The sequence below is a fragment of the Chlamydotis macqueenii genome, chromosome 4 (assembly GCF_036417535.1).
Source record: "Chlamydotis macqueenii isolate bChlMac1 chromosome 4, bChlMac1.mat, whole genome shotgun sequence".
NCBI classification, from domain to species: domain Eukaryota; kingdom Metazoa; phylum Chordata; class Aves; order Otidiformes; family Otididae; genus Chlamydotis; species Chlamydotis macqueenii.
In genome coordinates this window covers 4,738,598-4,882,005 of record NC_141559.1, presented here as the reverse complement: position 1 = coordinate 4,882,005, position 143,408 = coordinate 4,738,598, and the positions used below count along the sequence as shown (strand labels likewise).

Below are 143,408 nucleotides of genomic sequence, written 5' to 3'. Positions count from 1 at the left end.
ACTCAGCATCACGCCTGCCTACCCTTCTCTCTACCCCTGTACAAGCTTGAACGAAATAGCAAGCATATTTGCTGCTCTTACCGAGAGGCGGATTTATACTCACGCTCCTGTCATTCTCTCACAATGCCTTACATAAACCACCATTGTTTCTGGAGAGATGCCAAAACAGACGGAAGGAATGTGCACAGGACCTACCAGAACAGGGTTTCCCCGGGTTTCTGACTCTATAATCCCCTTATTCAGGGCTAAACCAATAGGCTCGCACCTCCTGCACAGAAACACCTTTTCCAACTCCATCCGCTGCCTTTAAAAACAAATAAGGAAACCCACAAGCTCATGCCCAGCTATTACTATGAAAGAGAAAACAAGAGACACAAAGCAGAAGAATTTGCTGCATGCAGATCTAGAAGTGCTAAGTCCTTGAGTGAGGAGACATTTGTTTTTGTTCCGCATAGCCGGGCGTGTCCTAATCTTTAAAACACCTTCACTCTAAAACTGCAGCTGATTGCCTGGTCACGGGGGATTAGCTGTTCATGCGAGGGCCTTTGACGAGGCCCCGAAGCGGCGATACTGCTCGACCATGAATTCAGGCACAGATAATGTTTGGGGAAGAGACTTCTGTGGAAAGCTGCCGGAAGTAAGGGGGATGGCAGGACCTTCCTGGGACCACCGTATTGCCACCACAGATTGCAAAATTCAAAGTTGCAGCTCAGAATCGCCTCTGCAGGGTGAGCACAAGGTATGGAAGTCGGTGGGTGTTCACTAAACGCACTGGTGAACAGCTTTGTAAGCAGTCCACTGACCGTGAGGAAAAACGCACAGCCCAGAAATGGCCAGAAGTTGAGATTTTTACTCTACCCGCTTTGTCTGCAAAGAGGTCAAGTGGCCTGCCCAGCTCCACAGAACAGGACTAACGAGAGGGGTGATGTCAGATATAACAGTTCCCAAGCTTTCTCAAGTAGCTCCTACCAGCTCAATTTGCTAAGCCTTGCACTTTCCAGCAGGCTCTCCTGCTCCTTCGCTATCAGGCTCCCATCTGAAACCAGCACAAAGACAGCTGGCTTCGAGCTGACATCCCCGCATCTGGGGACCGCTGCTCTGAGTCCCGCTGCCGTTCTCCCGTATGAAGAGGGAGGTCTCGTTTGTGCAGTTATTCCAAAGGAAGCCAGCTGTGGTGTGAGGATTAAGAGTCTGTAAAAGTGGGGACTTGCCTTAACCGCCATCTTTCGTCTTCCACGGGCTGCTCCATCCACGATGACTCCGTCTTCCTCTCCAAGTCAGCTGTTTGCCCTGGGAGAAGAAGGTACAGTTAAAACATGAACGTCAGAGCTAATCCCTCTAGCTTGTTTCCTCCTTCAGTGGTTGCTGGTTCCGGAGAATCCACAGACCTGCTCTCGCACACTTTCTCACAACCCAAGTATTTCCTTGATCACCCCCTACCTGAGGAAACACAAACCTCACAGCCCTAACGTGTTTGGGCGGAGCCATGCACGCTTCAGACCGGCCATGTGGATGCTAGCACCGAGCATGGCGTGACAGAAGCAGATCTGGGTTGAAGTGGTTCGTACAGAAGGCCCTTGCATGTCCGCACCAGTCTGGACAAAATGCACAGCCTGGCACCACGGGGAGGGCTAGCTTAATCCTGCAACACGGCCAACAAAATGGACCTTCCCCTGTGGAGACTCAGCTAGGCGCTAGCAGGGACCGAGTGGCAGTTTTTGCTGGAGCTCATTTATCTGGAGATCATGGATGCTTGGAATTGCTTTCAGAGGCTGCTCAGCTCAGTGAGGTATATTGGCTCTCTGCATCTCCGAGCCCTGACCGCATCTACGCTACAGGGCCTGGCCGCTGAACTGTGTGAAGAAATCCTAAATCATGTGGGAGCTTTTAAAAAGTGTATCCAAACAAGGCAGATGCACAGTCCCACAGAGGCCTACGAGCGATAGTCACCGGCGCAGTGACAGTGTGGCAGAGCAGAGGAATTATCAGCCAGATAAAGTAGCCTGCTGCACAGTGCGGGCCCTTCTCTGAGCCCCTCGGACCTGCAGGCTGCACGTCCCTGCCACCAGCTCCCACAGCTAACCACATTTTGTTGGCAGCATCTTACTTGGCAGATGGAGCCACTTTTACATCCTCAGAGCTCCACAAAGGACACAGAGGCGTGCAGGCCAACGCTGTCTCTCTGGCTGGAAGATGGCAGTGCAGCAGATGCACGTTCCTCGTTTTGCATCAGTAGCCAATCTGCAGAAGGAAGGAGAGAAAAGTAGCCAGTGGCTCATCACCAGAGATGGGCAGAACCCAAGAGAGGTTTACTTTCTGCTAAAGCCCTCTCTTTCCCCTCTAAGTCTGGGGGTGGTTTGGTTTTGTGATTGGCAACCAGTCATAGGAAACATTTTTTAAGCTTCATCTGTTGCCCAGAGAGGCGGTGGATGTCCCATCCCTGGAAACATTCCAGGCCAGGTTGGCCGGGGCTCTGAGCAACCTGATCTGGTTGGAGATGTCCCTGCTCCTGGCAGGAGGCTGGACTGGATGGCCTTCAAAGGTCCCTTTGGGCACCATTTCTGTGTCCCGGCCATGAAAGAAGACCTTCCGCCTGCTCACTGGGCAGTGATCAGTTACATTTTCCTGGTATCTCCACTCGAGTGAACACCAGGGCTGGATCACAGACGCACCAACCCATGTGCCTGACCTGTCCTGAAAGCGGCTTGAAAACAAGGTGGCAACAGACAAACGTATCGACTGGTTTCCCCTCCTACGTCTAGACTTCAAACCGCATCCTGCCGCCCTCAAAGCGTAAAATGATACCGTCCCAGAGAAGGTAAACCCTGCCACTGGCACTCAATCCGGGCATCAGGGCACAACCTTTTGATGAGTACCCTGCAGGGAATACGCATGCTATTCCACATTTTTACGGATGTGTGGCAGGATGGTACCACCGCGATAATCCCCCTGTATCAACTATTCTCCACATTTTCAGTCGCAGAGGTTGCAAAGGCATCCAGAGTGGAGAGAGCCTTTCCCTCTTTGGTATCAGAACTGGTAGGGGTGTGAGCTTCGACAGACGGACACGGAACGGCTGGTAAAGACCACGCGAGGCAGCACCTTCTAGAATGTAGTTTGTCCACAGCCCCAGGAGAGACTCAGGGTCTTGCTTTATCTTTTTAAATTTTTGTGGGGAATGTGTTGCTTTTAGTAAGGTTTGAACCCAGGTTTTGGGTGCCTGGTTTTGCACCTAGCATTTTACAAAAATACCCTACCATTACGAGATGCACAGCTTTAAGAAGTTTGGAGGTTGCCACCAATAAGCTGTTATTTACTACCAATTCCATAAGGAATAGATCATATTCCACTAAAATTTAGAAGAGGAAACAACAAATATTTTCCCAGGCCTTTGAACAGTGACTATATGGGATATGAAACCATGTGAAGACAGAGGTTTTTCTGTGGGACCTACAAGTCAAACGCTCCTTTGACAGGTTTTTGTGGAGAAGTAGCTTACTTCAGACCAAAGACATGTGCCTTCGAGCACGTCTGTCCCGCAACAACATCGAGCACATGCTCTTTTTGCTGACAACGGGAGCTGGGCGCACACGTGTGATTCTGTATACGCTGACTATGCATAAGTGTACAGACCTGGGAATATTTCCCACAGCCATAGCCAGCATGGAGGGCTGCACAGATCCAAAATGGGAGCTGAAGGTACACACCCAGCCCCGCGGAAGACATTCCTACATTTTTACTGTCCCCTCGCATTTTTTTCCCTGGCAATATTCAAATGCAAGAGCACTTCCAAACCATAAACCCTTGTGAACAATGAGTACCTTGCAAAACTGTGTACGCGACACATCGCAGGGAAATAGTACTTGTGGAAAGTCCACAGCCTCCCCTCTGTGTACAGCAATCTCCGCTGTGGGGAGATTCATCTTCCCAGAGTTCAGACTACTGTCCTTGAGCAGTTACCTGACTCGGGGCAACCCTCCCGCCTTTCCACTGACAGCAGAGAGCCAGCAGAGACCCAGTGTCTCCTCTTCCGATGAGTAGTTCTCTGGTGCTTCAAAAAATCCCCCAGCTCTCTCTTAGCCCTTCAATCTCTACAAACACGCCAAAGCAGCACGGGCTCCTCGGCTGCTGCAGACTGAGGTCTGTGTAGACAGCGAAATGCGCTGCTGCAGTCTGGCTACGGAAAACAGGATTGCTCAGGCTTGCAAAACAGCATGAGAATATGTGAACGAAGTCTGCAGACTTCTTCCTTGTTCCCAGTTTACTCTGGAATAATTGTTTACTTCAGCCAAGCTCTTCCTGATCCATATCCACAGATCAGCATCAGGCTCAGCACTGCAGCCCGTCACGCAGTATCTCCAACACGAAAGCAGACAACAGAGATACGACGAGGCAATCTTCTCCTCAACACTGCTCTGCGACAGCTTTGAGAATGTCGTGGCTTTTAGGCAGGAGGCAGCGAATCGGAGGCTGGTACTGGGTTTGAGTCACTGCCTTTCAAGCATGAGCATCTGGCCAGCTGTTTGGCCCCGAAAGTGCGGTGCCATTTTCCAGAGCAAGCGTGGTTGTTTTGTGGTTTCTATTGTTTACGTGCTCAGGAACCCCAGCTTTTATTCTCTGGTTACCTGCCTGCTTCCCACCAGTCTTTCAGGTCTCGTGTTTGGCCAGGAGCATCCTGGGAACCTACAGTCGCCTCTTGCTGGTCCCGGCCACGCGGCCGGTCGGGGCTCCTGCCTGCGCCTGTTTGATGCGTGACCCATGCACAGGCTGCCCCGTACCCGAGAGGCTTTCAGGCAAACAAAGGAGTGACCCGTCTCTGGAGGTGCAACGCGGGGGAAGGTGCACTCAGACACCCTGTCCCGATGAGAGGCTCTGATGCTAATCACCTGCCTTTGATCCGCTCGCCTTTCAACTAGAGCTTCCATCTTCTCCCTTCTCTCCCTCCAGGCTCTTCTCCAAATGAAGACGGGCGCAGCTGCCAGGGCACATGATAGGAAGTGCCACATCCAAGCAGATCAGAAATCTCAAGCCTTGGCGAGGACTTTCTGCAGGTAATTGAGAGCGTTTGCATTTTGCACAAGCAAAATCAGTACCGGTTTGTGCAGCTCAGTACACGGCTGCACCACTGCCTAGTCTGGACATGCAAATGGTTCTCGATGCGAGCGCGCGCAGCCTTTGGAGAGACAATACAATCTGAGACCTCCGTTTCATGTCTGCCTACTCCAGAAAACTGGGGTTTACTTTGCTAGACCAAAACAAAGTCACAAGGTCAGTCTCTAGAAACCAGAGCCAATTTCTTGACATCAGTGACCTACTAGAGATGCGTGAAGCTACACTCATGGCCCTTTAGCTCTTCCTTTTAAGGCAGGAGGCATTTTCTAAGTGTAATTTCTGTACACCAGTACTAGAGATGTGAACATTCGACAGTTATTTTCATCTTACTCAAAGGAAGGTTAAAATGAGATTTCCACAGCAGGTTCTCTTCATGGTCTGGGGGTGAATTTTATTTTGCTCTTTAGTTAGTATGTTTTAAATAGTTGCTTTTAAATTTGTCCCCTAGATCCACATCAGCCTGGATACCAAACTCACCACATTACTCCTAACCAGAATCCAAATTTTACCCTGGACAGAGGCAGCTTTTTTTTTTTTTTTTTAAAACTTTTGAAATTCACACCTGAAGACCAGAGCCTGGTCTGGGTTTGGATCCAGGTATCCCACGAAGCATCAAAGTACACAGTCCCCTCTGCTCCATGTCACTCCCCTAACCAGTCCAAAAGCACGCGTTCCCGGGCAGACTGTTTCTAGGAACAGTATCAGTATAGTAGCGTGCACCTCATTAATGCTAATAGCAGTTGCATAACGCACAGCTGCAATGTGATTTGCAGAACAGATCCGAACTACATGGGGCAGGATTGCCAGGCAAAGCTTTTAAACGAGCAGCTTTCCTTACCACTACAGCCGAATTTAGCTTTGATTGTACGTGCTCTGAAGGGGGCCACTAACTCCAGCACAATCCGCCGCTTAATGCTGCAGGCTTGGCCCCTGTCTGGAAGGAGGTGTGGGCTCATCTTGTCATTGGTTTTCCTGTGCAAAAGCTCAGGAGGAAAACTTCAGGAGACCTCCTGAAGGGTCTTGGTCAGTCATTGCACCTAACTGACAGGGAGCTAAGGAAACAAAGATGGCACGCTGGCCTTGAACCCTCAGGGAGCCCTGAGCAGCAAGATTCAAAGCAGGAGAGAGTGAAGGGAGATCTCGGTCCACTGGTGTGACCAGCTATTCAGAGGGCATCTCCAAAGCCACGCAAGCCGTGCGCCAGCCACTGGGGCTAGGCAGCTGAACAGACGCTTGCTGGCAATGAACATAAGCAGAAATATGCTAACAAAATGGAAATCTCAATCTTTACAAAAATTGCTAAAGCCTAGAGTGTTGCACAAAAGTGCCATATGAATTTCTTTCGTATTCTGCAGATTTGGTCTGTTCTCACGACTCAGTGAAGCTGTCTCATCCCGTTGGCTTGCTGAGAGAACATTAATGATGCCTTCTTCAAGGCACTGCCTCTGTTTCTCTTCTTTTGTCATAGCCTCATTTCAATGCTCTTGGTGGCTTTAGATAAAGAAGCTTTGGAAAGCTTTAAAGCTTTTGGAAAGCTTTAAAGCTTTTTGGAAAGCTTTGGAAGCTTTAAAACAGGAGGCCAGCCGTATCCTAGGGCCATCAGATATCACCTGACAGAGCTCTGTGTGTACAAGCCGGACCGAGCCCTTAGTTTCCATGCTGCGTTCAATAGCAACACCACAGAAAACACATTTGGCCATAAAGGCTGCTCCTAACCTCCCGCCTGTTTGGGCCAGTCTGGGGGGCTCCTGGTGCCGCTGCGGTGCCCAGGAGGGATGTGCCGTTGGTTCTGCCCGCTGTCTCTGGCTGGGGACTGCCCTGCGGCAGCCCTTGGCAGGGGATTCCCCACATGTGCACCCAGGGAGATGAGGGCTCGGCAGGCAGGCAGCTCCCTGACTCGCTGATCTTCCCCGTGCGCTGTGCCCGCTTGCTCACCATGGTGCTGTCTTTTGCTCCAGATGCCAGTGCTTTGCCCAGAAAAGCAGCGTTTAACTTTGCTGAAGGTCGCTCCCTCCCAACATCTCTGCCTGCTGCAGTGTCACTTCCATTTGGGAATGTGTCCTGCTTGTAGCTGGGTGAATGGGGCTGAATTATGAAGACATGGGGCTGTGGGAGGATGAAGAGTGCTGCTGCAACTTTGAAACAACGGAAAATATTAAATAAACCCTAATTCCCTGCTGGCACATATACGCGCTATAAATAAACATCATAACTATGTAAATGACACACAGGTCCTAGGAGCTGGATCACCTGCTGAAACAGCAGGCAGAGGAGCCTGCTGCTCTACAACCGAGGGATCATCTTTGGACAAATTATGCAGCTCATTTAAATGCACGCTGTACAGAAACTTAATTTTTGGAAACCATATTGTTTGGCCCTGATGAGCAATTCCCAGAAGTAATTCCTGAGAAGAGCACACACCCAAACCAGTCAGAATTTCTGGAATGACATTCCAGTTGCTCAAGCCCTGGTTATGCAGATAGAGGAGAAACCAGAGCGACGCCTTAGCCAGTATAATAGATAAGGGTGTGAGAATTCAACTCGCTGGCTAGCACATGAAAGTGCGATGACCTCGCCCCACGTCCAGGATTGCTCAAGCCATAGGAGATGTCAGTATCAATACACACATCTCCGTTTACAGTCACAGGACAGCTCTCTTCTCCATGTTTGCTTCTGCCCTCAGACCTTAACCCCAGAACAGAGAGAAAGCACGGCGCTTGCTGAACAACGTACTTGCAAAGTTGTTTGCTTCTGCAAACCAGCTGCAGAAAAGGAGTCAGGAAATTCTCTCTTCTAGTATTTAACCTAGTGGAAGACCTTCCACCTCTGCAGACAAACCCACAAGCAATTAGAAGGAGGTTGAAGTAACGGGTTCTCCATTCTCTTCAAACTGAGACTAGTGGCTCCACTATATTGTCTCCTATATAATAACTGGGTGACCTTTCCTGTGTTAAATAGAAGGCTCTTCTTCGTCTTAAAATCACTGCGTGTTTTCCACTTCTTTCTAGAAAGCAACAAGCAGCATGGAGCAAATGCCATTTTGCACCTGTGTCCTCAGTGTCTATCAGAAACAGGCCAAGAATTCTTATTTTGCATCCATAACCAGTCGAAAAGATGTGTATCAGTAGTAGTCAATTAATGCACTGACTAGCAGATTTTGGCAATTGTAGCCCAAACTGATGAGTTAGGTAGGAGGGGTGAGGGGAGTTGCTTGCTGTTAACTCCTCCTTGTCCCAGCTGAGATGCAGAGACCATTTTCTAACAGCAAGATGCAAGGAAATGGTGGGCAGACGTTGAGGATAGGGGTTGGGTGAAGGGGGCACCTAAATCCTCATGTCAGTGAGGACAAAAAATACATGGGTGCCTCCTGTGCCTTGAGACATGAGGTTATATTAGAACACGTCTGGGAAATAACCTTGTTCCCCCTCAGTTTAGCCATGTTACAAGTTAAGTAACAGCCTTCATTGATCTGGGCACTGACCCCAACCTGCGGGCCGCCTTCCCGCCTGACCTCAGACCTGCCGGCTCACAACGGACTCTGGGTTGAGCCTGGCTGCACTACAACAGACCCACGTGAGACACTGAACAGCTCAGGAAACCACCTTGGTCGGGACTAAGAAGCCCATCTGTAACGCTTGCCAGCCAGCTCTGCACTCAGAAGGCAGAGCACGGGACAGGTGACTAAGGGCATTTATTTTATCAGACAAACCTATTCCACTGAAAACAGAAACATTACAAATTCCTTTGATTTAAAATTGAACAAAAGATGTGAAGTCAGTAAAAAGGTCTGGGTTGGCCTCAAAACATTGCTCTGCTTATCAGCTGAATGGCTGTGCAAGGGAAGCTTCAGTTCTGTATCGCTTTGGTTACATGCGCTCTCTGGGAACGGCAACGCTTTGCAGGGCCATTAAACACTTGTCTGCATGACCAATGTGTTCTCCCTCCTGCTCACTTGCACTGCTAACGCACTTTCCCCAGGAGATGGAATGTTTGCCATACCAAAATAGCAACTAAATGAATGAAAGTTCAAGTAGAGCTATAAATAGAAAGGGCACCAGGTTCCCAGAGCGCACATATGACCTACTTCACACCCACTTCCTTTTGCCTGCCATTAACTCTGAGATCTGAAGCGAAATAACATTTCTGCACTTTGGAAGAACAAACAGCAAAACAATAAAGAGATCAAACTGTTACGAGGAAGTCACTGGAGCGCTGTGTCGGTGAGACGGACGGACTGTCATATATATAGTGCTGTGCTCCACAGCCGGAGCAGCCAAATAAAAATACTCATTTTAAATTCTAGCAATACTTACCTGGGAATCTGGGGACGGTGGAATGCAAATGCCCTGGGTGGAATTTCCCCCTGCCTGTTCTGCTCTAACAGTCCCTTTCATGCGCGATGTGGAGCAGAGCCAACCACTCGGTCTGTGGGTGGCACCTCCTGGTGGAAACGAGCTTCCAGGGCTGTGGGCACCAAAACAGGGAGAAAATGTATGGTCGGAAGAAAATAAGAAAGAAGAGCTAAAGAAAAGAGAAATAACTTTTTTTTTAAAGGATAAAAACCGCTTGCTTTTCAGACTACACATGGAGCATTCCAGCACTATCCCAACATTGCTCTTCCACGTAAATAAATGCCTTTCCTTGTTGCGACAAGGTGTGTTTAGGACAACGACAGGCGGAAGGGAGGGGGCTACGAAGGCAAACGGGGTTTGAAAGTGCTCTAGGAGGCGATCTCCGCTGCGAGGCTGGGTCCTGGTTAACGAAGCTCACAAACCCTCACACTACGCTGTGATTTTGCCATGTTTCCCCTGGACTGGCACTGTCTAGAAGTTCTCTTGTAGAAGGCTTTTAATATTCAATAACTGCCAACAAGATAAAAACCAAATACACCTGGAAGAAAGTAGCTGAGTCAGGCTAGATTAGATTAGGTGGTAATTTACTATTTTCAGTTGTAGCTGTTGGAAACGGATCCCAAACAAAACCTCACTAAAAAGAAATTCCTGCCCAAAACGCAGGCTGATAAAAATGTAACAAGTTCACAGGCTGGGTTTATTATTGTTTCAGTGTGAGATGAGATCTGCATGTAAAAAGGACGCCCTTTTCTCTGTTTATGGAGGTTCTTGGGAGGTTGGCACGTGTAACACTTGGCCTGTTGGGAGTTTCACGCTGTTTCTAGGTGCAAATGTGATAATGAGTAACAGAAGAAAGTATCACAACATGTTTCAATGTGTCTTGTCTTCCGATGAGAACTCCCGAGCATTTCTGCACAGCTGTCTGAACACAGCTCCTACCTGATCCTTATCGTTTCACTCCTAGCAATGGAGATGGCTGCACTTAAGGTTTTTTTTCACTTTAAAAATGTTGGATGGAAACGCTGACAAAACAATTTCCTGCGTTTTCTTCTGTGCAACTGGACATGCTAGATATTTGTGTACCATCCCATTTACCTCAGATACATCGCGCTGGGGGCTGGGCGGAGAGGTGACTGCAGCTGACACGCACTGAACGGGTCGCTCCTGCAACCCACTCTTGAATCACTATCTGTTAACTCTGGGACTAGATTTACCGAGTCGGATGGTCACTGCCAGTCTCTTTTCTCTCTCATCCATGCTAAGACACCCCCAAAGGGAAGCAGCCTGGATGAGAAAGGAACTCTAGTTCTGTTTATAAAAGTGTTGCAGTGTGAAGCTGCTTATCCCAGGACTTGCACGACCGTACACAACGTGAGCAAGGAAACAATCTGTCTGGGAAGATGCTGCCCTACATGAAAGCTTCTGCCTGCAGCTAGATCCCATCAAAGAGCAGATCTGCGGATTGATTTTCCCAGTATGACATCTTCCATCTGCAGAGCACTCAAAGGTTCTTTTATTAGCCCCGCTGCTGTTCGTGATTCAAGCCGCATGATGAAACAGCCCATGAAAAGGCACTCGGCTCCACAAGCGCTGCCCCATAAGCAATATAGAAAGTCCCAAAGCGGGGCGGTGGCAGACAGCCCTTGGAACGAGGGGCCAGGGAGGAGCACAGGAAACGCTATGAGCGCAGGGAACACGAGCGGTGACATTCAGCCCTGGCAATGGCATTTCTCAATATGTCTTTTACTTTTTCTGGGGACAAAGTCCAAGAATCAGCTTGTGCCGGGGCAGCTCACGTGAGCAAACAGTACCAGGAATGCTGCGACTGCTCTCAGTGAAAACTTGCACATTCATTTTCTATTTCCGTCTCTCCACTTTGGTCCTCTGCATGTATGGGCATGTTTTTATGCATTTTTATTTTATTCGCAATGATGTCACGGGCAACCTTTTGATGACTTATGACCCAAAACAGGCTAAGTACCACTGGCTTCTGAAACAATGAAGGGAGAAGAAAGCTGGAATTAATGTTAATTAAATAAACTCAACAACCAAAAGGACAGAAGCGGCACGTAATTTCCACGGTGGCCTGCCACGGGTATTTCAGGAGGAGCCAGTGAACAAGGGAGGCTTTCAGAGCACCTAAGAGATTTGGACACAGCAGAAAATGTTCCCTAGGGCTGAGCACCTGAAGCCACATCAAACGTTTCTGGGGCACAGCACACAGCATGTCAATTTGCTGGGGACTGGGCTCCGCCACAGGATATGCTAACGCTGTACAAGAGGTCTGAACGCGTCCTTGGTGTAACCACACAGATTTGCATGTCCTTCTTCAGAAATGAATTTTATTAGATGGTCTGAACAATTTATTTAGCACAAGCATGCTTTTACGTCCTTAACCTTTTAGAAAGCTCTATTAGACCATTAAGCTGTTGAAACAGAGTCTCCTACATGTCTGAGGGAAGCTATTCCTGAGCCTTTCCCTGTGCTTTTAATTGATGGGAGAGAAATATGTTGTTCCCCAAGAGCGTTTCCTACTGATTCACTTCTCTTTATCATCTGATTTACAGGTCTGATCTTGACTTTTCACCACACCCAAATCTCCCATTGACTTCAAGGAACAGGGCTCTGTGGGGGCAGTGTGAAAGTCGCCCAATAAAGGTTTTCAAGAGGAAGCTGTTGAATTCATCAACACCGGAATTTACATAGATCTAAAAGGTGCTAACAGGTCCGCTATGGCAAGCATGAGGAGCTGCGTTAACTGAAGGGGCACGATGTGATGAAGAAGGACTGCGCAGGACGGTGCACGTATTTGCAGTGACAATCCTTCCCACCCCTTGGCAGAGTACGGCACGTCCACTGCATGCACCGTCTGCAGCAGCGTGGACCCTCCTCTCCCAGTGCCCGGATGCAAAGGGGCTCTAATACACATTGTCTGTGGTTCATGAGGGACCACGATGTGTACAGATTCACTGTCATCTCCTACCACTGCTCCAAAATGACACCAGAAGCTGTCGCCTCTGAGAGAAGCCGGAACACATTGTGATTATTTTGTTTCCTCCATGAAGAACTTGCCAGACACTTAGCTAATCCTCAGTTTAAATTAGAGACTTCTTGTGGTAGATGCTCCATAATCACATAAAGCACGAGTTACCTTTAGAACCGGACAAAAACTAGGGCAGTTATAAAAGACAGAGAGCTGCACGCGATGTCGCAGCAAGGGAAAGCCTGATCCAGCCCCCCTCTCCAGGCCGTCTCCGAAGCAGTCTTGGAGAGACACTGGGACAGAGCGAGGCTTTGCTAGCTGCATCCTTAGCACACGGTATGTCCACAGCAGTCATTTGGTGTCTATATAAACTTACTACTGCAGTGATTAATTACAAACTATTTCGGTAAGATTTGGAGGGAAGAAATCTTTTCCTTCTGCTGAGCAGAATGAGAAATGATACCCTTGAATAGCACCATTTGTATAAATGCTTTTTATCCACGGTTCACCTGCCAAGTTCGCTTGCCTGGGAGGAGCCTGTGTGCGTTTTGATGTGTAAAGCAGGATAATGGATAATCTTTATTAAAGGGCTTACAAATTGGGCAGGCGAGCCCCAGGTGAGAGGTCACTCTGCCTGCACAATGAAAAGGTCTGAGCTGAGTGAGAAAGCTTGGGTTTGACTGAGAACGGGGAACAAGGTTTTGTTCTGCAAGACTGCAGGTGGGTCGGTGTGCCTGAACAGAAACTAGCTCACAGGCTCTTCTTTTTGTTCTGAACTCCGCAGTCTGCCCGTGAAGTGTGTCGAGCAGGTGTGATTGATAACACCAGAATTCATTCCACCCCGCGCTTTAAACAAATCCAGCTGCTGCAGAGAGGAACTGAAAGCAGGCTCTTCCTACTGCGGGGCTGGGGAGGGGTAAAGAGCTGGAGGAAAGCTGTCTGAATGACTAGGAAAGTTTCAGCTGTCCTTCCCAGAGGGTGAAGTCTTGAGATGGAGACGGAGCCACAGTTTCATTTATTCCAGAGAAGGAGCCCTAGACAGACTGATGGCTGCCCGGGGTACTTGGCTGAAGGGTCATATCACGATGACAGCAACGATGCCTGTTTAAAATATGTAAGAGTTGCAGCTTAAAGGGGTGCCGGGTCCTCAGGAAAAAATACATCGTTGCTGACAGAGAAGACAGCCAGAGCTAACGAATACAGATTGAGGCACTGTCTAATGGGATGTCTGCTTACCAGCTCGGAGCCGATTGCTGCTTCCCCTGATCCCAGGCTGACATTGCCATCAGTTTCAGGGGTGCCAAACACAGGCTTCAGCCACAAAAGAGAAGTCTCGTGAGACAAAACTGGAAAGAGGAATCAACAACTTGGGTTTCCCAGAAATGTGAGGAGTGGTCTAGTCCAGCACTTCCCAGAAAATAATCTGTAGTATCACCAGCTACGGTGACAGTGCTCTTCATCTCAGAGCAATTTTTCCCTTTTACAGCTGCAACTCCTGCAATTATGAGATTCCTACCTTTGACTCTAAGGAAAGAAAGGAAAATGAACTACCTTTCTAGTCCACAGAGTTATAGACAGATTTAAAATGCTTGACCCTTGAATTCTGAAAGATGACTACCAAGTAAATACAGTTCAAAATATGTAAGCTAAACCATTGTGTCTCATCACGTTTACATGAACCATGAGAGTTCTCCGAGGGCTCTGCTTGTGACTTCTGAGCACGAGGGCTTAGTTACGCCGTGCTGTAGAACAGCAGGCAAGAGTGCCACGCTTGTTGTCCCAGCAATTCCATATCAAATATACTTCATTTGCAGGCAAAGACATGCAAATGTAACTTGCGATCTGAGACTCCTGACTGTGCCTGTCCCACTTGTGCACTCTGTAATGCAGACTAACCAGAAACCGGCTTCACCTAGCCCCATGCACCACCACAGACTAATTACTGACTTTCAGGCGGCATTTGTACAAGGGAAGTTTAATAGAAACTTGATGGGGGGAGGAAAAGGAGCTCTTAGCAAGAAGGGAGCCACTCCTTTTTCTCTTAGCTCTCCGGGATTTAGACCAAAAGGAATTCAGCTCATGCGAAGTAATGGCAAGTCTTACAGCAAAAGCTGCCTGGCAGCGGCTACTCTGCTCAGGCTGCCCATTTCAGAGGGCACCACTGCTCTGAAAAGAGCATCTCAAAGGCACTCACTCTGGGCCTGGGGAGAAAAGGTGGTCAAGACAGTTTACTTAAGCTTATCTAATCCTCTAACAATAGAAATAGCTGGCTTTATCTATTTTAATGCTTGGAAAAAATGTTTGCGCTGGCCTCCCTGCAGGGCGCTGTGTCAAGTGGTGTGAGAGGGATAATTTTCACCATGGTCCCTCCAGGACGTGCCACAGTGTGGATCCGACAACCAGAGATGTGCTTGGGAGTCCCAGACCCCACAGTGCTCTTTGGCCCAAGCCATGCTCTGGCAGAGGCAGTCTAGACAGGACAATTTGGGATGGCAACTTTACTTAAGGCCTCCAGAGGAGTCTAAGGTAGACTGAAGCTTTGGATTCATATTCTAGCTCTTGTGTTCAGCGCTACCTTAGCTCAAATCAAAAAGGCCTTGTTTAGTTTTTTCCTCCTTCCCTTTGTGAACCTCACTCAGATGTCCTCCTAGACCAGAATCTTCTCCATACTTCGACACTGCTGTTCTCCAAGCTGCAAAAAGCTTTGCCTATTCTTTCTTTACAGTCTCATCAGACCATGGCAGTAAAACTCAAAGACCTTCCTAAAATTGTCCAGCCTGGATGCAGCATGAGTCTTCCTCCTACATAGTGCCCTGCACAGGCCAAAAAAGCCCAGAGGATATTAGAAGGTGGTAAGAAAATGCAGTTGTGCCACAGTGTACTTTAATAGTGTGGTAACATCTTGAACCCACTTGGAGTTTTAGTCATCCCATTGCTATGACCTCTTTTTTCCTCAAAACTGTGAAAGTCTGGGGTGACACCGTTGACGAGGTACTTACAATGGCTGCAGCAGCAGGAGAGCAGAAACAGATCAGGCCTCTCTCACTTGACAAGAACACTGAAGGGGAACATGGTGGAGCTCTGGAGTGAAGCACAGAACGCGATCAGGGAATGATTTTTCACTTCTTCCTGTAACACAAAATTAACTGTAATTATTAGACTGCAGTTGTGAAACAGAAGAGCTTTTCCACACAGTGATTTGCTCCAAGGCTGCTGCCCGAAGGGGCTCACTGGGGCCATCATTCCTTTTTCACCGATTTGTGCATCATTTACCCGTGGAACTCATTGCCACTGCCTGAAGTGAAAGTCAAAAACTGGTTCAAAAATTACCTAAAGGAATCTGAAGAAGGATCATCAAAGTCTACTGAACATAATGGTGTGAATGTTACAGTACTGTTTCTATTTTCTTTTTTTTTCCTTATTCTTTTCCTGCCTTCCCCTCTCCCTTTCTTCAAGGTATGTCCCATTTGCCGTGAGATGCAAGTTTTCAGTGTCACTTCTGGGCTTGAAGAGATGGTCTCCTTTGTTTGCCTTTCAGCCATAGGGCACAATTAGATTTCACAAGAGTTAAGAGCCAACAATGAGGTGCTAGGATGTGATGAGATGTTTTTCTCCAGAAAGTAGATTTCAAGGTACCAGAAAGTTTGGCAGCAACATCCACTGTCAGCAAGTAGAGGGAACATTTTGTCCCAGAAAGACAGGCTTAGCCCCAGAAGTGTTTCCTGGGTGTTGCAAGTTTTTGTTCATTGGATCCTTCTTTATTTTTCAACATAGTGTGTCACCGTAACTTGGATTTCCAGGCAGGCATGTGACCACGTCACCAGAACATGTTTGGTCCTGGACTCATGGACTAACAAACATTTGACCACTGCCTCTGCACTGAGGCAGTCATTACCAAAAATGGTCCAGGATACAGAAAACCAGCGTCCAGCCCAGGGGAGAGCTGCTATCTACTGTGTGGCCACACGGCTTCCAGTGGGGAAGAGGACTCTCATAGACCCACCAACAATGGCTGGTCTGTGACGTTACTCACGTGCATTTATCTCTATTTCCAGCACCCCCACAGAGTGGTTTATAGTTTGTGAAGTACTAAACAAACACTCAAGTACACTGTAGTTTTACATCAGTGACATGAACTCTTCTCTGTCCCTTGCTCTCCCATCACTGTCCCACGGGCTTGCTGAGATGGGACTGGCTTTAGTTAAGTGATAAGAGAGTGAGGAGAGGGCAGAGGTAGATCAGTTGCCCCAGGGCAAAACTCTAAATCCTCCAGACAAGAGAAGGAAGTAGCGTGCCAGAAACCAATAAAACCTTGCAAGACCCTCAGGAGTTCTGTCTGAAGCAGTGTCAGAAATTGAATATTGCCTATGTGTGTAATGTTCTTTTCCACACCAGAAAGAGAAATTGGGGTGAGGGGAAGAGCTCTCCGCCACAAATCAGCATGTGATTTGTGAAGGATCAGTTGCAATGTGTAATACACGTGCCTGTTCCGCCTGAACAGCTCGATGTAGCGGAGAAGCTTCATCAGAGAGACGAATGCACTCGATGCAGTTTCACTCAGATGCTGAAAGACAAGTCTACGTTCGGCACGTATGCGAGAGGTTTCTGCCGTGGCCATAAGGGTGGCTGAAGGTGACAGCAGCCCTGCAGCATTAAGCACAGTCTTCTACTGCGACAAGGAGGTCCTACCATCAGGAGAAAATGTTAAGATATGTTCTTTCCTGGGAGGCAGGTGCCTCAACACAGGCCAGAAGGATTAAAAGGAAAGGGATGCAGTACCAGGCTGTCTGTGCTGGGGCGCTGCTTCCCAGCCTAAACCCAAACGTCCTCGCCAAAGGCAGCGATCTCTCTGCAGGAGGCAACGGAGAAGGAAAGCCAGCCGAGACCTGCAGCCTTCCTGCCAAAACCTCACGCCTCTGAACTGAGGGTGAGCCTGTTCAGCCAGAACGATGGGAGGGGATTAGACGGTGCTTTTACTTTGCACTTAATGAACAATCAAACAAACCAATAAACTCTAAAATCAAACAGAGAAGCTGGAGGTGATATGGAGGAAGGGGGACCATGACCTGGGATGTCGGCAGCTCCCTTACTCTGAGAGAAATGAATCACTTGAGATCCAAAACCAGCAGAACAGGACTTGAAGCAGCGCTTTATCTGAGGCAGGTGCCTAGACCAACAGGCTGTAAATGTGGGCTTTTTCTCTCTCCCTCAGACTTTTCTGCCGGAGCTGCCCTTCACCATTAGGTGTTCAGTGGCGTGTTTTACCTTTCTAACTCCACAGTCCAACAGAGCTGCCAGGAGCTAGACTGCCATCACAGCCAGCAGTCTTTGCTCACCAGGAGATAGAAAAACTGCCTCCTTTTACAAATGTGGCACTCTCAGAGTAGTACCTTCTGATCTAACTGCTCCTCTCCACAAATCTCAAGGAGTTGCGCTGAGGGTAAGAATTCAGACGTGTGTGGCCCTGGCTGGAGGGAACATGGCACAGTTATTACCCTAGGGAGTGACCCCGAGCATCTCTCAGATCTTACAAAGAGCTGATGAAACCAAAGTAGGAGCACTTCAAGGGAGAATAAGGGATGTAGAAGTGGTTCCCTCTGGGTTAACAGCCTGCTGATAAACACGTTCTCAGCATGAATGGCAGGCAGACAGGTAGTTCAAGCCTTCGTCTGCACCTCACTAAGAACACTTTCCTGAGGGCTGCCTGGCAATCCAAAGGCAATACCAGCTCTTCCCTAGAGGATGTTGTTCACTCACAGCTGTACCAGCATACTTGCTAGTGCAATGGAGAGCAGCTATAAGAGAATGAAAAAAGTGAGATGAACTGCTTTGGAGGCCTCTGCAGCAGCACACTGGCAGAAGTGTAGGCCACCAGTACTAATGGTTGCAAAGGACTTTAGATACACGAAACCTGCACCTCCGATGTCTGTAACCACCTCAGTTATCACAAGAACATAAGCATGTGGGGTAATCGCGTTTTTCTCATGTTCTCTTCCAGGACCAACCAAGCTGAGCTGACAGACCTTTGACTAACCTCTAGGGCTTTCTCAGTTCTGACCCTCTCCTCTCCCTCTGCGACAGTCCCAGCACCACTACACAAAGGTGCTGAAGTGCGACTACCTGAGGAACGTCTCAGCGGTCTGAGACAACCATCCTCATCCACCGTACTCACTCCTGAGCTGTACAGACTGCCAAGCGGTAGGATTCACCCCAGAGCTAGTTAGGTCACAAATCTGTCCAAACAGGGCCGTTCTAAAGGAAGCAGGAAGCATCACTATTTGGGTACCTTTGGAAACAGCATGTCTGTACAACCCTCATTTGGCTGTCTTGTGTGTATGCATTATGAAACAGCCTCATTACACACACAGGCAATATTTTTTTTTTGCCTCCTTTCCCACACAGGACAGGGCCTGCTCTAAGGCTGAATCAGAGGAGAGGACTATTGTCTGCAGCATCCCAGCTTCAACATCTGCTGAATTTGGACAACAATGTGTAAGTGAAGCAGGGAACTGTAGGAAGAGAAAGGATCAGGGCAGCCAATTGCTGCCCTGAGGACTTGGCAACTGCCCTGGCCCTGCCAAGCAAAGTAAAGAACCGGAATTTTTCAGGGTTGCTCACTAAGTATGCGTGCACGCGCCCCTTTCCTGAATGCTCATCTGCACTAGTCCTGCAGATTAAGCTTAGTGTTCATCAGCCTTAGTTTAGTTTGTACAACTGCGACCAACATTTCCAGGCTTTTCAGCGAGACTTGTGAAATACATAGGTATCACAGGGATGAAGGGCCCAGAAAAGCTCAAGGAGAATATAACCAGTTTGGTCTGCAAGGTACAACTGGAATAGTGGATTGCAGCAAGGCCTAAAGATAGGCTCCCACGCAAAATGAGAGAACTTACACCAAGTGCTGGCTTGTAGCACCCCTCTTCCACTACAGCTGTGTCTCTCTCACAAGCGAACAAGCAACTGATCCAGGATCTGGCACAGGGTGTGTAAAAACCACCCCTGTTTTAATCCAGCATTTTTCCACCAAGAGATCTCCAAGCGTGCTGCAAAGGAGATGTCTGCTATCCTCACTTTAGTGATCTGGAATCTAGGGCAAAAGGAGGTGAAAGTCAATTAACAAAATGCAAAACTGGCATCCAATACAGCTGGATGGCCTCATTATATTCTAGCCCTGAGCACTGCTGCCCCCTTCTCTCCAGGGTGGCTGCAGGTCTCCCAGCTCTCACAGCACGTCTTTCCCTTGCTATTTCACCCCACAGTCACTATTACCGGGCCCTCTTTCAGCTCTGTTGTTCCCAGACACTTTTGTTCAATGTCACCAGGCTTCGCCAGGGAGCCCATTTCCCCATGGCTTTCTGTTCCAAGGCAAACTCATTAAGAAACTTTCTGCCTCCGGAATTTGTATTCTGGCCGATCCACTCTCGCACAGAGACAATGTCGAGCAGGTAGCTGGGAAGACAATCATCTTTTTAAGGAAGGTCTCCGAGTCCAAGTAGAATCACTGAGGCATTGCAGACATATAGGACAGCCAGAACCATCCGTAATTTAGGTCACTACAATAGCTGAGGAAGGGAGTGTTTTGTTTAGCCGTAGCTATGGTTACGGTAGCCTATAACTGCACGCATTTCCGTTTTGGAGCATTCATGGGGTAATATAAATTTCCTGGATGCCACAGGCCTGTTAAAATGCAATACAGTTAAGTGACATACTGTTCTTTGGCATGGCAGGCTGCATGTGGGCTAGTGTGCAAAGCGAAGTGTCACCGAAGGTTTACGGGAGGAAGGATTCCTTCTGCTCGCCTACTTCGGAAGGGAATTAGGTAAGAGGTGCTTGACTCTCCAGTTGCCTAAGCGCGAGGAGACCTACATTCTCAACACACTGAAACAACCAGCCCCGACAGAGACTGCGTAAGAGCCCCGTAGAGTCAAGGGCAAACCAGCCGGTGCCTGCAAAACAAAGTGCAAAGCTAAGCTTCTGTTTTAAAAGGGGTTTTGAATTTGTTTTTAGATTGGGACCTTAAGCTGGAAGTACCTAAAGCCTTAAAAAACACCAAAAAATGACCAGCCTGGTTTATGGCTTCTGCCTTTACTCCCTGCATGTCTAAGCTTGCTGGGGAGTTATGCTGAGGTACACTGCAAAAGCACAGGGGTGAAGGATCCACTAAGTAGAGTATAACGACTTTATTACATCGATGATACACCCAGGCAATGAAATCCATGCGAGTGGTTACTACTTTTCAGTATCTTTAAAGGGCAACTCCTTGAGCAGGTGCAAGAGAGTGGGCGTAGTCTTTGCCCCACTGATGTCAGTGGGAACGCCCAGTGCCTTTTGAAGCAGCTCCGATGTGGAAACGCTCCTCTGCTCCCCTCCTGGGAGCGTGTGAATTCTCAAGAATCTAAGCTGCCTTCTAGCTGCAGAGTTGATTGATTTACACAAAACTGGATAGCAAGAACTTCCTGAGATGACCCTGTTTTCTGAGGAGATTCTAATCTCATGACAAGTTTGTCTAGCCAGATAATGACAGTAATTAGCCAGGAGGCAAGAAGGTGGATCTAGGTATCCTACTTCATGAGTAAGAAGGATGTTTTATGGCAGCGCAATTAGGAGGAGGATGGAAACTGCTAATATCCTTCAAAATGGAGCTGGAACAAACAGCACAGCACGGAGGGCTGCACTTGAGAAGAGATTCCCCAACCTGCTCTCCTCCCAAAGTGTAGAGGCTCAGAAAGAAAGAGGTCCTTTTCCAGAACAAGCCAGTGCTAAGCCAGTACCAGCATTTAACAGTAGCAGCATCACCCTCATCAGTCCTCCCGCCCCGCAACCTGGTTTGTCTGAAACACGGAGTGGGGCACAAGGAGGACTACCGCAATAAATAAATGTCAGCCTTTCATACATTCAAATGAAATGTGCAGTGGAGGAATGAGCAAATAGAAGAGGCAGGCTCTCGGTAAAGACCATGCTCATTCTAGGATACAGCAAGCTGAAAAACTTCCTTGCAGTTACCCTGCAGGTTGGTAGGGGCATGCCCGCTGCAGCACCAGCAGATTATCACTTGTCCTTATCTCTTGTCGTTTCCAGTCAAATATTTGCAAAATGCTTACGTACTGGGTAGATAACAACCCACAGGAATGGAGAGAACAGAATACTTAATTGAAAAGTCTATGGATTTTTTTTTTCCCCTGGAAAAAAAGGTCTTTATAAACCAAAGGTGAGACATTCCTTGCAAACAGGCAGCTCTGGCGGTATCAAGCGATGCAGTTTTGTCTTTCTGGGGTGCTGCCAGACACCCTGAAATGATAGTGTGGAGAAGAATGTGAGATTTCACCCTTTCATCATAATGGTTACTTTGAAGCCTAATTACAGCCGTTTAAACAGCAGCCTATTAGCCACGGTACTGCTGATCACTGCACCCCAATGCACAGCCTGATGGGGAAGTTCTCACCAGGAGCTGGCTGGGCAGCTCAGGCATTACACCGGAGTTTGGAACGGGCACGGAGCCCTTTCCAAACTTTGGAAAGGATCCTTTGGAAAGTATACTTCACGTGCCACAAAGGCTAGTGCTAGGCAGGTATGCCAGAGAGCTCGGCCCCTTCACCTCCGAAATTTTACCAGTCAGGATTGTGTCAGAAGATGACTACAACAGGAAATGTAACCCTACGGCTCCCGTTGAAAGACAAGCAACCAGAGCCACTGCCGACCCCTAGCTGCTGCAAGATACTCTCTGCAGACCGATCCGCACCACTTTTACTAGCTGTGTTGAACGCAAGGCCTCATCACGTTTGGTGCTGCTCTTCTGTTGCAAGACTTTGTATATGTTTCATATTCTTGTCTCTGCACACTCCAAAAACCAGGCAGCTAGGCTCAGATCTTGAGTGTCCAAGCACTTTAAGAGAACATTAACCGATAACCCATCTCTAAAACAAAGGCCTAGCACCATGGTGTCCCTTCAAAAGTGGAGAAGGAGCAGGGAGCTGAGAACGCTGACTCTTTTACGGTCTCATCCTCTATTACGAGTTACACCAACTAATTTCTGCATGGTTCCTAACGCTGCCTCTCGCAGGTGGGCCACCAGCACAAGCCAGATATTCACCTGGTGTAACTGGAATAGCTGTGTCTACTCGATGTCTTAGGGGGATATTCATGAGCTGAAGATCTGACACTAACGAAGTTCTCGTGCATCTGGTCACACTGTAAGGGAGGTGAAACCAGCGCAGCTCTACTTTAACTTGTTTGGTTGTAAACTGTGGCGGTTTAGCTGCTGCATGACTGAGACACCCCTGCAGCGGAGGCGGTATCCTCTGAGGTCTGCAGCAGAGCTCGGGCAGGAATAACAACAGCTGTCCCAATACAAAGTGTTCCCGCTTGCGAATCAAAGCCCTTACTAAGATCGAGTCATGTCCAGACATGTTTGATAGTTACTCCTGCAGACATAATACGAAGGCAAGGATCCATCCTTTTTCAAGAGCATCTTTTGTTTTTTTTCCCCTTCTGCAATGAGAAAGGAACAGAAACCGAAACGTGCACTTGCTGAGAGGCTGGAAACGGGAAGGTCTGTTTAATTTGCACATTCTCTGTTTCTGATGAAAAGTAGGAAATATAAATCACAGCCTTTTATTTCAAATTTAACATAAAAATTTGCCTTCAAGGTAATGTCAAATAACAGACTTCATACTGCTTGGAATTAGGTTGATGATATTCAGCGAGAAGCAAAAGGCAAAGGCTCAGCTCTGGGAGCGTTTAATTTTTCCCCATTTAAATCTCATCTTTGAGAAATCCCCAAAAATAGTAGCAGCAGCAAGGCAATAAATAATAGCTATTTTACACACTTTTTACCCTTAAAATGCATCTTCCCTCTTTCTGCCTCACATTTTCTAAGTGCTGAGGAAAAGCCCTCAATGTAAATATTTTTACAAAAAGAAAATCAACTTTGTTTTTCCATTATTGTTTTCCTCTTCTTATGTAATTTGACCTTGGTTTTAATCTTTTCTGTTTTCCTACTATTTCCAGCTAGGAACACGACTGGTTATACTGGAACTTCAGACAAAGACACTCAGTAATCCAGAAAAAGTGTCAATGGAGTGTATGTTTTGAATCGGAAAGAACAAAAGTAACTTTGAACTATTCAGTGGAACTACGATGAGTCTTCTGACAAACTCATTTGGCCCTCTGTCAAGTGTATGCTTCAAAATTTTCTTGAAAAAAAGTATTTTTTTTATTACAAGTGTTGTCTTTTTTACTACAGTTATTGTGGACTTCAGGAAATTACATGTGACACCGGCATTCAAAAGCAAGTACTTCACATTACTTCTCTTGAGTTTCCCCTTCATGACTGTAACTGTGCTGCATATTTATTTGGGAATCTGTAGTGTTGTAGGAAGGGAAACAGCCTAGAGACCTGATCGCCTGCTGTCATGGTAACGGTCATGAACGACTTCACGGTCTTGAGGTGAGAAACTGGCCTGCAATGGGATCTGAACCTCCTTGGCGGAGCTGCAAACTATCGGCAAGCCTTACCCGACAAAAAGTCTCTACATCAGCCGTCACATTCTGGCTATTCTACTCACGTTCGAAGGCATCTCACCTCGGCCGGTGCGTCCCTGCAGTGGTCACAGCTACGCTACGCTGGCGTGGGCCTTGCTAAAGGCACGGTTACATGGAGCCTCCTCAGCTGGGAAGGCAGATTGCAGACGTCACCGTACTGTAACTCAACTGCTCCATCCCCTCTTTCTCAGTCGTGACAGCCATTTCAGGAAACGGGTTTGCAGCACGGCTTTGTGAAAACCTGCATCTTCCATACTGAAAGAGAGGAATATCTGATTTAATCTTGAGGGACAGGGCCTACACAAGTTCTAACTACTAACAGCACCTAAGATCAGCAGTTTCTAAAGACAAAATTGTGTTTATGTATGGCTGCACTACACTAAAGAACAGACTGGTAGTTCTTCCTGATATGTCCAATCCCTCTGAGCATAACGCTTGTAAGAAAGTGCCTTCTCTCTGAATCAGGTCAGGAATTTTGATCTGATTTGGCTTTTCAAAACTTAACAAACATGTAAGTGAAAACCTGCTTTGGAAGGTAAATGCAAACGTCCTTGTCCAGCAAGCTGAAACAGAATGATTCCCATGATTTAAGCAAAACACTGTCACAATCACCATATAATTGCAGGAAGGTTTGGGCCCAGTGAAAGAGCGTTTCCTGAGGTTAATCCCAAACAAGCTGTTCCTTGAGCAGCGGAATTAATGAGTCCTAGTTCACCCGGCGCCTCTGTCCTTTGTCCCTTAATCTCCCCACCACAAAAACCTCTACCCTTGTGTCAAATGTACATGAAATTAGTCAACGCCTTCAAAAGTTGTTAGGAAGAGACTGACAAACGATGAGACAGATGATATACCAGTGCAGGCTCACCTCCTCCAGGATCCAAGCTGAAAATGACCCGTACAGCTTCTGCCCAGCCCAGCAATTACCATTGCTCACAGTAAATAGCAACACAATATAAACAACACACATTCATTTGTATGCAAATGTTACATCGGTGTTCCATGCACAAGTGTAACTCACGTTGTTGGGGCCAGAATAACTCCGTGACTGGTTTTAATAACTATTGCTCTTACTGATACAGGACCCATTAACACCTGCATTGTTAAGCCTAATAAAGGAGATTATGGACAAAGAGGAAACAGTGACACGAGTTTTAGAATTAAACAGTGGAAGAGTTCCTGTGTTTGGCCATCTGTAAATAACACAATGAAACTCTTGTCACAAGCAGCAAGTGGATCTTCCTTTGTCTCATACCTCAGCACTGTATGAACAGCTATGTGAGGAGGAGTCCCATGGTGGTTTCAGCCAGAAATTGTTCCCTCAGTAAAACTCCAGCTTAAAAAAAAAACAGCTAAAATGAGATTTTTCCTGAAGAATTTGTTCAGCTCATGTGCAGGAAACATCTAGATAATGAGCACTGCAATACAAATATGTTGGTAGGGAGTAACTCCAATGATTTGGCCTGGCAGACCCACAAAAGCCTGAGTATGTCTGAAAAGGTTTGCTCCTAAGCTATGATTCCACCTCCTGAATGGAAACCAGCCTTTTGCATTTCTTTTCTACTGGTCTCAGAGGGTTTGTTTCACAGGATCTGTTTTTAAAGAAGTTGCATGTTCATACTTTTCCCTTTTAACGTGAATCTACTAACTCTCATTGCTCTGGAAATGGTTGTCACAAACACAGAATTGTGACTTCAAGAAGGGAATAAGTACGAGCAGATGGCCATCAGTTTGTCCGTTCCTGTAATCATTACACAAGCAAATTTCTAAGATTTTTGCCACGCTTTCAGAGTTCTGGACCAAGTTTCTACAGCTGAAGTTGCTGAATGGTCCATTTATCAAGAGGATTATTTAAAAGTGCATTCCTAGCTCCAAGCTCCTGAACTAAGGAAAAATGTCCTCATCTGCGTAAATTCCGTGCAAAGACCCTTTTTTTGTGTCTTACTCGACTCTAGCCACAAAGGCTGGTATCGCTAATCACCTCCCCGCTGCTCACCTTAGCAGCAGCTCCTGCCCAGCTACAAGTACAGGCAAATCTTGGGGCTGTACGCACTGCAGCCTTGGCCTTTCCTGCTCTAAGCCCCTGCCACATGCTGCAGCCGGGCCCGAGCCAAAGCCCTTCGATTAAAATAGAGCTTCTCAAGGCTGGCCTGACGTGCGCGCGTCCTCCACCTGCCAAAGAGAACGCAAACAAAATCCAGTTCCTAAATACCAGGTAACGCTGCTCTAACACAGAGCAGCCTGTGTGCACTCTGAATTAAAGCAAGCTGGGCCATTCGTGCTCCTCCGAGCCTCCTTTGTTGGCTGAGGTGTTGTATTTCCCTTTTCAGGTCACCCATGCAAGTTTTTATTCTGATAGCTTAAGCAAAGGCATGCCAGAATAAATGGACCGTTTACACAAACAGCTTATAGTGCCCAGATGGGAAAAGGCCTGAGTGCTGGAGAGGATGAAGGTAAAGAAATATGAAGGTTCGTCAGAAGAAAGAGGACAAAGTGAGGAATGCTGATGTGGACATTTTCCCTCTGTGCAAGCACTTAATGTGTGTTTACAGAGGGGGAGCCAGTCTTTCCAGTGCAACGGAGCGAAAAGGGCAGCTCTAAGGGTAAGAATTGCACTCCTAGCAAGTCCCAGGGGACAGGACACTTGGATTTTTCACTCCCAGATGATGGCGCAGCCCAAAGACACACAGCCAAAGAGACCCAGCAATCTTTGGAAGAAGCCTAATGAAGTTAATGAAGCCAGCTACATCTGTGATCTTTATCTGAGTCCCTCTGATCTCCCCACGCGGTTGCAGGGCCAAGACAGCCCTGTCTGCAGGGATGCTGTGCGCCTCTGCCACGTCCTCTGGGGGCGAGCGCCCGCCTGCCAGCCAGCAAGGAGCAGGAAAGCGGGCAGGTGCATCTTGCACCCTGCCTCAGTGTAGCTGGCCTCGCTCCCCGCTCCTGAACAAACGGGGAGAGCCCACACCAAATGCCAAACCATGCTGGGCGTGCAGTCATTGCAAATGGAAATAGTAGCCTCACTAGGTCAGACGACACACTGGCAGCAGGGCAAGAAGAGGTCTGTGAAGTTTGGCTTCTCTCCATTTCCCTTATTACCCTTTGTTCAAAAATTCTTAGTGATTATACATTCTTGCAGTCACTATTGCAAATGCAGTTTCTGCAGATTCACAAGTTTCCATTTTCCCAAGGAAAACATAAGCTGTTTAGTCCAGGAAAAGCAAACAGATTGTTTGCCCTTCTGAACTTTCAACCAACAGACCAAACAGGCCGCTAGATTTCCCTGCTGGACTTTGTTTTATATGAATAACAGATCAGGTCCTCATTCCCCTCTGCGAACTCCACCAGCCGTAACACACCCCTGAGGGCAACGTCCCCCTCCGTGCACTGCCGACTCCCTCTGCCAGGTACAGTGCGGGAACACAACATTTTGGGCACCTTACGACTGATGTGGTAGGGTGGCTTGGTTCAGAGAGGATAACAAGGAGGCAAGCAATGCTCAAAGCAATGGCTGCTGTGGGAAAATCTGGCATAATATTGATCTGACGTGCATTGAAGTGTTTCAGGTTGGTGTAAGTGAAACAGAGTGGTCTGAGTTGCATTCCCACATCCTTCTCATGCTATAGTTTGTTGGAAATTTATGTCAAACAAATAAATAGCAGCTCTTGGACTTGAATTGGGACAAGAAAAGTGCAATTATTTTTTGAGGGAGAAAGACTTGCTTATCAAAGCGTCCTCCCCACGTCACATCTCCACAAAGGCCCAAGCAGACCAGGACAGTCGCATGAGTTTGCTCCAATTCAGGATTAAATTTCTGGAAGCCTGAACAGGGATAGACTGACATAGGTGTTGACAAAAATTACTGTACCTTTTTTCCCTTAAGGAGCCAGACACCCGTGTTTACCCTGACCTCCTGCGTTAAGGCAGTTGGCCTGCAGAGCCTTTTGAGGGTACAGCTGCAGATGCTATCTTGCTAGCACTGGTTTGTTCGTCTCTCCAACTTCTGAGTCTCCAGCTCATGTTACATCCCAGGTACGACATCTGATCCTACAATAAACTCCCTCCAAGCTTTCCCAGTATCACACACAAAGTTTACAGGGCTCCAATGTGCCAGAGAACCCAGCAGCACTGTGAACACGTGCTTGAGAGGCCGTGCAGCTGAGGGAGACTAACCTTCCTCCAAAAGCTGCATCTGAAGGAAACAAATGGGTTTGTACAACAGGCACCCCTGATCTCAAATGGAGCTTCAAGAGGTGATCATAATAAAAACATGAGAGAGCACCTAACAGCTAGAAATACAAACACACAGACAAGCATTTATGCAGGGATGCCAAAGCTGATGGAAAAAATCAAAATGGAAAAATGCGGTTTCTTTAGGCTGAAGTGAGAGAGATGCAGCTCCTGCCTTTCCTGTGCTAACAGTCCTGAGCTGTGCCTCACAGCATGTCCCAGCTGAGGATCCACGGAGCAGCTCAGCCAGCATGCTGAACCAGATTTTCCACCACACCTTTGGGCTGCAGCACACTGTCATTATATCATGCATGTCTGAAATATCTCCGTAAAGCCGGGGCAAAGGAACCGAGGGACCTGCTTCTGACTTTGCTCACTCTAGCTAGCAACAGCTCTGCGTGGTTTCTGGGGGGTGCTGTTCTGGACTGGTGAGGCCAGCCAGGCCCGAGGACGCAGAAAGACTGCTATCCGAGGAGGGCAGCACCTCCCTGCTGTCTCTCAGTAAGCAAGCGCAAGCACCTCTGCAGAACGGAACCACTACAGGGCAAGCAAGCATCCAGGTCCTTAGGGTGCACACAGGGCCTTTCCGTAACTGGGTTCAGCCTGCGACACAGACGAGTCACGTCTGCAGACACGTGTGGGAAAGTGCATGCATGCATACCAACATACACAGGTACTACTGCTCAATTCCCTTGCAGACAGATTTCAGGTTCAGAAAGAGAAAAAAAAACCCAAACCTGGACAAACAGTGAGTCCTTGGCCAGCACAGAACCTACTGCGCTTGGGGAAGCAAAACCGCAACAAAAAATGTGTGGTGACTTGTGTGCAACTCGAGAGTTAGCCTTCAGAAGCAAAGCCAAGCCCACCTCCTGTACGCATGCCCACATTAAAACATAAGCACGTGGTCTGCCCACTCCGTCATCCATGTTATGAATGGCCACTCATTTCACACCATTTTTCAATTACTTCTGAAAAATTCAGGTTCTTCCCATTCCTGGAGAAAGGGGCTGGGGATTTCAGAGCTCATCCTTTGCCCAGCCCAAGCCACAACTATTAACTTGTCTTATTCTCCCAGGACCCACACAACCACCTTGATGGAAAAGCATGAGTCTTTTTACAGGCCTGTCATTTATATCAGGAGATAATGGCTTGCACTTTCCTCATTCCTTCCTCCTGAGTAATGCCTTCTCCTGTAAATAGACAAGGTAGGGAGGGAAAAAGGAAGCCAAGCAGCTCCTTCACTGCCTCACAAAATGGTAATATTCCCATAATAATTGTTTTGGGCTAGTTTGAGCCGAATCAAACAGTTTGCTCGACCAGGACCAAAGCCTTATGTCAACCTGCAGCTGGGCTGTCACAGTGCCTTCTGATCTCCTTTTTGCAGGACACTCAGAGCACCTGTAGCTGCTGGGCTGCAGCACTGTAAGAAACACGGCCTGGCTGCACAGCTCGCCCCTTAGAGCAGAGAAGGGTCAGGCTGCACCGCAGCAAAACTGCTGCATCCAGACTGGTCCAGCATAAACTAAATGCTCCAGCATCTCCAAGTGGAACTTGCTGGTGCACAAAGCACCCTTCTCCTCCCATTTCTCCAAGTATAAGCCAGCACAAAAGCACAACTTCTGGGACCAAAATCACCTGCCCTCAGCACTAGAGCAGCCTTGCACTGACATGCAGAGGTATCCTTCTTGACTCTCCACCTCTCCACTACCATATCCCTTTTCTGTGGGCTGGCCTTACAGTGCTTGTTATTGCTCCACCTCAGATGTACTCGTCAGGTGTCTTCACAAAGATTCTACCAACTCTATTCCTGCTTTCCCTGCTTTTCAGTGCCATCCAGCCCTGGCTCGGAATCTTGACATGCTTCCTCCACACCCAGACTCGCGGCAGTTCCTCACTGTCTTGGGCTGAAACCAAGAGCCCGTTTGTATCCTGCTTCTGTCCTCCCAGCAGGGCTTGCTCCTCTCACTCACCTCATTCCTGGAGTACACCTTAAGAAAACCCAGGGGCTTTGCACACAGACACAATCGCAGGGGAAACAAAGAACAAATGAACATCAGGACTCAGGACTATAAACTGCCCAGGTAAACCCAAACGGCTCCAACATGAGCGCCGTTATCAACCTGTACTTCTCTGCCTCCCCAAAAGAGAAAAACAACCGCATAAAACTTTGACAATATTTGTTTCTAAGAGCTCTGGCCTCTTCAGTAGTGACTAACCAGCATCTGTTAAGCACTTACGCTGGAGACGAGTAGAGCTGCCAGACCTTGCTGCCTCTTACAGTGGTGAAACATTACTGAGTTCGCAAGAGGTGACGGAACCACATCCACAACAGCAGAGCAGCTTTTTCAGAAGTCTTCAGCATGGGTCCAACTCTGCCCTGTTGAGATGAGCGGGAAAACATCACAGTTAGCAACTTTAGGGCGTGCTCCAGGCTTCTGAAAATTAACCACAGAACTACCAAAGTAGGACTTCTTCTTCCACCATCTGTGAGACTTGGACCAAACGGTGTGGTCACTGCACCTGCATTTTGTCTTAAAGGATCCCAAACTATTTATAGTCACTTGTGTTTTACTTTGAGGTGTGTTTGGGTGGACAAGCAGCAAGGACAAAGCCATACACCTAGGTGACCTTACTGTAAACAAAGGTATCTTCAAATAACGTGCAGCACCGAGTGAATGAGCAGGTAGGTACCTGCGCATACGTATTTTGTGTTCTGTCCCCGCTCGGCAGCCCAGAGAACGCTCACCTCACAGTGGATACTCCCCTGCGTTCTCACCCAAATGAAAACACACCCAAAGACAATACTCCAGGTCCAACAAAATGTCCTTCTACTCAGAACAAAACATTCTGTTTCTTTGAGTGATTTCTTCATTTGTCAAGAAATGAAAAAAAAAATTAGTAAAAAATGAATGAAGAGTTTTAGAATAAATAAATTTTTTTTTTTTGATTGAAAAGGGTGAAATCAGACCTTACTGTATAATTCTTTCTTCCTGGACTAATTTGATGAATCTGCTAGACAGCCATGCTGATCAGAAGAGAGCAAAGCAGTATGCTCCCTGAATCACCTCCTACATGTAACCACAGTCAGCGATTAGCAGCTAGGCACGTTACCAATAACCCTGTCTGCTGATCCTTGGGCAGAACTTCCCCGGCAGTGTCCCGAAGTGAGATTTTATGTTAATCGAAGGAGAGCAGCTGAGGTACTAAACTGTGTTTCTTTACCTCTAAAACAAACACACAGGCGTTCAGATCACACCCACTGTCTCGCATACCTGAACCTTCTCACGTGAACGCAGTATGTCCCGCAGCGGCTGTGTCACCAGCAGGGAGGCCGCTCAGGGTCCGGGCTGCTAACCCCCGTGCTGCACATCCCGTTGGCTCTACTCGCGGCAGGCAGGTAAGGCAGACCAGCAAAGACCAGAGCAAAGCACCCCTTTGTTGCCACTTTGCAAACTCCTAAAGAGAGCCCTCACTCTGAGAAGTTCAATGAGGTCAGTGAAAAAGCAATGGCAATAACCACACACGGTTTATGCACGTAAGAACAAGCTCCTGACCACATGGTCTCAGTCAGGCTACGGCTCCTCACTCCCCAGCCAGAAATGGCCAGTAAGTGCCACATCAGACTACACTTCCTAATTTTGCCCCATGTCTCACCAACTAGAAAAGAAGCGAAATCCCAAATGGTACCTCCAATACTGCACAGCAAAGGAAAAACCAAACAAGAAGCTTTCAAAGCAGTTCTCAACCACCTCTGAGATCCCTCTGCCTTCAACATCCAAACAGCTGCTCCTAAAGCAAAATCTATCCCAAAAGGTGCCCTGCATCTCAGACATGAGATGGTCCCAAGAGAGTGGAGAGAGAGTTTTTGTTTTGCTATTTACACTAAAAGATTCTGAAGAACCAGAAGGACAGAGTCACCTCTGTGTCTGTTAGCTGAGTCAAAGTGACAGCCAGAGCAGCGGGCGGGTCACAGCTTCGTGCAGGACACAGGAGGTCCCATAAATTACCAGGGTTTCCCTAGTTAATTCCTCCTTTTCCGCTGGGAAATGGTGTCCAGGTAGAATGTGAGGCCTCTGGACACTTGCCCAGGACTTCTAGATGTCCTACAGATGAGTCAGGGCATCAGATTTCCAGAAATCACCACCACGTCTGCAACACATGTACAGACCGCCAGCCAGACTATCCATTTCTGAGTCACTGTGAGAGACGCTATCTGCTTTATTTATTTGGCTCTCATTTGGGCGCTATGCTCTTTAAAAAAGGCAGACTGCCCAGAGGACTGGCCTCCCAGCTGGACCCCAAAGAGAAGAAAGAGAGGGTTTGCTTTTCCTGTGGGGCAGAAGGGACTGTGCAGTTTACTGCAATCCAGAGCCACTGAGTTGGCTGAAACCAAGCCCCCGCAAGGACAGGAGGTACCTGTGCATAGAGGGGAGGTGTTATTGCCAATAACAGCTCTTATTTTCAACCTGCCCTTTACGAGACGTTCAGTCTCTTTCCTGACTTGAGTAAGCCGGGCCTTACAAAGACGGCGACTGTCATAACGCAACACGTGCTGGGAAGCGTCCTGTCGTCCCCGCCAGAATCAGCCAACCTGTGAGACACACTCGATACCCAAAGCACAACAATTTGCCTACAATGATCCAAGCATTGCAAGTCATTTGATAGCAGCACTGGCCACTGCTGCTGCATGACTTCATTTTCTAAGCAGCCTGGGATGCAAAAGGAGTTAGGCACCATCTTCCTTTGGGTGTCAGCAACTCAGCAGGCATCAGGCAACTGAACCCTTTGGAGTACCCAGCGTCGGGTGCGTTGGAAAATTTCACTGCAGTTCTTCCTCTCCATATTTAATTCACTAAAATAATCCTGGGATCCTGCCTCTAACGGTGCCTGAAAGAAAGGGAGAGGGACAGGGCAAGTACAGAGCAGTGGGCCAAAGAGCCTTCACTGTTCAGTTTCTGCCATTGTGTGTCTTGGAGTCATCTTCGAGAGATGCTGTACTTTTATCTTTGCAGTCAGCACCTTTCCCTGGAGTTCTCCTTTCACTGGCTCTTTGATTTTAAGGCCATTTATATTCCAAGCCAACCTGTACTAAAAATAGGATTCCTTACTAAGAATGGCACTGGCATTACTCACTTTCTGCTCCGTTCTCATCTCACGCCGGCCACACCTCTGGCTGGTGGAGTGTGCTGCAGTAATCATCCACAACTATGTGCTTCTGTGAGCAGGTTTTGAACCTCTGCCATCCTTTGGAAGCTCCCACTGTCTTTTCTTTCATGTGCTAATACAGCTCAGTGGCTTATCTCCTTTCACATCCCTGGGGCACACCTCTTCGCAGACTGTATACTGATGACCCAACGAAGTGGGAAAAACACACAGGAGATACAGCCGTCCCCCTTCCTCCCCCTTGCAATTCAGGCTAACCTGCAGCTCCCAGCTAAGGGGATGCTGCTCTTTCATTCAGGAAGAAACAATTTGCTCTCCCTAAAAGCTACTTCATCCTTAGGCGTTGATCATCAGCTGCTCCACTCAAACTGCTCATCAGTTGCTAGCAAGGAGGCTTTTGGGCTCTCCTGGTGGGAGGTGCACTTTTCCAGCTCAGTTTTGCCAGATGCTAAGCATTTCTGCAGGATTTTGCTCCTCCTCAACACATTCGGAACCCGAAGGGTGTGGGAGGTGGGACACAGCTCTGGCCAGGTCTAGCTGTGCAGTTAAATGAATCCTATATGGGGTTTTGCTCCCCTTTTCAGCACTCTTTTGAGTTTTGCACACCGTTTTCAAGTGTAGGCAGGTGTTTCCTCCCGCTGTCCATGTCAGAGGTGCAGCCAGTGCCAGGGCTGACTGTCATTTATTTGCTCTGACAAGGAGTTAAATATGCACAGGTAAACCTGGGCATATGTTCATCATGCGGGTGGCAGTGATACTTTAAAGGAGGCATCTTTCTCTGTTCCCTTAGTGATTCATTCATTGGCAGTGTGGGAATTAACCTATATAAATTTTTGCTACTCAGGAGATACACCTAGATCCTGAAATAGTGGATGGGTGAGAACCAGTTATAGACTCTGCACATCGTCCTGGTAGCACAGAAAGAAACAAATCCACAATGGTAAGCTGGGAATAAATGACTGCGCAGCATTTCTCATGGCGGATTCCCTTTACCTCCTGTTTTCCAGTGACTCACCAAAAACCCTACAGGGCTACAGCAGACACCTCTGAGAAACGCCTGACTTGACTGAGACCTTCAACCCAGCCCTTTCTTCAGGAGGCTCAGAGCTGGAACTGCGCATGGGTGTCGCTGGTACGGCTTAGACTCAGCAGCGAGCATAGGCAGCCACACTTTGGTTACACCAGCACTCGGAGGCAGGGGTGAGATTGCATCAGGAAGCCGATATGAAAAAGGGAGGCTGGCTTGCCAAGCCTGGCTCCGTGCTCCCTTTGTAAGCTGTAGCTTACACCTCACCAGCTGGGAGGCGGACAAGAAAAAGATTTGTATGTAGGGCACCTCACTAACGGAGAACGTGTCTCCCTCCCACCTAGCTAAGAGGAGGAAAGAAACCTTTCTGGGCTGCGCGGAGTGGGCTGAAATCTCCAGACTAACTCTTGTGCTCCTACTATTTTCTGATTTTGCTGGAAGAACCTTTAAGGATCAATGAACAATAGTTGATTAGCCTAAAATTCTTTAGAGAGGATAGATCAATCCTGGTTTATCCATTGGAAGTTATAAATTACATTAGCACCTGAGGAGCTGTGCAGGCTGATGGAAGCACGAGGCAATGCTCAATGCCCTGTTTCCTACAGCTTTGGAAAGGAGGTGACATAGTGCTATTGTTGCCACGTCTATTGATAAGGTCTTGGTTGCTTCATCTCTTCAAGGTAGGCTCTACGGGTGATGTAACATCCTAGACACTGCAAAACCTGCCTGCATCTCACAGGCACCTCCAGCCAACCTTCCCCTCGCAGCAACAGCCAAGAGCACGCCGCTTCAGACAAAATGTGAGGAGAGCTCAGAGAGCATAAGCCTGCACGAGACAGCAAAGAGGTCCAGGAGAGGCATCGCCATCACACTGCAGCTGGGCAGGACATCAGAGAGGTCCCTTACAGGGCCCTTAACAGTCACAAGTGAATCACGAAAGTTAGAAACATGCACACAGAGCTGAGTCTCACTGGAGCTCTGGCAACTGTCAGGTCTTTGTCCATGCAGGGGATAAATTTCCCATGGAGCTGTGCTGATTCTCTGAGAAGGCACAGTACATTTCACAGATCTGACAAAAGGTGGCAAGAAAATGATGCTTAAAGGTGTGAAGCCGCACCAATCTCAGCTGCCTAAGGAAGGGAAAGCAGAGGGCTGGGGTTCCTCAGGAAACACACTGCAAGTTGCAGCTCACAGGGGCATACGTATTGGGGGGCACAGCTATTCAGAGGCACAGTGGTAACTCACTGCCCACAGGACAGAGACCACAACATGGAGAAACAAGAGGTACCAGGAGGCCATACTCCAGGCAGGATGAACCCTTCCTGACAGGGCAGCGCAGAGAAAAACCACCTTCAGCGGCTCTCTCCTGCCCAGTGCCCTGTCATTGTGCCCGGTGGCCCCAGTCACATTGGCCAGGCCTCTGAGATGCAATTAGCCACGGGAGCCACAGCAGCATACCCGTGGGTTGCGAGTGAGTGTCCTTCGGGAAGCCAGGCAGACACACCACACCGGGTCACGGTGGAAGGCGTGTGGGCACAGCAACCCAATGCAAAGCACCCTCTTGTGTGGCATATCCTGTTTCTGCCAAGACATGTACAAGGTCGCCGACTTAGCCGTGCTCGTGGGTGATACCATCTGTTTAATCAATGTTCTCTGTACTGCAAAGTCAGCCCAGATGCTGTGCATTGAAGACACCTTTTCCAACAGTAATTAGCAAGGTAGGGGGCTGAAGAAGCAATTGGCAGGCTTCTTTTTGCGTAGGTTATGGCATTAGTAGCAAACTGTCTCCCCCCCAACCCCTGCTTCCTCCTCCCCTGGTAACTGTGAGTCTCCCTACACTCTGCCCTGGGAGCTACTGCACAGGAATATTTCACAAACAGGCCTGAGGGTTTGTCTGCTGCTTGTCCTACTTCCTTTAGAGCACCCGAGATCAGCTGGGCTGGAATGTCTGCCCGTATCACGCTCCCATCCTGCCTGGATGGGACCTGGAAAATTACCGACTGAGGTCAAAGACGGCTTCTCGCTGCCAGCTTGAATCACGTTACGGTTGGCAGAAGGGCCTCTCAAGTCATGACGCTGACCCTAAAAATCAGGAGAGGAAACAAAGTTAGTCTTGCCATTTTCAAAAGTCTTTAGGGTAACATTTACTTCATACACTGAACTTCATCCCTTCTGGCCCCAGGGGCCAGAAATGTCCTTGCTCAAAATAGGTACGTGAAACTTTAGGTTCTCAGGCCATGCCTCTGTGCCAGGAGCCAGTCTTTTGTGCAAGGCACCATTAAGCATCTCCTGGGACTGCCTCATCTAGTCCCCCACAGGCAATTACAGGTATTTAGATTTGGTGTATACGCACATGTACAAATATGTGTAGAAAATACTTTAAGCTCTTCCAAAGCTCCATACTGAAACACTGTTAATATAAAAGACCGAAAACTAGAACTGTTTCCTCCTTGAAGCACCATTGCTGATGGAAAGGTTCACAGCGGAGTCACGAGCGCTGATAACCCTGCACAAAGCAGTCGTTCCGAGACATCTTTTCTGATGTCTAGCCTTCCTGAAAGGCTGGAGTGCTTTCCATAAAGCTATCTGTATCATCAGCTGTTAATCCGCACAGACCAATCCATTTCATCTTCCACTAAACAAGGGCCTGGCTCATCCCTGTTTTGGTAGATGTTCGTCTGTGATAGCTCTGTAGCCGTGACAGTGAAAGACAGTAAGGCTTGGTGGCATTTTTGGTGCTGTTTCACTTAACATTTCACTGTCACCGGGCCTGGAGGCCAGGGAAGGGTTAATCTCTTCCCTTCTTTTGCCAGGCAACAGCTGTTCTACTTTCAGGATCCTTGGATCACCCAGGTTTTGGTGAGGTAAGTGGATGTCCTTGCAGGAGCTCCTGTGGGAGGAGCTTTGGGAAAACCAGTCAAGACTGGTCTCGCCAGCCCTGGGAGCATTCCTGCTCCCATGCTGATGCAACTGGATCCAATCTCCTGGCAGACCAGCTGGCTGCTTTCCAAAGAGCTCCCTCCAGACTGGCTCGCATGCTGAGCCCAGACCAGGACGGCTGTGATGAAATTCGAGAAAGGGGACAAAAGGCCTTCGGCCTTCATTAAAGCTGGGAACACTTGACGAAGATAATGCTTGTTATTAATTGGCTCCTCCCAAGAAAACACAAGCTGCCTTGTTTTGCTGCGAGTTTACCATTCTGTGGAGCATCTCCCCAGCACCAGCGAGACCGTGGATGTTGAATCACAGTGTTGAACCGTAGCGCAATCGCTTGGGATTTATGAGTGGGATTCATTTAGAGACTGTTGTGCAACATCAGTGTGAGACGGTAAGGCACAGAGATATTTCAGTGCCAACACTCATCCTACTCCCACTCAGGACTCTGTGTGTAACAGCTTTGCGTGACACGCTCTGCAGCAGAGCACGGACCTAAATGCATCCTGAAGATGAAATAGCTGAACAGTGAGCATGGCTTAACTACACTCCAGAAGCAGGTGAAACCAGAGACAGGCTTTTAACAGAGAGAAAGATGCAAATTCAAACCATGTGTTTAAACTCCATTCCAGGCACACTGGGAAGGCTTCAGCTACCTGTGTATGTCTTCTAAATGAAAGCAGCTATTAGCACAAGCCGAGATAATCCTGAGAAAGAGAATTAGGAAATGCTTTAATTATGTCTTAAAGAAGAATTTTTCTGACCCCCGCAAAAGGATGGGATCTTCTGGACACTGCCGTTTTCCTTGAGCTCCTGGTAAATCAATGACAAAACTCATGCTGACACTACTGGGATGGAGATTAGACAGCGCTGATGGCTAACAAGCTCCCCGCCGTCACCGTTCATCACCTTTTCCCAACTTTTCTTGCAATATTTTTGCTAACAGACACGTTACTGAGTCTTGCACTGCCTTCTCGTTAGCGTTAAGTGATTTCTTATATAAATCATGCCAGCCCACAGAAAAACCAGTTCAGTTCCAGTCTGCACTGCTGCGATGGACATAGAATAGAGAAGTGATAATGATCCTGTTTTTTTCTTTTTTTTAAAAAATAGAAAACCAAGGACCAGGCATAAAAGCAGTCATTGCATATCTTCCACTGCAAGCAGAATTACCCCTGCATCTGCAGAGAGACTACTCCAAATACAAAATTCCCCTGGCTACCTATTTGCAAGTGCCGTCACCAAGCTTGTATGCACAACAGCACTTTCTGCGCACCTAATTAGAGGTTTGAAACTGATGAGCATTTTTGTCTGTGGACCTTCTGTCTTCTTTGAAATCTTTATCTTTTAAAGGCACAGCTACGTAGCTAATGGTAACGTATCTTCTCTATGTGGTGTTTCATAAATTTAAAGACTGTAAATGTGATGGAGAAAAATAAGTGTGCAGCCATGCCACAGCGATCCTTTCCTGCTTATTACTGCTGCGCATAGAAGCTTCTCAAAGGCCTGGGAATGGCTTCTGATTTTATCCACACCGCAGCGCGCATGGCTGTGCCAGTATCCCATCAAGCCTGCAGACAGGTAGGACGTTCTGACCGCTGAGCCTACAAAAGGCACTGAAATGCTAGCACTATGGTGTGCGCTATTCAGCACAGGGGCCATTCCTTAGTGTGCCTTACTATTCCGTACTTACGCCTTTCCTTAATATTTGTAGTGGTATGAGAGAGAGATTGGTTGAATTTACCACTTTGACAGCTCCTTCACAGATGATAACAGAGCTCCTGGGAATTATCCTAGCTAAGGCTTTAAACTGAAAGGGAAGTTACTGTTTTTCCATGGCAGGGGTATTGGCTGGAGAGTCACAACGTAAAATCCTGTACTTATTCTGGCCCATTTCACTCTACCCTGCTACTCTGTCCTTCCACCTCACTCCCCCTTCCAGCCGAAATCCCAGCTCCTACTGCCTTGTTCAGGCAACATGCTAGCGCTTGTGTAGAACACCTGATCAGAATGAAGACACATAGAATCACAGAACGGTTTGGGTTGGAAGGGACCTTTAAAGCCCACTCAGTCCAACCCCCCTGCAAGGAGCAGGGACAACTCTAACCAGATCGAGTTGCTCAGAGCTCTGTCCAGCCTGGCCTTGTTGGAACATAGCTGCTATTCATGTTCTTGAAAAGCTTTCATCATAAATGAGAGGGACTAAGACCTGACAGGACACTTGTTGCCCTAAGCCCTGGTTTGGTTTTGTTCCGTTCTGCTCCACCCAAGAGGTGTCTGCCTTTCATCCCCAACAGTATTCATCTCTGGGCATAAGACAGGAAAGCGCCTTTTAACTGGAAGAAGCTGGAGCCAAAGCCAGAGGAGGCAGATACGGTATGAAAGCAATGCAGACAGATATCACGGGAGCCACACTAACTCTGTGCCTGTGGAAATTACATTTCAAAGTTTCATTTGCAACTCTTTCTACCTGTATTTTCTGTGTGCACCTTTAATCATTTCTGAACATAAATCACACTGCTCAGGAATGCGAGGGCAAAGGAGGCAAGAGAAAGGGAAGTCTTGTGGGACAACTCTGGGACAGCTACCAGGTACAGCTCTTGTTTGATCACCACCAATTCGCCTTACCATCCGGCAATGAAATAAGGAGTGGAGTGCAGATCATATGATCTGGATTGCTTCTGAGGTCCTCAAACCCCACACTGACAGGAGCTGTGGATGCTCTAACAGAGACCTTTTAAGATAAACTCATCGCTTTAGATGCCTAAAAGTAACTTCTATTTCCATCGTTTTTTTAAGTAGTTATCTGCAGTGCTGAAGATATTTCCTCTCCTAAGCAAAAAGAATAGAACTGATGCTAAAACATGTAGTTCCTTATCTTCCGGAAAACCAGCACGATCCAAGCGCCACCCATGAACTAATTCAGTCTCTAAGTGACTGCTGATTGATACTCAAATACAATCCATTGCCAGCTGTGTAAGGAAAACCACACTCAAAGAAGGAAGCTATTTTCCAAGGTCCGGACCAAAGGATCAGTAAGCAAGAATCCAAAGTAACAATGGTGTTATGTGACTCAGCGTGCGTGGTGTGGGAATGAAGGAATGACATCTAAGTTAAGATGTACTGGAAATGCTGTATTACATCAGACTCTCCTACTGTTTAGCTTTGCTTTTTGTCCCAAAATGCAAAGAGAATAGGCTGCACTATTTCAGTCAAAAATCACTGAGCTGAGAAGTGACTCTTTTCTGAATTATATGCTAAAAGATAGGTCTTTCTGACACAAAAAGTGTTTGAATGAAAATCTGGTTCTTCTCAAGAAAAACCCCTACTCTCCTTACTAGGAAAACATATTTTGAAAGCTTCTCTTTACCCTGGACTTAAGATGTCCCACCTCACACATCTCCTTTGGTTGAAAAAGGCACAAATCCTGCTTCCTTGGCTTTGGGCCTAGATCCACAGCAAGTAAACAATAGCTGTTTCCCTCTGACATTCACAGGCATAGCTGTCTCAACCGAGCAAACTCACGAGTCATAGGCAAAGCCAGACCTGCAGTAAAGGAGGATTACTCGCTCAAGGAAGGTGTAACCAGCAGAGGAACGATAGGTATGTACAACTGTGCTCAAAACATGAAAAAGAATCAAGGTTTGCTTATTAAAGGCTGTCTGACCCTGCTGTCCACTGATCTGTTGCATGTGAATAGACTCCAACACTGACACCGACAACGGGCCCTTGCTGCTCGAGCACGCTCACTCCCTGCACTCAACTCAGCTGCCACCAACAACGCAAAGCCATGACTTCCCAGCAAAGATAACGTCTCAAGAGCCAAGTGATTGCAGGATTGCTCACTGAACTGAGATATAGCATTAGCGCATCGAGAAAACCTCTTCAAGAAGGGGCAAGCATTTGTCCCAGTTCACAACCTTGCTTTAAAATATATTTGCTCAGGTAGTTTACTGAAGTATCTGTAGTGCTAACAGGCTAGGTAAGTATATTGACACAGAAAATGGCCAAAGTTATTTTAAGAACTCAAAACTTACTACCAGTTACTGGAAACAGCACGGAACAACTCAAACGCGGATTTAGACAAACCACTACGCAACATCTACTTGCAGCCACTGCCAGTACAAACACATTCACAGATGTCTGTGTATATCTGGATTTAGCAAGAAAACACCTTAAACTTGTACCTTTTCCCTGCCACAGAGTTGGTCTGGCCTTCCTATAACATCCAACAGGCCGAGACTCAAAGTGACATCTGCTGCCGCTCTGAGGGAAAGGGGAGGAGGGCAGGAGGAGAGAAACTAAGTGCAGAAGTAGACAGAAAGCTACTCTGGCCACAGACCACTACAGAATACTCAAAAGCTCCATAAATATACACCAAACAATAATATCATGAGCAGTTACAGTTTTTTTTCTACAAAATGAAATAATCATAGAGAACAAAACATTCAGAAAAGAGGAAGGAATTGTGCAAGCAGACATAACCCTCACATGACCACAATTCCTGGATAGTGATCTGGATATTAAAAATAACTTGCAATATCAGCTGTGTGTGCAGAAAATGGTACAAGAGCATCAAGCTGCTCTTCCAGGTCTCAGCTGAGGCAGCTGCAAGTGACAAGGACACAAAACCTCTCCTGTCAATGTAACATTGCCATGAGACAGTCAAGAAAAATCTGAAGGCACAACTTACTAATAAAATGTGGGACCAGAAACCCAGGCACGCCTCATAGAACTAAGGTAACTCCAGGGTGAAGCAAGCAGAAGGAAGAAGAAAAAACAGCTCAGTTTTCAACACTAGCATTGGTTTAGCATATCAAGTAGAAAACCTGATAGCTACTCTAGAAAGATGACTAGAGATAGAGGGGCTTCTGGAAGAAGAGTGTCAAGGCTTTCAAATGCGAGCTGTAATCCATCTACAGTCTTTCTAGGCTACGGCTCAGTCACCACCGAGATTGAACTTGTTTACTCCAAAGCAAGAAGCTTGGCACTACCGATGGAAACAGCTTTTCTTGCCAGAGCTCTAATAGCAAACGCCTGTGGAAAAGCCACTTGGAGAAGCGCTGTTTACTTTGGTAATGAAACAAGTTCCCTGGAATGAAGCCTTGCATCTTCCCAAGGGATGTTGCAACACATTTACCTGTGCCTCAGCTACATACCATCCAGGCTGCTCTTGGAGTCTGAGCCTGAGAACCACCTGGCTAAGTCAGGAGGCCAAGGCCAATGCATCTCAGCTACTCCAGAGAGAACTATGCTCTGCTCCTACACAGAGCACAGAACTTGGGTCCAAAGTGAAACTGGTTGCTATTTTTTCCTTTTCTGCTTCAAGCTAAGCCACAGCCAGCAACACGTCTTGACAATGCTTTTGAGAAAAGAGCCTCAAAACATGGTTCTCAATTTTCTTTCTAACTCTGGCTTTAAAGCCAAGCTCACTCCCTTAACACTGATTTTTTTTTTTTTTGTTTTCAGGCAATTCTAAACTTAAAAACCAGACCACTGCTGCAAGCACTTAGAGGGAACATCAACATACAGTTGGACTAATAACTACCTGGTCAGGAAAAGAAATTAAAAGTACACTGTGGAGGCCAAGGCTCCCTTTCTGTTGAGGGAGTCACTGGCTTGAGGCTATTCTGCTTTTCCTCCTTTATTTCAGATCAGGTTTCAAGCCACTGTTCAAACTATCTCTGACCACACGATACTTTAAGCTTCTCCCCCTCTTCCATACTCCCAGCTCTTAAAGCCAGTGCAAAGGGACACCCATTTGCTCAAACTTCCGTTTCAGATTTTGCTTCCAACAAGCTGTCTGACTTAGCCCCTCCCTAATCCAATAACTAAAAGATGAAAGAATGAAATAGACTTCCTACTCAAACAGGTACGTGTTTACAAACAACTGACACTCTTGTGAGAGCATGGAGCTCCTACTTCACACATGGCTGTGGCTCTTCACAGCCCTGCTCTTAAATGTTGAAATGCCTGCTTTGAGGAGAAACCAAGCTCTAATTTCAAGTGTTTACATGTACTCCCAAGAGCAAGAAAAAAAATCATACCATGATTAGGTTATGTAAAAAGTTTAATTATAAAATAAATAAGTTTGTTATGGAAACATTAAATATTAAATACAGCAATAAATATTTACACATTTACAGATATGACTTGACAATTAATGATGTTTCTCTGCTACCAGAAGAATTCTGCTCTGTTTATACAGAACACATTCACTCTTCCAAGAAGAAACTGAACTCAAATAATACTCTGTGCTCAAGACTGCATGGACAGTTCAGAAAAACAAGGACACTGGGGTCAGAAAAATTTGAGGTAAGTAGGGTTCTTCGCACCACAAGGTAGAGCACAAGAAACAACTGCCTGCAGAGTGTCAGTGCATGAATTTAACTCTTCAAGGAAACAGGTTCTTGGTCAAGTTTGACTGACCAGATCTGATGTGAAGCATTTTAAACTTTAAGTGCCACTTAAAGTGGCATCAAGTGTCTGGGTAACAGAAGTAGCTTTGTATTTATAACAGATGTGTCCAGGCTTATCCGCTTGTTTGAGCATGCATCTTTTCCTTCAGATACAGAGCTTCAGATCTTGCGTTTACTGTCTCAGCATCCTGAAGAGACTAATTTTAACTCAGGCTAGCATACATGCAAATGGATAGCTCCACTCACACAACTAGTCCTACAGAATTCAGAGGGATTACTTTCCACGCATACAGTAACAGAATCCAGGTGTGGCTGACAAAGATCTGTCACCAACGCCCTGCAAGTCAGAACTAGAGATCAAGTTCCTTGAAGCTGATATCAACAGGGAGCACAGCGACAGCAGAATTGGGTTTTTCATCCACTGAGGTTTAGGGAGAGAAGCCATCCAGAGCTCTTCCCTTTTTCACTTTGGGTGAGGGAAACAAATTTTGTCCCCTCCATCCAATTCCAAAAACCACAAGAATCTCTCCCCCTTAGGGTTAGAGCTGCCAAAGGAGACTTGCTAACAGAAGAAAGTCCATCCACGTAACAGCAGGGACTGGAGCTCCAGTACTGACAGAGAGGGCTCAGCAGCAGCAGTCTCTAGCAGGTCTTGATAGCAGGTCCTCTACCCGACAGTCACAGCTCCTTCCACATCATTGTGCCAAAATGTAGTGGTAACTGTCCTCCCCAGCAAGCGATTCAGCTGCAAGTAGCATGTTGACATCTCCTTGCAGCAGCCTCTGTCTTGAGGAATCGGGGCTTAGCAGCAGCAGCTCCAGCCCACAGTGTCCAGGTGGATGTGTCAGGTAGCCAGAGGAACCCTGCAGCCTGGCAGTGGCCACATCAGAACTGTTCTGTAAGGGGTAGACCAGGTACGTTAATCCCCACCTGAGACAAAGCACTCTGTGCTAGAACTGCACCAAATCCACACCTGAGGCAGGCAGGTTAAGTATGTGCACACACCTGAGGACACTGTGCTAGCTATTCTTCAGCTTCCAATATTGAGCAAAATATTCCATTTGTCACTGGGCAAAGCTTGGACAAGGTCTGTAGCTAATATGCGGCATAGCAAAACCTCCGAGTTCTGCCAGAACTTCTCAGGACTATCCTTTACAGTTTCATCCTTCAGCTGGTAGTGTAACTCCTGTTCAGTAAGGGTCCTTGAGCATGCTGTTAGGTACACTTCTGCTCAGGAGAGACAACTTGCTTGCTCATAAAAATCCACTAGATTTCTCACAGATCCAGCTAGGGCAATGAGCTTTAGCACTCAGTTGCTATGACAGTACGGAATTTGACTGAGGGCTACCTACAGTGCTCACGGATCTGGCAGCTTCATCTTGGCCTACAGCCTCTGAGCACCAGAAACTTCCTGATGTCTTGCAGAGAAGACACAAAAACACTCAATATTTCTCTCTCTCCTGTGAGGGGTGATGATCCACTTGGCTGCTGCACCATCTTCCACTATGGTGCTTTCTTGTACTAAACCTGCCTCTGCCCAGATATTACTTGGGTTTTTTTCCTTCTTAAGTCCACTATCACAGTACAGCCTGCTATCCTCACTTCTCCTTTAAAGCAGTGGACAGAAAGCTAACAGTGCTGTTGAAGAACTTGCGCAACTCGGGTGGTTTTCAGAAACCAGAACACCAAGCCAGTCATTCACATGTAACTTATGTGTTTCAAGGCAGTTCAAGTGTTAGAATACTAACCCAAACAGTGAGTTTGTGTAACACACATGCAATTCTCATACAGGGATTCCAGCCTGGAAGGACTCAAAGGCCTTGCAAGTCAGCTTTCATACCTGTTCTCTCCTCATTACACACCAACATGGCCACTTCTGTTTTCTTGTCTAAGTTTTTTCCTTTCTTCTTTCTCTTCATATTGAGGACACTTTTTCCTGACCCTGTGAAATTACAATATGTTAGAGGTCATTTTGGACCCCAAAGTACTTCTCGTTGTTACCAGATCTCCCATTCTCCACAGCATTTAGGCTGATGTCCTTTGAATCCTCAAGGAATTCCTCAGCACCACAAAGTTTCAAGTAAGACAGGTTTTAAATGTGGCATCAAGCAATATCTGACATTAACATCAAGAAGCCCCTGAGTTAAGATACCAACAGTTTTGGCTCAGAGTGCCATGGCTTCTTGGCTTCAGCTCAAACAGATAGCAAGATGAAGAGGGTTTATTGCTGGAATTGCACAAAACACCAGGAGGCTTTCTGGGAGACAGATTTCCTGATGGCTTCAGTCAATAGCTGCAGAGACCAGACTGCCCTCCTCCTCCCTGCAGTAGAGCCCTATGTGTTTCAAGTATTTCAAGTCCCTGTCCCCTTGATTTGTCCCTTGAACACATAAGCAAGCTGCTTATTGACTTTCTCCCAGTTGCTCCAGTCCTTTCTAGTAGCTGTTCCTAACAGACTATCTCCCTTCTCTGGCTGAAGGTACAGACATATGAACTGCACACTTTAGGCTTGTGCAGGTTCAGAGTGTGAAACAAATGCAATCCTGTTCCACGGCTTGCTCGAGAAACTAACAACCACCATTTGTTCGTACATCACTACCGAACTGGCTCTCCTAGCAGTGAGGAATGAGGCAGTGCTCAGAAACTAAGTGTTCATCCCAGCATTCCTCAAGTTCAGATCTAAATATGAAGCAACAGTGAAATGACAAATGCACACCTTGTTTCCTGAATTGCTGGAAAGGGTACAGCATGTACCCAATTCAACTGATGTACTTCATCAAGATTTAAAATTAGACTGAACTTTTGAGCTTCACCTATAACATCCCGAGCCCTGCTGTGGTGGAGCTGCAGTGTCAAAACTGGAAGACTGCTCCAGCACTCAGGAAACACTGGTGTCCGGCTCCCCACACTGGCTATCTAACCTCAGCACGAACTCTTGGCGAACACACTGGCAAGATGCAGAAGACACAGGCAGGTACAAGCTGCTACAAACTGCTTTTGTTAGCAGGTACAAAGAGGAGTTGGATATAAGGCCTGAAACATCCACCCAGAAAAGCCGATGTAATTTATTCACAACAGGACCCCAGGTCCCGATTACCCACCACACTGAGCTGTCAGCAGTTGGTTAGGCTGTACAGCAGCTGTATTGCTGTATGGCTTAACAAGCAGTACAGTATTTGAGAGTGACAGCACTTTTTCCCCCATTTGCTTCCTTTCCAGTCTAAGTATTTATCCTGATATTGCTCCAGCTGTGTATCCAGCTGCTGGATAACAGCCATGCATGGGGCTGTGACATCACTGCTTGCAGGCTTCTCCACAAGCACTAAGAAAGGCACTGCTATGCCAGCATTAACGCTCTTCCTCTACTTCCTGCTGATGCTCTGCAGCAGAGTAGCTATCCTGGTTGTAGCAAGACCAGAAAGGCTCTTGTTTTAAAACATAAGGGTCACAGGCTGCCCACAGTCACCAAGAGAGGGTAAGTGAACACTTAGTCCCTTAGGAACTTCTCAGACCTTGTTTCTACCCTCAAGACACATCCAAGCTGGGATAACACTACAGCCCTTTTGGGTGCCTTCCACACAGGTCATTTAGTTCGGCTATGCACATTTCAGGGCTCCTGGACACAAGCCCCACTCACGCTCAAGCTAGACAGACACTGAAGGATATAATACTTACTGCACTATCACAATGATAAGTACGGTAACAAAGCTGATGCTTGAGAGCAGGACGGCTACCACTACCAACACAGTCTTCGAGTAGTCTGCCACATCATTCTTCCTTTGAGTCTTCATGAACTGTTCACCACAGCGCTCACCAAAGAAATCCTGATGACACCTGCAAGTAAACACGAACACAAGTTCTTATCAGCTCCAGTGCTGTCTGGAGCCAAGGACACCCACACGCATTCAAGCCTGACTTAGACATCTTCAGAGTTTCCCATGAATCTCAAGATGCTCCCTTCAGAGCGCGTTCGTGAAATGCAGTCACTGCTCTAGCACAAGGTTTGTCAGCATTTCAACAAGTCGAGATTAGTTTGGGCGTGATGTTCCAGTAGGACACACCTTTTCATTCTTTTGGTTTGAGTTTATGACCAACTGATGAGTTCAGTGGTTTGTTATGCATCTCAGATTCCATCATCACCTAATTTACATGGCAGAAAGATTCTCAGTCAAAATACAACAGGAGATGGATCTCTGCCAAGTTGACTCTGATTTTTTTTCCTCTGAGCCCTCATGTGCCACCAACTCACGCCAATCACACTGAACTCTCAAGGTACGAGTGACTTACTTGCAGGTCACCATCTGGAGATGTTCTAGGTATATGCATTCACCATGGATGCAAAAGTTTTTGTATTCCATTTCACAGGGAGTCCCTTTCTTTTTGTTTTTTCCTTTGTTTTTCTTCCTTCTTGTTTTGCTGGCATTCTTCTCACCCCCCCTCTTTGTTGGCTTGGGTTTAACAACAGGTTCAACTGAAAAAGAAAGGACAAGATGACTCAGTCCAGCTATGCTAAAACACTAGATTCTGTGAAAACTCAAATTGCAGAATTATGTGAGGGGTATAGGATGGCAAGGATGGTACAGGAGGCATAAGGATGCAAGTGAGCACACAGCCAGACATTTCACACCCAGCACAAAGGCAGCAAGCTCAGAAGCTCATTAAGCCCAACTCTGCCACCTGTGCAACACAGACCAAAAGCAGGACAAGCAGACAAGCTGTGAGAGCCAGAGACAAACAGCAGAGTTGTAGGACTGCAGCATTTCACAGCATAAGATAGCTGAGTGAAACCATACAGGTTCAAGCAGAGACCTGTAAAGAACACGGACTTCACATTGAGCCAAGCCATCCACTAGTCTTCTATCGACTCAGATACAAGGCTAACAGCCTCCATCGCTCTAAAATTGCCATTTTCATCAGTGATGAAAGGCATTCTAACTCACTAGAAAGTCCTGGGCACTTGCCGAGGCAAGACAGCTTGCTAGCCCAGTTGGCATACTTTTTTCTCCCAAATAACCTGCAGTGTTGTCCCCAGCAGAAGATAGGAGAACTGGAAATGAACTACTTGGAGAAAGATGCTGAGCACACCGGAGGTGAGAAAGCAGGGTAGTCCACAAGAGTTAGTTTGTTCTGCCACTTACTGTTGCCCCTCATTATCTCAATTAAGACAAACCTCTAGAAGAGTGTGGTTTAAAATGCTGGTGACTTAGTAGCCTTTGGATTTAAGCAACAGCAATAATCTTCCTTTCACCAGGGAGAACAAACTGAAGCCTGTCACTGACTAAGGGTCATCAGCTCTGTAGCTCCTCCATGCAGCAAAGCTCAATAGCACTCTTTTACAGAAAGTTTGTAGAACAGCAGTTCTCTGAAAAAAACCATCCTTTTACTGCAGCCATAAAGCAAGTCCTCTCAGTGCAACACTGTGCTATTCCTGAGTAACAGTAAACCAAGTGAGGTTCAACAGACCTGAAGACATGTAGAACAATTGAGAAAAACCTTCAGTTTCTCTGCTGTGCTCTGCAGACCTCATGAAAATAATTTTCTGAGTATGAGTATTCTACCTAGAGCACTATGCATACAGGCTATCACCACAATAGGACGCAACGTGATCCAACTACTCCGTAACCCTGTATTTCTAGTGACAAGAAGAGAGCCTGCACAAAGAAACAAGGTGTAGTTCACTGCTGTCTAGACAGCTCATCTTTTTAACTTCTAGAGCAACAAGCCTGGCTTGAAGTTACTTAAAAGCAAAAACACCTTCAGCAACCAGAAGTTTGATTCAAATGGTATAAGCTATATTAATATGTAAACGAGGAATCCTGTTCCTGCAGCAAGGTTTCCTGCCCCTAGAAGTGTGAGCTTGCTACTGACAGCTGAGGCCCCCATTCTGTCCAGTTCGACTTGCTATTTAGGTTCATGCTTTCCGAATTGAGGCTGTTTCTATTCTTCCCTCTTCAAGGCTCAGCTTGTCAGTTTGATCTTCGTGCCCCTGTCTGCAAGCTGCATAGTCAGGAAAGCCATCCGCAGTTGAATCATAACAGCTTGTAGGCTCTGCAGATAAACCTCATGCCAAGTAGAAGAGCTGGTCTACAAACCAACCACCTCCGGTAACAATTCTGGTTTCTGTGCAGTTATACAACACAAGACACTAAGCCAGTCGTTTTACAGGCCGAACTGCTCAGTAACTCTGACATTCCTGTTTCCCCTGCACATCTTCAACTCATCAAAAACTTAAACAAGGGTCTGTAAACTTCTCAGACTGAGCATCTGTAGCATGGTCCCCTTTCACCTACGAGGTCCTTGAGTCTCATTCAAGTCTCAGGATGTTTCCGCAGGAAAAACAGCAGCCAGATCCACTCTAGAGGGCAACAGCATCAGCCTACTGACATCTACTGAGGTTCAAATCACTTACAGGTACCTGGCTTGTATTACAATTGCACTGAAGCTGGAACCAACAAAAGCCTCCCAAGTCAGGGGGGCTATTCAGATCTCCTCACAGCTTAACAAGTCAACAAATAACAATCAATACACACAAAAGCTATTCACAATGAAATACTGCCTGAAAGATGCTTAACAAACTCTGCTGCAGCCACTTAAAGAGTTTAAGTGTTTGCTTTCCCAAGAAATTTTAGTCAACTCCAAATAAGCCATCACATTAAAATATCCAGAAAAATCCTAGAGCATGAGAGACAACCTGATGTAAAGCCCACCTTTAGGGCCAAACAGCCTCCATAAACCCCACTGAGGCTTCACTGCTAGGTCGGTTGTAGCTACCCCATCACAGACCTCCTGTCAAGTTTATCAGAGAGCAGTACAGCACGTAATCAAGCTAACCTGCAGCTTCCACTCACCCTCTACACTCACACACTAAGTTTCCAGCCCTGACAGCGAGTTTTGAATGCAACAAGTTTCAGCAGAAGCAGGCTTTTGCTCGGTACTCCGTGAGCAAAGCGCAGCAGCCTTACAGGGGAAGCAAATCAGAAAAAAAAAGCCGGTGCTCACAGAGAGAGCCCTCAGGGCCGGCGCTGCCGAGCCCGCCTCACACCTGGCCTCATCAGGGCGGCTCCCTCACCTCGGATCAGGTCCTCCACCATGTACTGGTGCACGGGCAGCGCCTCCTCGTACTCCTCATCCTCCTCGTAGTCGGGACCCGACACAGCTTCACCCTCCCGGGCCTCGGGCTCCCGCTGGCCAGGACCCCCGCGCCGCTCCGGCTCCGTGGCGTTGGGCGAGGACGCGGCCACCAGCCGGCACCCTGTGAGAGGGGAGGTGGGGAAAATGGCGCCGTGGGCAGGGGGCACACCAACCGCGCCGCGCGCCGCTCCTCCCTCCCCGCTAGCCTCCCCTCAGCCGCCCCCCCCCCCCAATCCCGCACCTGCCAACAGGGCCAGCGCGGCTACCAACGCTACAGCGCGCATCGGCGGTCCTGGGGCGGAGCAGCGAGAAGGCAGAAGAATATCGCGGCGGGGTGCAGCCGCTCCATGGGGAGCCGCCCGCTGCCGCCGCCCGCTTTATAGGCGGCCGCTCGGACGTGGAGCGGCGTCAGCGGGGCGGGGAGGGCAGGGCCGGGCCGGGCCGGGCCGGGCCGGGCAGGGCGCGAGGGGCGGCGCAGGCGCACCTGCTGCACCGCCGCTGTGTACCTGCTGCGCGCGGGGCCGGCGGCGGGAAGGGAAGGGCGGGAAGGAAAGGGCGGGAAGGGAGCGGGCCCCCCCGCTCTTTGCCCCTCGGAAAGGGAGCGGGCGAGATGCGGCGGGAATGTTGTTCAGCAATAAATGTGGCTATCAGCCGTAGCTTCTGTGTGTGCGTGTGTGTCTGAGCGGCGCATAAGCGATGGCGGGGGGTGGTCGTGCAGCCAGGCAGGGGCAAACACGCTCCTCAGGGCCATTTTGGCTCATAACTGCCACGGTTGCCCTTAGGGGAGGGTGCCCAACCATAGCTGCCGCTCCTCAGCTAAAAAAGCATGAAGCAGACACACTTTTAAGGGAGAAAATCTAAGGCGGGGGCTTGCAACAGGTGGGAACCCGGGAAAGCTTTGGGCAGGGGGCAAGGACAAAGAGGTGGGTGTCCCTCTGCTCCAGTTCCTGCATGGCGGCGTGGGAGGGCAGCCAGGACCTCGCGCCTTGGCAGCATCCACTAGTGCAGGGCCCCTCAAAGCAACGGGGTGGCAACGCTGCCGGGCTTTGGGAAATCAGGGTCTGGGCCATCTTCTCTTCTAACCGAAAGGGGCCGGAACGCTACTCACAGCTCAAGAACGCTACTCACAGCCCTCGAGGTGGCTGGGATCCAAGTTGCTCCATCATTAAACCTTCTCCCCTCTTCCACGCGTGCCGGAGGAGGATACGCGGCTCCTGTGCTGGCTTTGCCAGGTCACGCCAATCTCAAGAAGTGATGCCCAAGAGCTCTGAAAAATAAGTTCAGTTGCTCAGACGTTAACCTGCAAGACAGCCCCAGCAAACCTCCATCAGCCCCTCCGCGCGTACTGCAATTAACACAGATTTTCCTTAGCTGATAGCTTTACCGATGGAGTTTTTTATCATTTCCCCTCATTTCCCATTGCATCTACGGCAGAGAAAAGACAAATTCTGCTGGGCCACAGTAGCTCTGGGACAGAGAGTGCTTGGCCGGAAGGCAGTCACTGCGCAGCTCCTGGGCTACAGCTCGGTCATTATTTCGGGGCAGCTGGAGGCTCGACCAGGGCCCTCTTTTCCCCCTCAAACCAGAGTTCTGTTCCCGCAAGAGGTTCGGGGTCTCTTCTGCTGAAACGTGGGGTTGGTTGTGTGAGAATAGCTGAAGAGAGGTTTGCAAACCGGGAGTTTTCCTTCCTTGCCTGCCACGCTCAAAGTTCGCTCCCCCAGCAAGGCACCGCAGCTTCCCTGCTGAATTTTCTTTTTTGCAGCTGTTAAAATGAAGTCTTTCTCCCATTTTTTTTTTTTATCAGAGATTCACTGGAAACGTTTTCAATTAATTGTTTTAAGTTCAATCTGACAAATATACTGAGCACTGAAAATCCCATCCCTGTGCGCTATGTGTGGCAAACTGCTAAGCGATTGCAAGGACCAGCTTAGCGGGGGAAAGGTTGAATGACCCAAGTGCAATTGCCCGTGTTACCTGCGCTGTTTAGAGACCAAACATGGCATATCCAGCAGCTGACTCACTACGTTCCCTCTCTCCTCCAGTCTCCAGCCGACGGCTCTGTCTCACTGACTGGGAGCAGCAAGGAATTTGGCTCCACGTGCTTCAAATCTGTCAGGTGTTTTGGTGACTTCCTCCTGCCGCTCCTGCTTTCTGAAAGAAAAAGGGGCAGCCTGGCATCAACCAGCACCTCTCCTTGGCGTGCAGAAAATGCAGCAAGCTGGTGATGGCCACGGAGAGGTTCAGGTGGAACACCAGGGGAGCTCTTCCCAAATGGCAGAGTCTTGGCAAAGCCTCGCTCGGCTGCTGTTCTGAGAGGACACCCTCCAGAGAGGCCACGTGTTTCCAGATATTCAGGGTGGGATCCCGCCACAAGCCCCAGCTCTGCTGTGTGCTGTCAGGGAGGAGGCACTAAGCTTGGCCGTGGCCTTCTTCCAGGGCTGGAAGGGCGCTTGGAGTCTGGCCCCAGGCTGAGCTCCCAGAGGATGTCCCCAGGAGCGGTGAAAGGGGGAGAAGTCTTGAGGGGGCTGCAAGGCTCACCCTTGTGGGCTGCCCCATTGCGGCTGGGCCGGTGGGGCAGGTTGCAGGGCCGGCAAGGGCAGGGCTCACCTTTGGGAAGGTGCTGGTTCCCCGTGGATACAGAGTGCCACCTACTGAGGCAATGCTCCCGGCAGCACCCGGGGTTTTCCGGCAGGACACCCAGACTGGGGCTGCTGCGCAAAGTGCCCTTGCCTGCTCCAGATGGACCATCATGCTGGTCCCAGAGGACAGGGAGCTTCCCCAAAGGCTGGTGAGCCCAATGGGGTGCACCTTAGAGATCAGCAGGGAGCCTGCACAGGGAGCTGCAGGCACGAGCATGGCCGGAGTCTTTCCTTGGCATCCGCCCTGAGCCAGACCTCGTTCTCCATGGGCCAGCAGTGCAGTGGGAGGAGGTGGGCTGGTGGTACACTGCTCCATTCTTGCCAGAGGAAATGAACGCCTCGGGAGCTGGGCTGGTCTTTCCCAGGCCATGACCATCTTTTTGCCAGCCCTGAAAACCTTCAGCGCAGCCCGGGGTTCCAAGAGCACCTGACAGTACCCACACAGGGGAGGTTTCTCTCTGTCGGTCTGCCTTGCTTCTCCAAGGCCTATCTCCAGGAAATGTCCCAGCCATGAACACTGTGGCTGTGTTTGCTGCTGTGGAGCAGCACATCACCTGACTACCTGCAGCCCCAGGGCCACCAGGCCACTGTGGTGAGGACATGAGGCAGCAGTTCAGTGTCTTCTGCTTTGTGGTGAATCCCGGTAAATTTTGCTGACTTGACATTAACACGTTCTCTCTTTTTGCTTGGCAGCTCCTGGGATCTGCTGTCCTCCTCACTGACCATGATCCGTCACCTTGAGATGACTAAAAAGCATGTGCCTAGGATGTGAAATTGCACATTGCCAGCTCTGGTTTGTGCTGGGAGCCCCCAGATTGGCAGAGTATTTGAATTCTATTTCCTTCTGTTCTCACCCCAGGGACCAGGGTAAAAAGCCACCCTGGTCTCACCCCGGACGCGGTGCCCGGCACACAGCCCGTCCCTCCTCCAGCCGTGCCGTGGCGATCAGGGGCGTAGGCAGGGACTCGCGGAGGCGAAGTGACATCGATGCTGACAGCTGCCTGGCCTTGGCAGAGCGCGCTTGGGCATCGTGTCTTCCAGAAGAGTCCGAGTGCCAACTGCGATCTCGTTATTCACTCTCTTTACTTTTGATAAAACCCCCGAGAAATGCGTGAAAGGAAAGGAGGTATCTGAAATACCCGCCCATTAATTTTCTTCACTGACATCAAATGTTTATTTTGCAAGGGCGGGCAGAGCTGACCTGGGTGTTTGAACATGAGTTATCCTTTCTCATCCATCCAGTCGAGAACAGGTGGAAAAGGGTAATGACTCAAACCGGAGCGGTGTCTGTCTGGGCACCTCACCAGACTTTCACTGGACTTGTGATCTGCAGACGCCAGTATCTTCTGCTATCAGCAGCTGCTCCCTCGTAGGCAGGGAGGGAGCTTTGAAGTGAGGCGTGTGTGACTCCGGTTCCTGCTGATGTAAATCAAAATTCCTGTAATAAAGAGGATCTAGATGCGTAGCCGGGGTGTTGGCGAGGAGGGAAGGGGAAAGGCCCAGACACTGCCCTTCTGGAAATCGGTACGGATTTTGCTGTCCTCTGAGACAGACAGGTATTCAGATGGCCACGCATCCCTGTCGTGAAAGCTCTCAGCAGGTAATTTTTTTCTAAGATGGTGTGTGCGCTCCACTCCTTTCCTCGAGACTTAGGCTGAAGCAGGGATTGCGTGAGGAAAAACTGTCCAGAAAAGGAGTAATTTATGCACTTGTACTGCATTAGCTGTTCACCCAGGGGAAGTCTGCCTGGTGGCACGTGTTTTCAGTCACTTCACATTGGACTGCAAAATCTTTCAGAGCATGTCTAAAGAGAAAAACTAAAAGGTCAGGATCTGCTGGCCCCCACAACAAGAAGACTTGGATTTTTCTCTCATTTTTATCAGTACAAATGAAAAACAGTCCCCGTGAAAATCTTAGGGGTACCTCCTCAGCCAACAGCAACTCCAGCAAGCCCAAGCATCCCTGCTTAATCTGAGGAACGTGCCGTGGTGCTACCAAATCGCAGCGGTGGGGTTTGACACTTGCTTTCGGCAGGCTCTCACAAAGGGCAGGCAACAGGGAGCAAGGCCTGGTCATTCACAGAATATCGTGGGCCGCGTTGTGGCTGCTGCTGTTGCCTGCTCACTGGCAGTAGATGCAGCGGAGCAGGACAGGCTGGGCTCAGCTTTGCATGGGTGCTGGGTAACACGTTGCAAGCCTCTCCGGATCAGCAGTCCTGCCACATGCTAGGAGGATTTTTGGGAAGCTGCCTGCTGTTAGCACGTTGCCCTGGGCTTCAACTGCTCTATTTTCCACGCAGAGTGCACCGAGTAGCTGTCGATTGACCAAACACATCCTCCAGCACTCACCCACTCGTTTTTGTGCAATGGCCCAATTTGCAAACGCTCAGGGGCAGATCCTGACCCCAGCCGTAACTGTAAGGGCCTGCAGCCGCAAGCTGGGTGAAGCAATGCTGGATTTCCACTAGAATGGGGAGCTGTCCCTCAGCTAACCATCTCCTTTTCTAACACCACGCCCTGCCATGCCAGAGAGCACTGAAAATTGCTGCCCTTTCTTCCATTCCCTCAGGCGATTCGCAGAAACTTCCCCCAGGAGTCCCCTGGCAAGGGCCGGCTTGTGGCCTTGCCCACGTCCCCCCCAGGCAGGCTCCCCACGGTACCCCAAGGTGAACCCACCCTCCTGGCCGTGCTTGCCTGGCCCCACAGGACAGAAGGGGGTAGGTGCTTTAGACAGGAATCCCTAAAGAAACCGAGGCCGGAGCTCAGCTGCGGTAGTCAGTGCCGTTACACTGATTCACCCAAGCGAAGCTGCTGCGGCCCTTTACTTTCTATACGACAGCGTTATTTTATATACGCAGGGCACCTCATCACTGTTAGATGGGCAAAATCTTCAGATCATCTCTCTTCTCTTAACGTTTCCAGGACTGCAAGCCAGCACGGTTCCTGCAGAGGAGAACACCCAGCTCATCGCTTTCCAAAGGCATACACCGCTATCAAAGAATTCTCCAGAAGTACTCATTCTAAAAGGAAGAGGAAAAAACGTTTGAATGTGGAGCTGTGAGGAAGCAAAAGCTGCATGATGGCTATTCATTGGGTTTTGGTGGTCTCCCAGCTCAATCACAGAATGCACTCAGCTTTGAGAATGTGTGTAATAACCTGGGCAGTGTGGCTGTTGGAAAAATGGTGTCTATACTCGGGAAAATATAGGCTTGTTTTTCCTCTAGTGTGCTGGGGATTGGGCTGAAAAAGAGCCTCACATCAAAAAAAGCCTCCACAAAACAAAATGCCACTATATGGCTGTTTTAAAAGCTAAAACACGGTTACCTCTAATATGTGGAACATTAGCTACAAATGCAACTTCACAACCACTATTTTGCTTACTGTAATAAAGTGACTTTCTGTAGGTACAGGCGGTTTTTAATTATCACATGCTGAGTGCAGCCTTCTTAAGGAGCGCTGTGTACTACGATCAGAGCAAATACAAGAGCTGGTTTTAACAGCAGAGGGACAATCTTTTATAGTCATGAGGCAAGGCAAACTTCCTTGGGATGGTCTCGTACAGACCAATCGGCAACGTTTTGGGGTTACCTTTGAGGCTCCCCTAAGAGGACCTTGGCCACGAAAGCCCGGCTGGCCTAAAGCGCGTTGGCGCCAAGGAAAGTTGCAGTGGGGAGTTTGCCTGAGTTTGTTACGTGGGGTGAATAATACATCCCTTTCCTCACCTTAGCGGCTTGGGTGTGAAGTCACCTTGGAGATGCGTATCACAGCTCCTCTGAAAGCACACAGCATGTCAGTAAATTACATGGTACAGCACATTTTGGGGATTGCAGTCTCACAGGAGGACTGGGAACATGTGACAGACAGAGCGTGACGTTGTTCTTCTGTGTCGCATGTTATCTCCCATAGTTTCCAGAGTAATAAAGGATGTGAGGACTGTTTGGGAATTTTCTCCTGGAAGTGCATCTAAAGTCTCAGCTTTTTACTGTATAATCTTTCTCGCACAACATTTTTTTCAGCCTGGTTCCCAAGTTGAGCAGCTGGTGAGGCAGGTAGCCCCACGCAGACGAATGGCGTGCGGATGTCCTCCTGTGTGAAAGCATTTCATCTCAGCAGGAAAATGCTGTGAGCTGCCCAGATCCGTCCCTTGTGGGAACCCGGGCAAATCCCCTCAGACAAGAAGGGTCCTCTCCCACCCAAATGACATCCTTTTTGTCTTGGCATCTTTACAAAGACACATACAGCTCATGGCACGAGAGCGGGGCTGCTGTTTTGTCGCTGCATGCCCTTTTCTCCTCTTCGCTGCATTTGTTGGTTTGCCCTCTCACCTGACCGGAGCATCAAACACCTGCCCCTGCCCTCATGTCCACTGCGCTCACTGGGGGTCATACACCTTGTCCGTCTCCTGCCTGACAGAACGTGGATCCAGAGCCCTCAACTCTCTGATCTTAGATTAACAGGGGCAGGATGAGGCAAAGTTCAAATTCAGGCTCAGTGGGGGCAAATGGAGCGGCAAAGGTGCACAAAGAAGTTCTTGATTCTTCTCTGAGCCAACAGGACCTTCTTCTGGGGCTGCTCACCTGCTCCCCATGAAAAGCCCTTTGCCCGGCTGCTGGAGGGACCCGTCCCTGCCAGTCCGAGTCGCGTGCGGGTTGGCATTGCGGAGCTCCCTGCAGCTGGAGCAGAGCAAAGGGTTTTCGGCATAAGTGAGACTCAGGGCATTTCCCCCAACGTGAATGGTGTTCCCTCTGATTCACCCTGCCGTCAGGAAGGGGAGGGCATCTGGTACCACCTTAGCGCAGCTGAGATGTTGCCCAGTGCCTTCCCATCGCCGCGTCGGCTGGTGAATTTGCTTTACCTATTTGAAGTCACTTCGTATGTCAAGAAACAATGAATCACAAAGAGAAGCCTACAGCAATTGGAAACTCCTTTCCTCTCACCTTTGCCAAAGCTAGATTTTTTCCCTAGAACAAAGCCCAGGCAAGCCTTCCTACGCACAGCAATGATTACGTAGATCACTCTGCATTTTGTTTTTTTTCACAGGCCATGAGCAAGCAAAGAAGCTCAGGAGAACACTCTATTTCACTGGCATGTTTGTTATGCTTCCTTGGAAATTCCATTGTTTGCTGGTAGTGCCTGCTTTTGGCTACAAGTGCTGTGTCCGCGTGACGTTGGCTGCCTTTAATTGTGCCAGGGCGCTAGCAAATAAGCATGAAATTTGGCAAAATAAAAAGGTGCCACTGGAATAAGTCAGTCCTGGCAGTCTGGGCATTCATTTTGATGTGCTGAAGAGGCATCAGTGAGCAAGCGCTTTGTGAGGCTCCTTCCAGCAGCACAGGTCCATCCGTCAGCGAAAGCCGGGCAGGCAGTGCTCCTCGTGTCCCCTCTTCCTGGCGTGTTGCGTGTGTTCCCGGCAGGCTGGAGCGTGGGGCCAGTGCTGTCCCAGGAGAGGACTGCTGAGACACACCGTATGAGTAAGGTCTCGTTTGCATACAGATTGCACACTCATGCTGTGAAGGAGGTTTCCTAGGCAGAGTCTCATTTCCTTCTGGAGGCAGGTTTCCCTTCATGTAGGGAAAACCCTATTCTTGAAGCCCTCGGACAGAAACCAGTTTCTATCGGCACGCCACAACGCCATCCTTCTGGCATGTTGGGGTCCGCCCAAGTCTGACTGTGCGAAGGCACACTCTGCCCCTCTGAAGCAAAACCAAATCTCTGCTGCGAGGTGGATCCAGGTATCCGGCTCGCAGGAGCCGTGCTTTGCTGACAAGAGCTCTCATTCCACTCCTAGAAGGCAGAGGTCTGCTTCAAATGGGGAGGGAGGACCCCAGAGGTGGCAAACGCAGGGCTGAGCACTTTGGTCTCCACCGCCCAAAGCTTTCCTTAAAGTGTAGAGCTCAGCTCTGTTCCCTGGCCACGGTGAGAGGTACCTCGGCTACAGCAAGGGAAGTAAACTCGGGCTAGTGCTGGGGCTAGCGCCAGAGAGTAGATGCAGAGAGGAGAACCTGGGAGAGAGTGGGATTTTATGAAAATCAGCTGCCTGGCGGGGAAAGAGATCCTTGTCTCTATTCTCTCTGACCTGGGTGATGACTTACAGAAGGGCAGGATGGATTCATCTGCCCCAGAGACCCTTTTAATGGACAAGCTTTTGGTAACAGGATTTGTGTCCCTCCGCCCTTGCCCTGTGTCTTCTGAAATCTTTATTCAAGATTTACCTGCTTCACTGATAATGAATGATCTCATGAATTCCTAACTCTGGAAGGTTATTCCCAAGTTGCCTGGAACTAATGTGTTTCTATATAAAAAGAGAGAGAAAATTCACTGGCATTTGACTACACTTGAATTATTTCAGGATTTAAAGACATATTGTCTTAACATGCATGAAATAGGTTGCTGAGCATTGCAGCCAGAAAGCCATTTTTTCCCCACATTAGCAGAGTGGTGGCAAATAAAATAAAAAACATTTAAAAGACGGAGCTGAGCTGAAAAAAATGCACAAGACTTTGTACGCAAATTGAGAAATGGCCGTACATTGTCAATTCAAGAGTTACATTTCAAGTATCCCCACCGCTCTGAACACCAAATTCTTCATTTTGCAGGTGTTACACGCCTGCAATGCAGTCAGCAAACAGATTAAATAATTTGGAAGAACCGGAAAGGAGGAGAGCTGAGGCTGCTCGGGGCCCTACTGCCCTACAACAAGCAGCCTGGTGCTCAACTTTAGAAACACCGCCACAAAAGCCATTTTCACAGGGGCTCTGTGCCATCCCTGCTGCTAAACGCAGAGTCAATATTTTCCCAGCGTGCGCCCACAGAGGCAGAGCCACCGTGCCCGTGCCCTTAGCCCTGCCGGGGCGGTTGCTCTCATCCCCACTGCCCGTCCCCAAAGTCCGGCCCGGGGTCTCTGGGAGGTTTTTCAGACTGACTGGGTTTTGCCTGTTGCCGCCCACGGCTGCCAGGCACCACGTACCCATCCTGCCATCCCTGCGCTCCGCAGGCTGCCGAACCGGCTGTCCCTCACCCGGAGATCCCAGGAGCCAGACCTTCGGTGCAGCGAGTGGGGCGTGAAGGCAGCCTCTCCACAACCCCTGAGCGCTGGTGCTGGAAACGCTGACTCCCTGCCACAAGGCAGGCGAAAACCTGCAAGGGAGACAGACAAGGAAAGCATCACTCCATCAGTAAAGAGAGGGGAGTCCAAGGGACAGATTTCTGTGACCCCACGCTAGCAGAGCCACAAACTGCATGCATGCCGTTTCCTTGCCACCCACAACTGCCAAATTACTGCCGCGGCAGGCAGAGATGTTGCCGTCCTGGGTGTCCGTCGGTGGGCTAAATACACCAGGGCTGAGGTCATCGCCAGATCCCTGGGAGGACATGGTGACTCTTGCATTCTCAGACCATGAGCTTGAGCAGCTCGTTTTGAAGTTGATGAATTTGCAGGACGGGCGGCTGTGGGATGACTAAAATCCGTCATATCACTTGGCATCGCTTTCAGCCTCCGCCGAAGGCAGGCCGAGGCTCAGGGTACCCAGGCTGCGAGGGACAGGGCTGACAAAATACTCCTGGTGGCTGGGTAGCTCTTCGGCGGCTGATGCCAGCCTTCAGTCCCGAAAGAAAGGAAGACTCCTGGTAAACATCAGGAAACTGAGCCTGGCAGTAACGATGAACCACTCTGCGGACAGCACGCGCAAGGAACAGCGAGAGCCTTCTGGAAATGCTGTGCATTTCCGATAAGGACTGACCAAAGCCACGCGTCTGCCCCTTTGGGGAGGTCTGGCTTTCCAGCTTCCATCTCTATTCCAAACAGGGCATCACGCCAAAAATGTCATAATTATTTTTTCCACGTTGGGGTTGGCAATGCTCCAAATTTTGCATTAAGAAAATGCTGAAAGCCTTAATTTCCACATTTTTGGATGAATAAAAAACCACTGTTTTTTGTAAGATCGCAGTGTTCTCTGCTGTTCTCAGGATGAGCACAAACCGCTGCTTTTCCACCGCTAACTCCCCGTGGCGCGATGTGGCAGGGAGGCCGCGCTCCCACCCTCCTCTGTCCCTGCTGCACCGGGTCGGAGACCCGAGCCCCACGCGCGCCAGCGTGGGATGACACTGGGGACGCCCCACGCACGGGAATGGGGAGCTGGAGGTGGGGAATGTAGTCTGGGAGGTGACCACTAGGTGGGAATGGAATGTCACGGGGAACGCTGGCTGAGGAACGAGGTCTTGTCCCCCTCTGCTTGATTTGAGCTCCCGGGAACAAAACAGCATGGGGGAGCTGAAAAGAACCAAAAAGTTTTGACCAGCGACGAACTGGCAGAAATGCAGTTTCTCAGTTCAGTTATCCCAGTGGAAACAAAATCAACGGGTGAGTATGTTGGGAGGAGAAACAATCCCACGTCAGGTTACTTGCCTGTTTCAGAACCTGTATTTTCCACCAGAAAAATCCTTCGGGTGGAAAAATTCCCAGTGCAACTTTGCTGCAGAAAGAGAGCCCTGCATCTCCACAAGTGGAGCGGCTGACTTGCCGGGGTACGTCAGGCTATCCGCATGGGGATGTTGTCGTGGAGGCAACGGCTGAGGAGGAATTACGTGAGTCGGGACAAAGCAGTGGTATCCAGAGCATCGCCTGGGACAGGGGCACTGCTCAGAGCCGCAGCGGGCTGGCCGAGAAGCGAGCAGCCGCGACAGGGCACTGGTAGCCCTGACAGCAACCTTTCCCCTACCCAAGGGATATCCACCTCCCACCAGCTACTCTTCTCTCCTGAAATTAACCCCCATTTCCCCGCCTCTACCACCTAAATGATAGCAGTTCTGGGAGAGGCGGCTAAACTGGCTTCTCTTCCTCATTCACGCGGCTCGTACAACCGCCTTGGCTTCCCGTTAGAAGGAAGGGCATCAACAGCCAGCCCAGCGAACTGGAATAGAAACAGCCCCCACCACAGGACCGCTGGGGACCACTGACAAACATCCATGGACAAACGGTGGTTCCCAGTTGGGACCGGTGCCTGTTCACTATTGCACCTCATCTCCTAAATTCCTACTGGATTTGCCTACGAAGAGGGTGATGCCCTCTGGTGCCTGGGTCAGACGGATCAGACTGGCATTCATCAGGGTAGGGCAGAGAGATTTCTCAGCATTTTTTGATCAGTTGTTTTAATCTCCCAGTTTGCTGGGAAAGCTTTTAATCATACAGGATGGAATTATATAATGGGAGTGTTGGAGTAATTTAGGTTTGGCACTGGCTTTATTAAAATAATGACGACTATTTGTGCAAAACCAAACTTCCACATTCACTGATGCAACACCTTCCATCCATCCATCCTTCCATCCATCCTTTCTTCCATCCGTTCATTGGTCCATGTGTTCATCCATCCATCCCACCATCCTTTCTTCATCACGAACACAAAGGATGAGCGCTACTGACCCAGCCCAGATTTTCAACATGCCCCATACCTGCAATTCTCAGGAGCAGCACCGAGATGAGGCGCCTGTGCAACCCGAGGCTTGCCTCAGCGGGGACTGGGACCAGTTGTCCAAATGTCCTCCGCCTCTGTGATGTAAGCCCAGACCGTCACGGAGGCTTCCTCCAGCCCTCGGCAAACTTGAGACATGACCGGCTGACGCACTCCAAGGAAACCCGCTGAGGGGGACACATGACTCACGGAGGCCTGCGATTGCCAAAGCACCTCTAGTGACATTACCACGAGGCACGCAACAGGCCAGACGGCATCTGGAGAGAGAAAGGTCAGCCTCCCAAGCCAAACGCATTGCTGTGTGGGCCACGGGTGAGGGGTGTACAAAAGGAGGTTTGGTTTTAAGCCCTGCGGTAGCCACGGACATTGCGGTAACGGTAATTCCAGGTTTGGTGAGAGTGGGCACACGACAGACGCTGAAGGAGTTTCTCCTTCAAGAAGTGATAAAGTGATGGAAGGCATCAGTAACTGGCTGCTCCCCTTCTGACCTCTTCGCAGTTTTGTGGCCAGCTGCTGCTTTTGGAAAGATTTTTCTAATACCTTCTTAAAAAATGGGAAATATTAACACCAGTAACCTCTGCACAAAGGCACGGCATTTCAGTGAGCTTACAGTGAGCCCTACCTCAAAAAAGCCCCGTCCTTCCACAGAGCACCAAGGGAGGAGTTGCTGCCGTTGCTTTCTAGGTCAGACAGCCCCAGGCTTGAAAGCAAGCGTCAGCTGTCGTCTGCCTGAATCCCAAAGGCTGGAACGGGGTTTGGGTAACATATACAGACTGGGGGGGAAGAGCCCCACAGCAGGGTTACGACAGGGCAGGTCTGGGATGGGGTCAGTTTCCAAATGACAGGGAGATGTCGAATGGAGCACCACTGCAGCTGGTGGGAGCTGTGGCCGCTCGGTCCTCCAGAGAGTGGCCACCAGATGTGTCCCAGGAGGAAAAACCGCCCAGCGATACGGTGGCGGCCCCGAGGACACGTAGATCGCTGCGGTATCAGGTGGGTCTCTCCAGTACCCGTCTCTAGTCCCTGTCCCTGCCCGTTTCACGCACCCACTCTGCCGCGATGCAGTTTGACACAGGCATGGGAGAACTTTCCTGACAGGAGCCTGGAACGCTTCTGCAGGAGCCAAAGGCATTTGGTAAGCAAGGCTTAAGCAGGACAACCTGGTGCTCTCACCGATGGAAAGACAGTTGCAGCCAAAGGTGACGGTGGCAGTGGGCGGTGCAGGCGAGGAAGAGCTGCACCAGAGGGATGGAAGTGGTGACAGCAGAAACCATGGAAAGAATGAGGGAGGTTCACTCTCTGAGACAAATTATTTGGGGTGTGTCACCAGGACCCAGCTGCGTGGTTGCTGGACGGGCAATCGACGTCCAGGCGGCACAAGCTGTTGAGGTGGCAGGCCGGTATGTGGCCCCAAGCTTTCCAGTTGCTCAACTGTGTGCAGGAGCGAGAAAAACACAGGGTCTGGACGGGCTGCTATGGGCTGGGACTAGGATGAGCAACAGGATAGGTGGAGAAAGCCCAAGCCGAATCAAGACAGTCAGCTAAATGTTAAGAGAGGTAGAAAAAACCCAAACAAATCCTGCTCAGCTCTGAAAGTGGACTGTTCCCTCTGGTGAGCCCAGGAAAAGCTTCTGGAGGAGGAACAGTGACTGGCCAGAACAGTTCATGGCCAGGTGGGGAAGCCTGAGGGGGAAACAAAGATGTGTCACCACGTATCCTAACTGGGTCACAGCAAGAACAGGAGGAGGCTCCAAGAATCGGTTTTTGCCCCATCTTCCCACTGGGAAAGGCTGTGCTAGCAATGAGGCTGTGGCTGGGCTTGCCATCAGCTGTCACCGGTTACCTGACAGAACAGGTTCCTGTGTGACAACTGGGTGGCAGGAGAATGAGAGAGGAAGTGAAAAGCTGAAGCGCAGCTAACAAGAGCCCTGTGACACAGAGTTAACCCAGTTAACCGGGAAGGACCAGCAACCCCCTTCTAGCTCCGTACTGAAGGGAGACACAAAGGACCAGGCAGACCAGGGAAAAATTTGTACCGCCAAGACCCATCTTGAGCCAGCGCTCGCATGCACCAGCCTGAGGCATCCAGACTCTCCTGCTGCGCGCTGCTGGAGCGATCCATCATGTGTAATGTTGGTCTGCTCAGATCACAGCTTTGTTTTGCTAAGTAGACATCCCTCCTCCTCCTCCTCACCTTGTGCACTCCCCACTGGGGAGAGAAGTGCCTGAAAACTGGCAAATTCTGGGCAGAGCGATTTCATCACGTCTCAGGTCTGCCTGACCACACCTCTGCTGTGGCTGGTGCTTGTCAGAGGGAAAATAGCCAGGAAAGTAAGTCCCAGTCAGGAAGAGACTATCAGGCTGGGACAGAAGCAGACCTGTGTGCGGACGAGCTCGTGGGTTCCCTTTCATGGCAGGTCACAGACAGGCTTCACTCTACAGGATGCTGCAAGACATTTCTGCTCTGCTACCTACCAGCTCAGCCGAAAATTGACACACAGCAGAAAAGCAAGGAAAGTCACTTTCCAGAATAAGATCTCCCCTTCCATGTCCTTGATCTCGAGAGCATCTAACAGAGGAGGGCAGCTTAAGAAGAGAGGGAGCCAGTTTGTCCCTGCTCAAGGGCCCCTGGCTGACTGAGAGCTTCTGAAAGAGCACTCTCACTTTGTGATGCCTCATGCCCACCACTCTTCCTCACAAAGATCCTGTTGCACAGGTCAAGAGATCACAGGTCTCACACCCATAAACACCGAGCAATGCAGGCTGATGCAGCTCGCACGGACCTCTGGCAAAGACCGGGAATGATGCAAAGGTGGTGCATTTTGTCACATCTTTTGAAAGTGTGAGAAGTGATGGGATTAACAGGGATGATTCAGATGCTGCAAGAGTCCTTCCCGTTCACAGCGAGCCAGGCTGAGGGCGCAGCTAAACCCAGCGGGCTATTCTGCCATTATTTTAGGCCAACAAGATGTCTACATTAAGCCCAAACTCACAAAATCTTTCCTTTCCTCTGCTCCTAGATGTATGACAGACACTATGGCAGAAACACTATGGGAAGGGCTTCAGTGCTGGTACTGGTTTTGAGGGAGCCTTCTTCCTGTAGCTACGCTCATGGCCTGAGCTGCGCTGCGTCACCGCGTTCTGCTGCAGAGACGGACCAACGTGTGCTGCTGCCCCCCTGCTGTAATCCCAAACGTACCCAGCACAACTTTCCTGAGGGTACGGAGGGGCCAAGACCCACGCTGCTGTCACGCAGTGCGTGTTGGAGAGGCTGTGCTGGGAGCTGCGCTCTTTCTCCCTTGAGGGCTTCCTCCAGTTACCCCAGCTGCCAGCTGTGTTCACTGGAACCACGGTGCGTTGATGCACATCATCAGTGATACTACAGTTTCTCTCTCCAACAATAACTGCTGGGGCTTCAAACAACCTGCTCAGCCAAGCCACGCCGAATTTCACTTCAATCAAAGCACACAGATATTTTGACTTTGTCTAGAACTTTTATTTCAAGGAATAGAATTGTTTTGAGCATATTCACAAGAATAAATATAAAATTACTCTTCAGAGTAAGAAGATGAGCTTTTATAAAAAATATATCTCTATCCCACAGAACCACTTAGGTGGGGTTCTCATTAGGAAATATTATTTAATAAAAAAATAAAACACTGAAAATAAAATACTTGACCTATACTGATTGGATCACCAAACAATTGAAATTTTTAAAAGGTTATAAATATTGCAAATATTGTTAATAAAAATAACATTTAAATAGATGGGAAGCCACTGAGTCCATCCAGATGAACAGAGCACTGCAGGAAGCCACCGTTTCTTCTACAGGGCACCAACCTCCTTGTATTCGCTGGCGTTTGCTCGTCTCTTCTTGTTCCGGTACCTGGAAGCAGAGAAGAAAAGCGTGAGTTCTGGAAAGCCAGTTGTTCCAAACAGCTTTGGGGGAGTGAAGGGAAGGAAAAAAAAAGCTGTATGACCTCCTCGTGTTTGTGTTAAACCTCTAGCAGCTAGGCTCTGTCTGTGCTCATCTCCAGGTCTGAGATCACTTGCATGCAGTCTCATTTCTCAACTGTTCACTGAAGATGCCACACCTGCACCAAGCCTTGCCACTGGTACTAGGTTTGTCTCTGAGAAATCCTGCGGGGTCCTGCCCTGCGCTCGGGCTCCGTACCCTAACCATCTAGGCCAGCTTCTGTTCGTGACGACGCGCCATCCAGTCTTCGGGTGGGGAAGAGGAATTACAGTGCTATCAGATCTGTGAAGCTGAGCTCTCTCTCTGGGGGGTTCTTCCACTTTCTCGGCTCCCTGACGCTGCTTACGATTAGTTATCAGCCTGAAGAAGGATTCCTGCTGCTGGTGGGTCTGTTAATGGAGGAGAGTACTGTCCTCCATGGTAAAGCTGATAAGGAATGCTGGTGATATCACAGTCCCCACAATAACATGGCAGATAAACAAATTCACTAGTATTAATCCAGTTGCTTGCCAGTTCCTGATGACTGGGGAAATGGCATTACCAAGAAAAGGAATTAGGATTTTCCTATTCCCTGTCTGCTCTCTCCTTTACCTCAATACATCCGCCAAGACAGACATGAACTGATGTATGCAGTCCTCTGTCAGGGCTTAGACGCATCTGAGGGTGCTGTTCCGTAGCCTGCAGTTTGTGTAATGCTAGGCCACCAGCACAATTCCTTTCTTGCACACTTTGCTAAGTGCAGGCTAGCAGGTACGTATGCCAAACTATCTCCAGACAGTCAGGTGACTGTAGGTCCCCCAGGTGGTACTCAGCAGACACTTAATACGCAAACAGCTGCCTCTCTCCCCTGAGCCACGAAGAAACTCTCTCTTACCTTCTGCAGATGTAGTAGCTTGCGATAGAGATGGCAATGAGGAAAAGCAGAACTACGATAACTGTCAGCGCCACATACTCCTTACTGAGGGGCTGTCTGACGAGTTCTGAATGCACGCATCGAACACCAGAGAAGCCTACGTCACACCTGAGGGTAAGAGAGACAGAATTAGAGCCATCGCTGCGGGGTTACGCTTTAGCAGTCCACACAGCATGCTATACTGCTGGCCTGCTCTTTCCTCAGGGACAGGCAATTCCAAATGATCTAACTCAAGCCCGTGTGGTCCTAGAAACGGTTGCACATTCTTCAAGTAAACTAAGAATGCCCTTAAAAATGCCTAGAGGATTTTTATTTTGTAGGCTGAATCAAAGGAGAGACCTTGTTGCTCTGCCTGAGGTCCGGATCTCACATTGCTGCAAATAGAGATGAACACAGAAGCACATCAGAATGAGTGTCCCAGGTTTAAGTTGGGGTGGTGACTCATTTCAGGTGTCTAAGGCTCTCACTCAGGTTTCACCACCTGGCTAACGCTAGCTTAAATGCAGCTCAGGTGTCTTACAGACATACTGCTCCTCTTTAAGTGCTTGTGAGCAGTTAAATACTTTGCTGGATTGCTGTCCCAGCTAAGCACCAACAGCAGGGAGATGAAAGGCCACGCAGGGTTCATGTCAAAGGCCACCCCAGGGAGGTTTGCGGGACGCACTGCGCCCTACCCATACCTGCAGTAGTGCTCGTCCAGGTCCACTATGTACACGCACTGTCCGTGGAAGCAGTAGTCCTTCATTTCAGGCTTGCATCTGGTTATCCCAACTTGAGCCACACGTGGACTGTTCTCTGTCTGGACTGCAAGGAGATTTTGTTAGCATCTCATCAGCCTTATCTTCCCTTTGTATTTCCCAAAAAATGTAGAAGCTTTACAAGTACAGCTAACAGTCTCGCTACCAAGAGCCCTCCAACACAGCAGGCACTAGAGCAGGTAAGCCTTCTGAACAGGGAGAGGATTTTCCCAGGCTAGAGCTATATTGACCTGTCCTTCGGGAGTTCCACATAAGCTATTTCTGCTTTTATAGCAGCGTTCTCACCTCAGACAGGGCTCTTCTGCTGAAGAAGCAATATTAAAGGAAACACGGGCTAATAAATGATTCTCGTTCAACAACACGGCACTTTGCAGGATGCAAAGGGCAATGCTGACCAACAGATAAATTATTTCCAAGGGCACCTCAGCCTGCCTGAGGAAAATGGGAACCAGACACTTGTTATTTACAGAGAGAGCTGTGCAGGACGCTTACTTAGTGCTGTTGTGCAGTTCTCCATCTCGCCAGGCCCACATAATGGGATCACTGTTGTGCCCAGGACGGCTTGCAATAGGTAACCTATAAGAAAATAAAAAGAGGAGTCAAAACTAGATGCTTTTCAAGTACAGTCAGTATTTCAGCTGGTGCACTCATTAAGTTAAGACAAGAACAGAAGGTTTTTATCTTAGTAGGAAAACCTCAGTGTTGGAAGTTGAAAAAATATAGGTCTGCTGTCTATATTATCCAAGGCAGCCCAAGGAAATACCTCTGAAAAACAAACTTTTAATGTGGAACAAAGATCAGACAGTAACGTGGTGTCTGTGACCACCTCCCTCTCACACTGTGAGTGAAACTGGGCAGGAAGAGGCTTGGAGAGAGAGGCAGAAGTCTGGCCAGCTCTGATGATGTTAGCTTTCTCTCTGGGTTGGCATGGCACCTGTGTAAGGGACACAGCCAGCCAGCACTCACTGCAGGAGGAGTTCTTTTGGCAATAAGAATCAAGATGTCCTTGAGTCACAACAGTCCACGTGGAGAGAATTTCCTAGGATTCAGCAAATCGGCACAGTTGGTGACTCAGCACAGCAGGGCAGCGCTAAGCCAGGCTCAGGGCCCTGCCGCTGGCTTCAGAGACCACATACTGCTGGAGTTGGGCTTAACACAAAAGCTGCTCTTTATCAGTCAAGAGCTTCCTCAGCCCTCTACCTGCTCCAACCAGCCTGAAAGTCTGGACAGTTCCTGCACCAATACTCGCTCTCGTGTGGGAGCTTTCCAGTTAAAAAGCTGCTTGCAAAGACAGCTAACACCAGGTCTCAAACCCTCTTCATCCGGTCACTGGGTTGGAGAGGTTACTGACCACTTCACGGATCCTGGGCCAGTGTTACTTATCTCAGCAGAGTCCCAGAAGAAAACGGGGACATTTCTGTCCCTTCTTCACCATCCACACTAAGGAGAACTGCAGCTCAGCAGGTTTGATGTGGGTACCAGACACAAAAGGAGATTGCACCATGCAGGCTGAGGAGTTTGGCTACTGGAGCGGTTCCTTGGGGAGCAAGGGCCCGCCTAAAAAGCATTTTGACGCCTTTTGGGCTGTCTCGTGCTGCACAGGCACAGCTTTCAGGTATTCTACTAGTTAAATGACCAGTTCCAAACAGGATCTGAAGGCCAACACAAGCACCTGTAGCTCCATGGCTCCACGAGGAACAGTCAGTGTTTGCCCCAGCTGGCTGTGAAATCCATTTGGCTCACAATCCTGCTGTGGCCACAAGCTAACCTGCTCGTGAACCGCTTAGTCACCAGCCCCATTCCGCACCAGTCTGTAATTTGTGTCTTTGGGCTGTTTGCCTCTGTTAACTTGTCAGGTCATGCATGTCTAATGCAGGGAGTGTGCCTTCATAATTTCTTGATCACTCCAATTCAACTCGAGTTATTAGAAAGTTTCATTACGTCTCAGAGTTAAATCTAGTAGTGATTTATGGACTTCCTGCAGCTCATCTATTTCTGAGTGATTAGCAGGCTTCCTTTAAGCTTTATTCCAGCCGGACACAAGAACAGCAGGAACATCTGTCTTAGAGGGATGGGGGGGGAGGGGGGTTGTGTGTGTGTTTGTGTTTCTTGAAAACCACCATTCCTCCTCCTTCCCTCCCTCTCCACGGCATTCCTTGCAAAGCTAATAACCCAGGTTTCCACCGGGCTTTAGAAGAAAAGACAAAGACTAGGATCGCCACAGCGAGAGCCACAGTAACAGACCAACGATGCCAGCATCTCGACTCGAACAGGAGAGATTAAGCCGGAGACACCGGCGCCTGTTCGTGTGACTCAGCTAGACCTGCCTCTCACTCCGATGGGGCAGGACCCGCAAGTTTACTTTCAGGGCGGGATTTTTTTTTAATAACAGCACTATAAAAATGCTCACTATGGATTTCCTCAGGAGAAGCAGTTTAACACTTCTGTAAGGACAATTTGAGTCGCTATGACAGAAAGTTACAGCGTTTGGAGGATGAGGCCACCAGTGGACAGACAGTGGCAGCTCAGTTACTGCCAGAACAACAGGCTTCAAGCCTGCGACCCAAATCATGCTGGGAAATGGAGATTTACCGAGTCAGTCCTCCTTTTCAGGAACTAGAGGGACACTTCAGGAGCGCTCCACTGACTAAGCTGCTCCCTCAGCAGGAAGCAGCTGTGGCACAGGAAAGCTCTGTCCCACGAAGTATTCACCGAGCCATTGCAAGAAGGGATGCTGAAATCCTGGGACTAGCGAGAGTTAGTGACCTGAGGCTCCTCCTGCTCCCCACGTCCTGCTGCCATCATCTCTGCGTGATGTGCTACGGCAAGATTTGGCCTGGGGGCCATGTGATAGTCATGAACGTGCGTCAAGGCAAAATACGCTAGAGGTACCAGAGATATCCACATCTATCGTACTTGGTTAAGCAGATGGATTAAGCAGGCTGATGATGTCTTTTAGCCTACGTATTTCTGTTTCAACTTGCCTGCTTCCTTGATCTGAGCATAGTCTGAGCAGTTACTTTTTAATCTCAAGTTCCCAGTTTGAGAGTTACCAGCACCTGGCTTTTGTGCTTGAGAAACTCAAACCCAGGTACATGCAAGAGACGGGTCAGCTCTTCTCTTTGCTCCAGAAGGAGGCACAGCTTTCCAGTTAGAGGAAAAGGCCAAAACTCAGACACCTGTGAGAGACAGTTTAAAAATAATCTCCTCCTACAACACCAAACAAAGGCTTGCCCCATTGCGGCCATGCGCGAGGACCGACAGCCTCCTCTGCCCGACTGCAGATGCACGGGCTGGAAAGGCTGGAGCGCAGGCGTGGGTATTTGCTGACACCCAGCAGTATTTTCTGCGTTCGGGCAAAGTTCTTCCTGCTCCACATTTGTATTTTGCCCTTTCCCCCATGCACATATTTCTCCTCTGACATCAGTGGGAGGGGGATCCTGCGGGAGGATAAGGGATCCACGCGCCGTAATGGCAAAGGGGAGCCTTTCCCAGAATAATTACCAGATGATGTATACCAAACATGGGACCTGGGAGAGGTAGGTATATTTTTATTCCTTTCCTGTTCACTAAGCAAATACTCTACAGGGTACAAGATAACAGTCATGAGATGGTGGATATTCATGTGCACCTTGCAGGAATGCCAGCGCTACGCTGATTGCTACACCACCAGCACGCATGCACAACAACGCCTGGAATTGCAGGTATTCTGTACGGTTAACGCTGACAGCGGCGGCTGTCACTGGAACAGGAGTAACGCTCCTGGTTGACTCGGCCTTCCACGAAGGGTGAAAAGAAAACTAGGGAGAGAGACTGGCTGTCTTTGCTTCCTGCACTCTTCATCAGCAATGGCATGCAAAGACTCACTACCAGTTCATCCACTGAAAGCCAGCCGTGGTTTCCAGTTACAGGATGACTGCTAAGGATGAAGGATGCACATTCTGGAGACGCGTAACTGACAACTAGTATCTTGGCAAGATTTACACCCATTTCAACGGGGAATTGTAACACTTCTGAGAGGTCAATCATCATTTGAGTTGGCTTTGCCTGTTGCTGAGACAACTAATCTCGTACTAGTTCATCTGAAGAAGACCCCATGGTGCTGCTTCACATTTGGCATCTCTGTGGTCTCTCTGCCACAGCGGTAGTGCCTACACTTTTCGCGGGGGTTGCGCTTTCAAAGCAATGCCAAGCGCAGAGGTGTACAGGTGACAGGCACCTGGAGGACCTCAGGCCAGTTTAACTCCAGAGACAGATCAAGGTGACCCCTGTCACCTGATTTTGGACACCCAGAGCATGTCTGATTGTCCAAGGCCTTCTTTGTGTAGACTAAGCGGGAAACATGGAAGTGAGCCAGCCTGTCCTATCGGCTTTGTGAGCATCGCTACTATCACCAGTTAACTCCAGGGCATCGCCTTCCATATCTCTGTGCCGCCAACCTCCCTAGCTAGCCACAGATGCAGGCCATCTCAGACAAAGCAAGCACCTCCGGCAATAACGGCTAGGTGGGTGGTTGTGTTTCAGATGAGGATCACAGAAATGTAGAGTTAGCCAGGAAAGCCTTGCAAACAGCTTACTCTTATTCAAGATTTGGCTGTGCAACTGTACCCCTTGCTCACATCAACCACAGCATCTCTAGAGTTCAGGTTACCCACGCAGGCCCAGCATTTTTTCCTGGGAAAGGGGAAGCGCTCATTCGAGATAATTTTAACCACACACACCTCCCCGTCCTTGCACCCAGGATACATCACCTGGTTTCTTCTCAGTGTTTTGGGCAGGATGTACCTGGTGCCTAGCTGCCCGACCAGGCCTGTCAAGGCAGGCGCCCAACGCTCCTCTTCCTGAGATGAGACATACAAGATGTACAGGTTGCTCTTCTCACCCACGTGAATGGAGATGGTATCAGACCTTTCCACCCCTCGTCCCCCGCCTCATCCCCCTGCGGTGTTTGGCCTATGGTCTGAATTGAGGCATCGGATGTGACGGTATTGAGAGAAACGGGCTCAAAAAAACTACCTTAGGGCAACTGGGCAGCAGTGCCTATCCATGGCTGTGGGAAGTAGCGTCCAGGCTTCCCCATCTCACATTTTGTACCCGTGGCTTCAGAACTGCCAGCTCAAGGTCATGGATGCCCAGGGCCAGGCCAGAGCAGCTTTAAGGCAGCCCTGGAAACCCCTGTTGTCTGCTACGGGAAGTCTGTGGCTCCAAAACTGCTGCAGACCCACATCAACATCTTCACCACCGTGCCAGGACTTACCCTTAAGCAGAGACAATGCAGATAATTACATATTATGTGCACCGAGTCATCTCGGTACTGCTTCCACCCCTGTGGAGACCTACGCATCAGTGATCTTATCCACACGCCACCCTAGGCTGCTCTGCTTTCCACCACGTGCGCAGGGGCAGATAGTTCTACCCCACAGAAAAAACAGAAATCCATTTCTGCTTCCAGCCAAACACATCAGCCACTGACATTTTCCACACCTCCAGACTCAGTGACCTCCATGTTCAGTGCCCTTGCTGATGGTCAGACAAATGTGATGCAGGAAAACGTAAGGTCAGCAGCTCCCAAAAGTGTCCAGTGGGTCTGGAGATCCAAGGCCTGCCTTCCCCTCTGAGTGGGCAAGGAAACCAGTGCCAAGGCCAGGGTATGAAGCTGACAATGACTAGTTAGGCTTCAGCCGTTCACCAGGGAATGTCCTGAAGCCCAGTATAACACCAGTTACAGACAGTCTTCCCAGCTTCCGCCAGTGGCACCGAGTTCTGCTCACACTGCTGACCTGGGAGCGAAAGGCAGCAAAGCGCTCCTACCGCTCGTTATGATGCCACCTAGCCATGACTAAGCCATCCCTTACTATTAGATTTTGTACCTGCCCCGGAAATAACTAAATCCGTGTACAAATCCATGAAGACACACCAGGTCCTTCCAGTACCAGTTTTGTGCAAAGCACGGCTGAGTCACAGCCTACAAGATGTTTAGCCCGCTGTCCCGGCAAGTATGGTGCTGCGCAGCAGCTGATCCCTGCGCTATTATGGAAATACCTGGCCAAGAGAAAACACAAACTCATGCTGCAGTGGGTGTGACACATGAGGGAACATCTGCCCCAAGAGAAGTCTTGGGATGGAGCTTCCCCATCAACCGCCACCTCGAGCCCAAGATCACATGTGGGAATACGCTTGGTCATTAAAGCAGCGTGTGAGTGCGCCAGGTCTCGGTCCCACCTTAAAGATGTTTGCTGCCCACAGCCCGAGTCACCTCACAGGGTCAGCTCTCGGCTGTCACCACCAGTGCCCTGCAGAGGTGTGTGTGGCAAGGACTGGTTGTTGCTTCACAGCGCGCCCAGGCTCCCGGAGTCTAAATGCTCCAAGGACACACGTGTTCACTGTGGACTCTCAGGTAGCTTACGTCACGCAGTGGAGTAACACGCTCCCAGCGAGGAGACGGAGAAGCGTCAAGCAGAGGGAGGCCACAACCTGCTTTGTTACCATAAGGAAGCCTCTGCTGCCGTGGGGATTCACCGGCAGAGCTCACCCAGAGCACGGCCTGGGTGAAAGCAGCAGGACCAGATGACGAACGAGATGGGACAAGGTCAAAGAGAAGAGAATGCGCTGCCTCGAGCAGACTGTGCTGCGAGCAGAGCTAAGGAGGAGAATGAACATTCACCCTCACTCAGTCACAGAGCACACCTGGACATCGCGCACCACACCACACACCAGCGTGAGACCAGTGTGCTCCGCTCCTCGACGCACACAGCCACGCAGGTACACCCATCCCTACCCATGCCTTTGCCTCGGAGAAGAAACACGTCGGTTTCACGTGCAGGCAAGCCGAGCTTTACGTTTTCCCAGAGGTTCTCCAGCAGCCAGGGCATGCCCCAGCCCCGCGGCTCAGCGCCCGGCCCCGCCAGCGGCACTCACCGAGGAAGAGCAGCAGGTTGCGGGCGCGCAGACAGCCGGCGTCCATCGCCCTCGCGTCCGGGCGGGGAGAATAGGCGAAGAGAGAAGGAAGAGGAGAAAGAAGAAGCAGAGGAGGCGGGCGGCTGCGGCGGAGAGGCGCTGCGGGAGCCCTGTGGGTGCCGGCCGCGCCGCCCCGCACCTTTATGGGCCGCGGGAGAGGCGGGGCGGCGCTCGCCGGTGATGAAACCCGGCTCGGCCCGGGGCAGGCGCCCGGCCCCGGCCTCCCGGCTCCCTCCCCGCCGCCCCCGGGCGGGCCGGGCACGCTGCTGCCTGACCCCTCGGGCCCTTGGCTGCCGGCCGGACACAGCTCATTTCCCTCCTTTTAGCGAGCGTGACTGCAAATAGCACGCGTGGTCGTGAAAGTACCTGTCCCCTCTGAGTCACCTGGCCGGGGCACCGGTGGCCGGGAGGGGCCGGGGCAACGGGTGCCCACGGGTGACCGCACAGCCCCGCCACCGCCGCCTTCCAATCGCCCTCAACCCACCTGTGAGACCGTGGCAGTGTGGCATGGGGCCAGAGCCGACCCCTGCCTGCGTGGGCACAACCGACCCCCGGGCCACTGCACGGACACCGAGGTTGCCCGTGCACAAACCAAGGGCTGGAAAATCCCTCAGGGCCAGCAGCCAGAAACGCGCTGCCTTGCGGCATCTGCCTGGGCACACGCCCAGGGCACACGCCTCCTGCTGCCATGGCCCCTCGGAGCACACGCCTCGTGCTGCCATGGCCCCTCGGAGCCATGGACAGAAATGGTCCATTCAGCTCCAGCACCTCACCCAGCCCCGGACCGGCCGTGATGCTCTCAGCGTCAGCGGGGGCTTACACCGCTTTGCCCCTCCAGACTTTGGCCTTGTTACGGCCGTTCCTGGCAGCCAGATTTTTCAGTCACTTGCAATGCAGTTGACTAGTTATGGCTACTTTTTTAAAATCAAAAATCCCTTTCAAGCATCTCCTTGAAGCCCACTCACTTTATCACTTTGCGAGGCAAGGCCTCGTTCAGCCCTCACCTCCCATCATCAGCCAGCTGAGGGACACTCCACCCCCAAACCCCTACTGTACGCATTCACCTGAAATATAAAGTGTGTTTTATCTAAACAAGCTGCTCAACAGTGCTGGTTATTCCTTTTAAAACAAAAAACTTCTTCCTCTTCATTTCCGTTGTCAAAAAAGGCAAGGTTATACCCAATTTATTGCAGAACTGATAAGCGTATCTCGCAGAGAAAGGAATTTGAGTACTGATAGCAAGGTGCAGTTTAATAGTTGATGACTCAAGCATCCATAGTTTCTCCATTTTATAAGCATATATTGATAAAACAGAGTTAATTGTAGAAGATAGTGCAGAACATGGTATATTGCATCTCCATGTTCACATTGCAAATGTAACTACTAAACTCAGGGAGCTGGAATAGATCTGGTACTCACATACTCCTCCTTATTTTGGGAGTGTCGTCTCAGGGCTACAGCAGTGTGGAGATGCTGAAATGAAAAAGGCCATGTGTTACTATAGAACTGTATGTCAGCACCATTTATTAATTACCCAAACGGTAGGAGAGCTGGCAAGATAAATGTAATAAAGAGCAGTGTGAAAGTCGCATTTACGAGTTCATCCTCTACAAGTCAGTGGGACAGGATATAGCTGGAATCTTAGCTCTAAATCCCCCTTTTCCCTCCTCCAGCACTAGGGTCATGGCTACCCCCACACAATCAGTATATCGCTTTAAGATAAGCAGCCGGTAGCTTTTTTGGATGCCACATGACTGTTTTCATTGCTTGTTTAATTTGGGTTGATCCCCCTTATTAAGGATTTTATTGTCTGCTCTTTCAGGGATCATAATGAGTAAAGGAAGGAATTGCAATGATTAGTAAAGCATTTCTGTGCGTGGGCATACAGAAGCCTTAAAAAGCAGCATCACTGTGGAACTTCCACTTTATAATTAATTTCACCCTTAAATTCCTCCATGATTTATCCTCTGAAAGAGAGCATTTAATTATAGTCTTGTACCGGTATCCAGATACCAAGTAACGCTGACACAATTGGAGCAATTCATTGGAATTTCCTCTTTCACATTCAAATATATGGAAAACAAGTATCATGCCCACATCTTCATTTCATCTTATGTAATGTTCTTTGTCTCATGGCGTATGATTCCGCATCTGGCATCCCTGCTTGCGGCTTTCACCATCCTCTTCTCCACGTGGCCGCCGCCTCTGTGAAGAAGGCTGGTACACACCTTAAGAGCCAAATTTCCAAGAGGCTATTCACACTGCGCAGTGCCTCGCTGCACCGAGAGGCTCACGGTAAGACATCCCACAGATCCGAGATGGAGCGACACATCTGCGCAATGCCTCGAGGCAGCCCTGATTGGGCAAGGGAGCATCACGGGTGCACTTCAGCCGGTGGCCTCAATTTCAGCTGGGGTGAACTGGCACGCCCAAGTCACGTCAATGATGGATTTATGCCACTTGGCATCAGACCAGTGAGGAGCCCCCTGAAAGCTTTGAGATTTTCTTCTTTACAAAGTGTAACAAGTACAGGAGGAAGTACCTTAAGAACTTGTGCAGAAGACGTACTTGCTTTTATTACCTTGCAATGGCTTAATTTGGCCCTCTTGAAACAAAACCTCTATTTACAAAGTACCTAGGCTCCCCTCTAGTCCATGTTGTGCTTAATCCTCTTTTAAGTATCCCTCTCCTCCTTTCGGAGAGAGCAGCAGATTCACAGCAGTGATTATTTCAAGGGTACGGACTGAGCTTTGTCCATTAGTTTATCTGTCACTGATGACACAGAGGATTTTCTATGAACAGCATACCCTTTTCAACTTAGAGAGGAAAAAATACAGGTTAAATGGACATTTTTCTGTGCTTGAAAATCCTCTTCCACATGGCGATTTGCTGCAGAACAATAAACACGTGTTCACAGCAGTGAACTGCCGCTTTATGTATGTGTTTTCACAACACTGAACCCACACGTGCCAAGTGACCACACAACTTACTTTAGCTGCTTTCTGAAGGGCTTGCATCCAGCGTTATGCATTGCCGTCGTGGGGATGGATCTGCACTGGGTTTGTCTGTTGAGAGTAAGATCTATTTGCGAAATTAGCATTTTTTTGTTAGAAAGCATTTTTGAAACCTGAAGAAAGTCAGTCCTACTCTTGCACTGAAGCACTTGACACTGTTATACACACACACCAAGGAACAAAAAGTAGCATTTTCATAAATTCTTGGCAAAACTGGCCAGCAGTTCTGAAAACAGCACGAGTACATACATCAGCATGTGTGTAAGACAAATTTTTACATACAGCAAGCTTTCATTGCACATCATGCAAGACATACTGCCAAAAGATCGGACGACTAATTGGAGTGCGGCTCACTTGACAGCTTTTTCATTTGAACTACAGAAGATTAATACTTACGTACGTAAATCAGAAGTAGTAAAAACCACGAGGCTCAGACGGGAGCACAAATGCCCTAAGAAGGGAATATATTTAAGCAGGATACATAGATGAGGCAGTTTGGAGGAAACGGAGTAAGGATAAACCTTGCGCCAACCTTGCGAAAGGCCAGTTTCAGATCTGCTGTGTATGTGAGGGATGAATCAAGTCAGATGTTCTTAAACAACCAGGCTTCCCTATAAACTATCAGAGTTCAAAACGCTGCCCCCAAGGCTGAAAGCGGCTGATGCCTCTTCCTGTAAATGCAGGGTGAAGTCAAAGCTACTGGACAACACAGACGTTATGCTGTTTTTAAAAAAAACAATCCCCCAAACTCAACGATATCTTAGCCAACTTCCTGGGTTGGAATTCACCAGCAATTTAAAAAAGAAATAAAAAACCCCAAACAGCTAACTGCCATCCATCTCAATGTGTCTCAGAAGATGGAGACAAGAAGGCGGACACATCGGCCAGCTCGTGCTGGATTGCTCCCTACAGGGCAGTTTTTCAAGCTTCATTCTTCTGGCTTGTACGACATTTCCATTACTCTCCCCTGGGCAACTCCTGAATGGCTCAACACATCTCACTGGCACGAGGAGCTTCATAATGCTCAGCTGGTGTTTTCCCTTTCTTAATTACAGCTCAGTGCTCCATGCTACGTGATTTCTTAGCCTCCGAGGAGTTTGCAGCTTTTTTCATTTGTGGAGGCTTTTCATGGCTTCTGCCTTTACTTGCTGCTAAACAAACCTGTGCAAGCATTTTATTTGTACCCTTGTAAAGGGTGTTGTCAAACCAAGTCCCTCCCGTGTCGCTGCCCGTGTATCTGGTAACTGTTTCTCCTTGCTCCAAGAGATTTGTGAAGAATTCGAGAAGGACTACGGTGGTAGGAAAGTGCTTTTCCCCACGGCACGTAGCAGGTTGTAAGCAAGTTGAGAGAACACCAGCCCCTTACCCACCAGTCCTGTATGCTGTTCTCCCCATCAGCACCTCTTTCGAGTTCAGCAAGTCATCTCTTCAACAGTATTTTTCGTTCTCCAGGAAGGTGACAGTTAACCACTGAGAGACAGAACACGTGCAAATGCAAAGACTGCCCTCTCTGATGGTTCGCATGGGTGCAGCGTTTAGACACCTGAGCAGTGGCCAATATAACTGAAATCGTTACGCCAAAGTGTGTTCCTGGCGGCTGACCATGCAGCACATCTGCTCCATAGCTCTGCCCCCAGAGCAACACCCGTCTTGGGACAGTGAAATGACAGCCAGAACCACCCCTGTGGGGACTGGCGTGACTCAGCAGGCACTCACGGCTCCTGTCAGGCTTCACCATGGCACTCAGTCCCAGCTTTGAGCACTCCCCCGCTATCTTCCATCCCTCTCCCGTATCCTCCGTTTAGAGAGCTGGCGCTAGCACGGGGAAGAGAAGAGGAAGATGCTCTGTATACAAGTGCCACTGTCACAGTGAAGGAAAGACTTGCCTTGGGCTGGAGCAGGACCAGCCTCTAAGGCCTGTGCTAAAGCCTAAACCATAGGTGACACACACATGTGATGAGCAGAGCCCTCTGCCTCCCCCTGCTCCATTTGGGAACCTTGGCAATTGGCAGAGCAGTTACTCAGGCCTCAGCTGCAGTGGCTTCAGTCCCTTTGGCAAGCACATTTTGCCCCTTTCACTGTTGCAGGGAGAAAGGGGATAAGAGCAGGGCAAGAGCAGAGGAAGGGCTGACTTGCGGGCCATTTCCCAGCCTCAGAGATCCTGTGCTTGGCCTGCTGAATCGGAAGCAGCAGCACCAAGCTGTGACCCACCCTGTCCTCCAGGCCCTGCGCTGCCACAGGGACTTCAGCCATCCGCAGGCTCCATGTTTGGCCTGCAGCTCGGGGGAAGCTGTCACCTGCACTCCAGGCATGCGCATGGGGAGCTGGGGCACCCTCCGCACCAGGAATGTGTCATTAGGGATGATGGAGTAAACAGCAATTCACCTGAAACCAGCTTAGCGAGCACACGTTCCAGAAACCAAATCTAGAAAGAGGCACGGGTCCACGGTGTATTTGTTTGGCCTGGTAACAAGCGCTAGCCACGGCAGCAGATGCGCTTAGTGGAATTCCCCCATCCACTAGCATCATGGGACACTCCCACTACTGTTCTGATAATTACTGTTAATCATTACTATTACTGAAGTGACCAAAAAAAAAAAAGGCTGTGAGGATCAGGCCTTTATTGTGCTGGCTGTTGTCATGCAGAGGTGATGAGACAGCCTGCCCCAGGGAACCTATAAACACGGGCGCCCAATTCATCACTACACTTGTATTTCTAACTAGGACACTGTGGTCCGCAAGGAAGCTCCCCTGCTCAAGTGAAAATAAGCCAGGGCACTCCCTCCGGCTCGCATCGGCTGGCAGCCAGGCTGTTCATATCACACTCTGCCTGCTGCGATGCGGCTAGAAGGGAAAGAAGCTGATCAGGAATACTTTGGGGTCGCAACATCAACAAGATGTTCCCATTCTGTCTTTCCCTTGTCTGGGCCCAACCTATAAAGCTCCATATTCTTTGATCTCCAGTGAATCTAGCACCACCAACTCCCGAGAGCCAACCGTGAGTCACATGGCACGCCGAAACCTCTGGGGTTTGGTCTGGGAATGACCAAGACTATGTGAAATCATCTTCCAGTCACCTTCTCCTCCCATCACTCCAGGTATCCAAGCCTCCCCAGACACTGTTCCTAGGTCACAAACTGAGGACACGGATTAGCCAGCTTAACCACAGACCGGGTACCGAGGGAGCCCCAGGGAAAGACTGCAGGCCTCTGTGGGGCTCAGAGGGCAGAGACAGCTCCAGCACAGGCAGAAAGCTGCCTGCAACATGGATTTTTCCTTCCACGTATGCAGGCCTGGCTGCTCTCAGCCTGCTGCGTGCACAGGAGGTGGGACGAGGAGAGGAATCTGCAACTGGGTGTCCTGGGGGAGAGGTGCCGGCAGCTGGTCAGCTGACTGACACACCTCCACAGATAACACCTCTGCGTGGCATCTACACATCCACCCCCTCGTCCTCGTTCCTGCAGCTTGATGTTATTTAAGAGATGCAGGAGATTTCCTTTATGACACTTGGAGCACACGCGCGCAAATCAAATGGGGCAGGACAGAAGCCAGGGCTGGGTTTAATTAGACTGGTGTCAGTTATTAAATTAAGAACAGCACAAAGCTAGGGCTGGCAGCTCAATGCTCCTGCAGCCCGGGTCTTTGTCCTTCATACAAGAAAAAAAGGGCCAATAAGGTCAATTAGCCAAAGGAGCCAAACACAAGTTAGGTCTCTCAATCTAGTTAAACTCCTCAATAACAACAGTCCCTCCTCAGCACTTTCAAAGAAAACAGGCATCCCTGAAATCCGCTTTTTTGTAAGGGTCTGAACAGAAGCTGCAGGTGAGATGCTCAGGATGAGACACCATGGGCCACCGACTTGCAGCATGCCTAGAGCAGAGGTCACCCCCTCATACATAACAGCCTCACATTCCAGCTCCACACCCAGATTAATCCACCCTGCCCAAACCAAGCTCACAAGCAGCCTGATATCCGCCAAAATGAAGACCATGAAGTTAGCACAGGAGACGGCCTGTCTTAGGTGAAACACGCCAGACACGAGAGCCTGCGCAGAACACGGTGCCGCTTTTTCGTCTTCATCCTGGCTTCTCAACCCTTCCCCTTGTTTTGCTCTTGTAACATTCCCCTTTGTGAACCAGGAGAGAGATTTCCAGGAAGGGCTGCTGTACACAAAGCTAATTATCCATCTTTCCAAATCAGCCACTTTAAAGGGTGCATAAGTTAACTAAACTAAAAAAGAGGTCTCTGTGCAAGCTTCTTTCCCCTCTCCCCTAGCGCATTCTGATGCAACGCGCTGCGCGCTGTTGTGTGCTGTTGCGTGTGTTTGATGACATCGGGGCAACTTTGATTGCCATGTCACATATCATCGGAGTTGCCGACTGCATTGCAAATGTCGGAATTGTCTTTTATGTAGATGTAAATAACATCCGAGCCTTTGGGCAACGGCCTTTGATTGCTTACATAGTTTTCATAAACAGGATATTAGCAATTTGTAAATATCCTGCTGGAAATCCCTCAGCTGTGCTTGCAAGCTCACAATAGACCAGTTTGATGTATGCCTGTCTGCACTAAGTCTCCCAGTACTAAAACTTCACTGGTAACGTTGCACAACTGTTACTGACCATGACATTGCCTCTAATTGTACGTACCCGTGCTTCTACTTCATGGCTTCTAGAAATTGTTTGTGGAGTTGGTACATCTTTAGAGCATTTGCTGGGGAACTATACATCAAAGAAATAACACAATATTGTTGTCATCATCTGCCATAGGGTTATGCTGTGTAGTTCTCATTCAGGTAGAGTAAGGGAATTACGCCGCTCTAAAATCTTGTTGCTACATCTTACCTAGAGGTAGGGTTTTTTGTTCCCCTTCACATAAACTTTCATTCCAGATGAATGAAGATGGTGACACACACGTGTAGACACGGACACGCAGGGAGAAGCTCCAGCTCGGAAGCTAAGAGAAGAACAGAAAGAACCCTCGGTGCAGAAGGAGAGGCACCAAGTTGTGCCCCTCCTAACACACACGTGAATGACCCACTACTGGGAGCGCACCGATGCCAAGCAGTCTGCCAGCATGTCCTCAGCTCCAAAACAAGTGCCTTAAAGAACTGTAACTGCAGGCTACAACTGTGCTAGCGTAAGGTCAGATGCCATTAAAGCATTCAAGAAATAATAGCTGACCCAACCTTAAATACTATTTGGGCAGGTGAGGGAGTCCTTGTAAGAAAGTGCGTTGTCGCTGTCTCCAAACGTTGCAGCCAAAAGAGATCTTGTCTCAGCTACCTGGTGCCCTTGGAAGTTAAGTGCTATTTCTTACCAGAGCCCTGGGGTCTGCACATGATGGAGATGCTAACACTGTCTCCATGGACTTTAATGCTTCTCTGCATGAAGCGGGTTTCCCCCAGCTCCCACATGCCAGTCTCTGTCGTACCCTTGTCTAGAAAACATATGGGGCCTCCCATCCAAGATGGAGAAATCCTCGTTGGCTGCTAGCTGGGCCCACTCTAAAATCAAGCTTTTCTCTTCCCTTGCTCCTAGCTGCTGCATAGCTCACAGCCACATCTTCTCTGTCACCACCACATTTCCATCCTCTCCCATCTCCCACTTCCAACCCCCTCCAGCCATCACCCCCATTTGCTGCTTTGTCTCATCACAGTCCTGAAGAGCAGCTGGGCAGCAGAGCAGCAGATAAAACCAAGACTGCCCGGCACAAAATATACACTTGCACCTGGTGGTCTTGCAGTGATCTTTTCTTCCTAACAGTTCTCAGTATATACCAGAAAAAGGCACTGGATTTGCAGGTCTTGTTCACCCTGCACAAAACTCCAGACAGAGTGAGATAAGCTTTCCTACATACCATGACCTTCCCATCCCTCATTTCCTTCCCCCTGCACACATACTTCCTCCAGACTTTAATAAAAAAGACATGAGTCATACGCTGTGTCACAAGCGAGAAAAAACACATCTCATTTCAGTCTGATTGACAGAACAACCTCAGTGGGGCCAGTGTCAGGACCCCATTTTCTTCTTCTCTCCTCCTATGGCTGTCAATTTGGTAAGAGGAACGGGAGGGCAGGAGAGACCCCTGACACATCCTGATCCCCTGAGAGCAGCCTTTGCTCTGGCTGTGAGAGCATCCCTGGTGACCGGTGTGGGGGCACAGACCGCTCTGCTGTCATTCCTGCTGCCACCACAAGTGGGAAACGTTGGCCCTGTTTTTCACACCTCTAACCCGTCAGTAGCACCACCTGAACAGAGACAACGGCATCTGAAAAAGGTGTTTGCCGTACATGAAAGGATCGTAAATTTTTTCTTTCCCTTAAAACCATGAGGAAAAGGCAGTGGTGTGAAGTCCTGACTCTACTTGTTCTAAAGGAAATCACTGTGTATTGCACTATGAACTCAGTCGGGCTTCAGATTGCTTTTCAGATAAAGCAGGAGGAAACTGTAACTTACACCCACTACAAGTGTACCTACAGCTAAGGAACGAGATAACTAAATGCCCTTGGGGAGATATGAGAGGCATTTAAAGCATAAAAATTGCTTACCTTTCCCTTACCAGGTAGGCAGATAAACACAAATGTCTCTGCTCAATAGTGCCTGAAAGTCTGATGCAAGAAAAGTGAAGGAAATCAAGGCTGAGGCAACCATGGCCCAAGGATGCGCAGCCCCAGTGACAGAACATCCCCCGTCAGCTCAAAAATAAGCGGCTCCAGACAACTGCACGAGTTGGCAGAGACCATGGGCAAAGCGAGCGTGCGAGGGCAGAGGCTGGTGCTTCTGCGCTGGAAGCAGAGACCCGGGTGTTTCACAAGGCATTCCCAGCCTACTGGGTGCTGCGCTGGATTCAGACTTTCAGTCACGTGGCTGCCGGGATGCTAAGAGGGGGTGGGAGCAATTTGCTTTACTGCTCTTGCCAAAAGCCTCTATTAGTATATGTAATGAAAGCTCCAGAGAGGCAAAACATTCCTAAAACCACTTTATTAAAATTAGTAACACGCCAAACTCCCCCCGCTTGCTTATGAGCTGAAAGAGGCAAGCAGCAAAACCAAAGGAGAGACAGAGAAACCTTCACTTTCTCTGCAGCGTGACAGGCCAGGGGAGTCTCCGTGTAATTTCAGCTGGGTGCTGAAACGCTGCCTGCTTCCCCTGCAGCGTGTGCTGAGGGAGAGACCGGTTTCCGATCTACAGATGCAAAGTGTTATTTAAAGACTCAGTACTGGTTCACCATCCCCCAGCACCTATGAACTACCCTCACAGTCTGTAACGCTTTCACCCTCGTGGCATCCCTCTAGCTATTTTGGTATTTCTCTGGCGGCAGCACAGTCAGGCACGGTGTCTGCAACTCACCAAACGCATGTACGGAGGCTGAGGCTTGTAACTGTCTCTCTCGCTATCCAGACTCCCGCTCTCCTCACCGATCACTTCCTCTGTGGATGGTGAGCTGGAGTAGCACTGGCTGCCTCCCAGACTCCTTTTCCTGATGCCACAGCCCTGATTCACACTGTGGGAAAACGAAAATTTAAAGCTGACCAAGAAGAGAGATTTCAGAGTGGCAAAGCTGTCAGGTCATTATATTGCAATGTGACGACCACTTTGTCCCTTGGGCCTATTTACTCTGTGAGCTCGGACACGTCAGACCCCGTGCATGGTGGCCTCAGCAAAGCAACCCATGCTTTTTTCCCTTTGCTGCTTCCTCACCCTTAGGACAGGTCAAATATTAGCTAATGTCGTGTATCCATGTAGCTTGTTGCTTTACAAAAGAAACAGGAGATTTAGAAGGTCCACGGTTTGAGCCAGACCCATGTTTGAGCTCAAGCTTCTGAAATAACAGGCCTCCTGAAGCTTCTTTTGTACCACCCAATTCCTCATGACACACTGAAACCTCCCCTTGGATTCCTTTGGCAGTGGCTTGCATTAAATCATATGGAATTGTAATTTCGTATTATTTCTATTAAATATCATTTTTGCACTCCGTATAGAAGCCTAAATCTTGGTGGAATTTCATGTGTGGAAAGGACAGGACTAAAGATTTTGTGCAGGCCCTGACAGACATCCTTCAGCACCCAGATCCGCCATTGTGCCACAGCAGAGCACCCTCCTCCAAACGCTCGTATAGGGCTCAGGAGAGATCCATGGGCACATGGGATCCAACTCTCCCCCACATTGCTGCGTTTCGGGTTTGTTGGGTTTTTTTCCCCTAACTAAATACTTTGCAGGACAATGGGATGTTTTCTGCAGGGCTTTCTGCACACGTACTCATCTGCATGAACCTGAGTTCTACGTTAACAAAGATTATTTTTATGAGAAATAAAAGACAAACTTGCTGTTCAACATTGCCAAAACACCTGAAATCTAAGTCGGAGCCCAAGCTGTGCATCAGCACAAGGTATGGCAAGCACGTTGAAGTCAGAGATTTTCTGTCTCAACAGAGGGCACCGTTGTCCACATCTGACTATGTCAGCTAGACATGGATCACAGAAAGTATCACTTGGCACAACAGAAATTCTGCATGTGGCAGCACACCGCTAAAACGCTAAAGAAGAATGAATAGCAAAGCAATGCACATTCTTAAACAAATGTGGTCAAATGTTTTGAAGACAAAGGGAGTTTGGCTCCTATGTGTGTCACGCTTTCAATAGAAAGAGATGCAACTCTGTGTTTTGAAGGAAAGAAGCATCCTCCCTTCAATCTACTTGAACGACGGATAATGCACAGAGCCTCCAGAGTCCTGTGGGAGGCATGGGGAACTGACAGACAGCTGACATAAACATGGTACCAAAATACACAAAGTAATTCCCACTGCTGCCAGCTGTTAGTTCACAAGTCAGTGCTCAACACTGACAACGTTAATGCTGCTACAATTGCATCTGCAGGAGCAGGAGAGGCAGGGGGTAAGCAAATGGGAACTTGTCAGAATCTCATAGCACTCAAAATGCATAAACGCCTGAATACCCAAGGACTCGGTGCACGCAGCCTCTGCTAACAGATATTTTACTGCAGCCTGCCACAGGGCTTGGAGTTAGGCCAGAGCTAAATGGGAAAATCACAGATCCCTACTTTACGATTAATTCTCTGGAAAAGCCTTCAATGGAGGCACGCAATGGCTACATTTCACAAACACTTCATAGTTTAAAAAGTAATCAAACTAACTCTACTTAGAATCATCTTAATTGCCCCTTTAAAGGGCTGCCAGGCTGCAGTTTGAATATGGCACCTGAATGACAAGAGAGCACTGGACAAGTTTATCGTGGTACCCCACACAGGGGCATCTTCGCTCTGCCTAAAGGAGCTGAAGAGGTCAGATCTTCCAACCCAAACCATTCCATGGTTCTATAACATGATTTCTGTGCAGGCCCCAGTGTAAGGTCATACCCTTTGCCTGCGTCACTCCTCATTCTTCTTGGGAACAATCAGGAATAAACTCCTGGTGTTTCTTGGCTCCTGCACACATTCTTCATGCACAGGGGAGCACCTGGCCCATACAGAACATTTTTTTTGCTGCTGTAATCTTGATGGAAAAAGTAATTAGTGATGGAGGAAGGAATTTAAGAGATGGTTGAGAAGTGCCCGAGGGAGAACTTCCAAATCTATTTGCACACAAGATGTTATGAACGTGCCACTAAAAAAGTCAAGAGAAGTATTAACGAGGCAAGGGGAAAGGGCAAGAGCATTTCCTGTCTTTCAGCTTCTCGGGAGTCCTGTCTGCATTTCAGTGTGCTGGTTCACTCTAGCTTACCCGGACAGCCTGAACAGGCACTGCTCTGAGAGCGGCAGTCGACACCACAGTAGTCATCCATGGGCAGTTACAGCTGTAAAATTAATTTTTAGCTGGAAAATGAGAAAACAGCATGCTTTAACCTCTAGCTGTTGGAGGTACACGGGTGACTTTCTGCCTGCTTGGCAACCAGAGCAAAATCCGATGTGCGTTTGCTTAATGAGATCCTTTCCACCACCAGCCCATGAATGACTGGAAAGGGCTTTGCAGCACAACTACCAATGTCAGCTCTACTGCTGCCAAACTTGGGATCTACACATACCTAAGTCCTCTTGATCTGGACAGGGCAGACCAATGTCCCGTTCTGAAGTCCAGCGACAGCATCTACCTTCCCACCCTTGCCAGGAGCTCCTCTCCCTCCCTTGCCCACGCCTATGATGATAAATCCCAACACGCCAAGCTTCAGTGCCTGTGTTGCTAGAGACAGAGGGAAGACTGAGCTGCCAAAGCCCACCAAATGTTGTGCCAGAGCTGCAAAGACTTGTACCCAAGAAGCCAACACTTTACATGCTAAGATTTTCCAAAAATCCCAAACACAGATAAGGTCGCTTGGGGGCCCTCCTTCTGCTTCTCTTCCTGCAGAACATCCCCTCCAATAAACACACATGGACACGTGATGCTGCCGCCTTGAAAAGAGGGGAAAAGGCACAAAACCATCAGCCAAATACTCCATGTTCTGGCTACTTGGTACGGCCTGCCACTCAAGGTCCCCCCTCGCTGTCCCGGCCTGCCACTGACTCACCTCAGCCTGCTTCACCCACCCCATGGGTGGCTGCTGCGCTGCCTGGCTCACAAAGCAGGGATGCACCGAAGCGCCCAGGTCCTCCCTGTTACGTAAAGCCATCACAGCCACCTGTGGGGCCCATTTGTTGCCCCGCAACCTTTCAGCTCTGAATTAGTATCTATTAAGACAGCTTCCTGGAACAGTGCTCATATTCAAATCTGCTGCCAGGCGCCGTCAAACGGCTGGCAGAAGTCAATAAAATGCAGTTCATCATGGGATTTGCCATAACAATGGGACACAAACAGACTTAGTCTTACGTATAGAAATTATGTCAAACAAATTAGCTTTGCCCGAGTTAGTCAGACGCTCTTGCAAAGCACGGCCCTGTCCTCTCATGGCTCAACCCTGGTTATGCTGTTTGTCAGATGTAGCTATGGAGGGGCATCTTTGCACACCGGGCTCAAACGTGGAAGACAGAGGAAGGGTTCTGGCATGCCCCAACCCCCTCCCTGCAAAAAAAAAACCCCCAAACAACCATCCCAAAAAAGCCAAGAGCACAACCTATTTCACAGAGTGACAGTGACAAAGCTCTAACACTCCTGTCCCCAGATCATAACGTGGCTCCTTGCCTTGGGAAGCTGAAAGTGATGGCAGATAATCTGCAAACAGTAACAGCTACTCCAAAGACTGGGCTTCCAGGAGCATCCCAGGTCTGAAGCAGCAGGTACCGGCACTGAACTCTGGGCTCGCGTATGTACCCTGCCTAGGAAGCTTTCCCACGTCGGCCACCTCGGGCTGGCTCTCTGTCAACCTGTCCCCAATCAGCCACCTGCAATGCCACCACGCTGCATTTGGTCAGCCACAACCAGGAAACACAGCTTGACATTGGAATATCAAGTGAAGTGAACTGTATTTTTGCTTATTCAAGGTCAAAATACTGTTAAAAAGAAATGGCACTAGGGAATCTTTATGAGTAAAGTTGTTTGCCAACATTCATCGGATGAATTCTACATGAAGCTTTCATTAAAAATCAGTGTTTGAGTGACTCAGTGTCAGACATGGAATCCAAACCTTGCATTTGGACACCTCTGGCCTTTTTATGAGTTGGAAAACTGAGCCCAGAGCTACAGCTCCGTTTCACAGGTGGCCTTATTTACACAACAGAGCAAAAACCAAACCATCAGATGGAAAACTCCCCCACAACGACTGTGCAAGATATGCCTTGACCCTCAAGTGCAGCTCATCTTGAACTGCCCCAGTGAATGAGCATTTTAACTCATTTGTCTGTGAAATTTTGCCTCACAGACTGTTTTTATGTTTTTATTTAAAAAAATAAAATTAAAATGTTAATTTGACTCAAACAATCTAACAATTAGTTTGGTATACAACAGCCTCTGTGTTATCATGTGAACTCTTGATCTACATGGACTCAATAGCAGAACGCAGACCATAACACATCTTTAAATATCAGCTATACTGAAAACTCCAGGGCAGAAGTCTTCTGAATGTTATGCTTATTTTTGTATGTCACTTACTGCTTACGTTTTGACTTCCTTTTCTATGTGAGCATTTATCAATTTGAAGCCCTAGCAAGATGAAAAAGATTTAGACGGCGGTGCCACCTATTTCCATCCTTCCACTAATGAGTTGTCCACCCAATCCAGCAAACTTGACTCTCTTTCGAGGCCTTAGGCTGCTGCTGTTTCCCTTAAATAGGGAGAAGGAGAAAAGCAGTCAACCTAGATGCTGAATGGGCAGGCTGACGGCCCAGAGTCTATGCCACCGTCTGGCTTCATGCAATTTAGATAAAGCAACTTGCCCTTTTCCATATCTTTATTTTCCTCTTCTGCACATATCAGCGGTGTTGGCTGTGCTGCGACACTTCCTTCAGCTTGCCAAGAGCTGCTTCGTACAGAACCTGCTCCTGCTCCCATTCAATTCAGCGAGAGTAGGAGCAGCCCGAAGTCTAGTCATAGTACAAAATTTTATTGCTGCTATGATAATTACTGACTACTTACACTCAGCTTTTAATGAGTACCTGCACTTTTTTTTTGTTTGTTTGCTAACTGGGTCGTAAAGACGGAGTCCCAAATAATTTCCTGGATTTACAGTACAATAGGGACCTCTACAGGCATCTCCCTCTTCCGAGCAAGGCTAACCACATGCAGATGAAGCAGCCACGCATCACTGCGGATGCCACCAGAGCTCTGCAGTGCAGAGACCACACAGCGCCGAGCTGCGCAGGCAGCATTTCCAGTCTCTCAGTCAGGAGGTCATGTTGCTCACTGGGACCTTTGGGCAACCAAAGTGACATGTTGCAAGGCAAGCAATAACAAGGGCATTTTTCCCCACTCCTCGTTTTTCATGTCTCTTTTTCTAGAGGCTGGATCCAGCTACCCCGCTGCCATGAAACCGTTCGGTACCACATCAGGAGCTACTGAAACAAGCAGGGCTACTGAAGACCCCACCTATGGCAGGCTGGAGGTGACTGAACACAGCCTTCAGATTATTTATCTGCATCATGCAAATTGTCTTGTTTCAAACACATTTTGTCACGATACTTCTCTGAACAGCTCCAGAAGTTAAAAAACAACAAAAAAAATTGCACTCCTATCATACAAGATAGAGTTTAAACTAATATTCAACTAGAAACTCTTGCTGTTACCATCAAACTTAAATTTTAGCAAGACTGAGCTCTCTTCCCCCTCTCTCAATACTGCTAATGTGTTATCAATCTACTGGAGAACCATGGCTTAAAAGAACTCAAATACGCAGAAGAATGATCTATCAGCTACAGCACTGTGTGCAACTTTGAAAAGTCTGATGCCTGTCCTTCATGTGACTTTAATCCCTCCGTCTCAGTTCTGCACAGCACTGCCTTCCTTCACAGGGATGCTCTAAAGACAAATCCACTCAGGACTGCGAGCTTCAGGGGTCATGGGAGCTATTCTCAACTTCGTTATTAAACCAATTATTTTACCTAGTTAGCCTTCTCTTTGTAGGATGCTTTTCCAACTCCAGTGTAGTTCATGGTCCAGAAATGAAAGCATATAATGGGTATAAAGAATGACAAAGCTATAAAACTTTCTTCAGAGCCATGTGATTTTGGGGAGTTTGATTTACTTTGTTTTGTGGGTTTTGGGTTTTTTTTTGTTTTGCATGAAGTCCAGAGCCACTAGTAAGTAACTAGTTTCACAGCTAGTTCTTAGGACAAAACCCAGTATAGACATTTGGATCATATATTAGTTACCCTTGTGCTAGCCACATGATCACAAATCAGTTTTTTTTTTACTTGTAATACGCACTAGAAGAAGCTGAGTTGCCGTAAGTGGGAAGGACCACAAACTCTGTTGTGTTTTTAAGTAAAACATACTCTTGGCTACTGAGAACAAGAAAAAACCTTCCCTGAGGGAAAACTGTCTCCTACCTGCCTGCCTGCCACCAGACCTCTAGGACCTTCTGCAGACCCTGCCAGAGGCTCCTGAAGTCGCCGGCTGTCCACCTATTGGACTAGAGGGGCCAGAGGCCCGGCTGCTCCCGCGCCGTTGCAGCTCAGATTGCTGAGTCGGCTGTGTGCGATCACGGGCACCACTGCTGCTCAACAGTGCACCCTACCAGGCAGGCAGAACAGGGACATTGCGTACTCCAAACGTGAGCCATCAAGCAGTGTTTTGAAAGGACAGTCATCTTTTCCACAGGCTGCATCTCGCCCTTTTAAACAGACCTTGCTGGGATCAGGCAAACTGGAGGCCACCCACACACTTCAACAGAAAATGGGTGTCCAATTCAGGGAGGCACTCAAGTCACAGCCAAGCATCAACAAAGTACACCTGCACGGTGGCTGCAGACACCAGGGAAGCAGATAGAGGGCTGGGTGGCTTAAGGACAACTAGGCGTGATAAACGTGCTGCAGGAAAAGCCAGTGTGGTTCCACCAACCAGGATCACACACAGGGCAAGTGCTCTGTCCTTCAGAAAGGCAGGTCCCAGTCTTTGACGTCTCTCTCAGCCCTGCTAAGCTGGTGCCCCAACAAAGCTGATGCCGGACCGCATAAAAGCCACACAAACACAGGGTCTCCTCTTGAAAGGACAGGTTTTGGCACGTGCAGCTAATAGGAAGCAGAAGCTTATGACTGTTAATTATGCCATTACAGAAAGAGTCTGAGCCTGATAAACGAGCCAGGAAAGATGATCCTGATCCTCTGCCAGGCCAGTTCTGCAGGAAATTCGGCACCGTAAGCAGCAACACACCACACCAGCCCAGTAGCACCTGTCAAGGTGCCTTGATAAGTCAAGGCAGGGCTCAGCACAGCTGAGTCCATGAAGCAATCTGAGGGAACTCAGACTTCCTCAGCTAGGTCACTGCATCAAACAGCAGAGTGATTCATTCACACAGCGATGCCTCAAACACCTCTCCTACCTGATGAAATCCCTTCTAGCTGCAACGACAACACTCTTTTCCCACACGGCTACAGCCTGTAAACACCGCAGACTGATGGAGAAAGCTGTCACCTGTGTTGGTGCCACCAGCCTTGGACATCTAAGAAGCTAGTTGCTTGCTCCGTGGTTGTGCTTCAGCAGGAAGGGTGTACAGCACCCAGGTGATGAGGAACTCATTGCTGGAAGCCTCAATACTAGCTGGAAAAAGAACACTGCAAAAACCTCCTTTTCCTTCCTTCTTCTCATCTTTTTCCCTCCTTTTTGTTCTCATGCTGCCCTTACACAAAGTCTTATTTTGCATGGTACAGGCTCATCTGGTGTTTCACTCTCAAACTTTTCTTCCACTAGCAGAAAAATCTCAGGAAGCTTTCACTGGCAGCCCTTCAAAAAAAAAAAAAAATTCACTACTTAGTCTCCTGCTAAATTGTGGCCTTGAAATAAAGCTTTCTTTCCAGTTATGTTTAACCAAATATTAAAACAAGGAAGTCAGTGTGTGTTTCTATAGGTACAGATTGTCTCACTGCAATGAGTAAATACTTTGGAAGAAGCACTTGCCTATCTTTCAAGGCATGCACTTGGCCACTGGTATGTAAAAGGCATCCAAAAAAGTCAGTAAAAGGACATGCAAATGGTTAAAACTAAACGAAATCCATCTATCCCCCCTAGCTTTCTTTGAAAAAGCACAAGTCCAGTTGTTCAAACTCCTGCCCTTAGAACTCCTCTAACAGCTGCACATACACACTGAGCAAGTTGTGTCGCGGTGCATGTGTGCTCCAAGATGTGGTCTATGTGATGCAGGAAGGTTAGTTCTCTAGAACTGAATTCCACAGTCGCAGTGTGCGTGCAGGAAGAGACAACTCATTGCAGAGAAGGAGATTTGCTCACGTGACAAAAGCTTTTCAGGCTTTTCATCCTTTGGCCTGTGGAGCTGTCAAATTTTATTCGAGGCCAATGACAAAGATTTCTCACTTGTGTTCTCCCGATGACCAGTATGTTTCTAACAGGTATTTCCATTCAGTGTGTCCTGTGTGCGCGAGGGAGAACAGTGTGTTTTGTGTGTCTGTGTGTGGATGTGCAGACTGAAACTCACAGCTAATTGCACTCTCAATGCATATACATGACACAGAAAACGTTAGGGCAACTATTGAAAATTGACTTGGAAATTGTGAAGAGCAGAAGCTGTCTCTCTGTGGATACTAAGTAAAAGTCAGAAAAATGGTAAAGAGCAAACAATACAGAGATCTGCAGATTCAACTTGAGATGAAGAACAAAAAAAAAAAAAAAAAAGCTGACAGTTGGAAAATCTGCCCAGTGCGTCTTACAAAAGGCTTATGTGTAGAAGAAAGGATCAGTGTCTGCCTCCATCCAGCTTCTCATCACCAGTCCTTTCCGTGTATGCATGGGTTGCTTGCTCCCATCTGCTGCACCGGGACTCCAACCGAAGTGTGAGAGATTTTGTTTTATTTATTAGTATCAAATGGAGAGCCAAGGCGACTCAGCTACTGACCAGGATGCCCCTGTATGAGAAGCCCACTGAGCTTCAGACCACTCAAGTGCCAAATGCACATTTACCCTTCCAAAACTCAGTCTTTCATACACATTTCAGCATTATTATCACAGTCTCACAAACACACAGGGTCTTCTCAACAGATGATGTGCTGTCCAAAGTCCTGTTGTAAAAATCAACTCACATAGAGAAATAAAGCTCTCCCAGCAGCGCACCTAGATTTAGGAGCCTCTATCATTCCATAAAACTGTGACGTACCTAACTGCCTTTTTCTCTTAGATGAGTGAACATAGCAGATGCATCTACAATGTGCAACAGCTGAAATGAAAACCTCTTGAGCCATCTCCAGTCTCATCAGCACTGGCAAACACTCCAACCGCCAGTGACAATTCACAGCTAGTGTCACCATCTTCAGAACCAATTTTCTTCCGTTTTCCTTGAACAAAATCTTCTTAGCTTTGTTATTCTCTGTAGATAAGATTAATTAAAAGAAGCATCTGATACGTAATCTGTTTGTCAAGGGTGAAACAAAATCCCTGTGGTCATTTCTTTCTTATCTGAGTGGTCACATAGTGCACATAATGTGAGAACAGAACAAAGGAAATCTGTTTCATGGGCAAAGCTGCACTCAAGCTTCATTAACAAAATCCCTGCTTCTCTAGCAACTGAAGTCTTGTGCTGAAATCACGCTACAACATGGTTATGTTCTGCCTGAAGCTCAGCCAGTCTCGTGAGCTGCTATGTGATGTTAGGGAAGAGCAGAGTTCTTTGTCACAAGCACACTCAATAATCCATTTTGAGAAAGGCGTCAGATTCCTTTGCTTATGGAAACAGTAAGAACTTGCCATGTCCAGAGGTGTCATGATCTAATTTTCCAGGAATTACTTACTCTCTATTCCTAAGTTTAAGTACACTTAAGTCAGAAACATCCATTTTTCTCAGTTCAAAGCATTTTACGGTTTTGTCCTTTACGGCAACAGAAGCCGATAGTTTGCTCAGCACACTGATGGTAACTGCTGTGCTGCAAGAGGGCTGCTTATCCACACAGTTAGGCAGCAGACGCTGAAATCAGAACCCAAACAGTTTCTTGTCAGTACATGAAGTTCAGAATACAAGTCCATTATGGGACAGTTGTGGTTTTTCTCCAGAGGAGAAAAAAGAAGAAACAAAAAGAAAACAGAAAAGATGAGGTGAGAACACTGTACTAAGGCTTGAAATGACTGAAAACAGCTAAAACCAACAGTCCTCCCTTCAACAAATATCAACCACAGGAGAGAGCTGAGAGGGCTGCAGGTATCCTCAGCTGTTCCGACCCGCTCATTTAGGAGCCTTACTAAGAAGAGTCAGTCTTTCTTCAAAACTGGCTGGAGCCCATCACTTCTGCAGGAGTTGCTTGTACGTACTCGCTCCGTCATTCCCTTTATTTCATCTCATCAGCGAGGCTGGGGTACCTGCCAGATGGCGCGGGGTGGCCTTCCCAGCAGAACTTCCTCTGATTTGCGGGCAAAAGGGTAAGTGTCCCAACACCAGATCTTCACAACGCTGTCTCGCCCATGCAGACTTTGTAGGGTGAGTTCAATTTCCTGCATCTAAAAGGGACAACATCAGGTGATTTTCATCAGACAAGCCTAAAACCACAGCAGTCTGACCAGAACTTGAATCTAATTGCCCAGCTCATTTAGACACCCTCAGTGGAGCCCATGTTTCAGACAACTGCACCATTTGACCCAACTAGCAGATTGATAAGTAGAGCTACAGAGCATTAGCTCCTTTAAAACCACACCACAGATCAGTAACAGGCAAAAACACACTTGCAGTGCCCTCACAACTCTGCACACTGTTTCTCCCTGCCCACTGTAATTCAGATGAACGTCATTAGGTTTCTCCCGTACCTCTTTCTTACGTAGCAGTAGATGATAGCAAGTATCCCACTTGTCAGTATTCCTATACCAATTCCCACAGCAATGTAGCGTTCATAAGAATTATGTGCGTATGAATTTAGAGTTAAATGTTCACACCTCTCTCCATTATAACCTGCAAGGCACCTACAAAATAAATATACCATGCAAAAATTATTCACAACTACTTATGCTTTGTATTTCAGAGACACATGTTAGTCTTCATCAGTTTTAAACAATTTACAAGTCTAAACGAGAATGAGCTCCATCCGGTGCTCAGAGCCTCTTTGCTCCACCAAGACGACCAGTTGCCCCAGTCTATCTAGTTTAAAGCTAACTCCAGTACTGCAGTCGCAGCAGCAAATGCAGTCTAAACATACTCTCATCGCAGAGGGCGTGGATGAAGAGCACGGTGTTCTGCTGATCCTCAGCTGCTATAACGTCTTCAAAGGCCAAAGAGCCCAGTATGCATCCTAGAAAAATTTAAGACGACCCTAGTCATGATTGGTGTGTAAGCACTTGCAGAATGAGGGCGCTGTAGCTGGCATCTTGGAAGATCCTGCTCCCTTCATTGTTGCCACTGTGAAAATCTACTTCTTTCTCTACTACTTACTCTAGCACCAGTTGTGATTTGAGGTGCCAGCACGGCACAGAAGTACAGAGCTGTGAATTCTCCCTCTCCCTTCCTTAGGGCAGCACTATTGCCTCGTTAACAGTTCTGAGCCACCACACCACTCAGGTCTGTGCCAAACTTCAAGCTTACAAATACTGGCACTTGAAAGCTGCACTTTGCTGAAAGTTAGTCACATTGCATTAGTAACATGTAGCTGACAAAGAAAGAATCTGCTGTCGTTATTTTTTAAGAAGGATATTTATAAGCAGTATTCTTTACTTGCATATGGGTCTCCTCAGCTCGCTGTGGAAAGCGCAGAGCCCGTTGATACAATAGCTGTGGTGTTCTTCAAGACAGGTCTGCATAAGCTTCAAGAGCTTCGGCTGCTCTGTGTAGTCTACTGTCAAAGGGAAAAACACATGTTACATTTAGGAAAAAAACCATTTGAATGTATTTTTGCAATTCAAGATGAAGAGACATGGCCTGGAGGACACAACACAAATTCACTGTGACACGTCTCGTGAGCCACTTCAAACACTGCTAAGCAGAACAAGCTTCTACGACATTCCAGCATAGCATTGCTGTAGAAAAAGAACTGTAAATTAATTACTTGCTCTTAGGAATTGTGTATAAATGTCATTATGGAACATTTACCTTGTATAACATCAGTACTATCCAACCTGCAATCCTTCAGAAAAACCATCCCAGGGATATTAGGGGTTTAGGACACAATGAGAGCATTGTGTTATTCTCAGTATGCTTCCTCATCTGAATTCAATTTTTTTGTTTGTTTGTTTGTTTATTTTCCTCATTACAAGACAAACTATTGCACTTCTAAAACTCCTGCCTGCCAGCTCTGCAGCTATGAGTGTGTGAAGAATGGTGGGATTGCTCCCTACATTCTCCAATTATGCTTGTAAGCACTCAAGACCGCCCGGATGGTGTTCCTGTGCAAAAGCATGGTCCTAGACTATTAAGTTTCTGAACTTCCACAAAATTATATGCATCCAGGTCAGTAAGTATGCTGCTTTGAAAGCACAGAAAGTGACTACCTTATTCCCAACCATGGTGGCTGAAATGGAATTAAAGGAGAAGTCGAAACTGTTCTTGGGGATCTTCCACCAGTGTTGCATACAGATAGAAGAGCATCTGAGCCCAGGAGCGAGGCACCCTGGTGCACAGAAGGAGTGCAGAGGCTGGCATCCATCTGTAACATGGGAGCAGGGGTGCAGCAAGGGAAGAGAAAGCTCACAAGCTTCACCATCAAAGCTAGTCTCTGTTTGAACCGGTGTCTCTACCCAGTTACAGGAATCACTGCCGGGGTGGGGTGTCAAAGCAATGTGTTATTAGTTCAGGGAACTGTTTTAGTGATGGCTGAAGGTCATTTCCTAAGCAAGTATATGTCCAAACCAGCTTTCAGTTACAACCAGAAGAAAAATAACATCGTGGAGGAAGGTGACAAGGGCTGCTCAGAGTGACTCAAGAACGGTACAGCAAGCAGAAACCTTCCTTTCTGACTAAGTGCTGAATCAAGGCCTGGAGATATTATGCTGATGGAACGATTGTCATAGATGTAAGCCTGTAGCCGTCCTGTAGGCAACTCGAGATCACACAATACATTTTTCAGGAGTAACACCACCAACCCCCTAAATTTCCAAATAAATTCCAGTTTAAGTTGTTTAACATCAGGAATTTCCCCTGTGTGCTCAACTAAGTGATTTTTCTTTTTGTCCTTTATGTAGCTTCACCACAGAGACGACAAGCGATGGTAAACAGCTGCTCTACTGTAACCTGCACGTTAGAGCAACTCACAACTTCAGCTGCAGACACCAAGGAGGTATGATGCTATCACTGATTCAGAACAAACAACACTGCTTTGAAAACAGTGCCCTCTAAAACCTGACCGAGCAACCAGACTTCCAGCTTGTCAAGAGACTTAGGTAGAACAAGCAACAATTTGAGTCTGCTCTAAAAATAACATGTTGGTTTACTACACTTTCTTGGGAAAAGCTACAGAGGTGGGAAAAAAACATGTCTTGCTTTGAAATGAACTTCTTGGGGCTGAGAAAAGTGCATCTTTTCCATACTTGTGAGCAAAACTCACAAGTTTCTCTTCACGCTGTGGAGATGGCAGACCCAAAGCTAGAAACTATAACCCAACTCCACAGCTCTGGCCTAGCAATGAAGTGACAATACACACAGACCAAAGGATATGCCAAGACCGAGACTCTATCTCTGTTGCACACTATGATGCAGCAGGGGAGTACCTGACACAGCGGCTCACAGCCCAGATTTGTGTGCATCACCACCTAGCAGCAAGCTCTACACTACCACAGCTAGGTTGTCCCCGCACACTGGCACCAGAACGGTGTCTCTGCTACAGACAGCCCTGTGCAGAGCAGACACACCCGCAGCCTTGAACCACACACTCTGCAAGGGAAGAAGTTGGCGCTGGCCGTATGCAAGCTCTAATGTCAAGCCCTGGCTCTCTTCTGTCTGGCTCTGGGAACGCTGCCAGCAAGCTCTGGGGACAGGCTTGTTGATCAGGAGCATAGTCAGCACAGGACCAGGCCTCGGAGGGACAGGTTTAAGGAAGAGAAGAAGAATTTAAGACAGGACAGATTTCAGGACGAGATGGATTTTATGACAAGAGATGGATGATACTATTTTCTGCACAGGAGGACTGTATGATGCTCACTGCTGGGGAAAGCACAATGGAAGACAAAGCACATATGGCAGGGGAAAAAAAAAACCCACTGAGGAAGGTACAAACCTACACGTCAGAGGCATGAAATCCCCAGCCACCTCTGCTGGAACTTCCACCAGAAGGATTCACACAGGCAGAACATCCCTGCCCACGCACCCCACCACTGCCGAGAGGTGGCAGCCTTCCATCTACCGATGTCTGGAAAGAGCTTTGCTTCGTGCAAGTAGGCAAAACCTCTTGCCCTGACTGCCCTCAAAATTAGTACTGTCATGAGAAACAAAGGTCAGGCTAGAGCAGAGGCCTGCCTAGAAAGTGTTTGAGACAAACATCTTGCTGCACAGGTGACAAATGAACAATAGGACCCTCCCTTGTTGTCAGGAGGAAGAGTTTTGTCCCTTGTGGGAAGCAAGATCAGATCTTCGATGCACACACGAAAACTCTAACTGCTATTTACTTCAACATTGCAGAAGAAGAAATAACCTCGGAAAGAATGATGAGTCTTGAAAACAAAAGGACCGATTTTCTAACCCATCCCAGAGCATTATGCTAATTCATATCACACTGTCCACCCAGATACTAAGTAAGCTGTTGAATAAACACATCCATGTGCCCTTTCATGTCACGTGAGGAAAGAAGAGCATGCTGTGTAAGCACCTGACAGTTGCCTGCAACTGAGTCATTCAAACAGATATACTTGGCAAGATCTGACACGATCTTGCCAAATCAAAACTACAGGTACTTGGAGGCCTGGACACGCCAAAACTGACAGACTGGCAACAAAGAGTCAGCCGCTAAAACCATGACAGCTCAGCCTTCAAGTATGGTGCAGCAGGGAGGAACGGGAGAAGGGGTCAGCCCTGGGTTCAGGGCCTCCCTTGCAGACTGCACAGAAGCAGCAGTTCACAGCAATGAAGGGATCTTGTTTTTTCCCCAGTAACTAAGCCCTTCCCTGCTCCTAGCTGCCCATTTTGCTATGAAGGCTCCCCTTCAGCCCAAATAGCATCAGAAGTTCTTGATCCCTGCAGTGCCAGCTCCCAGCCATGCATCCTCTCCCTCACATTTTTCCCCGCTGGCTGACCACCCAGCCTAGCATTTCTTAGGCGCACCACTGGTGACAAATAAAACCTATGTAAAATAAAATAAGGAAACAGGACATGATCTTGTAAGAGGCAAACAGATTGAGCAGAAACTAATGGTTGTCTGCAAACTGCACCTCAGTTCCCAAAGGACTTGCAATCCCATAAGAAACTGCCAGTTCCTACAGCGCTACTTCACCGAGAATCCATTTTCTTAGGATCCAGTATTACTGAACCTTGGTTACACACCTTACTATAAACTTAAATTGCACAGGAATAGAAGCTACAAGAAAACTTAAGAGAGATACAGCCAGTTTCTTTGGCGACTCTAAACATCTCTTTCCAATCTTCTTTATGGAAATGCTATTTTCTAGCTTTTCAGTGGCTTTGTGAGAGGTCCACCGAAATATACTTTTAACTACCTGTGTAAATATGCACTAAGTTAGTGAGTTAGCCTCTGTCTTTGAGGGGAACACATTCTCAATGAAAAGCGCTGGTATCTAGTGGACTTGCACAGCACGGGACAGTTACAGGCATGGCTGTGTGCCTGTAAATAAGCCTCTGATTTGTTAAAACATGACCCACACCTCCTGCTTTCTACAAATTATCAAGACACAACATATATCTATTTCATGATACTCCTGCTTGCTGCGTGCAACTCTGGAAGAATCGTGTCAGAGACAAATCCACTAAACCAGACCACAGTGCTGCGCTGATAAATCCAACTGCTGCAGACAAAAATCCTCATCATCTTGACTCACTTGCATATGTGTTCGTGTGTGTGTGTATAATATACTCATACATATAGTACACGTATGGATGAACGTGCATATATCTCTAACATAGTACCATTATGACAAATCAGACCAAAAAATGTTTGACATGTTGTGAGAAAAATAAAAAGCTTACAGATCTACCAAGAGAAGCTTGTAAGACATCTTGTCATGCCTTACAATTAACAGAAGATGATTTGTATGCATGTTTATGTTCTTTTTTAAGTACAAAGACATACATAAGTATCACAGTTAAACTCCTTTCCTCCTTTACTGACCTGCCAAAACCTCAGGTCGAAATCGCACAGTTCTCCAAAAGCAATGACATCACTAGCACCTCAAGTAACATCAAGAACGTAGCTTGCGGGATAAACACAGTGCTCTCGTCTCAGATGTTGGCAGGTAAATAGCTTGAGTTCACATTTCAGTCAGGAAAGAAAGAGAAAGAAAAGAGAGCTAGCACTCTAAAGAGGGCTGTGGAAGCTGCGACAGCCGAAAGCAAAACTGCAACAAAGAAATAAACTCAGTACCAGTAATGAGAGGCATAACTGAAGTTATGCTTGCTGCATTCTCGCTTGTGTGCCTCAAGATTCACACAGAAGACAGCTGGAAAACAAGCACTAGTTGTAAGAGAAATGGCTATCAGAAAAGCAAATAATCTATCCCAATTAGCCTTAAAATACCTTCTTCAAACTATAACTGACTTCAGGTAAATAATCCTTTACCTGGTCAATGCTCAGCCTACTCCGGCTGAGCGGCATCTATTACTTCAGAGGTTTGTAAGGCTCCATGAAGACAGCAGCCATCTCACAAATAAAACACACAGAAAAATCCAACAGTGTCCAAGTGAAGCATTACTGCAGCTATCAGCGTAACAGATTTTGTTGGGTTTTTTTCTGTTTGTGTTTTTTTTTTTTTTCAAGTGACAGATTAATAGACACAAATAGAACAAAAAAGAAATACCTTCAGTGTTGTTTTTTGTCCAATTATTCCGTAAATCTGTGCTGAGGGATGAAACAGCAATAGCTGACTCTTCACTCAGTGCCCCCATTGCTGTGTAATGCAAATAGATGCTTACTGTAACAGAAAAACTCAGTATCTCTATTCAAGGTTCACTTCATCCAGAAAACATGTACCCACTTCATACAGTTCTGATACGATGCAGCAATATAATAACAATCTATTTAAAAGAGTCTTGTCTCAAACTTCCTTTTGCCACACCATAATTATGATTTTGGGGAAATCAACTATTGCTTGCAAATTTCCAAAACACACATCCATTCTGTTCTCCATTCTATTACCTTACAAAATGTACAACACAGATACCTGTAATATACTAGAGTGTTACACCTATTTACAAGTCCAAGTAGCTTCTTTTCAGAGTCCAAATTATACCCTAGGAGTTCAAATTTCAACCAGGTTTAAAATGGTTAAAGTAATTCTGCCTTGCAGTGTCTTCACATGCTCCCCACCCCTACTGCTTATTTCGGAGAGTGACCTACTGCTCAACAAAGCCTTATACCTTACAACACGGAAAAGCCTCCTCCAAACCTACCTTTCAGCAAAATATAGATTAGCATTCCAAATGCCATGGCAGGCAGCTGCTTTAATACCTTCTCAACTCTTCTTTCCAGATGGCTCACTCGCTCTGCTTATCTGTGCTCTCGTGTTTTCTCTTGCACTTATACGCCATGAAGCGTCATCTGCTGTTCTCACCAATCAAAAAAAAGTGCATCTGGCAACAACCTCAACCCTCGGGGCAACCACACATTTATTTAGGAAACTGCTATTATCTAGCAATGGGATCAGATTTTCTTTTGAAACTCTGGTTTCCTATTACCTGTAGGCATAATTGTGCATGCAAAGATACAGTTTTACAGTGAGACCTGGTATCTGCCAAAGCACAGCAACAAAATGCAGCAAAATAGAGGTGAGCAAAACGAAAACTGACCTATTGTGAGAAAAGGGACCTTTATTTTCCTTCGCAATGTAGGTCTTGCATTACTTCCAGGAGGATAGGCAGCAGTCATGATGCTACTCGGGAGTTTGGGGTCCAGGGATCAGCCCCTGCTTTGCTCGTGTTCTGTCCTTGGTCCTCCCTGTACCTCAGGTCCCTGCCATCCAGAAGAGGAACGACGAGAACAGCTAGTGCCGAGATTAGGAAGTGATCAGACGCAAAGACCACGGCCCATGTTCTCCACTAGTGACTGTTAGCAAGAAGCCTTTGATCACAGGCTCTGGCGAGGCCAGGGGGCATGCTTACAGCTTCTCCCTTCAGCCATCCCATGCGCACAACACACCGAAGCAAGGCAGGTCACCAGCCCTGCGCAAGATTTGGGATTGCTGGCTGGAGCAATGCGCCATTGTGCAGGGCACAAGCCAAAAGCTAGCAAAGCACAGGTGCAGAGAAAACACAGACTGAAAGAGAAGGTAAGCTGTTGCCTCCTGCATGAGGCGATCCCTTCATTACTCCTGCCACTACACGGCCATAAAAGCCCATCTCTACCTTTTCACGGAAGCGGGTATGCATAATGAGAACGTTCATACTTTTCACATGAAGTGTGGGCAAGTCTAACGCATACCTGTCGTACGCATTTCTTATACTAAACCACTCTCCACAGCCCCAAACGCTGCCCAACTTCCTTGGTCACGGGCAGCTCAGAACAAGTAGGACTGGTCTCTCTGGAGGGTACTTACGCAGCCAAACATACTGGAGCAGATCATCAGGACGGCCTAGGTCAATAATGGCCAGGTACATCAACAAATTGACTCTCACCGAAGGAGAACTGCACACTTCACCCCAGCAACAACTTCGGGTCTCTCAATGGTGAGCTCCAAGCAACAAAAACATTTCACAATTTTTGTATTTTTAAAACCAAAAATATTCTGATAAAGGCTGCAAGAACTCTGGTCAGCTCGAGTTCACCCTCTATGCTGCACTTTCCTCAGTGACCTGTAGGACTGAATCTAGCCACTTTATACATTAAGGGAAAAAAAAAGAAGCTAGTTACGCACATTTTAATTATGTGTTCTCCTGCTCATGGACTGCATTCCAGGAGGATTTTACCTTCCTTCACTATCCAGAATTGCTACATGCCTGCACACTGATGGAGTGCAGCTTGCACACTTCCCGGATCGACAGGAGCGTTTATGCCTACCTGGATAACCTCTGCTATCAGTTCCAAGCAGGGCTAAGCCTCGCGAGCCTTGCTTTCAACACACATCTACACAATGGAAGCTTAATCCGGCTCGAATCCAGGAGGTGGCTTCGTCATTAGGCAATGCAGCTGGGTGCGGCAGCCCTGTGAGGAGGCTTCGGTGGATAAGGCCGTGCCTCTGTCTTCCACAGGTCGTTCGTGAACCGGATTTGACCAAGTCTGGCACACGAGCACGCTTCTTGGTTCAGTTAGTAGGCCCTCCTCTCTGGATGCTCCTGCTGGATGTTCTCCCAGTGGAGAGTACTCTCACAGATGTGCCTGGTAGCTCTGAAAATAGCATACCATCGACTGAAACTTCGGTCTCACTGGCTTTTGAGTAAGGCTAGCCTGTCCACCAGAGGTGAAAAGAAAAAAAGCTTAAGATGCACAAAAACTGCTTGTAGGACATGAAAGAGGAAGACTCACTCGAGTGATCTAAGCGAAACACCATGAATTGTTATTCTGCCAAAAAAATGCAGATATTATTATAGTTAAATCAAAGAAAGCAAATATTAACCTACAACAGCAATGTAAACAGATTTTTTAAAGTAATGACTGAACATGCAGAAGGATCTCCATTCACTCCACTCTTAAAGACTGCTGAAAAAAGACAAAACACAACCACCTCAAACTGTATTAAAATTTTTCACCAAGACCAACATAACAGTGAACAAGTTATGTTCCATCTTAGTCAATGATGGGTTGATCAGTCCAAGTATTATCTGCATAAGCAGCCTGATTCTCCTAACATTCATCCTACCGCTTAAATTTAAACAGATAAGCAGCTTTCTGCACTACTGGCACTATATATTTAGTAATGATTCTGTGATCATTACTTTTTCATAAACACCACGTTAAACAAAACTCTGAGGAAGTCCATCACAGAACAATCAACACAGAAGCAACACTCCATCTTGTTTCTTTTATTACAGTAAGTGCATTTTTTTTGTTTAACAGCAGTAGTATTTCGCCACAATTACTTTCTACTTCCCCTTTCAAGTTATCTATAGTCTACTGGGAAAGGCCTAAGGCTCCTAATGAAAATAAATCAAAGTTATCCCAACTGAGATAAAACCATGAACAGTAAAGTCCAAACTGGCTCCCACTGACTTCAGTGGGAACTGGGGATGGCTCTTCACAGTAATAGTGCACACAATTCTACTGCATCTTCACAGTAACTGCACTCCAACTTTCACATTGCATGAGACTATTCTAGATGCATCTTGGAACTAAAATTTCTAGGAAAAGAAACATACTGATCCTTTTATCCCATACAGCGCACCTCTCCCGTGAGGCCAGGCTGAGAGAGCTGGGGCTGTTCAGCCTGGAGAAAAGAAGGCTCAAGGGAGACCTTAGAGCAGCCTCCCAGTGCCTAAAAGGGGGCTGCAGGAAAGATGAGGAGAGACTTCTGACAAGGGCATGGAGCAATAGGATGAGGGGTGAGGCTTTAAACTCAAAAGGTATATTTGTAATTCATGCTTCATTCTTCATTTTCACACACATAATAGAGCACCACCAACGTAGCTGCATAGGCTGCGTTCTCCAACTCACTTTTGCTCATACTAAGTCAGCGGAAGAAAACACAAAGTATTTTAACATTTTGTAAACCATCAAGTTCAGCGTACTTTACATGAAAAAATAAATACAATGTAGAAATAAATATCTCTGTAAGAAAAAATAAATGTTTTGTGTATCAATAAATAGAACAACTTGGATTCTTCTTCCAAGGTAGCCTGCTTGCTCTAGTAAATGAGCTTTTTAGCAACTACGAGTGTGTTCTTCAGCAGCATTGCAACAGTCATAGGTCCTACCCCTCCTGGCACTGGAGTGATAAAGCCAGCCTTCCTCTTCACCTCTAAAAAAAGAGAAGAGAGAAAAAGGGATTGACTAAGAACGTTTCCTAAATCATTTTTTTCCTTCAGTTGCCCACAGATGCCTAACTGGTAACGAATATAAAGGACGGAGACTTGGCAAGTACTGGAGAAAACGGGAAAGTTAATGCAGAAGTCTCACTACAGCTATGGTAGCGTCAATATACAGTCAGGATCAGGGCTCTAAGGCAGTTTTCTTCATCTGAATATTGTCACCCAGGGCCTAATTCTGGGACAGGGTTTCACAACTCATTTGAGCTGACTGACCTGCAGCAGGCTGTCTTTTCCTCATGGGAGCAGCACACACACTCAGGCAGCCTGCTGTCAGATAGCTGGAAAGCTAATCCTGCCAGATTTTTATAGTGAGGGGCTATTTTTGACTGTTTGACCTGGCTAACCAGCTGGCCCAGAACACCTGGGAGACACAAGGACAGCATGACCCCAGCAGGGCAGCAGGGACTTGCACCACCACCCCCATCTGCCAACTGTGATACCGCACCTTCAGTATTCAGGAGAGCTATGGAAGCTGGGGTACACGAAGAGATGATCCCCCCAAACTGTGTGCGTTTGAGGAGCAGCACGCAGAGCAGGAGTTTGCTGTAGCTATCAAAATTGACAGCAGAGCACCAGAAGCAGTTAAGTCACTTATTCAGCCTCTTTCTCCCCCTCTGGTTTGCAAGTTCTAACAAAGGCATTCTACAATCACAGAAGGGAACTGAAAACTGCAGAGTGAAAAACAGATTGTAGTGGCAAAATTCACATTGCAACTTCAGCCATAAACACGTTAACCTCTCTGTACGACAAATTCATTTAACGTAGCAATAAATCCTGACTTGATATTCTTATCTACTGTCCAAAACGCAATCAACTGGAATTGCAGGTTACTTGCAAAGGAATTAGATGCAACTGGCTGGCAATTCATCACATGAAAAACTGTAACGAGCAGTTATTTGCTAATAGTGGTTACTCCAAAAGGTGTATTACTGACCAGATTACTACAGAGGTTTTTTTTTCCTCAAGTGCCACTGTGGGAGGTTTTTTGTTTGTTAGTTTGGGGTTTTTTTTGCTTGCTTACAAATAATTTCTTGCAAACTCACATTCCACTATTAAAAGCATTGTTTTTAAAAAGGCACATGCACATACAAAGGAGAAAACTGAACAAGCACAACTGACACAAACATGTACATTTCCCCTGAAGTCCCTACAGAGCAGAGTCTATACCTGGCTGCGAGAAGAGCTCAATGGATGGGAAACTAAAAACCTCTGTTTTGAAATAAACAAGATAACCTGCCTCTGCTTTAACTGTATTCATCCTGAATTTATGTGGTGCTTTACTGTTGAGAAAAACAAGGTCTCACCAAAAAAAAAAAAAAAAAAGTGAAAGTGAATTTGAAAAGCTGAATATTGGGGGATTTTAAGGGAGGGGGGTAAAAAAATTAAAAACCACCATCTGAACTCAACAAGGCAGGGACTTCACAAGAGCATTCGCAGAATTTAACGGTGAATATCTCACTGTGTTGAAGAGCAGAAGATTAAGCCTCATAGAGGACAGAGGGTAATTACAACTGGGAGGATTTTAATTACCCAGTTGACTGGTACCACCAGACATACTGTTAAAATATTTGGAAAGGTAAACAAATTGCAATGTGGGTTTTTTTACATGTAAATTGTAACAAGTGAATTAACATCTCGTACGACAGTTGTTCTTGATCTTCTCAAATACAAATAATTTGTCTTTTTAATAGTTATCCTATTTTTAACTACCTACCTTTTGAGACTGGTGTTCATGGTTAATACAGTTACTGTGAGTTTCCAGATTAATGTCATAACTATTGACACGTACCCACATCTGAAGTAAACACAGTAACTAACTTAGAAAATATTTTAGGCATTTTAAATTGAGATAAGTTTGTTTCCATGGCAACGTTACATACCTCTTTCTGGTATGATTCCAACTACTCCTATCTTACCTACAGAGAGGTACAACGCAGAAACGGACCGTGCCTTACTGACAGAAAGCCTTTAAGCACTATCCTGCACAGCATTCATTGCCTCTAGCGTTAGGAACCGTAGCCGGCAGTAAACACACTCTACAGCGCTTTCACAGGTTGTTGGGGAATGTCTCTGCCCTTACTCTATCGTTATGGGAATCCCTGCGGGTCCGTGTGGCAGAAGACGTATTTTGTACCACTTAGCACAAAACCACCAGATAGCTTATTCACAAAAGCCGATCCAGATTTTTAAACGCACTACAGGTGTCTATGTTGGGTAAACTACCACCTGGTAAGTTCCCATCTGTAAGAGTAAATACAGATACTGTAAATGCTCTTTTCCAAGCTGAATGCCAGTGACCAAAGGGGGAAAAGTAACTTTGCCCTCAAACATGTGAATAGGTTTTCCTTTCCTCATGAAGCGTAGTAGGCCAAAGCACAGCTCTGAGACAGCACTGCGGTGTGACCCATCTCATGTTGGCACGTATGGTGCCGCACTGTCGGTTCCTTCAGAAGGTCTTGTTCCTGCTTCTCAGCAATAGCATAACTCTGTCTCTAGCTTTAACTCTGTTTTCTCAAGATGCATGCTGTTCTCCCAGGCATTTCTCTGCCAATCTGGAAAATATTGGTATGCAAACAAGGTGCCTATGGGGGAGGAACTGCTATTCTGCAGCTTCTGCCGAACCTTAAAATCTTCCTTTGATTCTTCAGAAGAAATAAAATGGAGATTGTTTCCTTGAAAAACAGGATCCACTGCTTTGGAAACAGCCCTTCATTCCTAGGTTCCTTCAAAGCTAAGGACATCAGACACCTAATAGGGTTGATCACACAAGCCGAGGGCAAGTCTCAACCTGAAGGCAGTTCTGGGCCTTGTGCATCTGCATGAAGCCATGCCAAGTAATTCCTGCCTAAGTACTGTTACCACACGGCTTCATTAGTCCCTGCAAAGCTACGCTGGATCACTGCATCCCTGCAGCACTGCACAAGTGTGAACCACGTGCTCAGCAGCCCCAGCAGATATCCCATGTTCTGCTCTATGCGTTCTGGAAATCTTCTCACTACGCACTGTGGGATACCAACCAGCAAGCATCTACTCCATCTCTCAGTTCCTTCTTTTTGAAGTTATCCCTCTTTCTCTTACTGCAGCTATTTTAACAGCGATATAAGTAAAACCAAGCAACTACGGCCTCATATTGAATTCTAATAGTGCCTACGTCTTGCCTCCCCCAGTACCTCTAAAAGCCAAGGAAGAGGGATCCTGGGCAGAAAAATCCAGAGAAAAATTATGCACGACAGCTTCTTCGCATTCAGCTAATTATCAGACAGATGAATAAGATACTTGATGTAGTCTTGGGCAGCAGAAATGCAAGACATCAAAAATGACTTATTACACCCCTGTACTACATACTCTTTTGTGGAGGAGTACCTAGACTTGGCCGTCCAGCAGCTTACTGCCACCAGTTAGCAACCAGTCTAGCCTTCTGGCAGTCTCAGCCTAATGTTAACACTCTATTTCTTGCACTAGTGGAGCTCAACAACAGGCAAAGCTTCCTCTCATTTTTGCAGAGCAGTAATACCATGACAAGATTACACAGACCTGACTTTTAATGGCAAAATGAATGACAGGTCTTGGAAATCAACTGAGAAATAAACCAACAAAAGCTATAGCAAAAGCAGCCGGAACATCCACATTCTGTTTTCATGACCACTGTTGGGAAAAGCTGCAGAGACAGATAACTTGGAGAGGTGCAGCCTGGAAGGTAACAAACACAAAGCAGCAGCAAACAACCATCAGAAGCGACCGCTATGACAAAGATTGGGCTTGCTGCGAACTCTAGCTAAGAGACAACTGCAAGACCATTTCTGTTAAGAAACTGGATTCAAATATTAGTGTGATAGATCTCTTCAGCGACATCAACAAGTTTCATGAAACCTGCCAACTTACTCTGTTACTTTGTAGCCATTAGTCCGGTAGCTGATGAGGACAGGACACATTTCCCTGGTTTTCCTTCAGCTGATTCTGTTTGGTACGCTTGGTCTATCCAGAAGCAATACGTTACTCTGGTCCATTCTTCACCTTAACAGGATTCAATACACCGTTTCCCTGGTTTCCCTGCATTCCCTATGTACAACTATTCCTCACCGAAAGGAAAGTCATAATACATGCCCTTCACCATCCGGATCATTTGTGGAGGCAGTCTTTTACGCTATTCAGTACTGGGAACCCCTCCCTGCTCCTGGTGGCACCCATTTTCCAGAATGTCTTTTTCATTGCCTAGGCTGTGCAAAACAGATGAGTCAGGAGAACGATTCTCATGTACAAACCCCTCCGCCAATATGGCGACTACCTCACCTACAAGTTCTTCCATAAAGGATTGTTTTTATATAGGCATCCAATAAAGACTCAAAAAAGAGCATTGTGGTCTGCTTGTCAAAGATACGGGAGGAATCAAAGAAATATGAGCAGCATTTAAAGCAAATTCCACTCGAGTTCTGTATACTTTGGTTTCACGGGCATTTCCAGTTCCAGTTTCAAAGGTTAGCTACAACACTGGCATGCTACTACCCTGCTCTACCAGCCACTCCTGGAAGTGGTGCTCCACCCAAAAAAGGTGTTCCAGTTAAATGCTCTGTTTAAGTTGCTGCTTTATTTCATGCTCCTGGTCTGTGCAGCCCTCCTCCTGCACTCTTAGCATTATTAGTGGCAACAAAAGCCCTCTAAAACAGGGCCAAGTACACCCACACATGCACTACTCTAGTCACAGAAACATGGCTCCCTTTCTGACTGAAACTTGCTGCCCAAAACAAACTAAAATGGCCCTGGCAATAACCCGAGGATGCCACCGCTTCTCCTCCTTCCTGCTACTTCACCCTCCCTCTTGTGGCTTCCAAAAGCTACACAGCATCCCCTCCCTGGACCAGATCTTTTGGCAAATTCTTAGCATGAATAAGGGTACGATGAATGTGCTGTGCTGGTTATACTCAGAGAGATGCACATGCGGTTTAAGACACCCTGGCAATATCAGGCTAGGCACCTCAGCGCTTCACAGCTGACCTCCACATGCACAGGATTTTCCTGTCTTGTTCTTTCAGATACTGTGGAACTGCCAAGTAAACAAATCTGGACCAAAAAAAATAATAATCCAACAAGCACAGAGGTACACCGATGCCATCACTACCAAGCCAACCATTGCAGCAGTTGTAACAGTGATACGCACAAAGTCTGATGCTGTTCAACTTTTTGAAGTAAACTAAATCTCATTGCTCCTCCTCATCCACTGGAGTTAAAAGCACAGCCCAAGCGTGTTCCTTGGCCTCAGAGTGTGTACGCACGTACACCAGCATGCGCCAGTGGTCAGCCCTCAGCCCACTGCGGGAAGCACTGCCAAAGGTAAGGTCTCCGGCTGCGGGCAACTGCATGCAACTCTCACCTACAGCACCTTTTAAAATGGATTTCAGAATTTCAACCGTCAATTTCTGAGCAGCTAACAAATTTGTTTGGCCTGCGGTAGGAATTTTTTCCTCCAAGCATTTCTTATATTAAATTTGATACTGAACAACATCAACAACAAAAGGAGGCCATTTTGATCTTTTTTTTTTTTTCCTTAAAGAGATAAAAATAAGCTTTAGTGTGTAACCTAACCTCTAGAGATTAGAGGATGGCATGAAAATATTGCTAGGCTACTGCAACTCAATCAAAACTGTTTCCACCCATCCATCTCTCCACTAAGGGAGATTTTCCGTCAGACGACCCAGTGAGGTAGGCCATTTCCATCTATTTCTTATAAACCCAACCTAAACTCTAATTGCCATATTAAGTTTCTGCTCTCCCCATGGCCACATTTTTCTAGCTGAAGAAGTGGATGACGAGACAGCAGACACTGGTGGGCTACATGATGTTGAACAGGTATTGTAAGTCATGCCAGCCATTTACGTACCTGGCCTTCACCTGCAAAAATCTTTTTCACTTAAGCTTAAATAGAAATTCAGTCAAGTGATGAAATGGGGGAAAATGATTAAAATCATTTGTTACATGAACACACTAGCTTGTTCCATTTCCCAACTGCCAAACCAAATACTTGGCAAAGGTGACTACTTTTAGTATTTAGAATTGTATACACAGGGGTGGGTTTTTTGGTTGTTAGAGGTTCAGTGAAACTTTCACCGATACCAATGAACCAACAACAATTTCCCTTTGGCAATGCACAGTGAAATGCTACTTGCAACTGTAGTGGCATAATCCAAGTTGAAGTTCCTCCCTCTTTTTTGGATCTTCCCTCCCCCCAGGTAAAATCCTGAGAACAACCCACAGCAGACATGACGAAACATATACAGTGCATAGCTGAAACTCTGAATCACAGCCCTGCCATTGAACCTACCCTATATTACATTCAGAAGGTCTCGCATTTAAAGAAAAACAAACAAAAAGGATACAATTTCATGATTCTTTAAGTTAGGACTTAGGACTTTTTGTCTCCCATTAAAATAGCGATAAATCTCTGAACTTTAGTTCAGTTCTGAAAACAGCAACTATAACCTTTCACTTGTGCTGGTATAAGCAGCATAACGAAACAAAATAAAATTTCAAGTTATACTCTAAAATTACTTTTCTACTGGAGCTCTGTTGCGCAAACACAGATATACCTTCCCACACGCATGCCGAGACAATCGCTTAGCTACACTTGTGCAGCAATTCCATGGACTTTAACAGACAGGTATCATGTACGATGAGCAGAAGTAGCAGGAACTAAGGGACTAATGTAATTACAAATACTTACAGCTGGCTAGAAACATTTTGAATATAATTAAGCTTTGAGACACTATGCCAGCCAAGATGTTAATAACCATGAAAAAAAAAAACAACCTGTGGGTGATTTTCATACTTATCAAAATAAGGAACTGTTGAGAACCACTAATAATGTGGGTAAATGCTGTCTAAGCTTCCCACACTCAACTCTGCCAAGACGCTTTAATTCTCAACTGCAACAATCCTGCTATTCCAGTCTGGAGCTCCTCCAGAGCAGAGATATTAAATCAAGTTACACTCTGAACTTGCTCTGCAACACATTAGACATAAAAAGATCAATATGTAACACCAATTTTTATCTGTTAGGCCTGCCTGGACCAAGATTTTCAACAGCTGAAGATAAGCCCACATTAAACCTAAGCATAACGTTCAAGGCCAGGCTGGATGAGGCTCTGAGCAACCTGCTCTAGTCAGGGATGTCCCTGCTCCTTGCAGGGGGGTTGGACTAGATGACCTTTGAAGGTCCCTTCCAACCCTAACCATTCTATGATTCTATTCTATAAAGGATACTTTTAAAGCAGAAGTTAACATTTCCACATACAAATGTACACCATAAAAGGAGGCTTGAGAAGCTGCGGTATAACAGTATTTGCTATGAAGAGCAAGAGACCCTATACTTGTGAAAGAGCAGAAACTGTTTTTATTACTTACGCTCGAAATACTTTACAGCGTCACAAAGGATTAGAGAGACCTGCAGACAAACACCTTCGGCCACCATATTGCCTTAAGAGCTCATCTGCATCTCTTAAAGGTTGCTGGTATGTGTAATCAAAAGTAACACTTCCTCTATTAAATAACATCTCATTTCTTAAGAGCAGATATACAAGCATACAGTTTGTTTTCTTATTTTAGTAAATAATTTAGAAAAATTTCTCTCAAGTGTCATCTCATTTGAGACACTGGCTGTTCCAAATATTTATCACTAATGAATCCCAGAAACATTTACCCAACAGGTTCATATACAGAGTGTTTCACTGACCTTCAAAGTCCACATCCCCAACTAGTTCCATCTTTCCTGTAAGAGGATCATGGACACGGTTGATGCCTACATCAATCACAGCTGCACCTTCTTTGACCATATCAGCTGTAATCAACTTTGGCATACCTGCAATCATCAAATATATGTGATTAACACAGCCAGGTAGTCTTAGGTAATCGGTTTCAAATAATATCAATAAGTATGCATGCACACATATGTATGCACAAAAAAGATGGTAATTCTTTCACTTGAATTTTTCTTGATACATCACACGTAGAGCACAATTATTCCTCAGTTTCACACAGTTTGTAGTTATGAGAAAAAAGGTGATTTTTTTTCTATGTTAGTTTCTACTACTACTACAGAAAAGAGAAAAAGAAAACTCCAACCCAGAAGTTGTGCAACAAGATTGGTTTTGGTTCTAAAATCACACTCAACCAATATGCAACTCTAACCGTGTTACTGGTAACCCCAGGGCATGACACTAACTTTTCACAGTGGAGCTTCTACACAACACAATGTCCTCGTATTTATAGCAAAGTGGGAGACCTTCCTGCTTGACCAAAGAGGGCCTGGCCTCAGCACTACACACCATCATCTCTCTGTGGGCTACATCTGTGTAGTGTCCTGGGGTACAAGTTTTTTGCTATTAAGAAACTCCAGCTAAAACTGAGTGCTGCAAAAAGCTGCCTCAGCTCTTTCATACGCACTGTATTCCTTCAGTTCATTTTCATGTCAAGCATCTTAACATTCATCACCAAGTTCAACACTTAGGACCCAGAAAACCTAAAAGGTTACCTCAAGTTCCAGACAAAGACCTGAGCCAATGACTGCATGTTTCCTGTCAGCACCCTTGAGCTATCTCTATACACAGCAAGAGACACCAAAACAGTTATTTACGTATTGAAACATCTTGAGCACAAAAATACCAAGTGAATTCCACACAAAGTCTGACCCAGATCCTAAAGAAGGGGGTGGCAAAACACTGTTTTCTAAGACCTGGACAGTAAATGTCTTCCACTTTGTAAAGATCACTGCATTTCAAGCTGAAGGTAGCACCACACATTTACTTTGAGGAGATGAACCTCACCTAGCTTCCTCAATTTGCTGAAGCTGGAGGTAAAACTTCTACGGCATGCCAACAGCTCCACTTGACGCACGGACAAGACTTACTTTTGCACAGAGCAATTTTAATCACAGGAAAGGCTATCTTAGAGCCAAAGTACCAGCACTGCTTTACAAACAGCAGCATCACTTGTCACCAGACATCTGAAATTTACACCTGGACAGCCACAACAAATGAAGGATTTCCTGGAATGTTAAGGCAAAGCAGTATCTGAGACCAAAGTCACTGCATGCTACCAGAGAGCCAAGAATATTAAGTCCTTCCACATCACCTGCATTAGCCTATCATATCCTAATTGCAACAGTGGCAATCTTTTTTTCTGTATTCACTTTAAATGGCCTCTTAAATTTCTTTCCTACCATGCAACCTCCAACTTTGAGTGTCTGGAAATTACAACTTTAAAATTACAATTCACCTTGCTTTTTGAGTAATTCCGTCAGTTCTACGTCCTGTGAGAAATTTTCATCCTAGCAATAACAGTACCTCTAAAGGCAGAGTCCAAGCTCCTCTCTCGCCACCAAAGTGGCTTTCTCTCAGGTGGAGAGGAAAAAAAAAAAGGAAAAGAAAACAAATCCCTACGGTTTGAGATTGTAGTTTTATTGGAGGTAAGCGCTGGTATACAAGGGCTCTGGCTTCATTTGAAGTGCTGGATCACAGCCAGTTCATCATTTAGATACAGGCAATACAAGACCCTTCTTTGCTCTCCATTTCTCACTCCCCCATAGGACACAAGCTTGAAACTCTGCTTCTAATGTTGAGCAAGCCAAGATCTCTAGTTCTTTCCAATGCCATTTGATAACATCTGGCTGCGTCTACTTCATCACCCTCTTACGCAATCAATCTCAACCTGTCCGGTAATTGGATAATGCCTCAGCCTCATGGGGGTAAATGATCTGTGTGTGATAGGGATGGAAGCATATTAACGGAAGCTGCACAGTTACACCCTTTGTAAAATGGTTTGATAATAGGCCAAATACTTAATAGCAACAAATAAACTAACCCCCAAACCAAATGAGCAGATCTATTTACTTAAGCCTACTTTACATACCAAGTAGGAAGAGATAAGCCTTAGAGGAGCGATTCCTAAAATGCACTGACTGAGGAATGTGGGCAAATCTTTCATTACTAATTTTCATAGAAAATAATTAATCAAGTTTTACACAGAAGAGAAGCAAAGCCCTACCTAATCCCAGCTTAGGTACAAGCACTGTAAAATAGCCAACTCCCGAGAAAGCTAACCAGCCACTGTCTGAACATAAGGGCCTGACAAATCAGCAATTCCTATATATGAGGACCACAGATCAGATGCCAAAGAACAGCACAAGTAGTCCCAGAAGAATTTCATCTGGCATTTAGCACCTCCATTCCTTCTCCTCTTAATCCCATCTCCAAACTTAGCAGGCATATGAATCTTCTCTCTCAAGGCAGACTGGAAAGCCAAGAAACAGAAGCAGCAGACCGACTAGTCAAAGACTGTCTTCTGCCTCCATCCCTGCCCTGGAAGTACCGTGGTGGCTATACGAGCACTACAGGTAAAGCTGCACTTATTCTTCCACTACGGGTCTGGGCCGATGGCAAAAAGAACACATCCCATAGGATGTCTGTACAGGCAGGGATAGTGGACAAAGATAGCAAAGGCTGCAGTGGGATGCGAAGTGCCAGGTATGCTTTGGAGCAAATACTACACTTTGGCTAGAAATGCAAAAGCTGTGTGGGATTGGAAGACTTTAGGAAGTTCCACCTGGAGGTAGAGACACCAATTTTAGGGAGGGGTAGACCTGGACAAGAACAGCATTGTTGGAACTTATGATGCAAGGAGGTGGGAGGGAACGAGAGGGAAAGAATAAACTACATGGATAGTTACAATCAAAGCAGGCAAGAAAACTGAGGTCCCAAGGGTGGAGACAAATGAGAGACAGCATATGAACATGGTTACTCTCAAGCTCAAGAGCAAAACCAGAAGTATCCAATCTGAAGTGCTACGAAAGCCAAGAATGCAAGTGAAAGAAAAGTCCTCAGAGATAGAGTACCACATGAGAATGAACAGACTCACTTCAATAAGTCACCAAACCGGGAGTATTACATGGGAAGAGGAGAATGAGAATAGGAATATCACTCTTGCATGCAGACACACAATAAAAGCTGTTTTCCATTTGCACATCTTGCACATTGGCCTATGACAGCAGCTGTTTCTACCCGGCAGGGTAGAAGTTACCTTTTTTTTGCAACACTCACTGAACAGGACAGACATTTCTGGGGAATGTGTGATCCCAAAAGTACAGCATGCACAGTTCTCAAGTACAAGAGGAACCTGGGAGGGATTCCACCTTTCTAAAGTGTCATCTTCCGCAGAGCATCCACTGGGGCAGGGCTGCACACTCTTTGCACAATCTAGCCCTAGGTTTTTTCATCATTCCAAGTAGATCTCATGTTGTGTAATGAGTGTTGTATCATGCTCCTGTTACAAATGACGCAAGGGGAAATAATGTGAAGAGCAAACAAGGCTGAATTGCTCCTGAACCGTTTTAACTGATGACAAACTATATTAATCATAAAAATTAGAAGCGATGATCAAACTGGTAGCAGTGAATTTGGATGAAAAGTTACTAGCTTATTTCCAGTTAGCACACATAATCACATATGATTATCTTTCATTCACAGCACGTGAATTCTGGTCAGGCTCACACTTGAGTAATCATACATGGGACAACTGAGCTGCTTCTTGCTCCTGACCTGGCATGAGAAAGAGATAGTGCAGTGAAGTCCTGAAGCAAATGACATCTTACTTCAACAGGAAGTGACGAGCTTTAGGCAGGTACCTATCTGTCTTCATCTAGAAAATCAGCAAGCGAGACTTTGGTCTTGAGGATGATGGAAGAAGGGAAGAAAAAAGAAGAAAGGTACAATCCTCTTTTAGTCCTCCAAAATGGTACAAGAGGAGGATATTCTGAGCTGCAAGGGGACACAGAGTTTTACCAAGGTTTTCAGTAACTTAGATTGTTTTGGTTTTGTAAAAAAAAATTAATTTATATTTCTATTTATAATACCCACAAACAAAAACCAGAGGTTGCTCAGAAGCAAAATTCTGCTTGTTTTCTTGTTCTAGAGTACGCAAACTGCAAGTATTTCACTCTACCTTGCCTTAAAAATAAAGACACTGATCTTCCTGACCCCTTCCATTCTGTTCTTAACATGATAATTGTATGGGGGGAGCGGGGAGGAAATGTTCAGCCTTTAATAATATATGTTACTAAAACTACCAGTTTATTTGGCAAGGTTGCCCTTAATTCTGACAGCAAGGGAATGATACCATTGTTTTATGAATGCAGCCTCCAGTTGATCTAACGAAATTCTCCTGTCAAAATGTAAATGACTCATGATTTTTGCACTGCACAGAGAATGTTTTAATTTACATAATTATACCTGTATAAACTATGCACTGACTGGTTCCCATTCTCAAGTTCACTCTAAAGTCTCCCCAAGGGAAAGGTGTCACATGTGCCGAGAAACAGTTTATGAGTTTGCAAATGTGAAGGGCAAGAACAAAGAGTCAAATAACTTGCCCTTCTTACAACAAGAAATCCTACTTACTGCAACACGCTCACAGCAAGCACGAGCACCAATTATCTGGTGAAGCGACAAACAGCTAGCAGTGCCACCACCACAGACACCAAAGTCTACTTTTTAGATTTGCAATGCTGCGATTGGAGTATTACGAACAACTAGTATTACCTGCAGCTACTACTACAATATCAGCGAGTTGCGTATGGATCTTGAGCTGCTCTTTTGGAGTGTACCTGTGAGTAATGGTCACTGTAGCATCACCTACAATGTAAGAGATGATCAGTTAATTGTAACATCTAAAACACTTGCATAGTATTTACTTTCAGGTGCAAATGACTGACTTAGGTATATTAACATTACAGAAGATAATCAGATTTGTCTCGGAATGCATCATTTATTTCAGCATATGTAGAATGCTCACAACACTTGCCCTGCACACATATAAAAAAATCATTTATTCTATAAAAATTGTCATAGGATGAATTTATTTATGCACTGTGGACTAGCTTATTCCTTAACCAGCTTCATTACATTTAGTGTAATTACACAGACCAAACCCAGCACAGAATCCAGTGTGTACCTTATTAAGCACAATTAGCACAATGTGCCTTAAGATTCAGTTGTTTGTCACAAACTAAAGCTTCGAGTACAAGATCACCAAGTTTGGATCTCTGTGCTCAACTACATTTGTCATTCATCTGTCTTGAAGCTCCCTAGATGCTTCCCTTGCCATTCTGCTGTATAGACACGAAGGAAGCCCACTGTCTTCTCTGTACCCGCGACCTAACTTCATAACACCGTTTCCCTCGAGTCAAAGTATAGTCTTTGGCCTGTGAAATGCACGCAAGGGTCAGACAGCAAAATCCCTCTCTTGACTAGAACGCTACCAGATTTCATCGATGAGAGGCGTCCTTGAACATATGTGCAGAACACAATGAAAAGCAGGATCAGTATTTTCAAAATTCCAACTGGATGGATCTGATAAAGTTTATCACCATAATCACTTTAGGAATCCATACATCCAATGCATATATTTTTCTGCAGACTCAAAGCACTCCAAGTCATCATTTCACATAACTCAAGTGCAATAAGAATAGAAAAGGCTGAACAAAAAGGTGCTCAGATTTTTCAGGTGTCCTACCATCTCTTGCATCTCCCAAAAGAACAAAAACAGCTGAACCCTTACTTCACATCAAAGTAGGAAGTGTTTGAAGTTATCACAAGTAGAAGCACACATCCTTTTGGGCAAACTCAAAAGATGCGGGGCCTGCCTGTGCATGTATCCACATTTCTTGGCAAGAAGCTACAAATAAACCCTCCTAGCAAGACATAAAAAAATCTTCTGCTGTTTGATGGAGATACTGAGGAGAGACCACTACACACAAAACAAACTGTCATGCGGATGGGGATTGAAGTCTCATACTGCATCCAAGAGCAAGCGTGGTGATCCAAGATGGATCTGCCCAAGAAAAGAGCAAAGATAACAGCTATCAAAGGAGACTCCTCCCCGTCAACTATTTGTACTGCACATTGTTCAGGTGTTACATCCCCCCATCTTCACCTTCCACTCATCATACACTCCTAAGCCACACCATTAACCATTAAACTAAAAGTTTTTGCCATCTAAGACATTACCACCCCATCTGCTTCCTCTGGAATGTGTCTGATCTAATCAGTGCCTCTCATCTTGTTAACTCTCTTCTTCAAGCATCTCATCTTCAACCTGTTTATGCTCTGACTTCTCTGCTCTTTCCTCTCATCTTTGATTCCTCTTCTCCTTCAGTCTCTATAGTGCATATCCTCTCCTCAAAGAGAAGCAGATCAAGACATTTTCAGATAACGATAACAGAAGTACAGCTGTGCATAAGCAACTCTGTGAAACAAGGTGAACTGCCAGAAGTTAGAAGTCTCTCACCAACTTTCTGTAACTTCCCAGGAATTTAACAGCATCAAAAGCTTAGATAGCAAATTGTCCCAAAGAACGTCTCTGCAGTAACCCTCCTTGCAACATCCCAGCCAGCACATAAAGCCTGCATATCAAGATTCCTTCAGCTTTCTTCCTTGAATACTTTTGGGCTCATGAAATAACAACTCATACAGAAAAAAAGAACTGGAATAGGACACAAGTAGTATTCATGGCCACTCCTCATTTTGCTAATCCAAAGCAGCATGCCTCTAGCTGCTGGTTCGTTTCTATGTAGGCCACAGACAGACTCTTTTGAGCGAGCAGCATACAGACTGTATAGATGGTCGGAATACTCCTTCTCTGGAGGCCTCATTCTCTAAACATATTAATAACAAATCACTTCACCCTCTGCAGAACCACCATGCCACTTCTTTGATGTGACACACTTAGCTTTTCTTGGCTAATGCTCTACCACTCACACTAAAACGTAGGGATTCTCTGAAGGGCCATCCCTCACACATGAAAGGCAAACAGACTTATCACTGGATTCTGTAAAGGAAGGCTTGAATAAAATAGAGGAGTCTTCGGCTATCTATTTGAAGCAAAAGAAAAAAAGATGTCTTGCCCAAAGTAACAATCATTGCTTCCAAAAATACATACATGATGAGATTCTTTTGATCTCTTATCCTGTATTGAGCAGAGAGGCTGAGAAAAACCAACAGATAAAATACAAAGTCATAAATATTCACAGCTTTTGAGAAAGAAAATCAGTGCTATCTTCCCATCAAGATTTCAGTGAGGAATATGTCTTAAGTCAGCTCCTGAAAGCAGGTAATTACTCTCATTACCAAAAAGGAAAAGAAAAAAAGGGGGAGAATGGCAGCCCAGAAGCTTACTGACACCTCCGAAAGGGTAGGTATTCCATTTATTTGTGACCATGCCAAAACAGAAAATAAACTACTATTTTTATACTGCTACAGCTGAAAGAGGAGGAATATATTTAGCAATTAAGGTTCTGTGTGATACTGCTGAGTTAATTCACTAGTGTAAAAAATACAAATAGCCTCTTGACCTGCCTACACAAAACACCATTTGTTTTGTACAGGTTCACACAGTTTTCCTATCTTATCAGGTATTGCCACCTGCAGGACATCACGGATTCTACATACAAAACATCACAGATGAAGACACTAGTGGATCCGGTGGTGTGAGGCTGATGGTTGGACCTGATGATCTTAGAGGTCTCTTCCAACCTTAAGGATTCTATGATTTTAAGACAGACCACAGCTTTTCAGTTTTGCTTATAACCTGTAAGAAAATGACTAAAACCTACAACTAAGACAAAGAAAAAAAAAACCAGTATCACACACACACACTTTGCATCACTTCTCAATAAAAATTATTTAAGCAAATCAGCCTAATTGCTGATAAAAGACTCATAATTTGAAAATAAATAGGTTATTTCCAAGTCTAAACCACACTTCATCCAGAAACTTAACACAGTTGCTAAAGCTACCTCTTCTTCTATCCTGATCATAATGCACAAATTTTGCCCTACAAAAAAAAAAAAATCTTTCCTTTAGCTCCACCTCCTTAATTGCATTATACTTTAGCTTTATGCGTTCTCTTTCACTGTCTATTTCAGCTGACCTTTCTTCTTGGTCACAATACATCTAGAAATTCTGAGAGCCATTGAGGTAAAGCTGAAACCACCGCCAACCTGCCTTCCCTTCCACACGTCATCCAGGCTGGCCTCTTGTTGCTCAGAGCAGAAGCAGAGGAGAATGCTAACTCTACAAGATCAACAAGATCTTCAAGGATAGCCCAATGTGTGAGTCAGGAATGAAAATTATCCTAGACTACCCCAACTAGGAAAGCATTTATTACCGTATACACATATACAACTATATACTTAATGCTAATTTTTTGTGAAAGAGTACAAGTGTTCCTTCGTTTTCTCATTGCCAGCTGCTTTATACATAACTGTGCTGTATAAACTCTATTTCAAACACTGAACTGCGCTGCCAGTAATACATATAACCCAATATCTGCAGCAAATGGCAGAAGTGCTACTAATATTCATTGGAATGGGGATGAGACCAGCACTATGCACGGATGGTAATTACAACACAAACATGGAGAGAAGTTTCAAACAGCAACTTTCCCACAGAGGCTGAATGGAAAAACCAACTCTATGATTAGTAAGAAGCTTTTAATGTTTTATTATATTAATAATAGATTTCACTCCACTCCTATTAAATATGCCTGGGATTAAACATTCATGTTTACCTCATTTGCACACACCACCTTGGCAGTTTCTAGCACCAAAATGAACCTGCAAAAGGACACTATTCTTTTTAAATTACATTTGTGTTTCTTTCTACTGCACCATTATTGCAGCACATGCATGCTTCTGTAATTAGAATTACTTGAAAATATTTCCATTACAACCCCCAATTTCCAGGGGGATATAAACCGCACTGCAGAAAAATCCCCCAGGCCAGCATGTAATATCATAGAGCTGACATTTAAACGTTAGTTTGTTGGTCATTTGGATATTTTAATAATCACCACCTAACTAATACAACACAACACAGAAATCATGTAACAGATTTTTATATATACGTATGTGTGTGTACATATTTGAGTGTGCTGGCACCCGTGCGTATGAAAACCTGAAATTAATATTACATAAGCGTGAGGACAAGGCATATAGCTCTATTACTTTGTATAAACATCACATGAACCTCTGTAACTGCTTAAGGCCACACCGTCAGGTATTATCCTTTATGTTCAGCACTAACCATGTTTAAAGAGTCAGTGTTTCAAATGAAGGACAAAATGCTGATGTAACACCAGAGAAAGTGAAGTCCGAAACATGCGCTGCTGCGAATACATCAGGAAATGTATTAGCAAATTTATTTCCTTGCTTTGGTTGTAAATATTGTACAAGAGCCAAAAGCTCTCTGTTTTTCTCTGAATCCTCTGGTCAGCTTTATTTTAACAACTTCACAAATGGAAACATTAAAACAACATTCACAGACTTACCTCCAGGCCTTTCATGCTCTCCATCAGTATGTAAAAGCATTGAAATAGGCATTCCAACATGCTTAGATCTTCCAGCTACTACAACATTTTTTCCAAATGTTTGTATTCCTTATAGGGAAAAAAGACAAAAAAGTAAAAACCCAAACTATCAAAAAACTGTATTCCACTATTTTGATACACTTAAATCTCTCTTATCCCCAACATATAATTATTTGCTGTTGGGGACTGCTGACATCAACATGATTGAAAATCCACAAGGCTGAACTTGAGGGATGAAGCCACAAAGCAGCTTCCAGCTTTTACCTTAGAGAAACAAAACTGGCAAGTCATTTAGCTTATCTGAATCACCCTTCGAAGGGACTTAATTTCTCTTCTCCGACCACGAAGATAAACAGAATGTCAACCAATAAGAACATGTAAATTACACTTATAAAGTGACAAATACTGAATACATATGCACTCTTTTCCCCTTCTAGTACTGAATTAAATGTTCTCATTTTTGTTCTTCTGTTTCTCGCCCTTCCCCTGCAACAACTTACATATTCAAATATTCTTGTGGATAAATAATTAGGAGGTCAGCAATACCACAAAAAGTTCCTTGCAACATTACAAAATGCAGAAAATGAGTTACCAACACGTTTCACTAAATATTCTACATGGACTCCTGTCTACACTTAATTAATCCTACTGGCAAAAGACCTCATCCATTTGGCACCTCTTTATTATTTTAGACTAGTCCTCCGAAGGTTTGTTCCTCCATCAGTTCAATACATTGAGATAACCTACTCCTTTTAACTCACACCTGACCCGATCCTTCATCCATCTTCTGAGATAAGAAGAGTTTCCATGCAGTTAAGCTTCTTACCTGTCCGTTTTATGATCTCCCACACAGCAGCAGCAGTGGCAGGTATTACAGAAGGCTGGTCAAGACACAGACGTCCAATATTCATAATGTGAAATCCATCCACATCCTTTTCAGGTGCGATAGCGTTACAAACCGTTCGTTCATCTATGTGATCTAGGAAACGCATTGCTTTCAAATTACAATTCTTTCTCTTGCCAGGTGTCATCAATACTATCTGAATCATTACACAGAAGTTTGGTCTGGCTAAAGTAATTATTATTATTCATTATGAATAAACTGCACTCCTCCTCTGAAGACAGCAGTTACAACTTCACCTTTTAAAGTTATCCACTGAAAATAAAATGATTCTGTTTGTAATGCTGCTTTAACAACAGATTCAATCAAAATATGAGAGGCACATACTCAGCTACGAATGACGACTTAGTAACTATAAAAACAAATGCAACACACTTCGGAGTCACTTTTGCATTCTGCAAGTGTTAATTATCAAGTGGCTCAAAAAAAATCACAATAAAAAACTTATTGTGGATGTTACCTGTCTCTGAGATCACAAAGGATACACAACTTAAGTTTTAAACGTATGGAAACTCTAAGTTGAAATAACTTTGCAAGTCTAGATTCCATTTTCCAACAATACAACATAGACAGGATGTTTAAATTCAGTAGTCAACTAGCTCTACTTAGGTATTTTGTGATTTTGCAATGAAAGGAGCTAGCTAATTACAAGATTTCAAGCATGTTATAAAACTTAAAACACAGTAATCTCTTGTTAAAAGATTTCCAATTAAAAAAACCCCTAGAGTTAAACCACACTGTTATGATTTACTATCTAGTTCTCCCTTCTCTAATGGAAGGAAGTTTCCTTCTGAATCCTTATGAGAAATGTCTGTGGAAAATAAGGTGCTAAGTACGTCAAAGAGTCTCTTGGAAAACAAACTAGATGGAAGGCAACCATAATCTTGTTTTTGTCTCAACTTGGGGAAAACAACAACAACAACAACAACAAAAAACACGAAGAAGAAAGAAATCTGGACTAACCTATTAAACGCTTTTTGCAAAAGAAAACTTGTTAACCTTAAGTTAGTTTTTCATCAAACAAAAACTTGGCAGCCATGCTTTTCCTTGCACCTGGGATAGGAGAGAAGACCGCTCTGACAAACACCACCTCATTGCTGTCTGTCATCAGCTTCAGAAATAGACCGATAACAGATACATTCATATAGAAGAGAAAGAAATCATGCTTTACATAGATCTTTTTTTTCCATTCAAAACTGACTTGCAGAATTTTAAATAAATGGCACATAGTCCTGGGAAGAAATGCAGCCGCATAGCTGGGGACAAGTAAGCTGACATGGGCCTGAGAAGAGACGATGTGGACCCCTTCCCTTCCTCATCAGACACACTTCTAACACACTAACTTGGGCGGGCCATCCCCAAAGAAAACAAACCAATCCAATTCAAATTGTATAGACAGTAACTGTGCTACTTAATGAGTAGATTTTATTTCCCTCAAGAAATGCATTTTCCTGCTTTGTTTCCACTTGGCTGCAGATAGCCTCATGTATTTCCGGAGGAACAGAATCATTTTTTAAGCATGTTGCTGTCAGTCTCATAGAACATGCTTAGCCTCCTCTCAACCGATATTCATGCAAATTTACTGTCATTCCAAGCTAGTCTCCATGCGAAGTTCCTCTCCGCACTCACCCTTTCACTTGTGAAACAAGCCTGCATGATGACACCAGGCAACACTAGCTTAGCTACTGATATGCACACAGAGAAACTCTTATTTACACAATAAAGAATATGTGCCTCTAACGTTGACATATGAAAAATAAAGACTGATTTTCACAAGGGCGGACCAATGAAAATAAAAACATAGCACAAAACGGATTTGAAAACATACCATATGGATCAAGAAATACAGATACAGAGCAAAGAGGAAGCTGTTCAGGAGCAGTAACGAGCTGGAAATCATTTTGAGAAGCTGTACTACAACACTGCTCTGACTTTAACAGTCAGTTCCTCCAAAGCAGGCTGCACCTAGGCTCGCAGAGTCTTCCATAGCAGTGAGACATCATATTTGTACTCATTTGTCTCACACTTCTTTGCTGCTTGCAACTAAGAACAGGAAAAACTCAAAGTTTTTTTTTGTCTTAAATAAGTGTTCAACATTTCATAGCTATCTTCCAGGCAATTTGAAAAAGACTGAGGAAACTCTCAACAAAACCATTACCACATCACAAGTAACACGCACAAGAAATGCACAGAACGGAAGTTTTCCTCAGGCAAAGATGACAATCCTCAAAGTTAAGTTTCTCCAGCTCACAAAAGTGAAAGATAACAAAGCTATTTTCTGCTTCTACTGTTATCCCGATGTTGATTAAATGTCACACCTGTGTGGGGTTTACTGAAAAAAAACCCAACAAAACAACAAAACAACCCTAAAAAACACAAAGCCCACGGAATAACCTCGACTCTAGAATAAGCAGCCTCCACTGATAAAATTTTCCCAACTTCTAGCGTTCATCTCCTTCCACTACAATGTAAATCAAAAGAGTTTTGTAAAATGAGCTAACTTAGCTTTCTGCCCTTCAGTTTCTGAAGTTCTTTTGGGAAAAAAAAAATAAAAAAATCAGTAATTGGAATTATAGCTGACACGTATTATGGAAAGAACTTTCTCAACATTTTCAGTTCACAGTAACTTGCATATTTAACTTCACTATACAGATAATGCAATATTGAAAAAGTTTTGCTATTTATTAAATTGCTCTTACATTTTCACTAAGGCAGGCAACAGCCAGGCCTCAAACTAGTACATTTTATAGGTTAGAAGGCTGCTAACTAGTCTTCATGTAGTTGCTGTGACAGACATAGTTCTTGAGAGGCATCTTCAACCAATTACTTAAGTCCTTAAACATATAAGTGTATAGCATCAGACACGTGAATTAACACAACTAGAATTACCTTCAGGGTTTTTTTCTTTTCACATGTTGAACAGGTTTAAATCCACTAAGTTTCAAGACTTAAGTCTGTTATTAAACTAAGTATTGATTAAAAAAAAAAAAAAAACCCCACCTAAAAAAACCCAGCATTTCTGCAAGCGGTACTGAGCAATTTTACTGAGTATGCAGACAAGTAAGACAAGTGACACAACATTTCCCATTCCTGGGGAACACAACAGTGGATTGGGATTCCAGTGGATGAGTGCTTCCTTTGCTAGATAATTCATACAGAAAGATTTCCATCCCTAGGCTGTCAGTGCTCCATTTTTTTGCCCGAGTTCTGACTACGGAAATGAAAAGTCTCCTTACTTGTGTTATACTTCCACCTCGTGGTCAACTTATTTCATCAAGCAGCTGATTTTAGTTATCTTTCATATACTAAGAAGTGCAAAAATTCCTAATCATGAACTCTGATGTTTATTACAAGTACAAACAAAGGATCTCTTTCTCTATAACACTCAGCACCTGCCCCAATTATTCCCGTTTTGTAGATATGAAATAAAGGCAGTGAGAACTGTCCGAAAGTGAAGGCCAAGACTAGGAAAAAGAGTAGAAAAGAAGAACTTACCTAGAAACAAAGCTTCAACTTCAACATCATCAGAGACACTTATAAGCAGTAACCCATGTAGTCCTAGCTAGTGCTAGAAATCGCGCCTAAACATGCCAAAGAGGCAGCTCCTGCCCATCACAGCATACAGGATAAACGTGATAAAAGACAACACTTGGGAATACAGAGATGGGGGAAACCCAACATGCCGGTCCATTTATTACCACGACTAGTAATTTAGGTACCTGTCCATGGGGAAGCATACAGTGGTTTAACGAAGTTGACTTATGTAGATGTAGCTGAAAACTCTACATGTTATCGCTGTCAAAACATCATTTTGTCAGCTACTGACGAGATATTTTAGTGAGATTTAATTACAAATTAGGAGAAGGGAAATGAAAACCAAGAATATAACAGAGGCTTTTAGGACCTCAGCACAAAGCTCACCTGGAACATTAGAGACAGCGTAGTAAACACAAACAAATGTTTAAGGCAAAACCTGGAATCACTATGAGAAAGGCCACAGCATCATCTGCTAGACAGCATAACAAGGCATGATACAGGGGATGAAAATATGGCAAAGATCTTGGAGGTCAAGGCAAAACAGTACACCCTGTCAAAAAAACCAAAAAAATACCAAGAAAACTCTCCCCAAACAAACAAAAACATCAGATAAAGTGTATGCGTGGAGGGAAGTTCCTTGAAACAGAACTCTGACTGAACTTTTAAAAAGACAAGGTTGACAATATGAAATTATTCTATTTAATTTGCTTTTTTTGTATAAAATTTAAGAATTCAGTTCAAAAATAACTGCAAACTACTATACAACAAAAAATTTAACATCTCAACTAACCCTTAATTATGCACGTCCTCTGTCAAGAGCTTCTTGTATCACTAAAATGCACTTGCAATCCAAAATTGTCAAACTCTTGCCTCTTACATAGACTGTACGACAATGGGAGAAAAGATGCCACCTACCTGGGAGAGGCAGCTGAACTAATAAACCACTAACTGTTGAATCCTTGTTGAGTTTTACTGTCATATCTAAGAGTTCTTCCTGAGAAATGTCTTTAGGCCTCAGTATGATCTCACTAGAAATGCCTGATAAAAACCAAAACCAGAAGATACGTATTAGTATCAGGAAAGTTATCTACAGACAGCTTAGTCATTTTGTCTAAAAGCCTGTCCGATGCTTAACAACTGTTTAAATAACCATAGATGGCTTCCTAAAGGTTCTGCTGTTGCTGTCCGGTCTTTAATGCCGTATTTCTAGATGTCACATACAATCCTACAGCAAAACATACAGGGCTGGGTGGGGAATCTCTAGTTGGACACAGTAGCCTCAAAATGAAACAATAACTTAGAAGTATTTGGAAAAGAAAGCATATAACTTTACTACACGTGCTTTTGAGAATTACAACTAAAATTGAACGGATAAAGCTACATCAGCATTACTGGCATTTTATCTGATAACATTCATATGATACTCTTTAATTTAGGATGAGATGTCATAGTGACTGAGCTTTATCCTGGGTTATCAGTCACTTAACTTTACTGTTTCATTATGTCTGAAATTCTGCCCTTCATATTCAGAGCCATGAAGCCTTGGTTTCGGATCGGTTTGCCCGGCTCTACTGCGGACCTAAAGCATTCCACAGGACAGATATCCCATGAGATACAGCAGACGGACAGGAAGACTGACATTATGAACAAAAAGGCTCTTCTCGGTATCTTCCTGTGAAAATGGTTACTTAATCACTGTTCCCATCAACTCTGGGGCAGTAGGGTTTGTGTCGTAGTTCAGCCCCGACGGGGACCAGACTGCGCAGTCTCTCTCTCACTCCCCCCACCCTCCGAGAGGGATGAAGCCATTGAGGAGGCAAGCTCTTAAGGAAATGTTCAACATTTTACAATAATCAGAGTCTTGCAGAAACAAAATCTGACACAATTTATCTCTGATTATCTTGATTCACCAAGCCTCTCAAAGCCAGTTAAGACACTTAACTTGGAGAAAACTCCCTCCGTGTTCTCCTTTAGTTTCCAGTTTCCAACCATAAGGGTGGAAATTGTTTCCAAGTAACATTTTAAGATACAGAAGTGAACTTGTGGCTACCATTCATGTGACATCAAAACTACTTTATTCACATGTCAAAGCAACTTATTTTCTTTAGATTCAGAGAAGATGAGGAAGAAGATAGTGCAAAATTAAATTAAGATACAACGGGAGGTCCTCCCCAGCTTGTTCTTACTTTTTACTTTTAAGTAACAATATCTTGTGCTTACCAAAGGGTCATTATGTATTACATAACACATACCTACAGCTGCAGCTGCCTTTATCTTGTTTCTGACATAGATATGACTAGCTGGATTGTCTCCTACTAACACGACTGTGAGATGAGGTCTCTTGTTTCCAAGGGATATCCACGACTCTACATCCCTTTTAACTTCTTTCAAAACTTGTTTAGCAAGCTTTGTCCCTGAGATAATGGTTGCTTCATCACTATAAAGACAAAAAGATACACAATATTTAGGTCTGAAATTTCATAAACAAGACACTGTGTGATCTACCACATTAAATACTTACAAATGCTTTGATTAGTTTATTTGATAGTGTTTTCAATATTATTTGAAAACATTAATGCACTACAAATCCATCTGGGGAAAGAAGTGTTTTTTTGTTATTTGACGTGTGGGAACATGCCACCACTGCAGACAGAAGAGCTCACCTGCCGCATCCCACCTTCCCAACACACATAGCCACCAGGTTGATTTGGGACCTGAGCCTGAGAACATTCTCATGCTCTTTTTCTGCTTTAAGGAATTTTTACTCACTTTTTTTCCCACAATTTTTTACTCACTTCCCTAATTTCCTTCAAAAATCTCTTGGACATGGGATTATTCACAGCATTCTTTTGTCCAAGCCTAGATGATACTATTTCTCAGCTTTCCTAGGATTTAACCCATATAAGCCAGTGGTGACTAACTCCAGAGCTCCTGTCATGCCCTCTCCACTTTTGTCCTTTCAGCAACCTCCCTCTGCCCCTCAACCAGCACTATAGCAGACAAACACTCTCCCCGGGTGAAGAGCCCACAATCATTGCCCTACCCATATAGAAAAGCAGAGAAAAACTTAAAGAGCCTTGTGCCTTGGAACTTGTCCCAGAACTCCTCAGCCCAAATCTTTCCCTCTATCGTTGCTGTGACCGTCAGCCCAACCAAGGATGTGGAACCCCGACACACATCTCACCACCGCACAGCAAATGAGATCTCCACCATCTGTAACTTTCAGATGGTGAAGATGTTAATGTCTTTTGTATCAGATAAGTAGCGATAATATACTAACTTGATGGCTTAGTGGTGGTGGTGCTTTGAGAGGAGAAACCAGGAAGAGACAGAAAGCTATAGAGCAAGACATGGTACCACAGACCTGCTTTAAAACATGGTATTCTATAAGATTCAAAACCATAACTCTAAGCAGTCAAAAAGACTAAGTTGCATTTTACTTATTTCAGAAATTTGTGCAGTTTCAATTGTTCTCAATAAATCTTCATGATCAAAGAAGCTAAATGCACAAGGGTGGGGAAGAAGGAAGGTAAGGAGGAAAGAGCCGCAGCAATAATGACAACCCACAGAACCAGACAACCAGAAGACCACCCAAAAATCACAGACTATTCAAGGTCTTATATAAAGAAATCATCCAAACTTAACCTCTCTATCTGACTGACAGATGAAGAAATCCAGTCTACATTTTAAGTTACTGAAGAACGGTTCTATCAGGACTCTGCCATGTAGGGAAGAGCAAGATACTTGAAAATACATTTGTCTGGATTGGAAGTAATAGTATCCAACTCTCTTATCTTCTCCTACTGCTCAGCTCCTTCAAATGAATTAACAACTTGCAAGCAGTAACATGACAACCCTCAAAACGTATTTTTAAAATAACGTTTATTTCAAATGGCATACAAGCTAAACCTTAACAGCGCTCCAGAGGCACCACAGAATGGAACAGAAGTAGAATTCCTTACCTAATCTTACAAGCCGCTACCCTCGCCACTGAATGACACTATAGTGACAAAAATACAAAGACTTACCCTTCAGTAAACCTCTTGTTGTATTTTATCAGCTTGTCACACTCACCTCAGCAGCTAACTGCTCAAAGACCAAGTGCATCTCAACTGAACAGCACTTCCAGCACCATTTCATTCAGATTTTCCAAGTGTCAGCCTTATCTTACGTTGGTTGTTCTCCTGCTCTCTGGAGTGTTCTCCACTTTCCTTCCTGTCTGCCCACTGCGAGCAAGCACAGGTGCTCCTCATCTTGTACAGGCAATACTCCACAGTTCAAGCTTTTATCTACACCACTTCCTTCATCAATCAAAACTCTCATCTTTTCAAAGAAATTACAAGACTGCTGACATGATACATACACGTAGTTGACAGCATTTCTTGGCACAATCACCTGATATTATAACAGGAAAATAAATAATATTCTACCTGTAAAAATGCAGTAAAGTAAGATCAACTCCCCAAAAGCAGAACTACTGAGACAGACACAAAGTTAAAGCTACCAGTGGACAAGTTCACTCCTCTCCTAACGAGCACTACCGTGCAGCACTGTAAGATAAAAAGACACTCCTGGCTCATCAGCTTCTAACCAAAGACAGTCACCTGATTAATTGACCTTACTAGAAAGTAAATCTGAGCAGAAAAGGGTTTCCCCTCTGCAAATATCCTTTGCTTCCTTCTTTGAGATTAAGAACTTTATGTGTCTACACACATCCACACAAATTGTAATCTCTGCTTTGAACCGAATAAATTAATTCAACATGACCACCATTTGTAACTGCCACAGTTTTGCAGGGACTCCAGAGGAGTTACACCACCAAGGTGTCACTATAAGGTATTTAAAAAAAAAAAAAAAAAAAAAATTTAAAAAAAAGAGAGAGAAAAAAACACAGTGCCTTTTTTTTTGTTTTTCAAATAAAAAAAGAAAGGCATATACACTCTGCTGAGAACAATTTATCCAGCTGTTCGTCAGGAAAGGAAAATATTAGAAACATACTTAGCAGTGTCGTAGTTTAGCCCAAATCAGGGCCAGACTGCGCAGTCTCTCTCTCACTCCCTCCACCCTCCAGTGGGACAGAGGGGAGAATTAGTAAACTACCCCAGCTGTGTCCCCAGCCACAGGTACCACCAGCTCCAGTTCCCCTCCCAGCTCAGGTGAATACTAACTCTATCCTGGCCAGAACCAGGACACACACAAAATCCATTAATACCTTGTTTCCTTCAATTTTACACCCGTCTTAGCTACTTCCCAAACACAAGTTTCTGTACTGTTTAACTTATATATATATATAGAGAGAGAAAAACCATTAAGCCAACACATGTGGTTTTATTCTTTTCCTGTACAGCCAGCTCTCTATGTGCTCGTTTTCCTAGATATGTCTCTTCATCTTCATTGTTTATGTTTTAGCTATACATGCCTTTGGCACAAGACACTTCTTTCCACATACTCCTTGTGCCAGCTAAATAACTAATGCTCACCTGTAGCAATGTATTTAAGAATACAAGGACTTAATATTTTGGTGCCAAAAAATATTTTCAATTCATATCCACGTGAATCATATTTCCACGCTATTTTTACTCTAAATGTGTTGCCAAAGGATAAGTTTTGCCAATCTTTAAGCAAACCATTTTTAGTGCATGCCTCTTCCTTAAAACCTAGCCAGGGACTCATTAAGTTTTCAAGATCTGTCCTCACTTATATCTGACCCTTCTCACCCCATCACGTTCAATCTTCTCATAAAGATAGAAACCTCCCATGCGTACCCGGACAAGCGCTCACAGTTACCACGCTGCAACACCGACAGGAGAAACTCACTCCAGCCGGCACGTTAGATGAAACACAGAGAGTAACGACAGGAGATGGGACAGGAGAAGCTCACTCCAGCCGGCACGTTAGATGAAACGCAGAGAGTAACGACAGAAGATGGGTCCTCGCTGTGTTGGAGCACATCCCACTCACCCTCGGGATGCAGGCTTTCAGCAAACACTGGCAAAGCCCTGCCTGCTGCAGTGCTACCTGAGACACAGCCTAACCACACGGGGCTTATTTATTTATTTATTGAAGTCATTATTATTGTATTCTACTTTTAAAATGGTGAGGTTATGTTTGTTTTTTTTTCCAGAACGAAGGAACATCACAGGATGACACTACCTGTCCTGATAAAGACAGCAAAACGCAACAGGACAGGCTGTCACCATCACATGTCCCTTCATACACTGGGTAATACATTTTAGTAATAATTAAAATACTTGCCTACAAGCCACCAGCAAAAACAATCACAGATGCCAAAAACTGCATACATATATATAGTGTAAATCAGCTGAGAGACTCTTTAAGGTACCCGGATTAAAGACGTTTTAGGAACGGAATTTCCCGGGGTGAGGAGGCAGCAGGCCCGAGGGGCTCCCCCATGTCTGGGCACTCTTTGAACCCTTCCGGGGTGGACAAGGACAGTGCCGCAGCCCTCCCGATACCTCCGCCCGCCGCGCCGACCCCGCAGAGCCCTGTTTTCCCAGGGAGAACCGCAACCCAGCCGGGGTGCGGCTGCAGCAGCCGCCACCGACCAGGAGACAAGTCCCCCGCCCCGGGACCCCTGCCCTGCCCTCGCCTCTGGCGCTTTGCGCCCGCTCTTCCCGCCGCGGGCTTCCCAGGCGCGACCGTTAAACGGCGGCGGCGCGCGACGGCCGTTTCCCGCCGCGCGCTCGGGGGCTTCCCAGGCGCGACCGTTAAACGGCGGCGGCGCGCGACGGCCGTTTCCCGCCGCGCGCTCGGGGGCTTCCCAGGCGCGACCGTTAAACGGCGGCGGCGCGCGACAGCCGTTTCCCGCCGCACCGGCCGGAGAAGAAGGAGGAAGGGAACGAGGATGAAGACGCCCCGAGGAGTTACCTGGCAGCGCGGCGGGGGGAGCTGCTGGTGCTGCAGGCAGCCTGTGGCGCCGGGCGGGAGAGGGCTCGCCATCGCCTCAGCGGCGCCAAGCCCGGGCGCAGCGCAGAGGAGGAGGAAGAGGAGAAGGCGCCCGCTGCCGCCGCCATGTCGGTCCGGCGGACGGAAGCGCCGCCGCAACCAAGCGACGAGGGGAGGAGCCAGGGCAAGTAGCGGATCCGGGGCAGGGGTGGAGCTGTCAGTCGCCGCGACAGGAGCGGCGGGACGGGGCTGTCACCGCCGAAAAGGCGTCGGGAGCCCCTCCAGTGCGGGCAGGCCCTTCCCGGGGCTGGCAAACCGTGCCTGCGGGCTCATGCACTGAGAGGGCGACTCACCCCCCCCTCCTCGGGCCGTGCCAGCCCGGGACCCGCTGCGGAGCGTGCTCCCGAAGGCCGCCTCCGCTTGCGCCCTTCTGTTCCCGCCCTTCTGTTCCCGCCGAAACGCGGTAGAGACAAGAGCGACCCGGCGGCAGGCCTACGCTGACAGGCATCGGTCCCCTGCGGAATTCTCAGCCTCGTGTTTTCCCAGGGGAAGTCTCCTGGACTTTCTTGCAACTCACGTATTAGTGCTTTCTGCCATGTCTTATGGCAGATTTCTCACTAAAAAAGCGTGGAAAAATCCCTCTGTGCAGAGGGGAAGAAAACAAACTCTGACCTGTAATACTGAGCCTACTGGTAGTTGGCAAATCCCTTTAAGATGCTGACAAAAGCTTTGAAAGGATGAAACAGGTTACTGAGGCTGCAGTTTCTACTACAGTACTGGCAAATTTTTTTATTAGTTAGGTGTGTGTGTAAGGAACATGGCTCAGGTGCTTCCACAGACAATGGGCATGCTGGTTTTTAATAACTTGTTCTCCTAGGAATTTAGTATCTTCCAGTGTTGTAGATAATTAGGTAAATCTTTCTCTTTCAGTTGCCATCTCTTATTTTATAAATAGATTTTTTTAAGATGTATTTATAGATTAGATACATTTATAAATAAAGAGATGTATACAGTAGCAACACCAAACTTCACACACCTTGTAGCATACACGCACTTCATTAATTATAAAGCTTTTTTAAAAAAAAGGACACTTATCCAAATTTCATTGACATAGTTCTACACACTGTCCATTACTCATATGATTATTTCTTGTTACTATCTTGTTTGGAGAAAAAGGAACATGTGAGGACATAGGAGGTCCTGTGAAAATCTACGGTCCTGAACAGACAGTAGATCTTTAAGACAGAATAAAGATCTTCAAACGCTAATTTGTCCTATCAAGCTTCCAAAGAACTGAAGATTATGAATGTAAATTGAATATTTAAGCTCATTTATATAAAATCTAGCCATTTTTGGAATGCTATTTTTTTAGGATTGTCATATCGATGCTTCCATAAAAACAGAGATATTCAAATATGGATAGACTGACATTTTATGTGGTGGTGGGAAAAGGGATTGCAAGGAAGCTTAAAAAAGGGAGTAGATTACACAAAGAATGTGTGTACATATCACAAAGAATAGGCATGATACTAAAAGAAAGAAAAGCCGAAGAGGATAACAGAAAACACAACAGGGAAATGGAAAAAAAATCAGTAGTCCTAAAAATTGGTGTTGCAGAAAAGAGAACTCCAACAGAAGTTTCATTTTGTCTAGAATGAAAAAGATTGTCGACTCATTTTTTTTACGCAAGGTTTGTACGCTTGACTACAACACTTTGAATTGCTGTTGTTAAAATTTTCCACAAACAGAACATCCACCACATATTTTTCTACCAAATTAGCACACTAGAAAAAAGCAGCTGTACTATACAGGCTTTTGATAAAATTTGCTGTGCAAAATGTGACTGAAGAATTGCTTTACTTCAAAAGCACATCAGTTACAAAATTTTTGACACGTGTAGATGAGCATTCTTTTACAGTCCACCTTGCTGAACACAACAATAACAAAGAAAGCTCCCTGTTATCTTTTATGCAAACACACCTTTTGTACCAGCTGGATTCCTGTTATTCATACTGACTCCTACAGACAAGTAAAACAGGTTTTCAGTAATATGAAGATGAAACCTCTTTTCTTGACTTAAGTTCACTGCTTCAGTTTTAGATCCTTTTCGAGTTGGGAACTTAAATTTTACAACTTTAAAAAAAAGAAAAACACCACAATATTTTAAATTAACGTTCACATCAGATTGCACCATAATGGCAACTTCAGGTTTGACCTTGAAGCTACGTGTAGTAATGCACATCTAAAAAAAATGCTACCAACTTCAGTCATTCACACCAAAATAATATACTGTCTTTTCGTGTCATTCCTGAAAAAAAAAATCTGAAAGCTCACCACTGCTATAATAAAAACATTTATAATTAACAGTTTGCAGAGAATAGCCTACAAAAAGTGACCACATTACTATTGCTTAGGTTCTGCTGAATACATTAGATAGAAAATCTTATGCAAATACTACAATAATAAATAACAATATGCATATGATCCACAAAAATGCACTGATGAAGTTGGTACAAAGGGTAAAGTTGAAAATACACTATTTGATTTGCATAACAGTTAAAGCAGAATTAGGCATTGACGGCTGATAAGAAGTGGGTATTCTTAAAGGCTGTTTCATAGTCGGTTATACTGGCAGTATTTTTATGTACACATGATAAAGGACTATAGTTATAAAAGACTGTCTTGGGCATTAACAATCCCTTCAACTTAAAATTATCTCTTAGTGATTATTTTTGTGTGAAGAGGAAGTCAAACATGGTCGCCCGGTAAGAAGTGTTGTTCTTCCATGGTGTGAAAACCTGTATCGGGAAATGTTGCCTTACAAAAAAAAAATTGCGAATATTTTCTTTTTGTTGGCAAGTGTGTTTTCCGCGCTCCGCGGTGCCACGTGGGAAGGCAGCCACCAGGAGGCACTCCTCCCCCGGGCTAGGCTCGCCTAACCCATCCCTCCTGCTGCCGCCCTCGGTGCACCGCTGGGGGAGCCACCGTTCCGTTTGCATGTCAGGACCAACGCTCGTGATGGCCTCAACTACATCTGTTGCTATGCAGTCATCATTTCGAAACGTAAAATAAGAGCCTCCAGTCACCTCACTTGGTTTAATATCTTATTTTCCCTTAGGACCTGCTCCTGGGTGATGGTGGCAGGGAAACAGACAACCAGGAGCTCAAGTTCCATTCACCACAGCTGTCAGCTGAAATAGAGAACGCCTCTTAAATTGTTCTGTAGGAAATGAAAGAGAGTTAGATTCAAGAAATTCATATTTGGGGTCTTGAAGAGAAATATAGACACCAAAGCACAGGCAATCTTTTAAAAACTTTCTGTGCTTTTCATGCAACTATTAAAGACTCCTCAGGCTACCAGTCAACACTGTATGTTTAGAAAAATTTTGGCTCAAATATGCAGTTTTAAGGCACGAACTGAAGAAATAAATACCCAGCGAAGTCTGTTTTAATGAGAGTTTTAAATCTTAGTTATTTTGGCATCCCTTTCTACAGATGTCAAGGCAGTAGATCAACACTCTCAAAGTGCTAAAGTTTCTGGATAGATGTGTTTTTGATTAATAACTAGCATTTATTGTCTGGCATGGTCTGACTGAAATGTCTTCTTCAGCAAGCACAGTATTGGAAGCACTGTCAGGTAGATTGTGTCAGTCAGTAACAGTGCATTGTATTTCTACAGAGATCCTAAATATTGAACGGGGTTTTTTTTTCTCAGCTTTCTCTAGCATGATTAAAATAAACTAAGGTTTTAATTTTCCCTGCACCTTGTCTTTCTATTACACTCTAAAGAACCTTACAGTGGAAACAACAGAAGGTACCTTTTATGTGAAAAAGGAAAATTCTAGCATTTAGCGTGGGATCAAATTTGGAGCAAATGTTCTGGTATTATTTTTAAAATGTAAATAAAATAGGAATCGTTAACCACTGCCATAAACATTTATAATTCCTTTCACAAATATTATTGGATCCTTTAAATGCATCTTTTCATGGAGAAACAAGGAAACTTGCTAGTTGTTGAACAGTTGCTATTCCCTTATATACCTTCACAACTTCACCATGCTTCTCTGTGGGGAAGTTGAGATGTGGAGATGGTGAAAAGTTCCCATCTCTTCATATCTGGTTTTGGTTTTTTTTATGGCACAAAGCTTCTGCCCAATAGAGAGTTGAAATTCTCTACCTTTCCATCGCTGACTTTTTGTTCTGTGTTTCTTCTTTCAGGCAAGGACAGATGGTTTCTACCCAAGTTTTGCTTCTGGAGGCTGAAGAGGTATTTTGTTCTGAGCAAGCGGTGGAATGCTGGCACTCATGACTGAGGTGAGCAGCTGATTGAACATTATGAGCAGGGCTCTAAAGGGCTGAAAATCACCTGGGGAAAAGCTACAAATACCATGGTGGGCTGGGGTTGGGGGCAGACAGAGGTAGATTTACATTAGGTTGCTCTGAGCACTCTTCTTTTTGCAAGACACCTTTATGTGCTGATGACGGTTGGTAAATTGGTATCCAGGATCTAAAGGATTTGAGTGTGTCACTGTTGGAGAGCCTGTGTGCTGGCAGCTGTCTAAGATCAGCACGAGAATTACAGAAAAAACACTTAAATGAATCAATTAAACTATGTAGTTGATCGTGGGTCTTGTCTCTTGGGAGAGAAGGACTTGGGAGAAAACTTAAAAAGAAATGTCTATAAATGTTATAGTTTATTTTAAGTATAAAAAGAAAAAGGGTTCATTTTACATGATGATCTAGTAGTAAAAATTTATTTTCATACTCTTATGATGAGGAGCGCAGTGTTCCTGGAAAGCAGAAGATGCTAGTCACAATGAAAGTGCAAGTCAAAGTTAGAAGAATCTGGTATGTTACATGAACATGGTTTGACAAAGAATAAATAGGCCTTTTAAAAGCAAGACCATGTTCAATGGATTTCTCTGGATCAGAATTCGTTTGCTTTCCCTGTAGTTTTTAAAAATTTCATTAACATAATTATATTTTCTTTGCTCTGCAAACTGGACACTTTGCAATTTTGATTTGGTTTTAATTATAGATTAATTTAAACGTAACATTGAATGAAGAAAAGCAAGCTTGTTGAAATAAAAATAATTGCTGTGTGGTCTATTTATTGTCTGGATGTTACAGAAACTATTACTCTGGAAACTGACAGGAAATCAGCAATTTATTGAAAGGTCATTAATATAATAAAAGTTATAGAAGTATACATGCAAGACATCCTCACAATAGGTATTGGAGATATCAACAATCCATTGAAGGGAAGGATCAAACGTAGGTACCAAGTACAGCATCCTAACTGAGGTTACGTATTTAGTGTGCGTATCAGAAGGGAAGCTGTGCTGCTAGCAGGTGAGGGTAGGAAGCAAATTTTGGGCTGAGATGAGAAGTTAGATGTATGCTTGTCGTAGTTTAACCCCAGCTGGCAACTATACCCTACACAGCTGCTCACTCACTCTCTCACCTCGGTGGGATGAGGGAGAGAATCAGATGAGTACAAGTGAGAACTCATAGGTTGAGATCAAGACAGTTTAGTAGGTAAGGCAAAAGCCGTGCACGCAAGCTAAGCAAAACACGGAATTAATTCACTATTTCCCATCGGCAGGCAGGTGTCCAGCCATCTCCAGGAAAGCAGGGCTCCATCGCACGTAACGGTTACTTGGGAAGACGTGTGCCATCACTCTGAACGTACTCCCCTTTCCTTCTTCTCCCAGCTTTAGCAGCTGAGCCTGACGTCCTGTGGTATGGAACATCCCTTAGGTCAGCTGGGGTCCCTCCCAACTCCCTGTGCATCCCCGGCCTGCTGGCTGGTGGGGTGGGGTGAGAGATAGAAAAGGCCTTGACTCTGTGCGAGCACTGCTTCACAATAACGAAAACATCCCTGTGCTATCAGCACTGTTTCCAGCACAAATCCAAAACATAGCCCCACACCAGCTATGAGGAAAATTAGCTCTATCCCAGCCAAAACCAGCACAATTCTGACACACAGGTCAGGAATTACAAGGACAAATTTATCCTTGGGATAAATCCCTTAAGTCAGTAGGTGAGCTATATTTATGATACCAGATGTTTCATGTAGAAAACATCTACGCTATTTCTTTTTTTTTCTGCAAAGCCATTTCTGTGCAGGGCATAAGAACCAGTGTTTTGTTTATCCTGACTGTGGAATCTTGAAATACAGCACCTTCACAATGTGTTCAGCTACTTTATGCAAACAGTGCTGGCAAAAAACCTCCAAACCCTATAATAATTGTTACTAGCTTGGCAAGTTTCTGAGTGCACTCTTTCTGCATGGAAGAGGACAGTGAACTCATAGCCACGGAGCAAGACATTTGTCTGTGTCATTGCTGGAGTAGCTGTTTGTCTATTCTTAGTGCTACATGGAGTATACTTTTCAAGAAATTTTCCTGGCTTCCCACAGAGATCATTGCAAACAACTGACATCTTATTCAGATGGTAATAGTCATCATCTTTGAGTGCCCTTGTAGAGCAAGCAATTTCTAATTTCTCCATGAAAGAGAAATTCTGCTTCCACAGTCTGCAGCTATGGAGAACAAAGCAATTTCCTAGCCATTCCTCTGAATGAAGTTTATTACAATAAAGCACAAAGGCTATTATGCTAATCACTCAGAGCTGGAACTTTACATGGAAACCCTCTTTCCGGTTCCGGTTTTTATGCCGAGAAAAATAATTGCAAGGGTTAAATCCAGTTTTAAGTTGCAATTATAGCTTAATGTGACTGTGTACATTTGACTATGTATAGGCATTTATCTGAAGCTCCTAGGGTACTGTGAAACTTAACTTTCTTCATGCTTAGTGTTTTGAGAATTTCCAAGAAATGATAAGAAAAAGCCCTAAATCCTATGAGGAGTTTAAAAAAAATGAGAGGCTTTTGATTTGTCTGGTTTTAATAGCATTTCTTGTTGGGCAATATATTCCATGCTGAAAATCGGGTGGGAGGCAAAAACCCGGAGTTGCACAAGAAGATATTACCATTGCTGTTTTAGTACATTAGCTTGCGTCTGAAGGGAAACATACACTGATCCACAGTTTTCAAAAATAAAATGTAAAATAGGCATCTATTCCAGGAGGTATATTACACGTTTCGGCTCTTGAGGCAAACTGGTTGTTTCAAGTGTTTTAGTCCCAGTCTTTGGTGCACATCGGACAGTGAGAGTGAAAATTCTGCCTTGGAGCCTTGGGATTTTGCAAATACGTGCTGCTCTGGTCAAATGAAACTGGATGTAGCTCTCTGAAATCCGTGCTATTCCTGAAACAGACATGTTGCAACAAGACAATGTGCTGATGGTGGTTTCTGATAGACACCATTCTCTGGCAGAAAAACATTATGTAGGCAGATGCACTGAAGTCTGTTGACTGCTGGCCAGTGCAGGCAGGACTTTCTCA

At 46.3% G+C, this 143,408-nt stretch overlaps 3 protein-coding genes and 1 long non-coding RNA gene across 11 annotated transcripts; all 4 read right to left on the bottom strand.

Annotated features, from left to right (window-relative positions):
- Positions 1-43,397: 43,397 nt before the first annotated feature.
- AREG (amphiregulin) lies at positions 43,398-51,252 on the bottom strand. Its single transcript, XM_086747124.1, has 6 exons — positions 51,131-51,252; positions 50,828-51,010; positions 48,046-48,229; positions 47,434-47,592; positions 45,599-45,700; positions 43,398-44,654 (listed from the first exon to the last, which is right to left on the bottom strand). Exons 1-5 carry the CDS (start codon positions 51,171-51,173, stop codon positions 45,613-45,615), a joined length of 657 nt encoding a protein of 218 aa, XP_086603250.1. The 5' UTR covers positions 51,174-51,252; the 3' UTR covers positions 43,398-44,654; positions 45,599-45,612.
- A 15,216-nt stretch (positions 51,253-66,468) lies between these two features.
- Positions 66,469-75,714, bottom strand: EREG (epiregulin). Its single transcript, XM_086746103.1, has 5 exons — positions 75,560-75,714; positions 69,134-69,217; positions 68,564-68,687; positions 67,845-67,991; positions 66,469-66,880 (listed from the first exon to the last, which is right to left on the bottom strand). Exons 1-5 carry the CDS (start codon positions 75,603-75,605, stop codon positions 66,820-66,822), a joined length of 462 nt encoding a protein of 153 aa, XP_086602229.1. The 5' UTR covers positions 75,606-75,714; the 3' UTR covers positions 66,469-66,819.
- A 1,302-nt stretch (positions 75,715-77,016) lies between these two features.
- Positions 77,017-95,259, bottom strand: LOC147600781 (uncharacterized). 3 transcript variants are annotated; one of them, XR_015258361.1, is made up of 5 exons: positions 93,628-95,259; positions 85,965-86,118; positions 83,457-83,568; positions 78,589-78,679; positions 77,017-77,071 (listed from the first exon to the last, which is right to left on the bottom strand). It is a non-coding gene; the product is annotated as an uncharacterized LOC147600781 (long non-coding RNA). The 3 variants fall into 3 exon arrangements; XR_015258363.1 differs by lacking the exon at positions 93,628-95,259 and adding an exon at positions 83,262-83,333 and having other exon boundaries at positions 85,965-86,225; XR_015258362.1 differs by lacking the exon at positions 93,628-95,259 and adding an exon at positions 83,262-83,333 and having other exon boundaries at positions 77,023-78,679; positions 85,965-86,225.
- Positions 95,260-95,422: 163 nt separating this feature from the next.
- Positions 95,423-136,138, bottom strand: LOC104486158 (methylenetetrahydrofolate dehydrogenase (NADP+ dependent) 2 like). 6 transcript variants are annotated; one of them, XM_086746101.1, is made up of 11 exons: positions 135,984-136,138; positions 131,348-131,532; positions 130,011-130,133; positions 125,484-125,636; positions 124,619-124,726; positions 119,833-119,925; positions 114,975-115,100; positions 103,093-103,206; positions 97,853-97,973; positions 96,955-97,107; positions 95,423-96,651 (listed from the first exon to the last, which is right to left on the bottom strand). In XM_086746101.1, the coding sequence occupies exons 1-11, from the start codon at positions 136,127-136,129 to the stop codon at positions 96,597-96,599; spliced, it is 1,377 nt and encodes a 458-aa protein (XP_086602227.1). In that variant the 5' UTR covers positions 136,130-136,138; the 3' UTR covers positions 95,423-96,596. The 6 variants fall into 6 exon arrangements, with proteins under 6 accessions (XP_086602227.1, XP_086602222.1, XP_086602223.1 ...); XM_086746096.1 differs by lacking the exon at positions 103,093-103,206; XM_086746097.1 differs by lacking the exon at positions 103,093-103,206 and having other exon boundaries at positions 97,853-97,970.
- Between the last annotated feature and the right edge of the window lie 7,270 nt (positions 136,139-143,408).

What these genes read in the sequence shown, in the direction of transcription:
- LOC104486158 (XM_086746101.1), bottom strand. Translation starts at nt 136,129, where the DNA reads ATGGCGGCGGCAGCGGGCGCCTTCTCCTCTTCCTCCTCCTCTGCGCTG. An exon ending in TCCCCCCGCCGCGCTGCCAG is followed by an intron (nt 131,533 to 135,983) that starts GTAACTCCTCGG and finishes TTGTCTTTATAG; the next exon opens with TGATGAAGCAACCATTATCT. An exon ending in TATTGTAGTAGTAGCTGCAG is followed by an intron (nt 115,101 to 119,832) that starts GTAATACTAGTT and finishes TGATGATTGCAG; the next exon opens with GTATGCCAAAGTTGATTACA.
- EREG (XM_086746103.1), bottom strand. Translation starts at nt 75,605, where the DNA reads ATGGACGCCGGCTGTCTGCGCGCCCGCAACCTGCTGCTCTTCCTCG. An exon ending in CAACCTGCTGCTCTTCCTCG is followed by an intron (nt 69,218 to 75,559) that starts GTGAGTGCCGCT and finishes ATTTTCTTATAG; the next exon opens with GTTACCTATTGCAAGCCGTC. An exon ending in AGCTACTACATCTGCAGAAG is followed by an intron (nt 66,881 to 67,844) that starts GTAAGAGAGAGT and finishes CTCTGCTTCCAG; the next exon opens with GTACCGGAACAAGAAGAGAC.
- AREG (XM_086747124.1), bottom strand. Translation starts at nt 51,173, where the DNA reads ATGCGCGCTGTAGCGTTGGTAGCCGCGCTGGCCCTGTTGGCAG. An exon ending in GGTGGAGGACCTGATCCGAG is followed by an intron (nt 48,230 to 50,827) that starts GTGAGGGAGCCG and finishes TTTCTTTTTCAG; the next exon opens with TTGAACCTGTTGTTAAACCC. An exon ending in CTTATCATTGTGATAGTGCA is followed by an intron (nt 45,701 to 47,433) that starts GTAAGTATTATA and finishes GTAATTTCACAG; the next exon opens with GGTCAGGAAAAAGTGTCCTC.